Raw genomic sequence first — 144,179 nt, 5'->3', positions numbered from 1 at the left:
TGATATGCTTGGGGCAAAAATTCCCTACAAAAGTCCAATCATTTTTGCCATTTCAAGTTGGCATGATAACAGGCTTTCTTAATTAAATATAATATAGAATTAACCCCACATAATTGGAAAAATCTTACCTTGGTAATTGTATTTTTAGTGCCGTAAAGGGCCATTGTTCTTCAAATCAGTTTTCTTTGTTTAAAGTTGGAATAAATGTGTATTAAATACAATAAAAGTCTGAACATGTACTGATATGTAGACCTATTTTTTCTTATCTCTCCTATAAAATAAAGTGCTGTAGAATAAGGTTTCTTGGAGTGGTTTTGGTCAAAATGACGTAACAGTGAGGTAAAAAAGTGTCCTGTCTGGCTCACCTTGTTAAGAAGTTTTCACAGAAAAAGTATTTGCTGCAGTCTTTATAGAAGGTAAGTATTATTTTTTGGATGTTGAGGACTTAGACTTAAGAAGCTGAAAGCAGACTTAAGCACCAGTCAGCCCACCCCTTCATGGTACAGATGGAGACACAGAGACGGAGGGAATTAAAACGCTTCCCGAAGTTCATGGCAGTCTCAGCCACAGCAAATCTTTATCATGGAGGGAACAGAAGTCCTTTTGTTGTTTTTTTCCTAAGGCACAGCAAATTTCCAAGAGAGACCCAGCAGAGCTGGATGGATCTGAACCCACTCCACTGGGGATCACTTGTTGAGCATTTACTAAATAAAAAGGGTTAGTGGGGATTGACCGCAGGGCTCTGCACTGGGTAGGCATACACTCCGATTCTGAGCCACAATTACAGCCCTAGGATGTTGAATTAGACACCATGCTTGTCCTTCAGGAGCTGTCATTTAGAATGTTATAGAACTCATAGAAAAAAGTAGAGCTTGTGTTGGACCACAACTTATCCATATACTTGCTTTTTTGTGCATGTTTGTGATCAATCCATTTCTCTCATTCTGTGGAAGGATCGGGCCTAATGCTCTAAACCTAATTGTCTATAGAGTGCATAGTTTGGTGTGTGTTCAGTAAGGAGAAGGTTTCTACTTGAGTCTCCCCTTATTTCAAGCTTCCTTCATAAGGAACAATAACGGTTCCACTATTCTAAAAGGGAAAGGAGCTCTAATGAGAAATTGCAAGCAAATAGTGATTTAGGATGCCTAAGCTCTCCCAAGAATAAATAAATAATCCCATCATTTTACAGCTGTAGTTTTATGATAGCTGTCCTGACTCTCAGTGGTTACCTGTGGTAACTGCACTAAGAGGTAGATGTTGGAACTGAGGGAGTGGATCTATGGAAAGTCAGTTGTTTTCTTGTCTGGCCTTTGATTCTCTAATAGCCTGTGGGCAGAGGTCCAGGCAGGGCAAATAAGTAACAACAAATGTACCATGAATCATTCCAGAAAAGGCTGCTGATTGTTTTTTTATAGCATTTACACTATCCTATGATGAAAGACAGAGGCATGGAGCCAGACAGTAATAAGGGTGCTCGAACAATGTAATAGTTCATTGAGTGGATTTTATTTCCAAGTGAGATATACGTTCATGATTCCCACACAACCACTGTGTTGTAATCTTATGTTGTTTGCATTAAGTCTCATTTCTTCCCATCAACCTTGGCTTGGGATTTGGATGATTAAATAAGTGGTTGGGGAAAGTTAAAGAATCCACCAGGGTCCTTTTGTCCTGAGCTTGTTGAGTTCTGGGTTTGGTTTTGCTGAGCAGTCACTGTCTGTGTAACCAGGAGTTCTCAGTCAGAGCTAGCTCCAGAGATTCAGAGGTGTGAAGTTGGATACTTTCCAAATGGAGAGCTAGGTAGTGGTGAGGGGCAGAGAAAGGTGTGTTATGTGGCATGGGCACACTGCAGGGAAAGGCAGAGGAAGCATACAACCCTATCTTTGGGGATTCTGACATGAACTTCAGGTTTCAATAGAGAAACAACTGGGACAGTGAGGTGAGAGTTCTGGTCTCAGAACTGGTTCATCAGTTTGGGATAGCGAGGTATCCTCTAGTCATGATAAGAAAGGACTTGCTTCACTCTCTTCAGAAGATGGTGTTGATTAGTCTGTCCTACCTTTCTTGGATCCAAAGTGATATTGCAGGGGAGGGAGAGCTAGTGAAGAGAGGGAGTGGAGGGAGGCAGAGAGACTTAGAGGAAAGAAGACAGGCTGGCAGGGATGCCAAGATGCTAGCCTGCTTTTAGTTAACTTATGAGCCCAAGTAAGGAGTGAGTACTTTTAAGCAAAAGCAGTTTGTAAGTACCTATTATATTTTGAGGGAATATGCCCTACCCCTTGCCACATTGCAAGCTGACAAGGTGAAGGCAAATGGGAGATTCTGTGGAGGACTTTCAGTGAAGTGAAACCAGGGGCCTTGAGCAAGCTTCTCCCCTTTTGCTTTATCCAGATTGCACATGCCCAGTCCCTTCTTTAGTCTCCAAGGGAAAGAAGTGCCAGAGAGAGGAGGGGGGGATAAGTTCTTCTTCGAACCCCTTTTAAAGAAGAGGCTGGATTTCTTTAAACACAAGCCATATGGCTGTGCCTCATAATGAATAGTTTGTGTTTCTGTCAGTGTACCTCATAAAGATGGTTTTGGGGCTGTGTTGTACGGGCCCCTGGAGAAAGGGGTGAAGTAATGGTTCTAAGAAGTATATGATAACATTCAACCTCCATGAGGCCTACGGGGTGGGGGAATCTATTCTATTCATGGATTTTGCTTCCCTTCACTCTACAGGTCCCAGACCAAAGGACTTTATAGGAAGTTATGTTGTTTTCAGCATTGATGAGAAAGCCAACATTAATTAAATTTCATTAATTCATGAATGGACACTTTATTTTGTTGCATGTTCTTTCAGACACTCTTAAGTAAAAAAAATATCCCTGAGGTGGTTTATAAGAGGGTATATTATCAACAGATAAGAAGTAGAGATAAGCACAAATAAGAATAATAAATAGAAACACTGAAATTATGCCCTGCATTCCCTCAGACCACAAGGGAATAAAATTAGAAATCAACACCAAAAGCCACCAAAGAAAGTCCTGTAACACATGGAGGCTGAACAACACACTGTTGAACCACCAGTGGGTCATGGAAGAGATTAGCAAGGAAATTCAAATGTTCATGATATTTAACAAAAATCAACACAAATTATCAGCTCCTGTGGGACACAGTAAAGGCAGTACTCAGAGGCAAGTTTATAGCTCTGAGTTCCTACATCAACAAATTGGAGAGATCTGAAACTAACAATTTAATGAGGCACCTGAAGCTCCTTGAAAAGAGCAACAAGCTAAATCCCAATCCAGCAGATGGAAACAGATAATTAAAATTAAATCAGAATTAAATGAAGTAGAGTCCAAAAAAAACCATAGAGAGAATCAACAAAATAAAGAGTTGGTTCTTCAAAAAAATTACCAAAATTGAGAGACCCTGAGCAAATCTTATCAGACAAAGAAGAAAGCACACCCAAATAAACAAACTCAGAAATGAGAATGGAAACATCACCACAGAAACAACCAAGATTCAGAACATTATAAGGGAATACTTCTCAAACCTTTATGCTAATAAGTTTGGAAGAAATGGGCAAATTTCTAGTAAATATTGACATGCCCAAACTAAATCAAGATGATTTAAACCAACTTAACAGACTCATATCAAGCATCAAAATTGAAACAGCAGAGACCTCCCACACAAGAAAATCCCAAGACCTGATTTCTACAAGGCCTTCAAAGCAGAACTCACACCAATACTCCTCCAACTCTTCAATGAAATTTAAAGTGAAAGTTCACTACCAAACTCTTTCTAGGAAGCCATCATAACCCTCATCCCAAAACCAGGCAGGGACTCATCAAAGAAAGAGAACTATAGACCCATTTCTTTGATGAACATTGATGTAAAACTTCTCAACAAAATTTTGGCTAATTGACTTCAATAACTCATCAAAAAAAATCATACATCTGCTTTCTCAGCTCTTTCCTTCTCTTCTCTTTCACATCTCTTCTCTTTCCCAGCTTTCTCTTCTCTTTCCCAGCTCTCTCTTTTCCAGCTCTCTTTCCCACCTCTCTTTCCCAGCTCTCTCTTTCCCAGCTCTCTCTTTCCCACCTCTCTTTCCCAGCTCTTTCCCAGCTCTTTCCCAGGCCTTTCCCAACCACGTGGAGGGCCAAGATGGCCTGGTGCCAGCCAGAATGATGAATAAACCTACCCCTTACCTGAATACCACGTGCGTGGTGTGGTTCTTACTCGGCTACCTCTTTTTAAAAACCTAACATAAATGGTGCCATGACTCGGATAAAGGGCTTAAAGTCAGGATAGGTGGTATTCCTCTCTCCATTTTTTCCCTCTTTTTTCTTTTTTTGTTTGTTTTTCCCTTTTTGCTCTGAAGAATACCTACAGTTCTGACGCCTTTTGCAAACCGGACTGTCTGCTGCGGACACAGTGCATTGATACCATTGCTGGCCTTCACATCCACATCCACACCACTTCTCTACTCTGGTGAGTGAAACTACTCTCTACGGTTCTCTGTTGCTCAGTCTCTGTCCAGATGTGGTGCCACGCCAGAGAGCTCCTAGGGCCTTTAGCTGAAAGGCCAGTTACTTCTGAAGCTGAGGACGCTTGGTTTTGGGGGCTTGGCCATTTCTCTCTAGAGGGCTCTGGGGGAAGTCGGGACGCCACTTCTGCCTGGTCATCTCTCCTTCACTCACCAGACTGACTCTCCTACACATTTAATGGGGTGCTGCGAATCATGCCCAAGCAGTGAAACCCCTTTTCTAGTGCCTCCTGTGCTCCCTGGAAAGCCAGAGTGCCTAATTTTATGCCATTCTCAGAGGTACACAGTTTTTGCTACTGCAATGGTAAATGGTCAGAAGTTTATTTACTTCCAGGCTCTCTCTGCTCTCTCTTCCATTCATGTCCAACTTTCCCTCTCTCCCTTTTTCTTTTCTACAACATTTTGGCTTGTGCCCTGAAGAGTGCAACGCAGGCTGGGTCCCGGGGACCCCCCCTCTAGGTTCCCTCTCAAAGTCTGGCCAATGTAGGCTTGATCTATTTGTTCAGGATTTCTTTGCATTCTTTCAGAAATTCGCCATCTTGAGTTTGCCATCTTGGCCACATGGTGGGTTAAGGATTGGCCCCATCTGACCCTTAACCTTCCACCAAGCTTACCACTTCATCCATCTATTCTAAGGTGCCTTGCTAACAAGTTGCTCTTTTCACAGGCCCTGGTAAGTGAGGCCCAACCATCTGATGTGCTTTGTTAGCAAAGATGTCTACACATTGTTATCAAAAATTTTAGGTTTTGAGTTTTGCCTTTTTTGTTTTGTGTTGTGTATTCTACTACTGACTACATGGTTCTAAAATAATGGGCTTATCTGTGCTAAAATTCTCATCACATCTAATAAGTTTTGTCATTGCAGAATAGTTGTTGGTCAAATCTTGATAAGGACCAGGGAAGCTCTATTCTATTTGATCTCCTTGTTGCTTTAATTGGAAATAATAAAGGGCTTTTGTGGCAAAGATTGCAGTTCAAAGCCAGCCCAGGCTGAAAAATCCCTAAGACTCCATCTCCCAACAAACCTGCAAAGAGCCAGGCTGGAAGCATGGCTCAAGACTCTTATCTCGGGCTGGGAAGGTGGCTCAGTGGTAGAGCACTTGCCTTGCATGCCTGAGGCCCTGGGATCGATTCCCCAGCACCACATAAGCAAAAAGAAAAAAAAGCCAGAAGTGGCGCTGTGTCTCAAGTAGAGAGCTAGCCTTGAGCTGAAGAGCTGAGAGACAGCGCCCAGGCCCAGAGTTCAGGCCCCATGACCGGACCCCCCCCCCCAAAAAAGACTCTAATCTCTAACCAGCAAACACTGCAAGTGGTACTATAACTCAAAGTGGTAGATGCTAGGCTTGAGCAGAAGTGCTCAGGGATAGTGCCCAGGCCTTGAGTTCAATCCTCCTTGAATACCATCTGGGACAAGCCATCCCAGCAACGAGTACCTAGACTTAGCCAGTCTGGGGGACAAGGGACTATGGAGAGGAGTAAGAGGAGATGATGCCACATCAGCAACTTTGTGCCTGCCCTTTCAAAATTAACCAGAGCCGGGAGGTCAGTAGAAGTAAGAAGCCTGCCCATCCAATGTCTATACCTGTCTACCTATTAACTGGACAGGAATTTATATTCTTGCCTTTGTTACCTGACTTCTCCTCTACCTAGTCACCAGATGTCAGAAGTAGCTAGGGACATTTCTACCAACATTTTTCAGCCCCAAGTCCTTCCTCTTGCCATTTATTTGTGCTCTAGTATTTTTCAGCCCCTCATTGCATCATGAGACTTCTCCAGACTTCATCTAAGGACTCATGCCACCAAGAGACAGCTGTTGATTGCTGCCTTCTCTGGAAGGGGACCAAATTCCAGCCTTTTGCCCCTAATGTCGACACCCCTTGTCAGCAGGAAGTAGTCAGAGAGAATCTGCGCCCTATTTCATGGTTATTAAAAGGCTGGAATGTAAGGTCCGCTCCTGGATGGTGAGAGGACTCCACCTTCCACACACCAAAGTCTCCACCCAGTACTTGCATTACCTAGGCAACTGGCACACCTGGAAGAGGTCACATCTGCATCCACTGAGGTCACATCTGAATTGATGTGGCCACACCTTTTTCCACCCATACCCTAGATAAGGCCTGGCCCAGGCCCAGTTGCTCTTTCTCAGCTCTTTCTCAGCTGTTTCTTTCTCTTCTCTTTCCCGGCTCTCTCTTCTCTTTCCCAGCTCTCTCTCTTTCCTAGCTAGCTCTTTCCTAGCTCTCTCTTTCCCAGCTCTCTCTTTCCCACCTCTCTTTCCCAGGTCTTTCCCAGGCCTTTCCCAACCTCCTGGAGGGCCAAGATGGCCTGGTGCCAGCCAGAATGATGAATAAACCTACCCCTTACCTGAAAAAATAATCATACACCTGATCAAACAGGATGCATTTCAGGGATGCAAAGCTGGTTCAATATATACAAATCAATTAATATAATTCATCACATCAACAAGGGCAAGGATAAGAACCACATGATTATTGCAATAGATGCACAAAAAGCATTTGACAAGATCCAACACCCCTTTATGATGAAAGCTCTGAAAAAACCAGGAATCCATGGAACATTGCTCAATATAATAAAGGCTGTGTATGACAAACGTACAGCCAGCATTATACTTAATGGCGAAAAGCTAAAGCCATTTCCTCTAAATTCAGAAACAAGGCAAGGCTGTCCAGTCTCTCCACCTCTCTTCAATTTAGTATTAAAATGCCTAGCTACAGCAATAAGACAAGATGCAAACATAAAGGGGATCTAAATAGGGAAAGATGAAGTAAAACTCTCCCTCTTTGCAGATGACATGATCTTGTATTTAAAGTTACTCGAGTTGATCTGAAACTTTGGCAAAATAGCAGGATGTAAAATTAATCCTCAAAAATCAATGACTTCTGTATGCCATTAACAAAAAGATTGTGGCTGAAATCAGGAAAGCAACTCTTTTTGTAATAGTCCCACAAAAAAAAAAACCCTAGGAGTTAAATAAGAAGTGAAAAAACTCTATGATGAAAAGTTTTAAAACCTGAAAAAGGAAATTAAAGCAAAACTTAGGAAGTGGAAAGACCTCCCATGCTCCTGGATTGGGAGGATCAACATCGTGAAAATGGCAATACTGCCTAAGGCTATCAATGCGATACCCATCAATATCCCAACCTCATTCTTCAATGAAATAGAAGAAGCAACCCAAAAATTCATATGGAACAATAACAGACCCCGAATAGCAAAAACAATCCTTAGCAGAAAGAACATTGCTAGAGGAATATCAATACCAAATTTCAAACTCTACTACAAAGCCATAATAATCAAAACAGGTTGATATTGGCAAAAGAACAGACCAGAGGACCAATGGAATAGAACTGAAGACCCAGAAATGAACTCACAGATCTATAGCCCCCTAATCTTCGACAAGGGAGCTAAAATATAGAATGGAAGAAAGACAGCCTCTTCAGTAAATGGTGCTGGCAAAATTTGTTAAACACTAAAGAAAACTAAAAGCTAGATCCTTATATATCACTCTGCACCAGAATCAACTCCAAATGGATCAAAGACCTCAGAGTCAAAGCAGACACTCTGAAAACATTACAAGAAGGAATGGGAGAAACTCTAGGGCTCCTTGGCACAGGGCAAAATTTTCTTAATAAAGACCCAGAAACACAACAAATCAAAGAAAGGTTGGACAAATGGGATTGCATGAAACTGTAGAGCTTCTGCATGGCAAAGGACATAGCTAGCAAGATCAATAGAAAGCCCAGGGATTGGGAGAGCATCTTCACTAGCCATAGAACGGACAAGGGTCTCAAATTTAAAATATACTTAGAACTCAAAAAATTAAATCCCCCAACAACAAAAAATCCTGAAAGAAACAACTGCCTGATTAATAAGTGGGCTAAAGACTTAAAGAGAAAATTCTCTGAAGAGGAAATAAGAATGGCCAATAAACACGAAAAAATGCTCGACTGCTGTAGCCATAAAAGAAATGCAAATAAAAACAACATTGAGACTCCACTCCACCCCAGTGAGAATGGCTATAATCAAGAAATCTAATAACAACAGATGCTGGAGGGGATGTGGCCAAAAGGGAACCCTACTGCATTGTTGGTGGTAGTGTTCAACCACTTTGGAAAGCAATATGGAGGTTCCTCAAAAGACTCCACATAGAGCTCCCCTATGACCCAGCAATCCCACTTTTGGGCATTTACCCAAACAATCACAAACAAGGCTATCCTAAAGCTACCAGTACAACTATGTTTATCGCAGCATTATTTACTATAGCTAAGATATGGAACCAACCCAGATGCCCCTTAGTAGATGAATGCATCAAGAAAATGTGAGACACACACACACACACACACACACACACACACACACACTGGAATTCTCTGCCTCCATCAGAAAGAATGACATCGCCCCATTTGTTAGGAAATGGAAAGACTTCGAAAAAATTACACTAAGTGAAGTAAGCCAGGCCCAAAGAAATATAGGTCTCACGGTTTCCCTTATCTGCAATAACTAGTATATGTCTAGGACAAGCAGAAAAGGCCAAAAGTTATGTACATATGATCATATAAGATGATGTTAAGCGAAATGAACCCTAAGATAGGGACACAAGAGGTTTTTGTCTTTCTTGCTGTTGTTTTTAATGTACTTATAATGTACTATGTGATCTTTTTGTTTCTTTTGTATGTTCTTCCCCCATGATATAACCCCTGTTTTCACTGTATTTGATTCTGGTGTACTGCATCTTGTATATACATTTTTCTAATTTGGGGAGGGGAAAAGAAATAACAAAATGCTGAAATAAAGATACAGGTTGAGATGTACAAGACACTATGTTGAAAACGAACTTCACAACTTGGGGGGGGGAGAAGGAGGAGTTGGGGAGGTTGGGAGGGAAGGGATGGTAGGGAAAAACAAAGGAGAGGGTAACAATGCTCAATAGGAAATGTAATCATTATCTTACTCATGTAACTATAACCCCTCTGTACAGCATCTTTACAATAATATATATATTAAAAAACAAAAATGAAGTCAGGGATGAAACTAGGATGCAAAATGTCATGCAGGAAGATCACAGGCAAGTGACTAAAACCCAGGCTTGAGTCCTGAGTCATCAAAGTAAGAAAAAGACTCAGTTGTCATATTCACAGATTTCCTAAGAACATATTAATCCATTAATGAAGTTAGCTATTCACAACTCAGTCATAAGCCGTGAGCCCCCAAACAGCTCATCTCTTGCATATTATTAGCATGTAGCTTTATAGATTCAGTTTCCATAGAGATTGTTTCTAATCTATGAATTATGAGGTATACATTCAAACTGTTTTTCTGTTGTGGCAAGTATTTAAAATTTTTAGAGTAAAATGATCTGAATTCCAGTCTTAATAGGGCTGCTTTTTAGTTATGCAAGTTTGTGCAAGTAACTCACTTTCATTTTCTCATCTGTGATAGAAGGATCGCAATATTTTCCTTATAGTGTTACAAAGGTCAAAGTGCTATTGTGCATGTCAACTGTTTGGCATAACTGTAAAATTATTATTGGTATAAATTTTCATTCCTTTCCTTTCCATCTAGGCCTTCAATGTACCTCTTGCATTTCCCCCTCTTCAAAGTGTGAGAAAGGTTGTCTTTTCTATCAAAGGGCTCACTTCCTTTCTATCTTGTGAGAATTGTTTTTGTGAAAAGTTCCTTCTTTGGCCAGGTGACTTGGCTCTTGTTAATTACATCATATTCCTGCTAGGCTTTAATTAAGAACTCCTGTTACAAGCTCACTGAATCCTGTTCCTGTTCATTAAGCCACATCTGCTTGAGCTCAGCCAATCAGAGCACAGGGGCAGGCTCTGCTGCACTAGGGAAAAAACTGCCTGCTCTGTGTGCTTGCTTGCCAGATTTTGGTTGATGGTGCCCCATTCTGCCCAAGTAAGCTTTGCCAAGTTCCCTTTGAATTGGTGTCCTTATTCCTAAGTGACACCCAACATCCGGAGACATAGCTAACAAAAGAGGCCTTCTGCCCAAATAAAGAATAAAACTGTGGACCCAGTAACTACAGCCATGAGAAGTGTGAAAAAGTACTAACAGTGTGTTTTGGCTGAATGGCATTTAACCAATGCTCTGTTGTATCAATTGACACCTGCCTGCTTGGTTTTACAGAAGAACTATAAAAACTAATTTTGTGATAAGTATGTGAACTGTTCTATTCTAAACTCTAACAAGACTCAACTCTAAGTAACGGAGTCTTAGTTTATTTTGATGTGTTTGAGAAGAAAAGATTCAGCCACAGGAGGCTCTAAAACAAAGAAGTCCCACTGTGTATTGACTCTGGATATTCCTTATCGGCCACCGTCATGCATACAGCTTGCCATCAGATTTGACAGTATCTTCAGTGAAATTACTTCAAGTACTTCCCACAGATATGCCAAAATGAATGACATAACATAGTCTTTTTGAGATTAACCCCACCATCTTGTGCTAGGCTGCCCTCAGAGTAACCCCAAGGGAGAGAGAGAGAGAGAAAAAAGTTCTCGGTTGCCACCAACCCTGCCCACCCTTAAGAAGCAGAACAATTGCCCAAGGGTTCCAGGAACACAACATAATGGTTTTGCAACCATTGAACCGTCAAACATGAACCAACAGTTCAAAAAATGGGCAGTGTGGTTAGGGTGGACTCAAACCTGGGTACATGGATCAAGAAAAAATGACTATGCAATGTTTATAAATGTTGACCAATCATGTAACTGCTTGAGTGGAAATCCCCTAAACATGTTTGTTAAATACTATAAAAGCTGTGCTGATTTTGTGCTCGGGGCCTTTTAGCATCACCGGTTACCGAATACGAGGAGGACCAAGCTCCAGCTTGCAAATAAATGACTCTTTTGCTGTTTGCATTGGTCGTGGTCTCTGGTGATCTTTTGGAGGTCCTAAGTCCGTACAACATTTCTGGGGGTTCATCTAGGATCCCCCTCATAAGACCCTCCAGATGCCCCACCACAGAGTTGCAAAAACCTACTGGTAAGTAGGTATCTGTATCTGTATCTGTAATCTCGTTGCCTGCAAATTCTGTATTCTGGTTGGCAAAGAGTCTTGGAGGATTCACTAAAAGACTGCCAATGGGGTCTGTGAGGAGACGTCCCCAGACCCCTCAGGGTAAATTGCTGTTTAGTGCGGACATTTTTTTGGGGAAATTTTCCACCTGTTGTCTGGCACTTTTGTGCAGACATTTTTTGGGAAATTTTCCATCTGTATTGGGAAGTTTTCTGTCTGTAGTCTGGCATTGGACATTTTTTTGGGAAGAACTCTTTGTCTGTAGTCTGTTCACTGAGAACATTTTTTGGGGGAAAATCTCTGTCTGTAGTCTGGCACTTTCTGGTTGGCAATTTACAACCACATTTTGTCTTAAGTGGAGTCATTGTGTTAAGTTGAGTCATTTGGGGTTTATCTTAGTCTTAGTCCTTGGCCCAGGAGGTCTGAGTATGGGGGAGAATCTGCCAGTATGAGGGGATGGCCACTAGGGACTTATTTCCCTTGCCCCAAGATGACTGGGACTTCCCTTCCACCTTGGAAGGCTCCTGGGTCAACATTTGCAGGAATCTAAAAGTAAAATCCTCTGGAGGTGAGTAGAAGGGGTTGATGGGATTTGAGTCCTACTTGTAAATGTTGGTGAGTTGTTACCCCATTCACTGAGACCTGATTTTATCTTTGTGGCCACTAGACAAGTGTTTACTTTGGTGTGTTCTCTGTTTTCTTTTCTTTTTTTTTTTTAATTTTTTTTATTTTTTATTGTGAAAATACTGTACAGAGGGATTACAATTACATGGGCAAGATAGTGAGTACATTTCTTATCAAGCATTGTAGCCTCCTCCTTTGTTTACCCTTCCCATCTCTTCCCAGCCTCCCCCTGGGCCCCTCCCCCCTTCTATGTTTTCTGAGGTAGGAAAGTTCTGGGTGAGAGTGGCAGGCTCACTCAGCGGACTCTGGATTCAGCTTGCTGAGTGAGAATGGCACAGAGTTCTGGTAGGGATAAACTGGGGGCCCATTATTCCCCAACTCAGCCTTTGGTTGTTGTCTTAGTTTTGTTTTAGAATTGGTACCAGTTTAAATGTGGATCCTTGGTTTTTGTGTTTATTTGTGTTATTTATTTGAATATCTCTGGGGGAATTTTAGGTAACCCCCTCCCCTCCAGCCTTCCTCCAACAGAAGGGATTCAAAAGACCAATTGGTGAAATGCCTTGCTAAACAAGAAAGCCCTGGGAAAATGAAGCTCAACAAAGGTACTTAGTTTGAAAGAAATATTGTCTTAAATTTTTGTTTAAAAACTTTAGAAAATGTATGTACAACTGATTTTGATATTTGCATGCTTTAAGATCTGTGTGAGTGTGTTTTGTATGTGTTTGTGAGCATGTTCAAGATAAAAATTGTCTGCATGCTGTAACAATTGGGTGAGTTTAAGTTTAAATTAAGTTTAAACAATGGGGTGAATTTAAGTTTAAAATTCAAAAGGTTATGAAGTTTGGGCATTACCAAAATTTTTTAAAGTATTTTCACATTGTTTTAAATGTCTTTTTAAGGATTCTTGAAAATTAGAAAATCTGGTATTTTAGAATGCATAAGGTTGTTTACACTATAATCAAGATACCTGGCTTAACAAAAAGGAGAAACTTAGAAGCCAACAGAAGACCTATCTTTAGAAGTGAAGGGTGAACAGGCAGAAGAGCAGTTCAGCTGGTCATGCATGATGGAACAGGCCCTGGGAGGAGTCCACGCATGGTGAAAGAGGTCAAGCTGGCACAAACACAGTTCATCTAACCCTAAGGAGTTGGATTGGGTGCGTGCCCATTCCACAGGAGGGGCCAAGTGGCCCATCTTTATTCTGTCCCTTTTCCCTGCAGATAGACACTGGAAACATGATGGTAAAAATGAGTGATGTGATTATCTGATTAGCACTGCTAAAACTGCCCCTTGGATGTGTTAAAATTGAAATTAAGAAGGCCTTAAAAAGAGGGTTAAAAAGTTTATCTGTATAATATGATTTGCTCTCAATGATATTTTTCAATTGGATTTTTTTTGTTGGGTCCAGTCGTGGGGCCTGAACTCTGGGCCTGGGTGCTGTCCCTCAGCATTTCAGCTCAAGGCTAGTGCTCTACCACTTGAGCCACAGCACCACTTCTGGCTTTTTTCTTTTTTTCTTATGCGGTTCTGAGGAATTGAACCCAGGGCCTCATTCATGCAAGGCAAGTGCTCTACCACTGAGCCACCTTCCCAGCCCCAGTTTTTTTTTTTTTAAGGCATAATGGTGTTAATGGCGGAGGAGAAGCTGGGGGCTAAATAAGCTCTCACATAGAAAGCAGTTTTAGTGTTCCAGTGAACAGTCCTAGGACAGAGAATAACACCAAGTGTGCCAGCACAGTACAGAGAGTTTGGCCAGAGAGAGAAAATCCAGGCAAGTAGACAGATCGATGCACTTGCTGGTAGCCTGTGGTGGTTGCAGCAGTGGCCGTAGCTGCCATACCTACAACACAGAGAGTCCCTGACAAAGGTGCCAGATGCAGCGGGCAAGAGGATTCTACTCAACACCAGCAAGAACTGACAAGGAGCAGACATCTTCATCCTGCTGATCGCAGACCAGAGATGACCCAGGAACCAACACTCCAGTGTGAGTAGAAGTCTGACATCCTCACTCCTTCTCAGGGAGCAGAGGAGGGAAGGCCACCCCCCCCCCCCACTAACCGAGATCTCCATCTTTGATACTGACAAAGGCCCAGCTGAGCAGCTAGCTCCAACTTAGGCCTTGGAAGAAAATAAAAGAGTCATTTAGCAGGTCACAGGAACCTAACCTGACCTGCCAGGCTCAACTCCACCCAGGGGAAAGTCACTCAGCCCAGGCAGAGGAAAATATGCCCCCAGAAGAGTGGCTTACTTCACTGGGTAAACAGAGCCAGAGGTTGCCCCTCCCTTCAGCAGCCTAGACAATCAATTGAAATTCAGTAAGCATAAACCCTGAGAAAGGCTCCAGGCTGGGCTCTGTGAGTGTGTCAGAAGCTAGCCCCTAAGGGAAAAGCTACTGTTTGCTGAAAGCCTCAACTCTACCCAGAACCTAGCCTCACCACAACATCTCCAAACTAGAGGAAACAGCCATCTCCCTCTTTTGTGATACTCAAAGCAGATCTCTCTCCCACTGAACTAGCCTGGGAGGAGGATCACAAAATCCTGGGTAAAGCAGAGCATTTTTATGCCTGTCCAAACAAACTGACTTAAGAAACTAATCAAGCCACAGGAAAACCAAACACCACAAGCAGATCAGGGACTCCACCAAGAGAATGGTTAAGACATAAGGGAGATACAGGATCTTCCCATCCACACTCCCTCCCACCACATAAAAATCAAAGAACTCTATTTTGTATCCTTTTTAATTTTTAATTAAAAAACTGTTTTCTACTAATCTTTTTTTTCCTTCCACTTATAACTTTTATTTTAGGTGTATATGTGTGTGTGTGCTTTAAAAAAAAAAAACTCTACTGACTTTTGGTTGTTTTTTTTTTTCTTTCTTTCTCATTCTTTTTACTTTTTCTTCTCTTTCATTCTTTTTTACGTGACTTAATTGCTGTTCTGCTCATCCTCAGATATCCCCGTCGTCAATTATTGGACCTTATCCCCCATTGTGTACACACTTAATCCAGAAATTTATTGCTCAATTCAAAACCTCTTAGGCTTAAATTCCTTAATAGCAGTATTATCTCTTTATACCTATACAATATTTTAAGTATTTTTATATTTTAGTTTTTCATGTCTCCTTTCTATCCTTCCCTTCCTCTCATCCTATCCCCATTCTTCTCTCAATATTACTTCTTTAAACTTGTATAATTTTTAAGTGTTTCATTTTTTAAATTTAAAATTTTGTTTCTCCATTTTTTCTTATCTCTTTTTTCTTTTTTTTCTTTTCTCTCTCCTATCATTCTGTCCAATCCATTTCCCTCTTTGAGATTAGGACTTGGTTAATTTCACTCTCCTTTTACCTTCCACATCCCTCTAACCCTATTTTCCCCCACATTTCTCCCTGAACCTAATAATTTCTGGTTTGCCAAGTTCTTCTTTGCTGTTCTTAGCCCATTAATACATAGTTGTTTGATGTTGAATAAACTGTATCTGTTGAACTAGATTGTATCTACAGGCTTTGGCTGTGCAATTACAGGGCTTTGGTTGATGCTTGCCTTAAAATAGTGTTCTAGCACAAAACTGGTGTTACTTTCATCCCAAATGGGCAGAACAAGCCAGAAAAACACAAGAAAAATGGCAAGTCCGGGTATCTCAACTCCCACTCATGATAATCAGGTGACAGAACAGATAATGAATAATCTAGGGGAGAGTTCCCAAAAAGCTCTACAAACACTACTGATAAACATGGTGAATGAAAAGATTGAAAACCTGCAAAGGACTCAGTGTGAGCGTGATAGGGAAAGAGAGGAGGCAAACCAAAAATCAACACAGGAAGCTCATGAGCATGAGGAAGCTACTCAAAGATTGCTACAGGAATTGTATGAACAGGTTGAGAACACTCAAAGAGAAATAAAGGAATTGCATGAGCAGGCTGAGAACAGTTGAAGAGATAGACAGGAATTGCATGAGCAGGCTGAGAACAGTCAAAGAGATAGACAGGAATTGCATGAGCAGGCTGAGAACAGACAAAGAGAAAGTCAGGAATGGTGTGAGCAGGCTGAGAACAGTCAAAGAGAACTACAGGAGTTGCATGAACGTGAGGAAACTAATCAAAGAGTAATACAGGAATTGCGAGAGTGGGATGAGAATAGACAAAGATCAATGGAGCCATTCATGGAATCCATAAACAGACAGCTGAAAGAATTCAGGGCCACCACAAAGGGAATGCTGAATAAGGAAACCATAATCAATCCACAAAGTGATTTGAGAATAAACACTGAACACCAAATTAAGGAAGTAAAGAAGTTCATACAAGATCTAAAACAAAGCTCCAACAAAGAATTTGAAGCCATCAAAGCCGACCAATTAGAAGGAAAAGAAATAAAAAACAAAGTAGAAAGTCTTGACAGTAGGTTAGACCATGCAGAAGATCGAATCTCAGGGATTGAAGACAGCCTAGATATTACAGAGAAAGAACATACAACTATCCAAGACAAATCCAAGAAATATGATAGATCTATTCAACATTTAGAAGACACCATCAGAAGGCCTAATTTGAGGATAATGGGTGTAGAGGAGCACCTAGGGACAGAAGTTAATGGTCTAGGAAATTTGTTTAACAGGATCCTAGCAGAGAACTTCCCAAACATGCAAAAAGATAGGCCTATTCAGATACAAGAAGTATTTTGGAACTCCAAATAGACCAGACCACAACAGGACATCCCACCGTCACATTATAATCCACACAGGATCAATTCAGACCAAGGAAAAGATCCTTAAAGCTGTCAAGGAGAAAAGATCAATCACCTATAAAGGAAAACCAATTAGAATCACCTCAGATTTCTCAGCAGGGACAATTAAAGCAAGAAGAGCCCTAAAGACAAGCAACTATCAACCAAGAATATTGTATCCAGCTAAACTCTCCTTCATAACTGAAGGTCAAATAAAAACCTTCCATAGCAAAGAAAAACTGAAACAATATATCTCCACCAAACCAGCCCTACAAAAGATTCTTAAAAATGGTCTACACATAGAAAACCAAGAAGACCACAATAAAGGCCAAGAAACCACACCCAAACTGAGAATCCAAGACCATAGGAAGAACCCAGTTGCCACAGCCCCCAAGAAGGTGATAAAATGGCAGGAACTCCCAAATACCTTTCAGTCCTATCTCTTAACATTACCGGGTCTAACTCTCCAATTAAGCGACATAGACTGTCAAGTTGGATTAAAAAGCAAGATCCTTCTATCTGTTGCCTTCAGGAGTCACACCTTGCCTATAAAAACAAACACATTTTGAAAGTGAAAGGCTGGAACAAAATCTACCAAGCAAACAGCCCCCTTAAACAGGCAGGAGTTGCAATCCTAATATCAGATAAAATAGACTTCAAATTAAAATTTGTGAGAAGAGATAAAGAAGGTCACTACATACTAATTAAGGGATCTCTCCTTCAGGAGGATATTACAATTCTAAATCTCTATTCGCCAAACAAAGGAGCACCCAAATTTATCCAAGAAACACTGCTTTCTCTCAAATCTCACATTGATCCAAAGACATTAATTGTTGGGGATTTTAACAAACCACTATCCCCACTAGATAGATCAACCTGGCAAAAACTCAACAGAGAAACTGCAGATCTAAACAACTGCATAGATCAACTAGATTTAACAGACATCTACCGAATATTTCACCCAGCAGCATCAGAATACATGTTTTTCTCAGCAGCACATGGAACATTTTCCAAAATAGGCCACATTTTAGGTCACAAAGCAAACTTGTCCAAATTCAGAAACATTGAAGTTATATCTTGCATTCTCTCAAACCACAGGGGAATAAAATTAGAACTCAACACCAAAAGCCACCAAAGAAAGTCTTGTAACACATGGAGGCTGAACAACTCACTGTTGAATCACCAATGGGTCATGGAAGAGATTAGAAATGAAATTCAAATGTTCATGATATTCAAAAAAATGAACACACAAATTACCAGCTCCTCTGGGACATAGCAAGGGCAGTACTCAGAGTTTATAGTTTATAGTTTATAGCTCTGAGTTCCTACATCAACAAATTGAAGAGATCTGAAACCAACAATTTAATGAGGCACCTGAAGCTCTTTGAAAAAGAGCAGCAAGATAAACCCCAATCCAGTAGATGGAAAGAAATAATTAAAATTAAATCAGAATTAAATGAATTAGAATCCAAAAAACCATAGAAAGAATTAACAAAACAAAGAGTTGATTCTTCGAAAAAATTAACAAAATTGACAGACCCTTAGCAAATCTTATCAGAAAAAGAAGAGAACACACCCAAATAAATAAACTCAGAGTGAGAATGGAAACATCACCACAGAAACAACCAAGATTCAGAACATTATAAGGGAATACTTCTCAAACCTTTATGCTAATAAGTTTGAGAACTTGGCAGAAATGGACCTTTTCCTAGCAAATATCGACATGACAAAACTAAACCAAGATGAGTTAAACCATCTTAACAGGCCCATATCAAGCATTGAAATAGAAACAGCAATAAGAGACCTCCCATCTAAGAAAAGCCCAGGACCAGATGGTTTTACAGCGGAATTCTACAAGGCGCGGAATTCTGCAAGGCCTTCAAAACAGAGCTCACACCAATACTCCCCCAACTCTTCAATGAAATTGAAAGAGAAAGTTCACAACTGAACTCTTTCTATGAAGCCATTGTAACCCTCATCCCAAAACCAGGCAGAGACTCATCAAAGAAAGAGAACTATAGAACCATTTCTTTGATGAACATTGATGCAAAACTCCTCAACAAAATTTTGGCCAATCGACTTCAACAATTCATCCAAAAAATCATACACCACGATCAAACAGGATTCATTTCAGGGATGCAAAGCTGGTTCAATATACACAAATCAATTAATATAATTCATCACATCAACAAGAGCAAGGATAAGAACCACATGGTTATCTTAATAGATGCAGAAAAAGCATTTGACAAGATCCAACACCCCTTTATGATGAAGGTTCTGGAAAAATTAGGAATCCATGGAACATTTCTCAATACAATAAAGCAATAAAGGCTGTATATGACAAACCTATAGCCAGCATTATACTTTTTTATTTTTAGATTTTCCATTTTTTATTGTGAAAATACCATACAGAGGGTTTACAAATACATGGGCAAGATAATGAGTACATTTCTTACCACACATTGAGCATTATGCTTAATGGTAAAAAACTAAAGGCATTTCCTCTTAACTCAGGAACGAGACAAGGATGTCTACTCTCTCCACTTCTCTTCAATCTAGGATTAGAATGCCTAGCTACAGCAATAAGACAAGATGCAAACATAAAGGGGATCCAAATAGGGAAAGATGAGGTAAAACTCTCCCTCTTTGCAGATGACATGATTTTGTATTTAAAGAATCCCATGATCTCCACTCCCAAATTACTCAAGCTGATTCAAAACTTTGGCAAAGTAGCAGGGTATAAAATTAACCCTCAAAAATCAATGGCTTTTCTGTATGCCAACAATGAGGAAAGTGTGGCTGAAATCAGGAAAGCAACTCCATTCATAATAGCCTCACAAAAAATAAAATACCTAGGAATTAACCGAAGAAATGAAGGACCTCTATGATGAAAACTTTAAAAACCTGAAAAAAGAAATCAAAACAGAACTTAGAAAATGGCAAAACCTCCCATGCTCCTGGATATGAAGGATTAACATCGTGAAAATGGCAATACTTCCCAAGGCTATCTACAAATTCAATGCAATACCTATCAATATTCCAACCTCATTCTTCAAGGAAATAGAAGATGCAATCCAAAAATTCATATGGGACAATAAAAGACCCCAAATAGCAAAAATGATCCTTAACAGAAAGAATAGTGCTGGAGGAATATCAATACCAAATTTCAAACTCTACTACAAAGCCATGGTAATCAAAACAGCTTGGTACTGGCACAAGAACAGACTCAGGACCAATGGAATAGAATTGGAAACCCAGAAATTAACCTACAGATATATAGCCATCTAATCTTCAATAAGGGAGCTAAAAAAAATAGAATGGAAGAAAGACAGCCTCTTCAGTAAATGGTGCTGGCAAAATCGGTTAATCACTTGTAGAAAACTAAAGCTAGATCCTTATATATCAGCCTGCACCAGAATCAACTCCAAATGGATCCAAGACCTCAGAGTCAAAGCAGACACTCTGAAAACATTACAGGATGGAATAGGAGAAACCCTAGGTCTCCTTGGCACAGGGCAAAATTTTCTTAATAGAGACCTAGAAACACACAAATCAAAGAAAGCTTGGAAAAATGGGATTGCACGAAATTGCAGAGCTTCTGCATGGCAAAGGACATAGCTAGCAAGATCAATAGAAAGCCCACGGATTGGGAGAAGATCTTCACTAGCCATACAACGGCCAAGGGTCTCATATCTAAAATATACCTGGAACTCAAAAAATTAAATCCCCCAACAACAAATCCTCAAAGAAACAACTGCCCAATAGATAAGTGGGCTAAAGACTTAAAGAGAAAATTCTCTGAAGAGGAAAGAAGGATGGCCAATAGACACCTGAAGAAATGCTCAACTGCTCTAGCCATAAAATAAATGCAAATCAAAACAACATTGAGATACCACCTCACCCCAGTTAGAATGGTTATAATCAAGAACTCTAATGACAACAGATGCTGGAGGGGATGTGGACAGAAGGGAACCCTACTGCATTGTTTGTGGGAGAGTTAACTTGTTCATCCACTTTGGAAACTAGTATGGAGGTTCCTCAAAAGACTCCTCATAGAGCTCCCCTTAACCCAGCAATCCCACTTTGGGGTACGAATCTTCACCCATCATCCCATTTTAAGATCAAGGGACTAGAGTCACTTTGAAAAAATGTGGCAAAATAGACAAAAGGAAAAGGCATGGGAAATATAGTACAGGCCTAAGCCCTCTGTATCTGCCTAGAAAATCCTAGCCTTATTAAAAGAACTATCTAGCTTTAAAAGTTCTCATCGGTAAATTGTCCTGGGCTATTGTCTAAATGGTCTTAAAAACTAGTGGGGTCACAGCCTGCCAGGCCTATGTACTGTATCCTTAACCAGTCTGTGTAGGAATTTGCAGCCCAGCACGAGGTGTGACAGTCCCTTGGAGCCACTGAGAGACCCTGCTGCTGCTGCTGCTGCTGCTGCACAGCCTAATGGGTAAAGTTCAACACAGCCTGACAGTCACCTGGAGGAAATCTACATTATCACCCAGACCACCTTCACTGTAGTAAAAATAGACTGAACTGCCTGATTCAATCAACTGGGACTGCTTCCTGTTGGAAACTGCTTTGAGTCTGCTAAACTCTAGCCACAAAGAAGCTGAAGGAATTGTAAAGAAGAGGAGGGTCGAAAGAAAGCCTTGGGAAAGGAATAGGGGAACACAATTGGTCCTCGCATGATTAACAGGCTAGTAACCTTTGCGAAAGAGTGGGTTAATGCAGTCTGGGCACCGGTTCTCAGATGTCAGTATTGGCTCATATATGAAGTTAACATAGAACTAGATATCAGGGGACCATGATTGGCCCCCGGTGCTCTAGAAGAGGAAGGAATGAACAGCCAAAGTCTTGTGCTAGGCCCTCAGAGTAACTGAGAGAGAGAGAGAGAGAGAGAGAGAGAGAGAGAGAGAGAGAGAGAGAGAGAGAGAGAGAGAGAGAGAGAGAGAGAGAGAGAGAGAGAGAGAGAGAGAGAGAGAGAGAGAGAAAACAAAAGTTCTCAGAAAAACCGCAGGTTGCCACCAACCCTGCCCACTCTTAAGAAACAGAACAATTGCCCAAGTGTTTCAGGAAAACAATATAACAGTTTTGCAACCATTGAACCGTCAAACATGGACCAATAGTTCAGAAAAAGGGCAGTGCAGTTAGGGTGGACTCAAACCTTGGTACATGGACCAATAAAAAATGACTATGTAATCTTTATAAATATTAACCAATCATGTAACTGCTTGAGTGGAAATCCCCTAAACTTGTTTGTTAAATGCTATATATAAAAGCTGTGCTGATTTTGTGCTCGGGGCCTCTTAGCATCATTGGTTACCGAATGTGAGGAGGACCAAGCTCCAGCTTGCAAATAAATGACTCTTTTGCTGTTTGCATTGGTCGTGGTCTCTGGTGGTCTTTCTGGGGTCCCAAGTCCATACAACAGTCTTAGAGTTTACACTATTGTGCTTACTTGATGCTCCTGGACTTCCTCTGATGTCCACATGTCTGGTTGTATGCATAGCAACCCATTCTTTCAACCAGTCAGAAGGGAAGGCAAAGAATACAGGAGAGCTCACTATGTGTTGGGTACTATGGCACGTGTATAGTATGTCATATAACTATATGATGATCAGGTGCTGGTGCTATGAAGTTAGTGAGACACATCCTCTAAGTAACTGGCACAATATTATTCTAAGATATAAATAATAAACACAGCAAGGTAGACAAAGTACCTTGTTCTAGGAAGAAAAGTATAGTGCTAGGAAAAAAAGATGGTCATATGTTCTTCATGTAGAGCCTGGGCACAGACTGGGAGTGAATTATTACAAAATCTGAATGGATGGGTTTGGAATTGTGGTATGGCTTTTACTGAAGGGCTTAAATGTAGTACTTTTTTTGGGGGGGGGAGTTCGGTCATGGGGCCTGAACTCTGGGCCTGGGCACCGTCCCTCTTCAGCTCAAGGCTAGTGCTCTACCACTTAAGCCACAGCACCACTTCTGGCTTTTTTCTTTTTGCTTATGTGGTGCTGAGGAATCAAACCCAGGGCCTCAGGCATGCAAGGCAAGCGCTCTACCACTGAGCCACCTTCCCAGCCCTAAATGTAGTATTTAAGTGGCCAACTATCCCAGAATAGAGCTGATATCTCAGCTCTGATCACAAAGTATCTACAACAGAGCTTAAACTGTCCATATTGTGAATTTGTTGTCTTATAGTTTGATATTCTGACAGGGGTGGGGTGGGGGAGGGAAGGGGGAAAGTTGGGAACTCAGGAGCTTGCTCAGAAATTCCTTGTTCAGGTGGTGCTCTATCACTTGAGCCATACTTCCAGCCTTGCTTTGGGCTGGTTATTTTGGAGACAGGGTCTCCTAGGCTCCTCTGCTTGGCTACCTTCAAACCTTGATCCTCTAGATCTCAGCCTTCTGAGTATCTAGGATTATAAGCATGAGTCACTGGTGCCCAGCCAGAACATGGAAATGGCAAAATACAAAACTACATTTCTGAAAGCTTCAAACAAAAAAAATATTCTTTTTTATACTTTTTTATTGTAAAAATACTGTACAGAGGGGTTACAGTTACATGAGTAAGGTAATGAGTACATTTTTTTATCGAGCATTGTTGCCTCCTCCTTTGTTTTTCCCTTATCATCCCTTCCTTCCCCACTTTCCCAACTACTCCCCCCACCTCCCACTGAAGTTGTAAACTTCGTTTTCAACATAGTGTCTTGTATATCTCATTGTTAGAATGGGCCAACCTGTATCCTTATTTAAGCATTTTGTTTAAAAAAATAATATATTCTTAAACCAGGAATAAATACCATATAGGAAAAGAATAAAACTGCCCTAGAATGGTAGATGGGTTGGTTTTATGTTTCGTTTCCCAGGTAACAGGTGAAATCAGGATACTACTTTGATCAAACTAGGCTGAAAATAAAAAGCAACTTTGCCTACAATTTGCTGGTTTTATTTATAGCCATATTTTTTTCTATCTATTAAAATTTCCAGGAATTTGTTTTTTCTTTTTTTAAATTTTTATTTATTTTTTTATTGTAAAAATACTGTACAGAGGGGTTACAATTACATGGGCAAGATAATGAGTACATTTCTTATCAAGCATTGTAGCCTCCTCCAGGAATTTGTTTTTTCAAGGCTCTTCATTTACTTAGAAATGTTTATCTACCGCTCCCCTGTTTCCTCTCATAAGATGGGGGGCATATATTAAGAGTAGATTTCTTTTCAGAAGGTCTGCATATGTGTTTGTTTCCTTTCCACTACACTTAGCTATATTACATAAATAGAGATATGGCATAAGCCAAACACACTCTGATTTCAATCAACTAGCATCTCTATAGACACTGAGATATAAATATCCAATCAAATGAAATCAGCTCCACACTGAATTTCCACCTTGGGGGAACTATATTTCAAAGATCTCATTACTTTTGGCAGAAGAAGAAATTGGCTGCTTCTACATTAGTAAAGGTTGGACAGGTAGGGGAATAGAAACCAGGTCTTCTCAACTTAACTGAGACCGAAGAATCAAGTTCTCAAATGGCACCATGTACTGCGTTAACTTGAGAATTTAAGTTCACATTGTTTAGAGTTTGAGAAGGTCTTATCCACTTGGTCAGCTACTTCAGTTTCCATTTCCTTTTGCCAGATACTCCTTTGGCTGAGTATACAACAAGGTTGACTCTTGATTCAAGAAGAAAGGGAACTAAAAGAAAAAAAGGAGAGTAAATAGATACTAGTAGGAAGTAGGAGAAAAGGATGAAAATAAACATTTATTGAGAAGTCATTACAACCTGGCATTTTGTGTATTTTATCACATTTGTTGTCATAAAATCTTGGTAAACAGGTACTATGCCCATATTGTTGTTTTTTTAATTTTATTTTTATTGTGAAAATACCGTATAGAGGGGTTACAATTACATGGGGAAGATAATGAGTACATTTCTTATCAGGCATTGTTGCCTCCTCCTTTGTTTCCCCTTCCTATCCCTTCCCATCTCCCTCCACCCACAGCCAAAGTTGTAAAGTTCATTTTTCGACATAACGACTTGTACATCTCATTGTTGCAATGGGCCACCTGTATCCCTATTTAAATGGTTTGTTTTTTAATTATACCAACTTCAAATACAGTGAAAGCAGGGGTTATACTGTGTGGGAGGGACATACAAAACAACAAAGAAATTATCTTATAAATATGTTAGAAACAATTGCATGAAAGAAAAAACATTTGAATACTTATCTTGGGGTTCATTTCACCTAACATCAACTTATCTGACCTTTTCTGCTTGTCTCAGACATATACTAGTTATTGCAAATAAGGGAAACCATGAGGCCTATGTTTCTTTGGGCCTGGCTTACTTCACTTAATATAATTTTTTCCAAGTCTTTCCATTTCCTAACAAATGAGGCAACGTCATTCTTTCTGATGGAGGCATAGAATTCCATTGTGTATATATACCACATTGGGCATTTACCCAAATGATCACAAACAAGATCATACCAAAGCTACCAGCACAACTATGTTTATTCAGCATTATTTACCATAGCTAAGATATGGAACCAACCCAGATGCCCCTCAGTAGATGAATGGATCAAGAAAATGAGATATATGACTTTGAAAAACTTTATGACTGATTTTGGTTCTATCCCAAGTCTGTCTGACTCAATAGTCTTTCCAACATCCCATACTAACGGAAACATAGGGAAAGAAAGAAGAAACAAGTTTGAGAGGTCATGACACATTCACCTAGGGATCTATTGAGAAATTGGTTAAAGAAAGTGTGGGTTTTGAGGGATGAGGGTGAGGATAACAGATTAAGAAGTGCCTGTTTAAGAAGCTGTTTAAGAATGAAATACAAGGGTCAAGGAGATCAGCCAACCTTCCTGAAAGGCTAAACTGAAATTTTGGTAGTTTCAAAGAGCTTGGAATGAATTGTTATGGGAGAATATCAGAAGAGAAAAATCTTTTGGAAAAAGAGAAAGGAATCAAGGTTAGTTTGGTGCACAATAGCTTTATTCTGTCGGCTGTTTATTCAGGCGAACATTTTGGGAAGGCTATTTTGGGAATACAAGTCTGCAGATAATATACATGAATTGGATATCAGGGCAAGAGACATGACAGCAAGGTTTGGCATTTTAATCCATGGTTCTTGGCTAGGAGTATGGCTGAGTGTAGAATTCTTGCCTAAAATGCATGAGACCCTGGGTCTGATTCCTCAGTGCCACATGAATGAAAAAAAAATCTGTGGTTCTGAGTAAGGTCAACAGGGGAAAGAAGAGCCCAGAGAACTAAGACAATTCTGGGTTTTGTGTTAAGAATTACAACCGAGGGATAGGAGGTAGAGCGCTAACCAATGAGTACCACACATCGAGTGAATATCAATAACCCATTTCAATCACTTTTTGCTTCTCTCTGAGTCCAGTCACTATGATTAGTTAGTAACTTTTAACTACTTCCACTCTTGGTCTTTATTTTCCATTCTTAACACAAAAACCAAAATGGTCTTTCAAAAGTGTTAAGAGAGATCATGTCAATCTTGTTAAATTCTTTTTTAAAAAATACGTTTTTTATCATAAAAATACTGTACAGGGGGTTACAGTTACATGAGTAAGGTAATGAGTACATTTCCTATTGAACATTGTTGCCTCCTCCTTTGTTTTTCCCCTACCATCCCTTCCTTCCCACCTCCCTACCTCCCCACCCCCACCAAAGTTGTAAAGTTTGCTTTCAACATAGTATCTTGTACATCTCATTGTTACAATGGGTCAAACCTGTATCCCTAGTTAAGCATTTTGTTTTTTCCCTTCCCCTCCCCAAATTAGACAAGTGTATATACAAGATGCAGGGTACCAGAATCAAATACAGTGAAAAGAGGGGTTATACAGTTGAGGAGGAACATATCAAAGAAACAAAAAAAATTACATAGTGCATTATAAGTGCTTCTTACACATACGTACATCTTATTTGGTCATATGTACGTAGCTTTTGACCTTTTCAGTTTGTCTTAAACTTATACTAGTTATTGCAAATAAGAGAAACCATGGGACCTATGTTTCTTTGGGCCTGGCTTCCTTCACTTAATATAATTTTTTCCAAGTCTTTCCATTTCCTTACAAATGGGGCAATGACATTCTTTCTGATGGAGGCAGAGAATTCCAGTGTGTGTGTGCATCTATCTATCTATCTATCTATCTATCTATCTATCTATCTATCTATCTATCTATCTATCTATATCACATTTTCTTGATCCATTTATCTACTGAGGGGCATCTGGGTTGGTTCCATATCTTAGCCATGGTAAATAATGCTGTGATTACCATAGTTGTGCTGTTTGGTCTTGTTTGTGATCATTTGGGTAAACACCTAAAAGTGGGATTGCTGGGTCACAGGAGAGCTCTATGTGGAGTCTTTTGAGGAAACTCCATAGGAATACTTCATTTTAAGCCTATTGTTCTTGTATAATGATTACTAATTTCATCTCTGGCTCTCAAAATGTTCTTGTTTAGTCAAGTATTGGTGGCTCACACCTGTAATCCTATTTACTCCAGATACTGAGATCTAAGGATGTTGGTTCAAAGCCAGCCCAGCAGAAAGTCTGTGAGACTCTTATCTCCAATTAACCTCAGAAAGCTAGAACTAGAGATGTGGCCTAACAGGTAGAGCACTAAATTTGAGAACAAAGCTCAGGGAAAGCACCCAGGCCCTGAGTTCAAGCCCCAGGATTGCACAAAATTCTCATTTGTATGATATGATTAAATTTTCTTCCACATGACAAGATCTTCTATGATGAGGTTCCCTAACTACATCTTTCATCTTGGTCTGCTATCCTTTGACTTTTCCATTTCAGGTCTACTGGCCTTCCAGTTCCTGGAAAGAAAGAATCACACATGATCACAGCTTAGAGATCTGCAGCTGCTAGTCTAATCAGGGATCTGGGGCTATGGTCTAGGCCAGGCTCTTTTTGGAATGTTCTTGATTTATGTAGGTGCATAGCCTGCCCCTCTGTTCCTTCATACCTGCTCAAATGTTATTAGAAAAGCTTCTGTGCCTTCTACGTCTTCTCCTGTGTTGCAAAAGCTGGAAGTTAGGGTTTCATTGCCAGTAGAAAGGCATCAGCATCTTCCAGGGGAGGTACTCTCACAAAACCACCAGAAAGAGAGAAACTTCTGTTTTTGGTAGTGTCTGCAGCAGAACTCTCTTGCGGCCACAGAGGATGTTCTAGCACGCCTCATGCTGTGGTGTCAGGGACAGTTGGCTGCTGAGTGCCTTGGCAGAGTGTCAGAAGTCATAGGCAGGGGCACAGCAGTACAGGCATAGAGCCTTTGAGTGGCAGTATAGGCCTTCATGAAATGTCACCCAGACTGCCCCAGATCTCTGTCGGAGTGCTGGGTTGTAAAGCAGACACGGGTGGGCTCCATTGTTCTGTCAAAATTCATATGTTGAAGTCCTAACCCTTGGTATCTCAAAATGTGACTTGTTTGGAGATAGTCTTTAGAGAAGCAATTAAGTTAAATGTGGTCATTAGCTTGTGCCCTAACTCACTATAGCTGAAATCTTTCAAAGAAGAAAGAACATGGACATAAATGTGTATAGAGGGAAGACCAGATAATGTCTATCCAGCTATCTGGGTACCATTAATGACTTAGTCAAATTGATATGTAAAATTAACTATCAGACACTACAGAGCCAAGAAAATGAGTATTTGTGAGGACACTTCTGGGTGAGATTCACATTTAAAGCAACATATGGAAGGAAATAGATTTCCTTCCCCAAAGGTAGGTAGGCCTCAGCCAATAGCGTACATCTCTATTTCTCCCCACTGCAGTCTTTTTAACACTTGTTAGATAATACTTATTGCATTAAGTCCCTAAGTATCTAAAGTGTTTTCTTCTTTTCTGACTAAGCTCTGGCTGGCCCAGTGTTGGCTACCCAGGAACATGAGCCCAGTTGCTAGAGATTTTTGATCCATCTGTTACTATGAGCAGCTGGAATGGTTGTTTGTTTAGTAGACTAAAACCTAGACTTACCAGTGGCTTACTTTAATGAAGTTAAAGTGTTACCACTTCTTTGGGTAATGGAAAAGCAGGAATACAAAAACCTTAGAGAGCAAGTAGGGATATATGCTTCAGGTGGGACCCTTCTTTGTGTCCCTACAAAGACCCAGAGCATTAACAAACATGCCAGTGAGGGAAAGAAAACCATTTCCAAAAGCTTTGGTGTCTGTCTCCTGCAGGCTGCAGAAGAAAGTGACAGATTCCACCAGTGTATATAAATGCACTCCCTCAATGGCTGAGCCACGTGGCAGCATCTAAATTCCTGGGATACAGGGGGCCCAGTAATGAAATGGTCAACAAGGATGGAGCAGGAATCACTATGCTGTGCCTCAGTGTGAATGTTGATCCGTATTTTTAATTTTTATTTGTTCAATTAATTAGTTTTTGGGTGGTACAGGAGGTTTGAACTGAGGGTCTCATATTTGTGAGTTGGGCACTATAGTTCAAAAATAACATTTCCAGTACTGTTTTTTTTTTTTTGACCGGTTAGTTTTAGGATAGGCTCTTGCTTCTTGCCTGGGCATACACCTTAGTCATGTTCCCTCTATTTTAGGCTTTCTGAAACTGCTATTTTTTTTTTATCGGTTTGTGCCATTGCATATGGTTTCTCTTTGTTGAAATGAAATTGTGATCTTCTCAGCTGCCCAAGTAGCAAGGGTTATAGGCATGAGCTACTGGCACCAGGCTATTTTAATTTTGAGACCAAGTCTTGTTCAGGCTGGCTTTGAACTTGACATCTTTCTGCCTCAGTCTTCTGGATGCCAGGATCACCACATCTTCCTATGTGCTTCCACCATACCTTTCTTTCTTTTTTTTTTTTAGCACTAATTAATGTCAGTATTTATTTATTTTTATTGTGAAAATACTGTACAGAGGGGTTATAATTACATGGGCAAGATAATGAGTACATTTCTTATCAAGCATTGTAGCCTCCTCCTTTGTTTCTCCTCCCCATCCCTTCCCATCTTCCTCCTGATCCCCCACCCATTCCCCCTCCCCCCCACCAAAGTTGTAAAGTTTGTTTTCAACATAACGACTTGTACATCTCATTGTTGCAATGGGTCCACCTATATCCCTATTTAAACTATTTGTTTTTTCCCTTCCCCTCCCCAAATTATAACAACATCAAATACAGTGAAAGCAGGGGTTATACTGTGGGGGAGGGACATATAAAGCAACAAAGTAATAATCTTATAAATGTGTTAGAAACAATCATATGAAAGTAAAAAAAATTTGAATACATCTATTAGGGTTCATTTCCCTAACATCAACTTATCTGACCTTTTCTGCTTGATTCAGACATATACTAATTATTGCAAATAAGGGAAACCATGGGACCTATGTTTCTTTGGGCCTGGCTTACTTCACTTAATATAATTTTTTCCAAGCCTTTCCATTTCCTAACAAATGGGGCAATGTCATTCTTTCTGATGGAGGCATCTTGATTAGTGTCTTTAGAATTGGTAGATGGGCAGCCAAGTGAACTTGAAATATAACCAGAAAAAATTTCAATCTGAGCCACAGGCAGTAATATTGTTAACCTGGGATCATGGTAGAGAGTTGTGTCCTTTCTCTCTAATCCCTGATATGAGCTGCTTCAGAGACCTGGTGCTTTTGAGTGAGAGAGAGTCTGAGCCTTCCATGAAAGGTTCTTGTGACATTATCCCAGTTGTATAATGGAAGTATTCCTCCAATATAAGCACCTTCACCCACAAGTCCTCATGACATTAAATTAAGAAAGGAGAACTAGTCTTTTTTGGAGTTATAGCCAGGAAAGTTGAAGTAATCCAGAATTCACTCATGATTCACTCTGGTCATGATGGATCAGAGAGTGGGGGTTTATGGAGTTGGGTGGTCAATGTAGTTTTGGTCTAATTCCATTTTAAAATGGTCATAGAAGCATTTGGATTTGCCTTAATGTTTTCAAAGAATGTGTGGATGTATGATTGAAATACCCTTATTGATAACTGGCAAATAAGGGAAACTATGGGACCTATGTTTCTTTCTGCCTGTCTTACTTTACTTAATATATATTTTTTCCAAATCTTTCTATTTCCTAGCAAATGGGGCAATGTCATTCTTTCTGATGGAGGCAGAGAATTCCATTGTGTATATATATCACATTTTCCTGATCCATTCATCTACTGAGGGGCATCTGGGTTGGTTCCATATCTTAGCTATGGTACATAATGCTGCAATAAACATAGTTGTGCTGGTAGCTTTAGTATGGTCTTGTTTGTGATCATTTGGGTAAATGCCCAAAAGTGGGATTGCTAGGTCATAGGGGGGCTCTAAGTGGAGTCTTTTGAGGAACCTCCATACTGCTTTCCAAAGTAGCTGAACAAGTTTACATTCCCACCAACAATGCAGTAGGGTTCCCTTCTGTCCACATCCCCTCCAGCATCTGTTGTTATTAGAGTTCTTGAATTTAGCCATTCTAACTGGAGTGAGGTGGACTCTCAATGTTGTTTTGATTTGAATTTCTTTTATGGCTAGGGAGGTTGAGCATTTCTTCATGTGTCTGATAGGTGGCAGAAATTCCATGTTGGTTTCCTGATTAATGAGCTGTGGGCTATTAAAGTAAGAAGGTTTAAGCAGAAGCCTTTGGACAGTCCTCTTCCTACCAATAGTAAAATGAAATCTGGTGCCACACATCTAGATAAACTGCAAAAATTAGTATCATGTCACCATTAGAGACTGGAAAGATACTCAGCTTGCCTGTTGTCCTGGCCAGAAGGCAGCTGAATTGTGGAGAACAACTACATATCTTAAAAAAAAATAATCAGGCATGATTCAACCTGGGCCACCTGTTCATCCAACTGACTTAGGTTCAGGACTATATCTGCTTCATTATGTCATGGTGCAGAGTATGGTGAGTGCTGCAAGCAATTTCAGATCTCCCCAGCTCCTAATGCATAGCTGTGATCAAATGCTGTTTTGGATCTATGGTCAGGCATTCGGTGTCAACCTGGGCTCAGTAGTAAGCCAAATGCTTACTACTGAGTATATTTGTTTTTTGTTTTGTTTTTTTGTTTTGGGTCCAGTCGTGGGGCCTGAACTCTGGGCCTAGTTGCTGTCCCTCAGCTCTTTAGCTCAAGGCTAGCGCTCTACCACTGGAGCCACAGCGCCACTTCTGGCTTTTTTCTTTTTGCTTATGTGGTGCTGAGGAATCGAACCCAGGGCCTCAGGCATGCAAGGCAAGCGCTCTACCACTGAGCCACCTTCCCAGCCCCAAGAGTAGATATTTGGAAAAGAGAACATGGCTTTACTCTTGAGGTTCTGTGTTGTTATTGCTGGCCAGAGATGGCTGGTCTTTATCTGCCACAGGCACTATAAGGGGCACTGGCTTTTCTAAATTATGGCAGCAGGGGGTGGGGTGGGGTTGGGGGCGGATCTAAGTGGCTGACCAGCTTTCACTAATTGGACTAACTGAAGAGTATTCTTAGGCTCTCAGGCCAGTTTACATCTGCTATGTTGGTAGGTTTCTTGACAAATGAGTCAGAGTAACACACTTAAGGGGCGGAAGAGTTGAGCATGACCTTATATCCCAATTTGCTCAGGCCAGTCCTAGATTCTGAAAGATAAAATCTTAACCAACAAAGACTTCACTCATGTTTTATTCTTCCTGGACAGACCCTTTTATTCCTATATAAGTTTTCATGATTTGACTTTCCTGGGGAAAAAGCCCATGACTTTCTTTGTTTTAGAGCTCGAATATACTGCTCTCATAGATCTTTTATTTCCTGGGGAATATGTGTCCTCTTTTGAATGTATGATATCAGCTCCTATTTCAAATAGCCTGTTTCTTTTCTTTGCTTTTTTCTGGTCCTGGGGCCGGGATGCTGTCTGTGAACCTCTCTATGTTTAAGGTTAGCGCTCTACCACTTGAGCCATAGCGCCACTTCTGGCTTTTTCTGCTTATGTGGTACTAAGGAATCGAACCCAGGGCTTCACGCACGCTAGGCAAGCACTCTACCACTAAACCACATTCCCAGCCCTCTTTTCTTTTGGAGACAGGATCCAGATGGTAGTCTAGGCTGTCCTTGAGCTAGTCCTCTTGGCTCGGTCTATCAGTGTTGGGGTGACATGCATGCACCATCACATCTGGCTCTTAGGTAGTCTATTTGGAACGTACCTAAGTTTTCATGGCAAAATCCAAGCCCATCATCCTGTTCAGGTCTCACTTCACTGTCTGGGGCCTTCTCCTTGGGTGCCTTAAAGGTGATTCTGGGAGGATTCCTGGTTTCTGTTTATATAAGAAAGAAATGCTGATATACTAAGAGTGTGGTGGCCAATGTCTGAAGCAGAGGCTCACACGTCCCCTTTTCCTTCCTGAAAAGCAATTTCCACAAAGAGCCCTAAGTTTAGGTTCCACATCTGGGGTTTTATGTTTCCATAACAATCCTGACCCCACCATTTCCACTAGAGGCTTTTTGAAGTCTAAGGCATGGGATGTCTTGGGAAGAGATTTAATGACCCAATTTGTTGGTATTCTTGTTATAGTCACAGTGGAAACATATATTGCTAGTTTCCAGAACAAAGGACATAGTAGTAGTGGAGGCTAGAGATGGGGAGACTGAAAGAAGAGAAGGAAGTAGAAACTGACTCAGTAGGAGTCTGAGAAACTCCTTGAATACAATTTCATGCCATAATAGCATTTTACCAGTGATCAGATTAATGATGACGATGATAATAATCACCATCATCATCATCAACGTCATCATCATCCTTATCCACCAGGTATATTGCAAACAGTGAAATGACTAGGGTTTAGCCCCATCAACAGTCATTTGAAAGTCCTTAGTAGCATCCTCTCTTTTCTCTTTCCACAAATCTCCATCTTTTTCTACACTTAAAATCACTTACATGTTGGCAGGTAAGAGAAATGATGGAAGCACATGGTTTCACTTCCCTTCATGTTGGCAGGTAAGTGAAGTGATCGAGGCACCTTGCTTGACTTCCCTTCCGAAGGGTGACAAGGGGCTGGTGCCACCACAAAGGGAAGAGCTGGCCTAGACATTGAAACAGATGCCTCAGTGGGCTTGGTCAAAGGTTTGTTAAGTGTACAGCAAACTGAATTAAAGGGGGAGTTTTGAAACCACCCTTCATGAGATGACCCCAACCTGTCTGTCAAAGTGATGAGGGAGCATCCCACCTGGAGGCAGGGTTAAGGTGTCCTCAGCCCTCTCGCAAGAGTTAGGCTGGCTTTGACTCTTGGATATATTTTATCCTCTGGGTCCTGGACACATTGTGATTCTATTTCTGTGTGAAGTGCTAATAAGAAGAGTGAAGAGAATCAAAGAATATATACTGTGTGTGTGTATGTGTGTATTTGTGTAATGACACTCACTAAATGGTGGACAAGAACGAAATGAATGGAAGTGTGACGGAGGGGGTAAGTTTGTTTAGAGTACACTGCATATGAATGGAAATAGCACAGTGGAATATGTTTATCTTGTAAATACATGTTAACTTGAAAAGAATCAAGAAGACCATCAGTGCTAGGAGCAGATCTATCTTCACTGTGAGATGCTGAGTATCTTGAGGAGAAAGTAAACTTCGTTTATCCCCTTAAACTATCCTATGCCAAATGGCAAAAGAAGTCATTAATATTCACTTGAATTATCTCAGATCAAAAGTCCATATTCCTCCCTAAATGCATTTTTCCCCATTGGCTGCTTTCTTCACTGATTGATAGCCATACAGGTCTTTTCCCATTCATCAACAAACATCGCTGAGTCTTCCTGCATGCTGTTCCCTGTTCTGGCATTCTTTCCCTTTTCCTCTTTGCTTAGTCTGAGCTTAAATGTTGCTTGCTTTCACCAGGACCTACCTTCCATCATTTCAATCTGAGTTTATTTGTGAGATTAGTTATTTAATTCATGTATTTTATATTACTGGATCAAAGACTTCAGAATACCTGCTTTTGTCTGCTTTTGTCACATGGTTACATCATTGCACATGGTGTTTGTAAAAAGCCAAGTACTAATCTGTTGGGAGAACAAATGTAGTAATTTTGAATCCTGGTAGCTCAGCAGCAAGCATAGTGTCTTGAAGAAGAGCAACAGAGGTCAACCAGTGGTTGTATGGAATTCTTGGTCATCTGTATCTCTGAGCATGACAATGTCCCTTCCCACCATCTGACTTTATTTTCATGGCTGTACAAGAATCCTGAAGACTCAGCTTAGTTGTCTGAGGGAGGAGTCCCTTGGCAAAGGTCCTGAACAGGAGTCAGGGTCCTAGGCTATAGTTCCACTGTAGTTCTCATTAGACTATGAATAGGAGTAAGGCATGAAACTGGAGTCAGAGGTCCACCTTGGGGGCCAAATGTCTTGGTTGGACAGCCCCATCTATCAACAGAGCATGATTCAGTCCAGTCATATACCAAGGTTCCAGAAGTACTGGGAACAATGCCCTCCTGTTCCCAGACCCTTGTATTTGTGAACTGGCTGCTTCTGCTGGCATTCTTTGCTCTCCTTGCCCACTTGCAAACACACACCCACCTTTTCACACCTGATCTAACCACTTTTGCGGACCTTTCCAGAAGTTATTATCTTTTCTAACTTTCCCAAGACTGGCAAATCAGCTACTGAACCTGCTCCTCTCTGTGTCCAGAAAGGAATTCAGTTATCATTCTTAGAAGCACTACTGAGGGGATTTTCCTACATACACATGGCTTAGTTCTTTTTTTTAATGCTCTTGTGTGAAGGAGTAAGTGGGAAAAATCAGTGTTTCTCTTTTGGAATGTTGAATAAGAGGGATAGTTAGGCTTGCTCATTATTTCTGCCATGTAGGGCTTGGTACTTCCCAGGTGCTTAATTAGTGCATGACTATACCTTGTAAATAAAGTGAATGATACATTATAGCCATGCCATCTGGCATGGGAGCTTACAGGTAGAGCCTTCCTGGATTAGAATCTGGTTTCCTTTACTACTAGCTTCAGGACTTAAGGAATGTTACTGCTGTGGTTTGGGAGTGGTTTGAAGTGTCCTCCAAGGACCTATGGTGATTAAAAGCTTGGTCATTGGGCAGTATGGTAAAACCTTTAAGAGGTAGTGTTGAGTAGGAGGTCCTTAACTGAACTGGATGCTTGCCTTGCAAAGGAATTTGGGAGTTTCAGTCCTTCTCTGCTTCCTCTTGCAGAAGGATGGTTAAACAGGCCTTTGATGTGTTTCTCTCTCTCTTTTCTATCTTTCCTTTCTTTCTTTCTCTCTTTTTCTTCTCTTGTATATCCCTCTTACCTTGTTGCTCTTATTTTTTTCTGCCCATTTGCAAGTTCTGACATCACGATTCCTTTCTGGAACTGAACTATATACTGACGGAAATTTCTGATCTTGAAGACAAAATATTTGGACAGAAAAAGAGGGAAAAATAGAGAAAAAATGATCAAGGAAATGTAAAAAAAAACTGTAATAAATTCAGGATTTTTAATTGAAAGACCAAATTTATGTCTGATAGGCATGAAGGAAGGAGAAGAGGTTAGCTAAAGCCATGGCAAGTATATTCAACAGAGTAACAATGGAAAACTTACCAAATTCTGAAAGAGAAGTTCATCCAGATACAGTATGCTTTTAGAACACCCAACAAACCAGACCAGAAAATAATCTCTACATTGACAACTATAAAAAAAACTAAAGAAATTGAGCAGGAAACCATAAAGTGGAAAGACCTCTTCCCATGTCCATGAATTGGCAGAATTAATACCGTGAGAAATCATTTTGCCAAAAGGTGATCTACAAATTCAATGCAATACCCATTAGGATCCTAATGTTATTCTTCACAGAGGTAGAGAAATCTAATCCTAATTTCTTTTAAAAATTTATTTTATTTTATTTTATTGTGAAAATACTGTACAGAGGGGTTACAATTACATGGGCAAGATAATGACTACATTTCTTATCAAGCATTGTAGCCTCCTCCTTTGTTTCCCCTTCCCATCCCTTCCCATTCTCCCGGAGTCCCCCAACCCAATCCTCCCTGCCCTCCCCCCGCCCCAGGCTGCTCTTAAACTAGTGATCCTCCTGCTTCAGTCCCCTGGACTCTAGGATTAAGATTGTCTTTTAACAGATAACTATATATATATTTCTAGTTTTCTGCACACATGCGTGCATACACGCACAAACACACACACATCCATGGTTTATTCCATGCAGAATCCATAATATCTCAACATAATAAGAAATCGTATTACCAAAGTCTCCTTTAATGATTTCAAATTTAGAATAAAAATCAAACTCCTTACTATGGCTTCTAAGGTAGGTAGATTTGACCTCTGTCTACCTCTGACCTCAACTTTCAGATACTATTGTTTCTCTTTTCTTTTCTTTTTCCTTCCTTCCTTCCTTCCTTCCTTCCTTCCTTCCTTCCTTCCTTCCTTCCTTCCTCCCTCCCTCCCTCCCTTCCTTCCTTCTTCCTCTCTCCCTTTCTTTCCTTTCTCCCTTTCTTTCCTTTCTCTCTTTCTTTCTTTCTTTCTTTCTTTCTTTCTTTCTTTCTTTCTTTCTTTCTTTCTTTCTTTCTTTCTTTTTCTTTCTTTCTTTCTTTCCTTCCTTCCTCCTTCCTTCCTTCCTCCTTCCTTCCTTCCTTCCTTCCTTCCTTTCTTCCTTCCTTCCTTCCTTTCTTTCTTTCTTTCTTTCTTTCTTTCTTTCTTTCTTTCTTTCTTTCTTTCTTTCTTTCTTTCTTTCTTTCGTTCTTTCTTTCGTTCTTTCTTTCTTAATCCAGGATGATTGGTGGTCCTCAGGCAGGTAGAACAGAAGCCAAGTAGGCTATCATGTAGATGAGAGTCTAGTCATTCAAAGGAGAAATTGTTGGGTAAAGGACTAGGCAGAAAGTATGATAGCTGGAGATTTTCAGGGAATGAGACTCAGAAAGAAGGGATAGAGTAGAATCAGAGGGAGAAGTTGGGTGAATCCATGGAAGAAGCCCAACGTTGTTAAAGATACAGATATTAATGTATTCATTTCTCGTTCCTTCTCTGCATTCCCAGATCCTGCTTAGTGTATTGGTTCAAGAGGAAGTAAGCTTCCATAGAAGATTGCAGTTGAAGTCGCAATTACGTCAGGTCTTGGAAATAAGGTCCTTTAAAAAATATTTTTATTTTTTGCCATTCCAGGGGCTTGAAATCCTGGCCTGGTTGCTGTCCCTGAGCTTCTTTGTGCTCAAGAATTATACTGTACCACCTGAGCCACAACACCACTTCTGGCTTTTTCTGAGTAGTTTATTGGAGATAAGAGTCTCATGGACTTTCCTGCCTGGGCTGGTTTACAGCCAGGATTAGGATTACAGGTCTGAACTATTGGTGGCAACAATAAGGTCATTTTGAAAACAAATTGCCCTTGTATGTGAGCCTAAGAGTGGTAGAGTACAAAGAATATGAGTGTTTTCAAATTCCAGTTTTTTCTGCTTTTTAGGTATGGACTTGCCTGTTCCCTTTTAACTCTGGGAAAGAGCATCTGTAAAAACAAGAGTGCTTTCATCTCTCCTGGATGCTGTGAATTGGGTCACAATGATTTCATCTCAGTGTTCTTATTGTTGAAAAAGCTAGAAGACTAAAAAGTACCTTTCTTTGACTTTTTAGAGTTCAAGATGTAAAACTGGCTTTTCTAATTGTAAAATTTGCCACTTGTATAAAATCTAAAGAAAAGTTAAAGGTAAAATAGAGGTTCTTTTCCTATGAAGGAAGTTGTAGAACATGTGGTATTTTTACCCATGATTTTAGAGTTCACCCTCTAGTATTCTGAGGGGCAGACAAGGAGTGATGCTGTCCACAGCTGCTTGATATGACTTCTAATTAATTACAGATTGGAGTGTCTAGTCTCCAGGTTCCCGAGTGAGAGAATCAGTTGGCAGGGCAGTGGTTTTTGCTTCTATAATGACAGTGACAGTTTTAGATTGAGTCACTCCCATGGTCAACTAGTTGTTTTTCTCTGGGGATTTGATGATTCCAGGAGGGCCTGTCTGGAATCTGATCCTTAAGCCCTTTTGGTGAACTTGAAAAGGCCAGAGTCTTGGAATTTAATCCCTTCCTGAATGAAATCCTCAAAGTAGTTCCTATTTCATGCACTGAAGAAGGGACCCACAGAAAGGTAAGAGGAGTGTTGCCTGAACAAGGCCGGGTTTCTCACTGTGAAGAAGCTTCACAGTGCCATGTGGAATTTAACCTGGTAAATGCACAGAGGACCTAGGTTCAGACCTTGATTTTTCCATTTTGGTACCAAATATCCTAGGACTAAGTGGGCTGGGATACTGATCATGCTAACTGTTCTGAAGAGAAGGATTTATGAAACCAAATGTTGGTTTAACATTTTACAATCACTAATAAGTACTGCTCAGAAGACCAAATGCATCTTACATGTGATGGAGCTGGGATACGGACTCATGCTGACGGGGTTCTGAAGAGAAGGATTCATGAAATGAACACGTTGGTTTAATATTTTACAATACTTTATTCATACTGCCAAGAAGGTCAAATGCAGGTAAATATCCTACGTGTGGCAGAGCTGGCATACTGACGCATGCTGACTGAGTTCTGAAGAGGAAGATTTATGAAATCAAAATATTGGTTTAATATTTAACAACAATTTATATGTACAGCCAAGTAGACCACATCCAAGTATTAACCTGACTAACACTTCTCTTGATTATGTTCTACTCACTTTTCCTAAGGCCGTTCAGTGAGTGGGCAGTGAAAGTAAAGGAAGGGCCACAATACAGGAGAATGTGTTCCTGGAGCAGACAAATCAAGGCTCTTACCTCCTTCCTTCACGGACAGTGCTGGAATGGACTCACCAAAGTAGAGTCTATCCACTCCTCCTTGTCCTGCTTCTAAGGAGAACACTTCCCTTCTGGCTCTAAACATGGAAGGGCGGATAGATGGGGGTGGGACTGCAATGGAACCATAGATTATACCTCCTTAGCTAATCTGCCAACAAGAGAACTAATCAGGAGAGTTTGCTCCTCAAACAGGACTTTGTTCTCATTTCTGTCTAACTCTCACTATCTTTAAAAAAGTGCAATTGCAGAGCAAAGGTCAGCCTTTATATTGAACCAAAGGGGAAACTGTTAGATGAGGGATTGTATTTTACACGACATCTTGTGCTTTTTTTTTTTTTTTTTGGCATTCAGGAGTAACCTTGGGGAATTTGGTTGGTATCAAAGATTAAAAACTATTCTGCACAAATGATGAAAGCAAGGGCAATTTAAAGTGAAGACACTGCTCTGTCCTTTCTACCTCACGCCATCAACTAAAGCCAGAAAAATGATCTAGGGATTAGGGAGAAGGTGTGCTAGGAATGAGGAACCTAACAAGATGCATGAAACACAGAAAGGGATGGTGGTGAGAACTTCCAAACCTGCAGGATTTGTCAGGGCTGTGACCTCCTCACTAGTGTTCCAAGATTCTCCATAAAACCTACACATCACATCTACTACCTAACTGATGCTTTGGAAGTACAAGGAAAAGTATACTGAACTTCAGGTGTGGATTTATGTGAGGTAGCAGATATAATAAGATGCAGAAGGGAAGATACAGAGGAGTACAAGAATTCTTTTTTTTTTTTTTAGTATAGGAATTCTATGAAAGTAGAGATTTCGATCAAGCAATGTCCAGGAATACCATGTTTCTAGGAATTTTCAGCAATCTTAGATCCACGTGGATCTAGCTAGTTGGATCCACTTTGATTGAAATCTGAAAGGTCAGATTTATCCAGATTTATTTAAATCTGAAAGCTGAAGAGTTTTAGGTAGTCACTATCCATCAATAAAGAACGCTAAGTTCTGACTTCATGGAGCAGATGTCAATACATGAGAATATAATTCACAACATTGCCTTATGCACAGGGAGCAGATATTTCTGTCTCATTATATTCCTCTTGTCCTCTTGAAAGGTGATCCTAAATTAGCTTTCCAGAATTGAAGGTGATAGTTTTTCCTGTACTGTTTCTTAGACTCTCTCACCCCACAAAGTCTGACCGGGTAATGGGGTCTTGTAACTACTCTATTCCCTGTGATCCCTCTCAATGTACATATCTTGAGGTTAATTCACATTTCTTCATCTTTAAAAGAAATCAGAAATACCTCAACTCTGTTGTTCTGAAGTCTTAAAAGAATTTTGATGGAGAAAAACAAAACTCCATCCTAATGTTGATTGTAGACTTTGATGAAAGGCCTTTCTTTTGTAAAGGAGAAAATTTTCTTCCAATTGAAAAAAAATCAGACCCATAAGCTCCAGTTACCCAGCTTCCTGTCTGATGCCTACTTGAAGCTTCTGTGGCAGCTCACTCAGGTTATAAACAATTCCTAGTTATAAAAGAGAGCAACGCTGAGTGGGGGGAATATGAATAGTTGAAGAAATATGTGTGTTCTCTGGAAGTTTTGTGGCTTCCAGATGCTTCCCCTGAAAGGGTGGACTGGTGTATTTGACACTAGAAATTTTTTTTTTTTGCCAGTCCTGGGGCTTAAACTCTGGGCCTGCACACTATCCCTGAACTTTTGTGTTCAAGGCTGGCCACTACCATTTGAAACACAACTTTACTTACGGCTTTTTGTGATTAGGGGTGAGTCTCACAGATTTTTCTGCCTGGGCTGGCTTTGAATTTCACTGCTCAGATCTTAGCTTTTTGAGTAGCTAAGATTATAAGTGTAAACCACTGGCACCTAGCTTAGAATTCTAAAGCTTTTAAGTGCCCCAGAGCCACAAATTCTTTTTTCTTTCAGTAGTGGGGTTTGAACTCTGGTATCCAACCTACTAGGATAGCTCTTTGCCCTTTGAGCCACAGCTCCAGCTTTGCTTTTTGCTGGTTATTTTAGAGAAGAAATCTAGTAAATATTTCTGCCCTCAGCTGGCTTTGAACCATAGTCCTCCATACTCCAGCCTCCTGAGGAGCAAGTATTAGAGATGTGAGTCATGGTCACTTTGCTACAGCCAAATATTATTATTTATTAGAAAGGACTTTGTAGACAAAAGGGAAGCTTTCAAGTGCGTTTTAACTTCAGAAATAGAAGTGGCATGATTTTTTAAAATAGGAAATAAAACTTAGTGAATCATAGCAGCATTTTCCCCAATAGGTAAAAGCAACTCAAATTTCCATCAACCAAAATATGATATATTAGAGTGAAAGATTCACCAGAGAAAGGAAGCAAATGCTGATACCTGCTACAAGCCTGGACCTTGAAGGGGTATGATTCCTCTTAGATAAGATGAGCAGAGTAGGCAAATTCATAGAGGCAGAAAGTAGAAAGAAGGCTGAGGGCCTGGGAGGAGGAGGAGGAAGGAACAGAGAGTGATTATTGAATGGGTAGAGCATGTCCATTTTGCGAGAGATAAAGTTCTGGAGAAGGACGATCACAATGATTTCCTGACAGTGTGCATGAGCCTGAGGCCACTGACTAATGTGTTTAAAAAATAGTTAAAATGCTAAATTTTAGGTCATGTATATTTTACCAGAATAAAAAAGCTTATATTGTGTTATTTGCAAAAAATGTATTTAAGTTATATTTTCAAGAGCATACTCATGAAAATAGGATTCTGTGGTTTGGATTAACTAAGGATAAATCACCTTAACCATAGAAAGTCTCTGGGAAGGCCTACGTTGGAAATTATCTAATTTAGTTTAATCCAGCCCTTTTAAAAAAAAAAGATAAACAGAATAAGTTTATTTGAAAGAAAGTAAAATCAGAAGACTTCCCAAGTGGAGAGAAGATTTCCCTGTCACTGTTAGATTATTTGGACTTTGCCAGAAAACCACGCAGACATCCAGGTACAAAGAATAAAGAAGGGTTTATTGCCGGCAAGACCCCTTCTCACAAGGGAGAAGTGAGAAGAAGCACCGGCTATTGTCTGGGGTGACTTATATAACCTAGAGGGGTTAGGAGGGGCTAGAAGGGGCTAGGAGGCAGAGACCCTGGTGTGGACGTGAGGGCCAGGGGCTTCATCATGGCGGACTAGGATTTATGGCTGCTGTCCAAATAGTAGATAAGGGGCCCTGCAGCTGCCCAGACCTGAAGGTCACTCCAAGGGGCTCTTGTTGCCTTATATGGTGGTAGCTGCCCCAGAGAAGTGCCATCCCAAGGTAAATGGGGTTGGAGGCTGATTATTTACTGCCTTTACTACGTGGGCCTGGTGTTGCCTGGGAAGGGAGCATGCTAAACTGTGGAGAGGGGAAGGAGTGTACTAAGCTATGGGAAGGGAGCTCATTTTGCTAAATAGTCACCCTTGAGGGAAACTAGAAGCTGGATTCCTTATCTGTTCCCAACCAGATATTTGGCCCTTAGTCCCCTCCTTCTTGGGGATGTATCTTTGGTTTGATTTGTTAAGCATCATCACTCACTGCCGAATTGGATGTAAGTTTCTGTCAGGCTGGACCCCTCCTATCCTAGGTGGATGTGAGAGGTCTTACCTTCTGCTTTTGTGTCTGATCTAAGCACATGTGCCCAATGTGGAACCTGAAGCTCCAGGCAGGAACAAAAGGGTGCTTTATGTTTTCTCTGTGTCTCCTGCCATGTGGGCCTGTGTCCCAGTTGCCTTCTATCCCTCACTGCCTAACTGGGTTCAAATAACTGGGTTAACCCTCTCAGATATCACTCTAACTGCTTTTAGGGGATGAAGGTTGATGACTGCTGAAAGGAGCAAGTGGGCAAGGCAGTTCGGGGCTCCCTGACTGTTTGGGGCTCAGTCTACTGTAACCCAGCCTTTCACACATGTGTTTGGATTTAGGGATCTTCTTTTCTTAGTGATCCCTTAATTGTTCTGAAAGCAATGGGTGGTTTTCTTCATGAACTTTAGAAACTCACTTTTCTGTAGGTGTTCTGAATGGACTTTGTGATTAGCCATTATAATAGACAATTGTTTTGTGCTTTGTAATTCTAATACAGAGACCCTAAGTAAAAAGCTGACTACTTGAAAAGAAGTTGTTTGGATTTGTTGATCATGAAGGGAGTATTTTCATCCCTGGATGTACTCCCACGTAGCTGGGATGATGTGTGTGTCAGATCACACCTGGCTTACTAATTGAGATGGGGAGCTGGGAGTCTCATTAATTATTTGCTGGAGCTGGCCTCAAACCATGATCTCCCATCTGCCTTTCAAGTAGCTGGGATTACAGATGTGAATCATTGCACAGAACCCTATGTCTAGTAGCTATTATTCATGCTTAGATGTCCCTTGTAAATATCTCATAATGTGTCTGATACCCACAGATCAATATTTTGGACAGATTATTTCCACTTTCTGGAAATACAGAGCTTTGGCTAGCATACAAGTTTCTACCAATCTAAAAACTCATTTTTTTTCCTGGAACAAATAATTTTTCTTTTTTTTCTTGGCAAGCTAACAATTTTGATCTCATAAAAATGTTGAAATCAGTCAGGCACTGGTGGCTCATCCCTGTAATCCTAGCTACTCAAGAGGCTGAGATCTGAAGATCGCAGTTCAGAGCCAGCTCTGGCAGGAAAGTCTGTGAGACTCTTAACTCCAATAAACTATTTAGAAAATACCAGAAGTGGCTCTGTGGCTCACTCAAGTCGTGGAGCACTAGCCTTGAGCATAAAGAAGCTCAGGGACAGTGCCCAGGCCCTGACTTCAAGCCCCAGGACTGGTCAAAAAAAGTTAAAGTCTAGATATTTGAAATTTGCACACACTTACATCTATAAAAACATTGCTTGATAGTTATCCTCTTCTTTTGCCTCTTGTATACCAGCTTTTTGACAGGTTGCTCTTAGGAAAGTTGGATGTTTAGCATTTCCAGGATAGAATAACATCTTTAAATTAAAACAAAGCATAATTTCAATCTCTACCCATCTGTGATTGGTAACATTCAAAGACAATCATAGGAAGAAATGCAATTTGTGCAAAACTTCCAAACCAGAAAATAAAAAACAGGAAATGAGAAAGCAAATATGCCACAAACTGAATAGTTTTAAAAATGAAGAATGAAAGAAGCATAAGAAAACAACACAAAGTTAAATTGTGGGAGTAAGCCCAAATATTTTAACAATAAATGTAAATGAGTTAAATATGATACTTAAGAGAGAACAGATTTAACCATAGTAATGGAAATTTTTGCCATGTGATCTTCCCAAAAATATTCCTAAAAGAAGTTTAAGCAGGGCTGGGAAGGTGGCTCAGTGGTAGAGCACTTGCCTTGCATGCCTGAGGCCCTGGGTTCGATTCCTCAGCACCACATAAGCAAAAAGAAAAAAGCTGGAAGTGGCACTGTGGCTCAAGTGGTAGAGTGCTAGCCTTGAGCTGAAGAGCTGAGGGACAGCGCCCAGGCCCAGAGTTCAGGCCCCACGACTAGACCTAAAAAAAAAAAAAAAAAGTTTAAGCAACAATAAGAAGAGTAGGAAAAGATAAAACACAAAAACCCTAAACAAAATAACACTAGTGACAAGATATTAATTTCAATTAAAATAGTCTTTTTAAAATAAAAAGCATTTTTAGGAGCAAAGACATCCCTGTGTAACATTAAAAAAACTGAAATCATTTGGAAGAAACCTCAACATAGTTCAAAAAGCAAAATGAGCATTGGTAAGATATCTAGAATTACCAGGAGAAATGACAAATTCATCAAGAGTAGATGGTAAAGTTTTTATTTCACATGTATGCCACTACCAGGGCTTGAACTTAGTGCTTCATAATTTTGCTCAGCTTCTTTTACTTATAGCATTCTACTATAAGATGGTATAACTTAGTTATTTGCTATTTGGACTCTGTGTGTGTGTGTGTGTGTGTGTGTGTGTGTGTGTGTGTGTGTGTGTATGTGTGTGTGTGTGTGTATGTGTGTGTGTGTGTGTGTGTGTGTATGTGAGGTAGAGAATAGAGTGTTGTCTCTTGAACAGTAATAGTAATTTAATTTCTATTGACTCATCTATAAAGCAGGATGCATACTGTTGATAATATGACATATATACATGAAGCTTCTAATATAATACTTGGTATAAGTACTCAACCATTGATAGCACTTACTATTACCTGTTATTTTGTAAAAAGTTTTGAATTAATAATTGCTGCTAAACTTGCCATCAAGTTTCAGTAACATTCATTGATAAGCACAGAACTTTGTGGATGTGTAGAGAACAAAGATTTTCCCACAAAGCCTAGCTTTTGGGTTGTTTGCATTTTTTAAACCAACTTTATACTTTCCCATAATTGGGACTCATGTTGGTAAACTTGAGAAGTGATTGAAAAGAGGCATTGGAGAAGGTTGGTGCTGGTGGCTCACACCTGGAATCCTAGCTACTCAGGAGGCTGAGATCTGAGAATCACAGTTCAAAGCCAGCCTGGGCAGGAAAGTCCATGAGACTCCAATTAACCACTAGGAAATTGGAAGTGTCACTGTAGCTCAAAGTGGCAGAACACTATACTTGAGCAAAAAAGCTCAGGGGCAGTGCTCAGTCCCTGAGTTCAAGCCCCATGACTGATCTAAAAAAAGGCATTGGAGAGCTTTCTGGAATGATAGAAATGATGGTGGTTAGATAGGTGTGTACTTTCATTAAAAATCTTTTACTGTACACTTAGGATGTGCATCAGTGGTGTGTGAATTAAGTACTAACAACTTGGAGGAAAGCAAGGGAAGGGTGACATTGTCCAAAAAGAATTTTACTCATTACCTGATTTATGAGATGTGACCCCTCTTTACAACACCTTAATAATAACAGTATAATTATATTAAAAAATTAACTCTGTTACTTGTCATTGTACCAGCTCCTAAGTCATCCTGCTCTTGAAATACATCTCCTTGGCCTCAAGAAGCTCTCCTCTCTAATGACTCTTCCATCACGTTTACCTATTACAACCCAACTCCACATATACCTTGATGCTGCCTGCCTTGTATGTGTGTGTGTGTGGGGGTAGTGATGTCTGTCTGTCTTATCTGCCAGTATGCAGCTAAGGGTTTGGGAATCAACAGCTCTACACCTGGGTAGATTGGCAGGACTTTTCTCTTTTATGATAACCAGTCTTTTTTTTTTTTTTGATGGCTGTCCTGGTGCTTGAAATTCAGGGCCTGGGTACTGTCTCTGAGGTTTTTAACTCAAAACTAGCACTCTACCACTGGGGCCACAACTCCATTTTCAGCTTATTGGTGGTTAATTGGAAATAAGAGTCTCAAGGACTTTCCTGCCAGGGCTGGCTTTGACCTTTGATCCTCAAATCTCAGCCTTTTGAGTAGCTAGGATTACAGGTGTAAGTCACTATTGCCTGTGACAACCAGTCTTACTCTAGCTCAGGAGCTCCAAATCTAAACAGAAAGTCTACTTTGCCCTTGCCACACTGCTGAGACAGCTCTTTTACTCCCTTCAAGCAAGATCTGTATATTTGCTACTTTGATACCTGTGCTTATCCCATTCTGGAATTCTCACAGCTGGAGACTTTTCCTGATTTTAATTAAAAGCAAAAAGCACCTCTCACCTCCCCTTTCCAGCTCTAGGATAGCAACTCTGTTTCTTTCCATTAGCAAATCCAAACACCTGGTGGCATCACCACCCAAGTTTTGACCTCATCTCCTGTACCTCAGAAGAAATGTTTCTTCTCCCTCTCCACAAAGCCAGGTGCTCACTTCTACTCTAGATCCCTTTTTGCTGGGAGGCTTGGTCTATTCTTAGCATTTCTGCCTTTACTCTCCAATGGAGCCATCCAATAATTATTCAGAATTCTATGCTTCCTTCCCCACACTGCCCTTTCATACTGAGTGCTAGTAAATGAGAACACACAGGCCACTGTCTATCTCTCAGAGTTCTCTCTCTAATTCTTACCCCTAGGATCTTTTTCCTTGAAAACCCTTTGCTGGCTTGATACTAAGACATTTTTTTTTCCCTTGCCAATCTTCTGGGGGGAGATTGTGACACAAATTATTTCTTACAAATGTGATGGGGCAAGAATTGAGAATCAGGGCTGGGAAGGTGGCTCAGTGGTAGAGCTTGCCTTGCATGCATGAGGCCCTGGGTTCGATTCCTCAGCACCACATAAGCAAAAAGAAAAAAAGCCAGAAGTGGCACTGTGGCTCAAGCGGTAGAGCACTAGCCTTGAGCTGAAGAGCTGAGGAACAATGCCCAGGCCCAGAGTTCAGGCCCCACGACTGGACCCCCCCCCAAAAAAAAAAGAAAAAAAGAAAAGAATTGAGAATCAAAATTGCAATCTTGGTTTTCTGATGGCTGTAGTTTCTCTGATTCCAGCTGTCTCAGCGAATCCAAGCCTTGGGCTGATGTAGGAAGTTGGGGATGCACAAGGCTCCAGAGCTCCCCGACTGGTCACCATCTTTACAGGCAGACTCCTCAGATACCCATGGCATTGTCCAGGGTCCGAGCACCAAGGTGCTTGAAGGGGAAGAAAAGCAGGCTGCAATGCTCCTCTCTCCCACGACACTTCCCAAGAGGAATTGTGGCCTTCCTAAACCAGCAAAGACACCGTAATTAGGGGACCTGCTGGAGCAATGACCCTACCTCCTGATCCCACTGCCAGATCGGTTCCAAAGCTGGTCTAGAAGCTCCTGTGGGTGATGAATCCTTGGCTGGTGGCTCTGCCGGGCATGTCAGGCCTGTGGTAGCTTGAGAAAGCTCCTGGAGGGAATCTGAAGGACATAACTGCATTCTGTTAGGCTTTGTTCAGAAGAGTCTTCTCATTGCATTCCCAGCGTTTCCTTTCCTTTCAGTGGACGCTGGCAGGATGAAGCTGGAGCTCCAGGCTCCCTCCAGGAAGGGAGAAGGCAGGTGCCATGCATGGGAAAATGGGTCTGTAATTGAGGTTAGGACAATCACGGCTTCTTGATGTTGGTATCTGATCCTTATGTACTATTCTTAGTCCCTGGGAAATGGAACATATCTTCACGAGTTGACTACGAGTAGATATTTTTAGCTACTTATACAAATACCCAGTAGAGAGTCATGCCTCCCATACAATGTACCAGTGAGTACAGCTAAGTAAATGGGACTTGGTGTGGGACAAAGGGAAACAGAGAGCTTTGGGAGGAGGAAGGGCTGCTCTACTCCAGCAGGAAGTGGGAAGAGATTGTCTGATTTCAGAGTTTTCCTGAAGAGGAACAGACTAAGCAGGCTCCCATTCTTAATGCCCTCTTTCTGCCAGAGCCAACCCACCTGACTTGGAGTGGAGGTAAGCCAACATCACACCACTTGGAGACTAGAAGGCCACAGAGGTGGACAGGAAAGCCAGCTACCCTTCCTTTTTCCTGGCCTTAGCTGTTTTAAATCACTTGACTTCCTTTATACCTCTGCCCAGACAAATCTCCCTGGCAGGAAAGCTCTTTTCTTGCCTCTTTCTAATTTCCATTCACCCATTTCCATCACTCTCATCCCTTCAGCAAGCTTTTTGTCCAAACCCATTCAGAATTGCTACTCATAAGCAAGTTTTCAGAAACCTTTCCTGTGACAGAGGTCTAAACCGTGAATAACTGGCATACCATTTGCCATTTTCTGGGAAGTCTTGTTTACCACAAACTAGCAGTTCTGATGACCCTTCCTTCCTTCTTCCCTTCTTTCCTTCAGCCTCCCTCTCCCCGCCCCCCCCTCTCTGGAATGTACTTCCTTGTCCCTGGACTTTTGCTATGGGTTGTTTGCTGGTTTTTGAACACTGTGGGTTTCCTTCTACCCTAATGCATTTCCAGTTCTTTTCTTTCTTTTCTTTTTTCTTTTGTTGGTTGTGGGGCTTGAACTCTGGGCACTGTCCCTCAGCTCTTAGCTCAAGGCAAGGCTCTGCCACTTGAGCCACAGCACTTGCTTCAAATTTACTGTGGGTTGGATCTCTACGCTGCTTGGCTACACGCTGTGTGAATGGGCCACTCAGGAGGGCAGTGTGGGCACTGGGCATGATCTTGAGGATCCAATGAAGTAAAAAGGATGTCCTTGCAGTTTTATAGGTAAGAGCAGAGCTTGCCAAAGCTAGTATACAGAGAGACGCAGATTCTTGGATGTCATCTGAGTTCCTCCTCTTCTACCTTACATCAGTTTCCATGGCTTTTTCTCAATGCAATATTTGGTTCCAAAATTCTCTAGACCAGTTAAATGAGGCCCTCTGTTCATAGCAAAGGAATGGGGAGTATGCCAAGATTTTGGTTATAAACAGATACCCAAATACCTATCTTTGGAACAAGTTCACAATATGCTTAGAGATCCATGACTGAAGTGTTTCCATTTAGCCTGCAGGCAAGGTGCTTTGAGTATTTCCTTGGAGCTGTCACTTCTCTGGCATCCCACACATGGCCACTGGGGTTGTGATTCAACCCCGCACCCAGATTCTTGTCATTCCAGTTCCTACTTCTATAGGAGAGTCTTAGAAGAATGACAATATAAAGATAGAGCTAAAGAGTGGGTGAAGTTTAATAAAGTGAAAATACTGATAGAAATCAAAACTACAAAACTATACCTGCCAAATTCAGTAAGGTCTATTAATTATTATGGTCTGGCTACCCAAGCAAGACAGAAGAGGGCGGAGCGTCACAGGGCTAGAAGCCTGATTGAGCTGTGGGGCAGTCCTGGAGGTGCCCATGGCTGCCATTCTGTGTGCACCACCCTTTGGATTACCCCTCTCCATTTACTCCTTCAGCCTCTGCCTTCCTTCTTCTCGGATTAGTTTTATCTATTCATCCCTTTGTCAGGCTCACAGATGCCACATAGGGAGAGTTAGCACCTTCCTCACACAGGTTCATGTTCCCTCCATGGTCTAGGAAACCTCTAAGCCACCAGGCAAAACTGCTTCTCAGAAGTCTCTGATTACTGTTCTCTGGCTAGCTATGTGCTTATAAACAGTGCACCTGTTTTTTCAGGAAAGAAGGTTCTTCTTCTTCTTCCTCCTCCTCCCCTTGCTCCTCCCCCTCTTCCTCCTTGTCCTCCTCCTTCTTTTTCTCCTCCTCCTCTTCTTCTCCTCCTCCTCCTCCTCTTCTTCTTCTTCTTCTTCTTCTTCTTCTTCTTCTTCTTCTTCTTCTTCTTCTTCTTCTTCTTCTTCTTCTTCTTCCTCCTCCTCCTCCTCCTCCTCCTCCTCCTCCTCCTCCTCCTCCTCCTCCTCCTCCTCCTCCTCCTCCTCCTCCTCCTCCTTCTCCTCCTCCTCCTCCTCCTCTTTCTCCACCTTCTTTTGTGTTGGTCCTGGGGCTTGAACTCAGGGCCTGTGGACTGTCCCTGAGCACTCTATCACTTGAGCTAAAGCTCCACTTCCAGCTCCTTGCTGCTGGTTAATTGGAGATAAAAGTTCTCAGATCTCAGCCTCCTGATTAGCTTCTTCCTTTTAAAAAAGAAAAAAACAAATCAAATAGCAAGAACAATGCTATGTTCCTGTAGAGAGTAGAAGAACTGATATAGAATAGGAACAGCAAGTGATCTTCTGAGCCCTAAACCCCTAAACTGACTGCCCAAAGACTATGGTCTCTAAGAATTAAAAAAAACCTACAACCTTCCTAATAAACTTGGAAGTAAGCCCAAAGACATTTGAAGGAAGCTCTCGAGTGTTTGTGTGAAAGCTATTTAAAATATATCAATCAAATTTGTACTCTTGTATGCTTGCTGTGGGGAGTGGTGATAGTAGTTCAGAGCTTTGGATTCTGTTTTTGCAATGGTGGCCTAGGGAATCATGCATTAGATAATGCATGACATAATAATCATATTCCTTAAAACCATCTTGGTCTTCTTTAATCCTTCAATCTTTAATCAGTGCTCTAATGCCTGATGCATGACACAGTCTCATTAAAGCTGACCATTAAATAGATGTTGAGAATACTGCCTTGTGTAGAAGTTAAATGGATCCCACCCACCCTTAAAACAACCTGTGGGGAACACAAAAGGCCTAATTTCTAAGAATAAGACAAATGTTTTATTCAGGAGCTTTTAGGCAGTTTTGCATATGAGCAAGCCGGATGTCCAAGCTATATTTTCTTGCTTTTACCTAAACCTGATTCTATTGTTACTGTCATTCATTCATTCATTCATTCATTTATTCATTCATTCATATTTTCTAAATAAATACAATAGGATCACAATAATCCTATGACAGGAATGGGATGTGTTTCAAGAACTCTGATGGATGCATGAAGCCATGAGAAATACTAAATCTGATATGCCATGTTTTTTATTTTTCCTTCTATGTGTATGTACCTTTTCACTTCACCTGCTAGCCTCTCTTTGGCATAACTCAGCTCAACTTCCAGAACCAACTGTCTTGTACTTTGTGACCATCGTTAAGTAAAGTGAGGGGTACTTGGACTCCAGCAAGGTGAAGCTGTGGACCCACAGTGTGGATGCGCTGGACAAATAGCCATCTCACGCTGGGACGGGTGGAACACAGTCCAGATTGCATCACATCAGTTAAAATGGCTGGCAATTCAAACTTATAAATTGTTTGCTTCTGGAATTTTCCATTTACTGTCTTCAGAGTATGATTGGCTGTGACTAATGGAAACTATGGAAAGTGAAACTGGGGATAAGTATGGGGGAGGGACTACTGCAGTGTGTCTCCCAAATCCAGGCAGGGTTTTGTGCTGAGCAAAACAGGAACCCATCTCTGTCCTTGTGGAAGTTATTGCATTAGGGAATGTGATCCTAGATGCTGTAACAGAGGAAGCTAGGTACCTCAGCAGTTAAATATAAGTTATGAATTAATTAATTAGCTAATTATCTTTTGTTGATACCGAGGTTTGAACTTGAGGCCTGGGGACCATTCCTTAGCACTTTCTCTCAAGGCTAGCACTCTACCACTTAAGCCATAGCTCCATTTCTGGCTTATTTTTGTGGTTAATTGGAGAGAAGAGTCTCAAAGACTTTGTTGCCTGGGCTGGCTTTGAACTTCAAACCTCAGATTTCAGCCTCTTGAATAGCTAGTTTATTTCTTGATTCTATAAAGTCAGATGAACAATATGGGAGGGGGAGGGATGTGATAAGCTATTGTACACCTTTAGCACTGAGAAGAGTAGAAGCTTTCCTGTCTTCTATGTGTGGGTTCCAAGGTCACCCTGGGCATTGACCTTAATGTCAGACAACGGAAGAGAGAGAATGGGAGTCAGAGCATTGTGCACATCACTCTGATTAAACTCCTCAGAACTCCACTGTATGGCTTCATCCAGATATAAGGGATAAGGGGAATGCAGCTCTTTGCTGTGGGGTGGTTTCTTAGCAGAGCTTGTCATTAGAGAAAAAGGTCATGGCTATTTGGTAGACAGCTAGACAACTGTTTCACACTTTTATTGGGTGCTGGAAGCTGTCTTACACACACAAAAGGTATATAAGTATGTTCGTTATATAACGTTTCAGACAATACTAAAGGGAGTGGAAGGGGGAGTGGTGTAACAGTTGTGCAAATGTTTTTTCCACTGTTTGCTCATTGCCCAGTTTTGTCTACAAGGTACATGTGAATTGATTGTTTGAGTATGAGCAAAGATGTAAGAACTCTTCTTTCTTAATTATGTGAGAGCAGTTCAGATGTGTGTGTGTGAGGGGACGGGGAGAAATTATTATCTATCCAACTGTCACCAAGCCTACATTGTCATCACATGTTCCTGGAATTATACAATTTGTTGAGATTATAAACACAGCTTATTTATAAAAAGATATTATCAAGCCAGGTACTGGTACCTCATGCCTGTAATCCTAGCTACTCAGGAGGCTGAGATCTGAGGATCACGATTCAAAGCCAGACTGGGCAGAAAAGTCCGTGAGGCTCTTATCTCCAATTAACCACCAGAAAACTGGAGCGGTGCTGTGGCTCAAGTGGTAGAATGCTTGCCTTGAGCTAAAGAGCTGAGGGACAGCACCCAGACCCAGAGTTCAAACGCCATGACCGACAAAAAAAAAAAGATATTATCAAAACACAGAAGGATTGTGCAGATATAAGAAAGTGGGATTAAATTTGCTTCTGAGATTTTTACTGTCTATAGTATAGGATCAAGCTTTATGTTTTGAATCTCTCCCTTTTTAGATCATCTATGTAGGAAAATAAGAGTTGAGTTCTTTAAGCTTGCAGTTTACAGAAAGCAAAATTTAAAGGCTCTGGTAAGGGAAAGTTAATGGTAAGGAGATATTCTGTTTAGAAAATATGGAAGGATTTATTGATACTTCTTATAGCCCCTGCTCTGTGCTAGGCACCAGGGTACTTGACCAATTAGTACACTGGATTTCAAGGAGACTGAGACAGATCACGAGGTCTATCCTAAAAAAATCTTGGTTTTATTGGTGAAGAGATCATTTCTTTATTGGAAAGATAGAGGCTGAGGTCAAAGCTGGCAGTCATCACTAAATCCACCTCTCCGCTCCTCATTTTCTTTGTCTAGAAAGGGAAAAAGATAATAACAACTTCCCTGTTTATCTCACAAGGCTATTAGGTTCAAGGTTCAAGGTTCAAATCAAATCAAAGACTGTGAAATACTATTCAGGTGTTAGGAGCTACTATTAAGACTAGTTATAATATGGACATATGGTACAATGTGGACTTCGGTGTTGGGCAATGATGCTCTGAAGGAACAATAAAACCTTTCATCCGTATATGTAATGAGTTCTTCATAGTTGGATTATGAACAGACATTAACAGGAAGTCTTCACAAAAGAAGAAAGCAATAGTAAGTAAAAACCAAAAGAGATCTTTCATCTACAATGGAATGAATACAGGAGTGAAATCAGTCTTAGTTAAAAAACATTATAAGCGAAAGTTATTCTTTCCATTTCAAATAAAATTGAAAGTGAGGAAAATGAAGAGAGGATTCCTTTGGTCACAGAGAAGGATGCACATTTAGATACAGAAGATGAGCAGTGGCGGCTGTAGAGGCAGGATGAAGGGCAGCATGGGATTCCTTTAATGGGAACTAGAGACACAGTGAAGGGGAGAGAAGATGAGGCAGGGTACTAGCTCAGAAAATGAGAAAGGCTCCATAGCTGTTGGCTAGTATTAGACTTCAGGGAATGATCTCAAGTCTTTTCTGAATTAACTTCCTCCAGGGAGCACTTGGCCCCGAGGGAGCTTACCTTTCCAGAAATAAAGACATTATAGCTCTTGGCACAGCCAAGTAATTACTCTTCTAATAACTTGTGATTTCTTGAAAGTGTGGTTCCAGAAAGGAAAAGGCTGATTTGAGTAGTCCTTGGGGCTTATCTGACTTTTCTGTGGACTTTGAAACTCACACGTCAATGTAGTTCACACCACGAGCCAATATGTCCCTTAGAAAAGTGGGGGTAAGTTGATATAATGTAATATAAGTAACAGTTGGCTTGTCCCCAGATCACAGAGTTCCATCAATACAGCTCGGATCTCAGGATATATTACATCATTAAAAGCATGTAAAGGCTGTCCAGTTTAAGAAATGTTCTTTTAATTTATTTGCCTCTCTGTATGTTTTGGAAAGTCACAGAGAGAAACTGATATCAGAGAGATGATAGGATGGGACTTTCCTCATGTTTGTCCTCCTGAAGAAAACATCCATTTGAATGCAAGTCTTTCTGAATCGCCATCACCATTGAAAACCATTGGAGAGATATTAACAGCTGGGCATAGCATAGAGCTAAGTAAGTATACACTGGAGAGGGTAGGTAGGAATGACGGCCTTCTATGATTTATGTCACCACTCTCCCAGCCTCAAGCAGCACACTATGGAGAGAGACTGTTGATTCATGGGTCAAGGAGGGAAGTAAGCATTAGACTTTGTATTAAACCTCAACATTAAGACTACTCCAATAAACCTAGTATGAAGAGGAACCCTATAGTTTCTGACTGTAGGCTGGTCTGGCATAGCTTGATGGGATCCAGACCACCAGATCTCATTCCCAGTGCTGGCCAGACCTGCAGTCAGGAAAAAAGCCACACCCTCTAGCCTGCTCAGCCTCTGTGGACTGAGGCTGCAGACAGCACTCCCAGAAACAGGCTCAGAAGTTGCAGAAAAAAGTAGGACTGACTATGTGGCTCAGGGGGTAAAATGGCTGCATGACGCACAAGGTCCCAAGTTCAAATTGCATTACAGCCCCCTGAAAGCAAATTAAAATGGGTTAGATTCCTCCAGGTAAGACAAGGGATAGAAGACTGCCTGAGCAGAAAGAAAGCAAACCAACCAATGTATTGCCTTTGGCATCTACTGCATTTAACACATGTATTGTTTAAAGTTCAGTTTTGTTTGTTTACAAGCACTTTTAATAGTATCATTTTATTTTTGTATTAGCATGCATTTGTAATGAAGGGATCTTATGATAATATTTCTGTGTACTCTGAATAAATTCACTGGTTTACCACCATATTCCCATTCCTCCCCACTTTTCTTATGTGTGTGCACATATGTAAGTATATATTATATACTTATACAGTATATGTATGCATCTATTATATACTTATATACTGTATAAATATACTGTATAAACTGATCACACACACAGTTGATTGGCATCTTGGCTAATTTCTTGAAGTTTGATTGTTGCAAATAGAGCTGCAGGTAAGTTTCTTGTATATAGATTTACTGTCTTTTGATATATGCCCAAGAATGGTATAGAGGATGTAACAAAGTGGGTTTACTTTTAGATTTTTAAGGAATCTTCTTACTGATTTCCATAGTGGTTGCACTAGATTACATTCCCGCCAGCAGTGCCTAAGCATTCCTATTCTGCCACATCTTCATCAGTATTTTTTTTATTTACATGTTTTATTTGGAAATGTTTATACCAGAACAGTGAATTTAAACTTTAGAGACAGTGGATATCATTAGTTTAGTTACCATCAGTTTATTATAAGAGGGAGATATGGAAATTATTTATATGATGAAAGATCTCAGAACTTCCATGGAACGGGTAGCTTCACACGAAGCCATTTTAGTGATGTATTCACTCTACATACTTCCCAAGAATGTCACCATCCCTAAATAAGAAATAATCCTTGTCATCTAGAACTACTTTGGTGCCTCCATATTCTGGGAGAAGAACTTTATCACCTACTTTCACTAATTGGCTGAATCTCTCCACCCTTTCCGTTAGAGCCCGATCCCACGGCCACTACTGTGGCTTGCAATACTTTTCCTTGAGACTTTTCTGGAAGCATAATGCCTCCTTTGGTTTACAATTTCAGCTGCACTCCTTTCGACCAACAATCGGTCAGACAGAGGAAGGAACTTCCTAAATGCTTGTCCAGCCATGACTTTTCTTTGTGGTCACTATTCAGACTCTGCTCTCACGCCGACTCTGCAAGGAGAGTCTTCATGAGTATTTGTTTGATTGTTGACGGCAGCCATTCTGACTGGGGTGAGAGGGAATCTTAGTGTGGTTTTGATTTGTATTTCCTTTATGGATAAAGAGCCATAAAGACTTCATTTCTTGAGCATTTCTTCATATATTTATTATCCATTTGCATTTCTTCTTCTGAGAGCTGTTTTATTCAATTAGTTTGCCCATTTATTAATTGGGTAACTTGTTTTTTGTTGTTTATTTATTTATTTATTTTTGGTCAGTCATGGAGCCTGAACACTGGGCCTGGGTGCTGTCCTCAGCTCTTCAGCTCAAGGCTAGTGCTCTACCACTTGAGCCACAGTGCCACCTCCGGTTTTTCTGCTTATGTGGTGCAGAGGAATCAAACCCAGGGTCTCATGCATGCAAGGCAAGCACTCTACCACTGAGCCACCTTCCCAGCCCTGCTGTTTATTCTTTAAAGTTCTTTGTATATCAGTCCTTTATCTATTGAATAGAAGAATTGATTCTTACAAAGTAGTTAGTATAACACTGACACACTGGAGGAAATTGAGACCAAGAGAATGTCTTTTGTGAAGGTCCTTCAAAAGTAGTAGAGATAGAGCTGGGGGTGTAACTTGGAGAATGCCTCTCTAGCAAGTGTGAGGCCCTGAATTCAATCCTCCATACAGCAAAACAGAACAAAACCAAACCCCAAGCCTAGAAAGGATGGAGCATATCCTCAAGCCAGTCTACTTGACTCCTCCCCTTGATCTATTCCCATAGCCCTTCCCCTTAACCTCACTCAGGGTTTTCCTTGAAACTATGGTTAGGGGCTGCCTGGCTGGCAGGGGAATTCTGGCTAATAAAGCCTTGGAGAACAGCGAATAGAAGCAAAGCCTGTCAGTTGTAGTGGTGGGAAGGTCTAGGAGAGTTGACTCATTGCAAAACAAGTCCAGGCTCAACAATAATCCCTTTCCCATCCTCCTTTGCAGAATTTCTTAACTTCAGCCTGACTAATGTTCTGAAGTGAACAATTTCTTGTTGGGAGAGGTTGTTTTGGTACTCTGAAGGATGTTTAGTCTCATTCCTCTGTTCAACATCATGTCTGATGATTGCAACATTAACAACCCCCAGATATAGCCAAATGGGTCCTTTGATGGCAAATCTGCCCTGGCTGACACTGCTTTATAGTGACCAGCAACCATGTTTTCCCCCTAGACTGAGGAACTTGCCAGGAATTTAGTACTAAACTTAGGACAGACAGGGAAAACTGGGATGCTGATCACCCTGCAAGTGAAGGTTCATCTAATGTTTACATTGAGGCTATATATTTATATATCAACACATATCAGTATATCTCTAGCTATCTATTTTTCTTTCTATCATCTTTCTATCTATCTATCTATCTATCTATCTATCTATCTATCTATCTATCTATCTATCTATCTATCTATCTATCTATCTATCTATCTATCTATCTATCTATCTATCCATCTATCTATCTATCTATCTATCTATCTATCTATCTATCTATCTATCTATCTATCTATCTATCTATCTATCTATCTGCATTGGCTGCATGGCCATCCAGGCAGTCTTTAATTTCTCCAAATTTTTGCACTTCTAAGCTTAACACATCTGCATAATGCTTCCTTCCTTCCTGAATATGGCCTGCCAGAGGTGCAGTGGAAGTGTCCTGCTGCAGAAAGGTTGGCTGAATGACTATGAGCTGCTACTGGGCTTTGAAAGAAGACCCAAGTGAATGCTGGTGGGAAGAGCTGGAAGCGTGCAGGACTAGAGAGAGACCATTGGTGCTGCTTGAGTGGACAGTGCTTTTGCCTGTGTTTATACCAGTTAATAGATACTGGATTGGGGAAGGTTTTTTAACTTTGTGGTAATATGACAGAAGCCTTGGTGTGAGGTGTGTATTTTTTAGAAAGGAATTCGGTATTTGAAACATTCTTATGAATTACTTTCCAGGGGCATTTTGCTGAGGGAAATGAAACAATCTCAAAAGTGGTTTGCTACCACGTTTATGTTTGTTGTGTGGTTGAGAATACTTGCAATATTTGTAAGTAGTTTGGTTCTTTGCAAATTTGAAAGGCACTTTCAGGAGAGCATTGGTTCTTCAGGTTTTGGAGCTCAGTGTCATTCTTCTGCCCCTCTGCAGTAATGAAAACGGAATTCTGGGGGCAGTGGGTAATGTGCTGAAGTCAAATACTGAGATTTGAACCAGACCTGTGACTCAGCTCATGCATGACTCCATCAGGTTGTGAGACAATAAATCTTGCATGCTGGTACTGAGGCACAATGGCCGTTGTATATGGGGAGGAAGTGAATCAGCCCCATCAGTGGGGACTGGCAATGTTCTTCTTCCTCTTTGACTGGCAGCAAATGGGAGAGTGAAGCAAGTTCCATGATGGCAGTGCCCAAGATATATTGTCACCTGGCACCAAAGCATTGGCCTTAGTAATATCTGTGTGCACTTTGATTCATTGTATAGAGAGTGTGAGTTGTTGTGTGCGATTTGCATTTTCCTGGATTATGTAAACCACTGGCTTTTGCCAAGAACTGTCTGTGCCCCAAAGCTCTGAGCTGGTTCTCTCCTATTGGCCAACCACATTGCATTTTATTGGGAGGCGTTTCTTTCAAGTTGCAAAGCAGTGATAACAACCAGTGTCTCTTAGGAGTGAGGAGCCTGAGGTTCAGGGACTCCATTAGTGACAATGACAGCAGATGAGTTAATTTTCTTTGTGAATGGCAAAAAGGTAAGTGGATACAAGATCTTGGAGTTCCCCACTCCTTGGGAGGGGCTGTGTGTCCTCTGGAAAAGGTATGTTTTAGTGTTCTCTCTGCTTCTTCCCTCTTACTGTTCTCATCTCTCCCTGCACTCCAGAGGTATTGCTTCATTTTGGTAAACACTGGGGTGAGACCTTCTCAGGGATATAGTACAAGCAAGTAAAAGGGGGTGGGAGACAAGGAGAGAGGCACCAGTGAGCTGATTACCACCTCTGAAGTAGTGAACGTGTGGATGTTACCATTACTGTCAATGAGCTCTAAGGTTACACAGCAGTGTATTATGTGTACAAGGGCAACAGCTAGTCCTGCTTTGCTGTGTAGGAACACATACTGACATCTTGTGGCAAGCCACTGTGTTTTCCACAAAGGACCCTCCTCTCTAGTCCTACATATATGCATTTCAGATATTTTACCCACTTAGGCGAATGTCATTGGTGCTCAGGGATGTAGGCAAAGTGGTATAGGTATCACAAATCCCTGGACATTGCAAGGGTGAACATTTTTGTAACTTTAAGGCAAGAAGCAGAGAGAGAGAGAGAGAGAGAGAGAGAGAGAGAGAGAGAGAGAGAGAGAGAGAGAGAGAGAGAGAGAGAGAGAGAGAGAGAGAGAGAGAGAGAGAGAGAGAGGTGAGAGAGAGAGAGAGAGAGAGAGAGAGAGACCATTACATTTTCTTCAGCTCTGCTTGTTTTTCCTGCACTCAGCATTCACTGGTAAATCGGCTCTCTATTTAAGAATGGAAAGGGTCATCAAGGAGTAACAACAGCTTCTTGTTAACTGTCCACATGGACATGGGTTATAAAATGGAGTGGTTTTTGAAGAAAATTTCAAGAAGTAGTAATGTGCTTGTTAGAATCCCTAAGACCTGAGCTGTTGGGATGTGTTTGGGTGACTGGCAAGAGAATGTTAGGAGCCTTTCAGCATCAGAGCTGCAGAGGTTGTTGGTTCAGTATGAGTATTGCCATTGGGGGACCCTGGAGTTCAGTGCTATCTTTCTGAGATGCTTCTTTTCAGGCTGGCATCATGAGATAGGGCAAAACTTCTAAATTGGGGTCAGCAAGATTTTTACCCCTAACTTTTGCATTCAGCAAAAGTCTTAATAATGAACAAAAGCAGAGGAGCAAAAGACTTCAGCAGTTACATCATAGAGAATGTAAAAAATACCTGTGAAATTAGTACATATATATATATACATATATATATGTATATATATATACAAAAACAACTTCCCTGGAATTTTTTAAAAGTGGTTTTAGCAGTGAGCTAACCGTGACTTCCAAAGCTGTGTCTTTAAATTTTTATTATGGATACAAGCTATCAATTCATGTGTGAAAGTAAAATCTCATGTTCTTCTTTTGGTCTAGGCTTGGTATTATTTTTTGGACCTAGTAAGGAACATTTGATGGTAAACTGACCTGGTAAAAATTCTTTATCCTTGGATTTTATTTGCACTTAGGAAAAGGTGATTTTAAATTCTTAGATGATATCATGACATAAAGCTTTATTATTATTATTATTATTATTATTATTATTATTATTATTATTGTTATTTTACTGGTCCTGGGGTTTGAATGCAGGGCCTAGGCTCTATCTCTGACCCTGTCTATTCAAGGCTAATGCTCTACCACTTGAGCCACAGCACCACTTCTGGCTTTTTCTGAGTAGCTTATTGAAGATAAGAGTCTCATGGACTTTCCTGTCTGAGCTGGCTCTGAACTGTGATTTTCAGACCTCAGCTTCCTGAGTAGTAGGATTATAAGCATGAGCTACCAGTGCCCAGCCTCAAAACTCTATTATCTCTGGGAGTGTCTACTGCCAGATCGTGGTGGTGAATAGCTGTATTTGTTATTTACAAAGATGTGGGCTCTTGAGAAAATGCTGGAAAGAGGAACTGCTGGGAGAGGCCATGCTGAGTAATGACATGAAACCAGTGCTAAAAAACAGGACCCAGTGAGGGATTTCTGGACAAATAAAGACAAAGAAGTTTTGTCTTAGAGATTGTGCAAAGAAGTTCCTAAAGAGGCTGTGGAAACATGTTGACTTGCTCCTAACCAGAATCTTTTGCTCCTCTGCTTCTGTTGAGACTTTTCTTTTTGGGTCCGGTTGTGGTGCCTGAACTCTGGGCCTGGGCGCTGTCCCTCAGCTCTTCAGCTCAAGGCTAGTGCTCTACCACTTGAGCCACAGCGCCACTTCTGGCTTTTTTTCTTTTTGCTTATGTGGTGCTGGGGCCTCATGCATGCAAGGCAAGCACTCTACCACTGAGCCACCTTCCCAGCCACTGTTGAGACTTTTGTCTGTCTCCTCTAGAGTGGGCTAGACACAAATTGCTGACCCCGTATGGGGCCGCGTGGGTGGTTGGGCCTTGCTGACTTCTGCTTTCGGTTAGTGTTGAAGGAACTGCTGTCTAAGATTTTATTATCTTGTAATGATAATGAGGAATCTAGCTTTTTTTTTTTTTTAAGCTGTCAGCTTATGTAGTGGAGATTGTGATTCATGGAGGATTCTGGCAAGAATGAAGAATGAAGGGCATCAGGAGTGACCCCACAAGAAGAAAATGTAGCTAGACAGAGCTCACAGTGATTTTTCACTTAGCTTTCTTTCATGGTCAACATCTGTCAGGCTCCTTAGAGACTCAAGGCAGGAGGAATGCCATCTCTGAGGCCAGGCTTTGGGAGCCATTTGCCATTGGGAGCCTATGGGCCAGATAGACAGGTGAATTATGATTAGGTAAAGTATTAGATATGCTAGGAGAGACTCTTCTCAGTGAAATACTTTGTAGCACAGCATCTGGTACATAGTAAGAGCCTATTAATGTGAACACTGAGAAGGCATGATTACTTAAAGGGAAAAGGTCTTATTGCTTTGGTCAGCCTGAATGGTAGGTATAACACCTATGTTTCTTGCTACACCAAGGCAGAACTTTGGGATTTAAGGGTGTAATACGAGCATGTACCTAATTCAGCTTTGGTGGTTCATATGTTCATTCTTATGGGACTAAGAAGAAAAAGACCCATTTTTCTCAATCTACTTAGTGTACTCCCATGCACTACCAATTCTTGGGTGAGACCTTGTAGGGTGAAACCAATTGCAGAAGGATGGTTAAACATGCCTTTGATGTCTTTCTTCCTTCCTTCCTTCCTTCCTTCCTTCCTTCCTTCCTTCCTTCCTTCCTTCCTTTCCTTCCTTCTTTCTTTCTTTCTTTCTTTCTTTCTTTCTTTCTTTCTTTCTTTCTTTCTTTCTTTCTTTCTTTCTTTCTTTCTTTCTTTCTTTCTTTCTTTCTTTCTTTCTTTCTTTCTTTCTTTCTTATAGGTGGTGGAGAAAGATGCAGATCCAGAAACAACTCTTCTGGTCTACCTGAGGAGAAAGTGTATCCTGATTTTGGAGTGAGAGCAAGGGATGAGAATGGGGGATTCATCTTCCTGGCCGTAGTCATTTCTTAGTGGCCAGCACTGGATCACGAGTCTGGACATTTGTATGTTAGCTGCAGCTGTGACATTCAGAAGTGGTGTGACCTTGTGTAACCTTGGACAGTCCTTGAGCTCCACTGCTCATGGTAGTCTTTGAGATCTTCTCTAGCAAAGAGCCCCAGCAATTCCAAGATATGACCAGCACTTGACAAAACCCTTCATTACCTTTAGTGGCTTCATGGTCACCACCCACCCCCATCCCTAGGAGGTGTGGGCTCTTCCTTAGCTATCATTTACAGGATATGTAAGGGGTCATATCTAGGGAACACCCCCAGCTCCTACTAGGAGTGGAAAAGCAAGGGAAGGAGTGTCCATTGGGAAAGGATGCCTTCCATGGGAATTGTTTAGAGGCCCTGTTCATCGTAGCAAAGACAGTCCTGGGAGTCATCAAAAGCAGGGGAGTCTGAGTGTGTTGGGGTGCCGTTCCTCTTGGTACAGTGAAGGCTTCTGTAAAATCCCCAGAATCCTCTCAGAGTAGTCTGAGACTCTGGATCAAAATCAATGAAATAATACCAGGAGCTGATACTTAATAAGCCCTTTCTATGCCCAGGCAGAGTTCACAGGGGTTTGCTTAGCTGGTTGCACTTCATCCCCATGGCAGTCCCACGGGAGAGAACACATCCATCCCATCAGCAGAAAGCAGGGAAAGTGAGGTCTGCATGTGTAAAGCGACTGGCCTGCCACCATGTATTCTGGGCCTAGACTGAAGCCTAGAGCCATGACTTGACTTCTCATCCTGCCTAAACTCCCAGAGGTCTGTTGTCAAGACTAAGCTTATTCTGATGTCTCTCATAAGAAATGGATCCCTTTCCCTGAGGGATAGCTGTGACTTTCTCCAATGATCTACTTGAAGAATGTTTGATGCAGAAGTGAGCCCAAATGCTAGGTCTTAACCCTGGCCTCTTACCTCCAACCAGTCGGCCTGGACAACTGGAGGCTCAGAGCCAATGACCCCGCATCTCTCTTGCAACAGAAGACTCTTAGGTAAAATGGGGGACCGAAAGAGTCTTCATTTCTACCTCATCTACCTGAATGTTGGGAAGAACAATTCTCAGAGGCTGTTGAAACCGGCTTGAGTTTTCTAATAGTTTCAGTTCTGTGCTTTTTCTGTTTGAGATTCTCTGTAGCCTAAGCCAGTCTGGAACTCATTATTTTGCCCAGACTGTCATAGAAAACCAATCCTTCTGCTGCAACCTCCTGAGTTCCGGGATTAGAGGTGTATATCACTATCCCTGGCACTCAGCTTTAGTTTTTAAGGCCCAGAAACCAAAGAAATCCCTTGTGTCAAAGGCCAAAGCTCAAGTGAAATCTGAAACTGAAAGTTGGTATTAAAGTCTTCACTCTTTATTGTAGTCTGTGCTAAGGGTTTATTTGGAGGAGTTAGAGATAAGATCCGAATCTTGACTCCACCTTGCCTTCTAGAAAGATGCTCAGGTTGGAAGAATAGATTGTTCTGCTGCCATCTGTCTGTCTGCAGGCACCTTCTAGGTGTTCAAACTGCAAAGAACTGCATGTGTCCTGACCAGTGGAGAAGATGGCCTAGAACATAGTAAGCCTTCCTTGATGATGAACTTAGAATAAGAGGCAGCACAGGAGTGGGGCACATGCTAAATCTAGACAGGTGACTGTTGGTGCTCTGACACACAGGTTAGTATTTGTTACATGTTACATGTAACACATGTTACATCTTGGGTCTTGATTTTTGTTTTTGATTTTTGTGTGTGCCAATAGTAGAGCATGAAGTTAGGGCCTGGGTAGTGTCTTGTAGCTTTTTTGCTCACAACTGGTGTTCTACCACTTGAACCATAGCTCCACTTCAGGCTTTTTGGTGATTAACTGGAGACAAGAGTCCCATTGACTTTTCTCTCCAGGTTGGCTTTAAACCACGATCCTCAGATCTCAGCCTCCCAAGTATCTAGGATTGCAGGCACGAGCCTGTGGCTTGCAGCTTTTGTTTTCCTTTTTAATCCGTGGGAGAAATAGTATCTGCTGTGTTACGTACTAATCAAATGCTATGAAGAACAAAGGCATACGTGGATATAACTGCTTCTCAACTATAAGATAGTGTATTATTGTTAATAATGGTTGATTTTGTCTTGAAAAGTGAAGGCTGTGGCCAGATGAGAATAACCTTGGTCCCCTGCATCTCCAGGAAAGGCCTGGGGGAAGTAGAGGCTTGCAGGCCTGCAAAAAATCAGCAACAAAACCTGTGTGTCTCAGGGAAGGGGGCCTTGTAATTGCTGTTACCTGGAATTACCTACTAGTTAGCAGAGTAACGGATTATCTTTCCCCAATTTATCTAAGAGTTGGGCCCCAAATGGCTTCCTGACCTCAAAAAATGTTTTAATTTCCACTTGTACATATTGTGGGTTAGATGTTCCAAGGCCCTTAATTCAGCTCCAATTTTGGTGGGGCTTTATCAGCTTGCTAGGTTCAGGGTGAAAAATTGGGACTAAGTGAGCCCCAGAACAGATTATCACCTTGCCTATGTGACTTCAATGTGTATCTAATCACTCAACCATGTGGACTTGGAGATGTGTGGTTTACCTGCCAGGAAAACCACACCTAGTGGACTACAACCCCAAGAGAAATCTTCATAGGATGGTACCCCATTCCCTTGCTCTTTGGTGTAGAGAGAAGGAGAGAAAGAAAGGGAGAAAGAGAGAGAGGAAGAGAGATAGGGAGAGAGACAGAGACAGAGATAGAGACAGAGAAAGCTCTGTTCCTGTCCTCCTGGGGTATGAGCCTGAGCCATGAGCCAAATGGGAGAATTGACCCACAGGGCTATGCCCAAGCATTCCCAGAACCCCACAGCCTCTTTTTCCTTGTTCCTGTTCCTTAACTTGTGGCCATCCAGTGGGGCTGAGTGGAACGAAGCTTGGCTGTGGAGAAGGGGGCTGCGGGGCGTGCACGGTGATGCTCTCCAAGTATGATCATTTCCAAAAGAAGATTGTGTATCCTTTACGCACTCGCTTCCTGGTGGCCCAGGCAAGGGCCTTGGATGTAGGGTCAGCTGTAGGATGTAGGACAGAGGGTGTTAGTGTACATGTGTATGCATGTCAGCCCTTGTGTTTCTGAGCTGGCTCAGACCATGAACAAAACCTTGTAGAATGACCTCTTGGCTGGTATGGTATGGCTTCTGAACTGATATTCTCTAAAACTCTAGGATAACAACAACAACATACCCTATAAAACCCTTCACTAGCTCTTCATGACTCCCAGGGTAGAGCCTGGTATGTTCCTACTTTCCTCTCCAGTCTTCTCTCTTCTCCCTTATGTGTGCAATTCTCCGTTCAAGCTGAGACAATGTCCCAGGCACTCATTCCTGATTGCTGTATTGGTTTCCAAGTCTTGAGTGTCCTCTCCTCCAGAACTTTTCCACCTCACAAACTTTTACCAATTACACTACAAGGAAGTCCTCCTCCATCTCCCAAGCCCCTTGTTTATGTGGGCTTCATAGTGCTCCCCCGGCACAGTCTTATTGAAGTACTTGACATCAGACTTGTACATTGCATCTTGACACTTGCTTCTCGTTTCCTGCATTGATATTTTCCTTCTATTTCCTAGCTTTTTAAAGGTCAGAGATTTCATTCTATTCACTTCTACTTCCTCAGCACTCAGCCAAGAACAGTCACGTGGGTGACAGTCAGTGATGTCGGTTGCATCTGTGAATGAGTGGGTCACTGAAGTCACAGGCCGCAGGGTGAGGAAGCTCTAGCTCTTGGGCTTGGGGGTCTCATGTTTCCTTCCTCTCTCCACAAGGAGATGGGAGAATAGAGCGTGGTAAATGCAGGGAGACAAAGGTGATCAGAGGATCTGACCCTGGGGACACTAAGGAAAGACCCTGCAGAGCAAGGGACATGTTTCAAGGATATAACCTTCTAGAATTTTCTTCTCTATAGCCTCTAGGACTGGGCTGAGTAAAAAAAATGGCTAAAAGTGACCCCAGCTTCTCGCTCCAGCTTTGGGATTGAGTGCACTTCGAGGGTGCATTGAACCCAATAAGACTGTAAAGGAACTCATCCTCGTTTGGGGAGAGCTTCTCTTGTCTCTTGTTCAGAGTCTTCAAAGGAAAGGCAAGGACACTAGAAGAATCAATGGCATAACATAGAGTAAAGAGATAGACTAAAGCCTCTCTGAGCCCCCCAGGTCCTAAACTACTTTGATATCTCAAGTGGACAATGCGATGACCTTAATCTGGGGTTTTAGCCACTTTTCTGCCAATGCCTGCCTGACCCCCATCTGTTCCTTGCATCATGTTGCTGTGACGACTGTGGAAGGCATCGGAAGCACCAAGACGAGGCTGCATCCTGTACAGGTGAGCAGAGAAGGCGCTGTGCTCCTGAGGTCAGGGCATTTTTGCAGGGAGATTCATGCCAAGGCTAGAGACTTGCTTGGGTTGTTGGACAAGGTTTCACTGCCTGAGCAAAGGAGATGTGTCAGGGCTTTCTCCCCATCTTCTCTGGGTATTGTGAGATAGGGTTCAAAATTCCAAGCCCAGAGCTCCCTCCTCTCTCTACCCTGTGGCTAGGGTGATGTTACATTGTGTGAATCTGGTGGTCAAGGGAGTCCAGATGCTCTAGAACTGGGAAGAGGGGAACACACACCTTGTTTCTGAATCTGCTAAGCCTTCCCACATTCTGGATTCCAAGTTCTCCATGCCCTATGGTAAAAACTCATCTAATTTTGCTTCCTCCAATGGTGTTTTCAGTTGCATCCCTTACCTCTCGCCCACAGACAGTACAATGGTGGATTTCTAGGCTTCTGCCCTCCTTGGAATGGCAAGTGGTAAACAAAAGAATGCAGGCCTATGAGTGCCTGATCAAGCTTGTCTCCCTGATGGAAACAGACCACCTGAATGAACATGGATCAGAATCAGGAGCACTTGGAGGAGAGTAGGCAATAGTCTGAGAGGTTTCGTGGAAACAATCTGGATGATCTTAGGCCAGGTAGAAACTGTGGGAAAGGAAGGCTGTTGTTTTGTTTGGGGAAAACTATGATAAGGACCCTTTGGGAGATCATATGCTCAGGAAGTTTTAGAGTTAAGCCCATCTGAAAAGACATGTCCTTCCTTCCTTGGGCACCTGTCATGACATTATGGAGGTGGGGCCTCCAGTTGAACAAGTTAGTTCTATTCCTTGGACTAGTCTATGAGATCAGAAAAGGGTGGAGGTGACATTTTGCTATTGTTTTGCTTCTTAGGCAGGAAAAGGGGATAGTACTAAATTTATCTGACCTGCAGGAAGCATGAGAAAGTTAGTTAGGTGCCTATCATTTTCTTTGAAATGACTAGGGGAAAGAAAGAATGAATAAACAGAGAATGTGTCAGTATAATTGGTCTAAAACCCATCCTTCCCAGTAGAAGAGGCTTTTGCTCTTTTTATCAAGACATCATCCAGATTTGTAATTTTATCCAAAAGTTTATAGTTTTCCATGTCTTAATTTTGCACTGCCTTTGTCAAATTTATTTCCAAGAATTTTATTCTTTTTGATGCTATTATAAATGGAATTTTAAATTTTTATTGGCATAAATTAATTTCACAATGGGATTTCATATTGTGATACTTAATTACACGTATATATTATTTTGATCAAATTAATCCCATTCATATTGCTTTTAATCCCTTCTCCCCCTTAAATGGTTTCTAGTGTGTCTCATTATACTAGTTTCATATGTATGTTTATACAACCTATTTTGATCATATTCTACCCCTCAATTATGTCTTTCTTTTCTTTCTCCCTTTCATTGTTCCCCTCAAGAAAATCTGTCTCCCCTTTACAGTAATCAGACCTTAAATCTTTTTATATATTTAATTTTTTTATGTTTTTATTTTTTAGACCTTAAATAAGCTGCAGAGCTAGATTCCACTGTTTGTCAATTATTTGTTTTCTTTGGCTTCTGAGATCCTGCCCTTTCTTACAAGTCAATATCATGTGCTGATTCCACCTCAACCCCTAAGTGCTACAGAGCCGGTCTCTGGCCTCGGAATCTTTCCTCTCCACCCTCACATTCTGCCTAGGTGAATTTAGCACCACCTATCACACACCCATATAGGTGTCTTCAGCTTTGACTTCTCAGAAGTTAGGCATCTCCAGTGCCTACCTGGCTTCACTACAGAAAGGTCTCATCTTACCAAAACCTCAGTTGTTTTCTAACTTCTTCCTTCCTTAGTTTTGTTCCACTCAAGTCTATGACAAAACTACCTATTGCTCAAGCTAAAAATAGTGTAGTCATTTCTGAGTCTTTCTAATACCACACCTGATCTACCCAGAAAATAAGGTCTACTGCATCACCCAAGCCTACATCACCTTCACTCTCTGTTTACATTATTCCCATGTGGTCCAGGGCATCACTCTGTTTTACTCAGTCTATTACAGTATACTGATGTCCTATTCTCACTTTTGCTTCTTGAAATCCCCACCTAGCAGCCAGAGAGACTCTTTAAAAAAACCACAAATTAGATCATATCACTTCCTGTTGAAATCTGTCACATGTAGAAAGTTCTAGATCCTTGCCCTGACTTGTAAAGAGTTGCTTCATAGCCAAGTTCTCTAGTTCCAGCAGTTCCACTTACTCTAGCCTCTCAGCAACTCTAGCAAGCAAGCCTGTTCTGTGCTCAGAGCCTTTCTGGTTACTCTTCTTACCCTCTTAAATAAGCTCTTTATTGATCTAAACCATGTCATAAAATCCAGCTTCAAGGACCCCTTTCAGAATGGCCTTTTCTGACCTCTCTGATTTCGCTGACATTCACTGTAACTCAACCTGAACAAACTCTACATTGAGCCTGCAATTGTCTTATTTGTTCTTGCTATTATTTTCCCTACTAGAGCCTCTCTTCCTACCTTCTTTTTGCTATTGTACTCCCACTACCTTTTCATGTCTGGGTTATCATAGATTCTCAGTCTGTAGATCTTTATGTTCATAAACATCGATGCATATGCATAAATGTATGTGTATACAATTCTGGAAATTTTACTTGGCTAAAGTACCAAGATAAACTTTCAAGAGATCAGGAGAAGAAAAAGAAAAGAGAACAAAGGTCATGTGGATGAGAAGAGCTCCTTATCCATTTATGAATGGAGATTCTGTGACATGGATGCAGTGAATCAATTCAACTTTATACATTTCCTAACTCTCATGCCCCTCACTGGGCATTGGGGTTATTTTCACTTAAGAGCACAAGCGCCTCCGTTTGTTAACAGAATGCTCTGGGAATCCTTTAGGAAGGCAGGGTACTGCCAAGGAATGTGATTGATCTTCCAGTTGCAACTGTGATCTTTGCTAAAATTCCTAAATCCCCTGGGTCAGAATAATCAGGATTCCTGGCCTGCTGACACAGACTGCCTGCCTACCATCCACTAGGTGCAACATCAAGACTTTTACATGGGTTATCTCATTAAGTCTTTAGAAGTAGTAGGATGATCCCCAACGTGCAGACAAGGAACCTATGGCTCAGAGGGAGTTGGAGACCTGTGTTACTACCCACGGTGTTCCCCTCCACTGCCTCTCAACATGGGCTGCCTCTCATCCCTGGCAAGTCCCCCAGGATACCAGAGAGGTTTTTGCCAACACAGTCATCTGTCCCTTCTAGGAGAGAATTGCCAAAAGCCATGGCTCCCAATGTGGGTTTTGCACCCCTGGCATCGTCATGAGCATGTACACACTGCTCCGGAACCAGCCTGAACCCACCATGGAGGAGATCGAGAATGCCTTCCAAGGTACAGGCTGCAGGCACAGCCAAGGAGGTGGACTGGGCCCTGGACAGGGCACGGTGGAGTGATAGGCAGGAACTGGCTAGGAGTGAAGGCACCGCCCGCCAGAGGAGAGCTGACTGACCCAGAGTCCTGTGCTTTCTGGGGAGTCTTCCTGCCTTTCCCCTGTATCTGGGACGTCTTGGACATGGGCAGTTTCAATGGGACCTCATTTGAGAAACAACCCATGGGAAAGTCATATGGCTGCCTGTCCTCAGCTTCCACCAGAACAGGATCCCCCAGCGCACTGACCCTTGGGAGGGAGAGAGTCAGAACACAGAACCACGACAGTGAGTGGCTTCCTCTTTGGCCTCTTGTGAGTGGGCTGAGGAGCCTGGACCATGTGACTGCTCCTTGGCATCAAATCCAGAAGATTCCCCATCTATCCAGCATTTCAGGCAACCATTTATTCAACCAGTCGTTCTGAGTCCTGTCCTGGATCAGTCACTGTACAAGGGACAGAATGAAAGACACAATTCCTCCCTTCCCAGGGGTACGTGGGTTTATCATGTAGTTTGTAAGCTCACTCATGAGGCTCTGACCAGGCTTGGGGTACCAGGAGGGTCTCTCAGTCTGGGCATTCTAGGGAGACTTCCTGCAGGAAGCTATAAAGGGTATTTTTGAGATCAGAACTAAGAAGAACAAGAGGGTCTTTTAGGGGAGGAAACAGAATGTCAAACCAGAGTAGTAATCACTGAGCTAAGCTGGTGCATACAAGTCTCTCTGTCCCTGAGGGCTGGCAGTGATACAGTGGCCTTTTCCTTGCTCCACAGGAAACCTGTGCCGCTGCACGGGCTACAGACCCATCCTCCAGGGCTTCCGCACCTTCGCTCAGGTAAGTGGGGCCTGGGGAGCTCAGTAGTCTGATTCCTAAAGCAGTGGCCCTCAGAGTGCATAGTTAAGGAGGGTGCCAAGGGGACTCTGCTATACAAAGAAGAAAGATGACCCAACACGTTTAGTAGAGTCTCCCCCTGGGCAGAAGACTGTGTTGTTCTAATTCAGAGCACGGCTTTCCCTGTTAGTGAAGGCCTGGAGTCTTTCTTCCTGGAAGAGGCACACTATCTGGGTTCAGAGTCATCTAGTGACTTCTGGCTTGGCTGCTTTCCCTGGAGGACTGGCAGGCTCAGTATGGCACAGGTACAGCATTTAATAACAGCCTGGCTTGCTTCAGACTTGTGCCCCTCCTTCTTCCCCCTCCTGGCTGCTTTCCATGGTTGGCACTCTGCTGGGTTTATGAAGCTGATAATTAGACCTCAAGACATTTTGTGACCCTCTGCAGTGTTCATGTAACTCCAAGTGAGAAACCACAGCCAGGCGTGTGGGCATTGATTCTCCAATCACAATGCACACCTGCCATCAGCCAGGCAGGGCAGAGGGCTGGCATGTCTTTTCTTGGTTTCCTTGCCTCAGCTTTTACCTGAGATTCCAGTCAAACCTTTGCATTCTGGTTTGGTGCTGGGCCCAGTGGTGAGTTGCAGACACCACTTCTTCTCACTTAACCTTTGGGGTTAACACAACATGGAAAGGAATGTTGTGCTCACATAATCCAAGAAGGAGTGGCTAGAGGTGGAGATGGGGCTTTGTAAGGATACAGAACATGACATCCTGCAGAATGTTGTGATGATGAATTTGGAGGTGCACAGTTAAATAGAAATAATGGAAAACATAGATTCAGGGTCTTATGACCTCGGTTTAAATCCTTTTCTATTACTTAATTGATGCAATTTCCTTGTTTTTAAAAGGGATTATAATAATACCTGCTTTACAGTGTTAAGCACTTCTTGCAAAGCTCTTTGTACAATGCTTGGCCTATTACAACATTGACATAGTTCTTCTCTAATGAATCATATGATGTTTATGAATTGCTCAGATTTCCCTGAGAATCAGGGGTTGTGGATCTTGTCTGTATCATAGGAGCCTACTCAGAGACATTCCATCCAACCAGGCCTCAGATTGCTTCACAAGACAAGGGCATTTGAGTGTAATAGATAATGGTACTCCTTTCTGAGGTCTGAGTTAGATCACATTGAAATGGTGGTTCCTGATTCTATAGTTCAGCAGACAGAACTTGCCTCAATTCACTTTTGGCTACGAGTTGTGTGTGCAGGACACAGAATGGGGGGATGGGAGCAGTGTTTTCATATTCCTCACCGAAGCCTATGACATCTTTATGCAGAGCCTATTGACTCTGGCTTTCCCCATGGTTTCAACATACTTGGAGTTTTTAGTTTTCCTGTATACAGCACACACTGGAAAGAACCATACAAATAGGCACAAAGAAAATTCTCTGGTGTATAAGAAATTTAGAAGTTTTCATTCCATCCTAACAAGTAAAAAGCTAACCAAACTGAAAACTAGCAACTCTTCGAATCATCAGAGAAGTAAAGAGATAGGATTGACTTCTGCTCCTCAAACAAGAGACAGACAAGAATAGAGTCATAACTGACTTCAGCAGAAACATGAGCAGAAATGTCTGTATGAACTAGTACTAGAACAAGAACCCTTGAACAGTAATTGATAAACTACCGGATACTCAATATGGATAAGACTGGGAGGTATAAGCTATTGCTGTCTGAGTCCCTGAGTTCAATCCCCAACTCTGGAGTAAAAATTAAAGGTAGATATTACCAGAGTGGATCAAAACATAAGACTCAGTGATGATGTCTAAATGAAACTGACTTTGAATATAAAGTTACATATAAATTGAAAGTTAGTGACAGTACACTTGTCATCCAACAGTATGGGAGGCAGAGGTGGTGAATTATGAGTTGAAGGCCAATCTGAACTACCTAAATAAATAAACCCACACATGACTTTTGCTTCATACAATTCTAATAAAAAATCCCAGGACATTATTTTGTAGATATTGACAACTTGATTATAAAGTTGATATGGAGAGAGAAAAAAAAAACCCAGAATAACCAACACAATACTGAAGGACCACAAACTTGGAGAACTGACACTATCCAGACTCAAAGGCTTATTGCAAAACTACCATTATCAAGACATCATGGCATTGGTGAAAGAAAAAAAATAGACCAATGAAACAGAATAGAGCATCATCATAAATAGGCTCTCATTAATATAGTTCCCTTACCTGTGACAAAGGAGCAAAGACAGTGCATTGGGGCAAAGATAACCTTTTTATAAAATGGTGCTGGAACATCCAGGCATTCACATGCAAAATGATGAATCTAGACATGGGCTGGAAATTCTCTCAGGCTATAAACGTAAATGAAAAACACCAAATCATTAAACTACTTATAGATGGCATAGAGCAAATCTAGATGACTTTGGGTGTGGCAAAGAATGTTTAGATATAGCACCATAGGCATGATCCACGAAAGAAAAGTTTTGATAAGCTGGGCTTCATTATAAATGAAATCTTCTTTGCAAAAGCAAGTATCAACAGAATGAAAAGACAAGTTGTAGACTGGGGGAAAGCATTTGCAAAGGACATATCTCCACATAAGGACGTTCTCAACATATACAAAGAAATTGTAAAACTCAACAACAAGAAGATGAATGACCCAATTACAAATGGGAAAAAGACATGAATGGACCCTTCGGCCATAAAGACAAATGGATGAAGAGTTAGCATTGAGAGTTGAACCTCATATGCCACCAGGGAGTTGCAAGTAACTAAATACCACCACATGCCTATTAGAATTGCCAGTTCCAAAACACTAACCCCACCAGTGTTGGGGAGGGTATGGAGAAACAGGAACTCTCATTTCTGGTAGCAAAGAAGAATGTATAGGCACTTGGGAAAATAACTGGGCAGTTTTTTACAAAATGAAACACACTCTTACTATATGATTTATTAGTTTTCCTCTGTGATGTTTACCAAAGCTGCTGAAAACTGACATCTCCATAAAAACCTGAACAGAAATGTTTGTGGCAGTTTTATTGTCAAAACTTAGAAGCAATTGAGATGTCCTTTAAATTATGTAGGTGAGCTGAATGGACAAAGAAGCGGTGGAAATTAAGAAAACAGAATATTATTCTGCTCTGAAAAGTAATAAATGATCAAGAATATAGATGTAGTGGTGTGTGTCTGTTACCCAGCTACACAGGAAGAGTTAGGAATAAACAGAGGCTATCTCTGACAAAAGTTAGTGAGATCCTATCTCAAAACTAAGTAGGACTGTCTAACTAAGTAATGCCTTTAATCTAGCTACTCAGGAGACAAAGTTAGGAAGGACTTGGTCCAAGGGTAGATCCAGGCAAAAGTATATAAATTGCTTGGAAAACAAAACCAACTAAATAAAAATGGGCTGGAGGTGTGGCTTAAGTGAAGAGTATGATATTGGTATAAGCTTGAGACTCTGAGTTTAAGCCCTTGTATAGCCAAAAAGGAAGGGAGAGAAAAGGGAAAGAGGGAGAGAAGGAGAAGAAGAAAAGGGAGGAGGAAAGGAAGAGGAGAGAAAGGAGGAGGAAGAGAAAGAGGAGTAGCAGAAGGAGGAGAGAAGGAATAAAGGAAGGAAGAAGCTATCAAGCCATGACATGGAAGAAAAGTTAAATGTATTTTGCTAAGTGGATGGAACCAATCGTAAATGTGGACATATTGTATGATAAGATGCATGTACATTTGTCAAACCTCACAGTGCATAGAGCTCTGATGTAAACTCTGACTTTAAGGGCTAATGATGTATTAATGATGATATAGGTTCATCTATCATAACAAATAGACCATTCTCCTGCAGATGTTGATATTGAGAGAGCTTATTGGTATGTGTGTATAGGTGTGGGGGGGGGGGAGGGGTTTACAGCACCATTCTTTGTACCTTACAATTTGGCTTTGAACCTAAAATCACTCTGAAGAAAACCTTGGTTTATTAAAAAAAATAAATAGGTACAAGTCTAGAAATCTTCACTGACTTCATAAAGTGGGAATACCAGGAGGATTGGGACAGGAAATATCATCGTTACCCAGTCTAGCAGAACTTGGGGGTGGTGTCATGTTATTGTATATCACAATAATTTAGATCATAAACACACTGACAAGGCAATAAGGACAGGATCTGGGTGGTAGTGTGCCGACATATCAGCAAAATGTACCTGTATAAAATATGTCCTTGACTTGTTATGCAAGCCCCTCTTTCTATAGGCTTGAGAAAATTGTCCTGCATCACTCTCCCGAGAAGGATGAAAAGAGATATTAAGGGACTGTTCTCCCATTCTGAATTTGGAGGGGAGGGGGATTATTCAGTGAAAGAGCAAGGAGCAGGAGAGGAGTTCTGGAACAGACAGAATAGGTCTGACATCCAGTGGCCAGCCTGGAGGGCTCAGCACACAGAGCCAAAGGGAAGGAGGGTGAGATCAGGGAAAATGTTTCTTTTATGCTTGGCCATGCTTATAAGTTCTCAAAGGCCGTATCTTTTAGCCTTCAAAAACTCTGAGAACTATCTTGAGAAAAGCTAGAGGAAGCTGGGCACTGGTGGCTCACGCCTGCAATCCTAGCTACTCAGGAGGCTGAGATCTGAGGATCATGGTTTGAAGCCAGCCCAGGTAGGAAAGGCTGTAAGACTCTTATTTCCAATTAATCTCAGAAAAAGCTGGAAGTGGTGCTGTGGATCAAGTGGTAGAGTGCTAGCCTTGAGCAAAAGGGGACTTAGGGACAGCACCCAGGCCCAGAGTTCAAGGCCCAGGACTGAGGAGGTGTCAGGGTTGGGGGTGGGGAGAGGATGGGGACAGGGATGGGAATATAGGGGATTGTGTGATGCATCCTTGGAGATTGCCAGGCTGGAAATTGTCTCCTGGGGGGACAGACAGCTCACAGACTGTTCCTTCAGGAATTGGCTACCCCAGAAAAGTCCCTGCGAAGTTCCACCACTCCCGTGTCTCACATTTTAGAATGTCTGCTTCAACCCTGCCTTTCTGGGGCCTATGTGCCAGGTGCCTTCCTCACGCACAAGGCCTCAATAGTGGGAGGCAGTCACTTTGTGCTCTAATTGAGCTTGGGCAATGGCATCCCAAAGCGGTCCCTTAGCCAGGGCCTTTCCCATAGGTGATGGGGGAATCTAACTTTCCTCCAGAACAAGCTCACAGTAAGGAGTGGAGATGGTTTCGCTTTCTGGAAAGAAGGCTGCACTAAGTAGTTTGAGACTATTGGCCAAAATGTCTGGGCATATCCCTGGGACCAGCACTGGCCTTGGATATCCTTCGCAGCACCCCACAGACACATCAGGCTGGAAGTCGAATCCCACAGAGCCTGGCTGAGTTAGCACTAGCACATCTGTATCATGAGGGAACCAAGGAGAATGTCTCTTCTAGGGGCTGCCTAAGGAAGTAGCACCAGAGAAGGAAAATGAGCACAAAAATAGAATTTAATAAAGCTGGAGCTAACTTTCATGGAGAGTTTCTTGAAAATAAATTTCCCACTTGTCCCTATGTGTTTATCACCGAGCTCTTTAATCTGCCTTAGCTGAGCAATAGAAAACACAGCGGAGGCCTCCATGCTGCATAGAGGCATGCGGGTTGGGGCAGAGGTGGCATTTCCACCTGTGGATGCTGGGGTAGGTGTCAGAGCTGGGGTTCCCTAGTTATTCATAATCAGGACTTCTTAGAATCTGTGAAGACTATAAAGTATCCTCTTGCGAATCTGTTCTTCCTATTTCTAGGATGGTGGCTGCTGTGGAGGAAGTGGAAACAATCCAAATTGCTGCATGAACCAGAAGAAAGACCACATGGTAAGAGAGTCTTGCTTCCCTGGGAGGCTTGGGGGATCTCAGATGCCGAGGAGTCACTACACTCTCCCCATGTCCCTGGCAAGGGGGGCAAGAAGATAGAATCATGGTGAGAGGTGGTGCTGGTCAGATGATAAGGATGCTAAAGGTATTCATTGGCCATGAATCCCTTGGTAGGACCTTCCTCTTCCTGCCTCCCAGGAGCTGCCTGCCCTCCACCAGCCTTCCAGAGTTTACCTAGTAAAGGGCTGGATCAGTCCACCTGAGAAGAGGTGAGACTGCACAACTTCCCTATTCTCTTTCCCTACAGGATATGCTCACACCATCGTTGTTCAAGCCGGAGGACTTCACACCCCTGGATCCCACCCAGGAACCCATCTTCCCCCCAGAGCTGCTGGTAGGTGATGCTTGGAGAAGTCTAACCATGTCATTGTGCCATGGGCCTGTAAGACCTGCTTGATTTTTCATACCCACAGCAAACTTTGAACCTTCTTATCTTTTAGGATTTAGCCTAATTACGTCTTCCTTTTAGTTGGTGCCTGGGTACCTTTTAGTTTATGCCTCTGTAGCATCCCACACCTCTTCCTACTGTCTCACACTACAGTTTCTAATTTGATGTCTGTATTCCTATATTCCTAGACTCTAAGCCCTACAAGGAAAGGGACTAAGTCTTCCTAGAGCACTACATATCAATAGCACATGCTCTCTAACCTTATGTTGACCTCTTGGCTTTATCTAATGTGTGTCCACCAAGTCACCTATTTTCTTCCCTATATGCAGCCTATTTATTTAAAACAAACAAACAAACAAGTAAGCAAACAAAGCTATAGTTAGAGGTCCCTGGCTTGCAATTCTGCCTTAAGAACTTCTTGTCACAACAGCTTTCTTACCTTCATTCCAATATTTATGACAAGGGAAAGAAGCAAGCCACTCCCAGAGTTTATCAGCTGCACATTTCATAAGGATGTAGACCCATGAAGATTGCCTTAGATGTTCAATAGGCCAGAGAGAACAGATTGCAGCTGGCCCCAAGCAAATCTTTCTCTGGATGGGAAAACCTTGAAAACACTATTAGTTTCATTTGAGGGATTTCTTTCTCCAGCCAGTATCACCTCAGGTACACCAGAGTCAGCTCTCCTTTGCCATTGTACCTATCCCCTAGACCTCTGGCCCTTCCTGCACCTGTCCGGTATAGCCCCTACAGGGCCCTGCAAGGAATCTGGGCTTTCAGCCAGGTCAGTTTGGGTCTTCTCAAGGTGCATGACCTTCAGCGGTTTCCATAATCTCCTTCATCTTCAAGTTGCTTTTTCACCTGTAAAATTGAGGCTCTGAATGCCTCCTCCCCTAAGGCATTCTCAAGACGAAGTAGGATGAGATACTCAACTGAATTCCTTAATACATGCAGTCCTCACTCCGCTCCAGCGTGTAAGGATCTTCTTCTGACTCAGTACTCAATGAGTCAGTAGAGGCGCCTAGCCCATTGCAGACCTCAAGGGAATTAATGGTGGTAGCAAGAAGGAGACGGTACCATAAGTAAACTATGTTTCCCAGAGGCTAAAAGACACTCCTCGGAAGCAGCTGCGTTTTGAGGGGGAGCGTGTCACCTGGATCCAAGCTTCAACCCTGCAAGAGCTTCTGGACCTCAAAGCTCAGCATCCTGATGCCAAACTGGTGGTGGGGAACACAGAGATCGGTAAGGCCTGCCTGTGATAGTGAGGACGTCACGGATCCTGCATGAATTGTGGGGAACACTCAGATCTATAACTCCAGGCTTCTCGTTTCTCTAAGGCATTGAGATGAAGTTTAAGAATGCACTGTTTCCTCTGATTGTCTGCCCAGCCTGGATCCCTGAGCTGAACTCAGTAGAGCATGGCCCAGAGGGTAAGGGGTTTTCCTGAGGCCACAGTGGGCCATGATGCTGGGCCAGGTGTGTGTGTGTGTGTGTGTGTGTGTGTGTGTGTGTGTGTAGGAGTGCCAGGTAGCTTTGTCTATGGCTCTGACTGCCTCCTACTTCCCCTAGAGCCAGCCTGACATGGGGAGAAGGGGAGCAAAGTAAGGATGGTCCGCATTATCTTCCCTCTATTAGGCTGGCATGGTTGGGTGCTAGCAGGGGAAAGGCTGTACTCAATAGTTGTTCTCCTGCTTGACAATGTATTAGAATTGCTCACTGGGGCTGAGCTGAGAGATGCAGGGGAAAGGGTGTATAGTGTGCTTGGGTGTTTTTTTATTTTTTAACAAATATGAAGACTTTGCCATCAGAGATCCAGACTTCTGAGTGGAAAATCACTAGTTTAAAAGCTCACATGTTGATTCTAGAGTCCAGAGATGGAGGCTTCAGGCCTTGTTGATCAACTTTGGGGCATTAGTTTGGGTCCTAATTTCCTGTAAGTCTGTAATACAGCCCCGCCTTGGTCGGGTCTCACAAGGGCTGGGGAAGAGGGGTGGCTATTACTCCAAGGATGTGTTTCCAGGTATTACCTTTGGAGCCGCTTGCTCTCTGAGCTCTATGGAAAAGGTCCTGGTTGATGTAGTTGCTCAGCTTCCGGTCTATAAAACCGAGGTGTTCAGAGGAGTCCTGGAGCAGCTGCGCTGGTTTGCTGGCAAGCAGGTCAAGTCCGTGGCGGTGAGTTCCTGGTCAGCGGCAGGCGAGGCCGGCAGGCCAGGCATGGGCTTTCCTTGAGCGGGCAGGGGTTTTGAGCTAGAGACTCCCACTTGCTTTTGTCCAGTAGGCCCCACATTTTAGTGCTTAGACTTTTCCGAGGTGCTTGTTAAAATGCAGCGCCTGAGCCCCACCCACAGGGAATCTGACTTGGTGGGTTCTGGAGTGGTACACCCCAGAGATCAAGTTTTTAAGAAGAAGGTTTGGGCACTTCTGATGAAGTGTGTGTGTGGGGGGGTCTACAGGACACCCTAAGAAGCACAGTCTGTACCTTTGACTGAGGCCATAGGCATCATAGAGAAGCCACAACTGAATTGGGCAGGATCCTTTCAGACTTTGCTGGGTGGGGTGGGGGAGGAGAACCCAGGAGCAGAGTCTCCCCACCCCCCTTCCCTGGAGAGGAGGGAGGAGTTTCACCTGTTAGCTGTTCCGAGGGCCTTCAAGTAGCCCTAAAATTCCTAGTTTGCAAATAATTGTGTTCACATACACTAGTCCATTCGGGGTCCACAACATTTATGATTTGGGGAGGTGAACTACCCCTTCTGTTCTATTTTTTAAACTGTTTCAAAAATTGAAACAGAGCAGGGCAATAACAAAGCGGCTGCCCTTGCTCTCCTCCCGCTCCCACGCGCCTGCTGTGCCTGGTTATAGACAAGGAAACACAAGCTAAGTACTCTCGACTCCTTCGCCCAGATCTGCTCAATCCACTTCCAGGAAGGATTGTGTTGGCCTTACACATCGCTTTTCTTCCTCATTTCCGGTAAAGAGAACTCTCTATCTGATTCTTCTTCTAGTTTTTGTGTTTTTTTTTTTTCCAAGTTGCCAGGAAGTTCAGATCCAAACTGAACAAATGATTCATCCTTCAGTCTTCCTGCTCTTTTTCCTTGATCTTTATCTTCCATTTCATTTTACTGCACACGGTAAAAATGTGATAAATCACCTCAGTCCTTTCAGAAAAGGTTGGGTGAGGTCACTTTTAGAGAGAATGCCTCAGTTTACTGACCTGTACGTTTCAGTAAACGTACTGACTTGTACATTTCAGAGCTGGGACTCCAGCCTGAGGGTCCTGATTTCAACTTTGCACATTTCCCCAGAGGCCCACATGCTCACCGTGTTGCTCTTGTGATTCTCTGGCAGTGGATGCAGGTCCTCAGGCACCCCCTGTAGCAGCGGGCGCCCCCTGTCTGCGTGCAGGAGCAGCTGCCTGAGTCCTGGGCAAGGCTCTAACTCCTTCTGCTTGTTCTAGTCCATGGGAGGGAATATCATTACCGCCAGCCCCATCTCTGATCTCAACCCTGTGTTCATGGCCAGTGGAGCCAAGCTGACCCTTATGTCCAGAGGTGAGCTGCCTGAAGAAGATGGGAAAGATGGCTGGAAAGATGGGTTGGGGGAGGAAAGTCTCACAGGTCATTTTTCCAGAGAAAGAGTGGCGAATTCAGTGACTCAGGTGTCCCAAGGCTTGGATTAATGGAAGCTGCTAGGTTGGAGGTGTGGGACAGTTGAGCTCCCTCCCCCTCACCCCTCCCCTGTCCCCGTCTCCCTTTTCCCCTCCCCTCAAATATTTCCCAAGTGCATTAGTCTGTAATGTCTTGTCTTTGATTCCAAACCAGCACCCAGCTGATTTACTGTTTCTTTCCTCTCCCCTCCCCCTCCCCTCTCTTCTCCTTAGTGGTATCAGAGTTCAAACTCATGACAAGCTAGTGCTCTACCACTTAAGCCATACTCTTAGTTTCTCCTTCTGATGCGGCCCCTCCCTCATGTAGCCTTCTTTATCCTGTCTACCTACAGGCACAAAGAGAACTGTTCGAATGGACCACACTTTCTTCCCTGGCTACAGAAGGACCCTGCTCAGTCCAGAAGAGATACTGCTGTCCATAGAGATCCCCTATAGCAGGGAGGTGAGGCAGCAAAGCTGGTCCAGGCTTTGCCTGAATTCTTTTCCCATGGCTGGGCTCCAGACAGATCAAGAGCTAAGAGTCTATCTTATGACCAACTTGTGCAACTCCCAACTTTAACATTGGTTCTTTCTCTCTGGACTTGGATGAACTAACTTTATCTAGCCAGTCAGCCAGACATAGATGCCTCAGAAAATCACTTAGCACTTTGCACCCCAGTGTACTCCTCTGCAAAGTGGGTACCTTACGCCTTCTGAAAAGATTATTCTGAGAACTGGAGGTCTAGAGCTTCACCAGGTTACTGGCCCATGTCTGGTAGCCAAGGGAGAACACCTGCTACTAGGTAATAGGGCACATTCCCAAGAACACATCCAGCTGTTTTAGGGTCAAGAATACTGTTATCTCCTCATTGAAGAGTGTAGGCCCTGCCTCACTGCCTTTGAGTTGGACTCATATGCTGGCTCTGACTCTGCTGGGACGTTGGTTCACTCACCTTGCTCTGGGCTGGCACTGTGAGATTGCTGCTTCATGAGCAGCTGGTCTGGTCTGTTTGGGGAAATCTGGGCACCTCTGGCCATCTTGCGTTTATTCCTCAGGGCCTGGACTAGCTTAACCTGATGTGGTTTTCTCTGTCCTCAGCAGCCACCAACTCGGGACAAGTCCACAATGAGCCTTTTAGAAAAGTGCTGTGGGAGGGCTGGCAGCAGCTGCTTCCTCCGAGAAGGTGACGGGCTGACTCCACTCACGCTTTGCTTTTGTGAGCGTGAGGTGCATATGCCCTTGGTGATTCTGACCTTCCTCCATGGGATGTTAATTCAATCACAGCAATTAAGTCCCTGAGGTGGCTTCTTAATGGTTTTGGGACTTAACTTTGCAGATTGTTTTGAGCAGTGATTCCCAGGGTTTTGAATTTCACAGATCACTGATTTTTTAAAATTACAAATAGGGAAAGGTGGGAGGAAACAAGTTTAGTACACTCAGTTTTAATTTTTCCAGGGACGGACATTAACAAAGTCATAATGTCATAAAAGAAATGAGATTTTAGAACCCCAAATTACAAAGCTTTCTCAAGAAAGGATGTTATCACCCGGATAACACCAGTGAAAATGTCATGATGAATGGTTTGGTCCTAGGAAAGAGCCAAATTCAAGTTCAGTGTCCCAGAGTTATGATCTCACCAGGTTTCTTAGCTACCTTAGCCTGCAGGAGGGGACTCCATGTCTCTCTGTGTCAGAGCGAGAGACTGTGGTAATAATCACAATGTCCAGGACGAGGGTGAGTACAAAACTCAGGAACAACTTGACACAGAAGGGCCAGTCAGTGGTTGACCCCAACATGTGACTCCTGCTGTCCTCTCCCCAGAGACTCAGGCTCAGGCCCAGGCCCAGGAGAAGCATAGACCCAAAGTGCAAGCACAGCCACAGTGATCTCACAGTAGGACTGATGCTCAGGAGGCAGGATTTCTCAAAGGCACCACAAGTCTAGGGGGAGGGAAAGTTCAGGCCACCTGGGGAGGCTCAATGGAGGAGGCTTCAGGTGTGCACCCTCTCCCTGTCACTGCTGGACAGGCCGCTGGTCCAAGTGAGTTTCACTGTGAGCGCTGGAAAGGCTGAGCTGGCTCTGATACTGGGGGCCAGGGAAGGTCTGTGGGAGTCTTCCTGGGGGTATCATTCCTTCTTCCAGCTGCTTGCTCTGTGGGGACCCGTTGTCCCCCATTCTGCTTCCCTAGGAATGAAATCCTGACCCTTTCCCTTCTAATGATGCAACCTGGGACTTCACAAATGCGTAATCAGTTATGTCTTGTCATCGATTCCAAACCAGCACCTAGCTGATTCACTATGTTTGTATCACCTTCCTCTCCTCCTCTTTCCTTTCCTTATCTCCTTTCCCCTCCAATCCCTGCTGGCTTTTCCTCTCCTCCCTCTCCCCTCCCTGTTCCTCCCTTCCCCTTCCCTCCCCTTTCTTCCCCTCCTCATATCTCTTTACCCAATCTCATCTTCATTTTCACTCATCTCACTCTACCTTTCCTCCCCTATCTTCCTTCCCTTCCTCTTCCCTTCCCTCTCTTCCCCTCTTCATATCTCTTTACCCAATCTCATCTTCATTTCGCTCATCTCACTTCAACTTGCTTCCTTCTCTTCCTTCCCTCCTCTCCCCTTCCTTCCAATTTCCTCCCCTCCTCTCGCCTCTCCTCCACTGTCCTCCTCATATTCCTTCACCTCATCTTCACTGTTACTCATCTCACTTTCCCTTTCCTTCTCTTTCCCTTCCCTCCTTTCCCTTTCCTCCCCTTCCCTCTCATCCCCTCACAGTCCCGTTATTTCAGGCACTTGCGAGACAAGGTGAGGAGCAGCATCTCCCTGTTCTTTTTCAGGGTGAGTTTTTCTCCGCCTTCAAGCAGGCCTCCCGGAGGGAGGATGACATTGCCAAGGTGACCAGCGGCATGCGAGTCCTGTTCAAGCCAGGGACCACAGAGGTGCAGGAGCTGTCCCTCTGCTATGGCGGAATGTCCAACAGAACCATCTCAGCCCTCAAGACCACGCCAAAGCAGGTGTCCAAGTAAGAGGTGACACCAAATGAAACCGCCATGATCACCACCACAGTGGCTACTCGAATGTGACTAGAATATTACTGTGCTGTTAGTACTCCTGTTGCTGCTGCTGCTGCTGCTGCTGCGCTTAGCCTGCCCACTGCTGCTTCACTGTTGTGAAAGGTGTTAGTAGGAGGGGAGGGACGTGAGGTGAGGCCATTACTGCTGGTGCAGTGACCACAGCCAGATGACCTCATGGAAGGCGATGGCGTCCCACAGATTACAAGAGCTGAACAACTCCAACCTCCTGGTGTTTCTGTTGTGTCCTCTACAACTTACATATGTTTAGACACACAGATATTTATCACTGGTATTCAATCCAGTGACTTGCTGCCCAGGTTTGTAGCCTAGGAGCAGTAAGCCACATACACCACTCACCACATGACCCAGGGAGTAGCTGTGGCATCTGGCTAGGTCATCCAATGACACGCCTCTCAGAGTGAGTCCCTGTTGTCAAGTGTCACATGCTGTGATGTTGCTGCTACAGTGCAAGTGTCATCATTGCTAATGCTGCTGCTGGTTCAATGCTATTGTTAGTACCACTGTTGCTTTTCTCCTGCTGCTGCTTCTGGTATTTGTTTTTTTGCTACTATTACTTCCATGCTATCCTGCTTACTACTGGTGTACTTCTAGTATTGCTACCATTACGACTATGGTGACCATGCTGTTTCTATTACCCCAACAACCTTCTGCCACAACCATTACTATTATTGATTCTAGAGTTAATAACCTCCTTCTGATATCCATGCTACTAGCACTATTATTCTTCTAGTATTATTACTTGTTTTAATACTATCACTGCTGTTATTCCTCCTAACACCACTAACATGACTGCTATTATTGCAGTTTGATATCATATTACTGCTATTACTATGGCTACTTCTCTCTCATTTATGATAACTACTACTATTGTTGATGCTTCTATTACTTCTTCTAGGTTTATATTAATAGCATTATTGTTGCTACTACGCTCACTTCCATTGTTGCTACCACCATATGCATTGCTATGAATGCAGCTGTTGCTATGACTACTGGTAGCAGTTGCTATGACTACTGGTAGTATTATCCCATGTTATTACTGTCACTACTTTCTGGCATTACTGTGGTTACTGCTACTATTCTGTAGCCACTTTTGCTGCTACTAATACAACTTCTAATATTTTTGCAGTTCTACTGATTCCACTATTATTATTAGTGTTATTACCCTTGGTTCCACTAATACTATTGCTTCTTGTGTTATTACTATCATTTCTGCTTCTTCTGCCATCAGGCCTATTGCTACCCCTATTCTTAATAGTAGTATTGGCTAGTACCATGGCTACTCCTACTCCTACTACCAGTATTATACTGGCACTATTATTACTACTTGCTACTACTATTACCATAGCGATCATATGATGGTGGTTGTGCCAAGTGTGTCACAGGCATTATTCTGTGAAACCCTACAAAACCCACATAAGATGGATAAAGCTTATTTGAAATTTGGCTCCCTGGCTTTAGTACTACGAGGTACTTAATCTCCCAGTGCCTCAGTTTTCTCAGTGACAGAATGGGTATGTTTTCAATTAATGAGAAGTCACGAGTCACATAGAGCACTGAGAACGTTGCCTCACACATGATAAGGACTCCATGGGTTTAACTGTGACTCTTTTTGTGATTAAAAAAAATTGCTTGTGCTTGTAAAGATAAGGAAACTGAGGCTCAAGGAAGTTAAGCAACTTGCATGAAGTAATCTGGCTCTGAGATGCCATTTTGGAAAGGATGTTTGCTTGAGCCAGAGGCCTTGAGGCTTTGCCTTGCGCGTGCTGGCTGGCTGGGAGCCAGCGTGCGCACAGCTGGCCTTTCCTCCTCTGGCAGGTTCTGGAACGAGGAGCTGCTGCAGGATGTGTGCGCAGGCCTGGCAGAGGAGCTGCACTTGGCTCCTGACGCACCTGGTGGCATGGTGGAGTTCCGGCGCACCCTCACCCTCAGCTTCTTCTTCAAGTTCTACCTGACAGTGCTTCAGAAGCTGGGCAAGGAGCATCCCGCAGATGTGAGTGTAGGCTGGTGAGGTGCACTTGCATTGTGGAAAATGTACAAGATGCAGAACTGTATCCCCAAAGAAAAAAAGTCTGAAGTTATCCCTACTCTTAGATCCCATTGCTAATGTTTCCATTTATCCCTCTGCTTTTTCCCTACAGTTTTCTGTCCAGTGTTCCCTCATGGGGATTGTCTGCCCTGTCTCTCTGAGTCTGTCTGTCCTTCCATCCATTGATCATCCATCCATTGATATGTCTGTCATTTTTCTAGCTTTTGGTCTGGATCTGTCATTTTCCTAAACAGATTTGGGATGGTGCTACCTAGAAATTTATGTTCCTCTTACTTTGGCTGATATTTTTCTTGCGGACATCTTTCATATAAAATAATACTTCTTAGAGAACTGAGAAGGGCAAGAAAAACTTTTTCAGGAAAGCTAGTAGAAGGAAATGTCCATGGGGGGGGGAGTAGGGGAGAGGGAAAGAGAGCAAGAGAGCGAGCAGCGTGCATACATGCAGAGAAGAGGGGGCATTTCACTTGGGGGAGGAAGTGCAACTCATTCAGGATCTGGAGATGGAGCTGAGATGTGCAGTGATTACATACAAAGTTCTCAGAGCCCATGTTGAGATATTGAGAGATTCAGCCAATGTTCGAAAGGCAATAAAGTGAGGGGACAAGGGGAACATGTAACGTGTCACTTTTCTGATTTGGGAATTCCGCAGGAGAGGTCCATGGTGCAGAATGCTCATCACTGTCTCTGTTGTCTCCCCTCCACAGAAGTGTGGCACACTGGACCCCACCTTTGCCAGTGCCACGCTGCTCTTTCAGAAAGACCCTCCAGCCAACACCCAGCTCTTCCAAGTGAGTACACACAGTGTGGGCTGCTACTCAATTCAAGCCTTTATAGATACAAGAGATCATTAGTGGCTGATTGCTGGTGGGTAACTAACTTGTATATAGATGCATGAAGCTCCTTATTCTGTGCATAAGTATCTAGTGATGGATATGAGGATTGTGTTGATGTCAGTGCAGCTGTTTCTCCTAAATATCTAATATCTTAGCCTAAATATCTGTTAGAATTATATTCTTATCTGTATAAAGAAAAAAAATGAAAGAAAAATTATTTCCATTTAATCTTTCCTTGTCCCTCTGTGGGACTAATGTACAAATGCACAGACACACAAACACATGCACATATGCACACATGTGTGCACACACACATCCTTCTCTCAGCCGCAGCTTCTGGAGAAGAACTAGGTAAACGGTTAGCAACCTTTTTCTGTCATCATTCTAGGTTTTGTGTGCCAGTCTCCATTACAACCTTTCAATTCTGTCATTGTAGCTAAAAACAAGTGAAGGCAATATATGAATATATGAACTGAGTGGCTAAGCAGTGGTCAGTCCCAATGGCTTATACCTGTAATCCTACTACTCAGGAGACTGAGATATGAGAATCAAGGGTTGAAGCCAGCCTGGATAGGAAACTTCATGAGATACTTATCTCCAAATAAGCATCCCCCCTAAGTCCCCAAAAATGGATCTGTGACTCAAGTGGAAGAGCACTAACCTTCAACAAAAAGCTCAGAGACAGTGCTCAGGCCCTGAGTTCAAGCCCCAGGACCAGTACCCAAACAACAAAAATAATAAACAAAAAACCAAGCAACAGTCCAGATTTAGCCCCAAAGCTACAATTGGTTGGCTCTGTGTTGGAATTTAATGGTGTAGGGCATGAACTCTGGGACATGACATCCTGAATTTGAATCCAAATCTGGTCATTTTTGTAGCTGTGTGACCTTGGACAAATTTCATACCTGAGGATGGGGCTTAAGTGGTTGGGTGCTTGTCTGAAGCTCTGAGTGCAATCTCTACTACCACCCACAGGCAGAAATAAAGTGGTTCTATAGTTCCTAGAACATAGTAAATGCTCAATAGGGAGGGAGGAGGGATGTGTAGTTGTGGAGGTGGGAGGGAAAGGGGGGGTAGGGGAAAAACACAGGAGGAGGTAACAATACTTGATAGGAAATGTACTCATTACCTTGCTCATGTAACTGTAACCCCTCTGTACAGTATTTTTACAATAAAATGTATTTAAAAATACTAGACATCCTACTACTTTGAAAAACAAATGAAAAGTAACTTCATTATAAAATTAATATATCGTAAAACATTTTGGAAACCACAGAAAAGCTTAAAGAATAAAATTAAAATCAGCTCAAATCTCAGATCTACGCGAAAATCATTCTGTTTTTATTTCTACTTTTCCTATGCGTAGATTGTCTATTGGATACTTAGGGCATACTTTTTATGCAGAAGTAGAATCATTAAACACACAAAGGCAGAATGTTTTATATGCTCATTTTTTTTAAAGGTCGCGTATGAACATTCTTGCCTTTTTATTAAAATTCTTCAAACGTCTGCCTTAATGGTTGTAGCCTAACTGGTAAGGTACCGTGTTGTTCCAGGAGGTGCCCAAGGATCAGCCCGTGGAGGACATGGTGGGCCGGCCCCTGCCCCACCTGGCTGCCAACATGCAGGCCACTGGGGAGGCCATATATTGTGATGACATTCCTCGCTATGGCAATGAGCTGTTTGTCCGGCTGGTCACCAGTACCCGGGCCCATGCTAAGATTACGTGAGTGCCGCCCTTGCGGGGGCCGATGGTGGTCCGGCAGGATCTCACACCCTGCCAGGTGCTAGAGATACAAGGGTAATCCAGGACTTCCTACCAGCCTAGAGAGCAAGACAGGAAACCATCCCAAGCCACCATGGGAGAGAAGCAGGAAGTTAAGACTCCATGACACCCTCAGCTGGTCTACCCGGGTGCCCAGGGAGGTGTGGTGTTTAGTATTTCTCAGGACCTAGTTTCAAGTATTTTACACATAGTATCGAATTCAAGTTTGGGGCAGAAAGTTTCAGCTGGTCTAAATCTCAATCAGAAACTTAGGACTAGGCTCAGCCACCTGTCCCTACATATCAATGAAAGAGACAAAGCACTGGTTAACAGCTAAGGGAGGATTTTAAATTGAACATAGCCACATCAGTAATACAAAAGGGTTTGGCGATCCCGAGATGGCCTTTGGGTACTGACATAAATTTTAGGCTGAAGTATGGGAAGGGAAGGAGAGCCACACAGAGTTAAACAGTTCCAGTCACAGAAGTCATGTGGTCATAGGTGGCAGACTGCACTGGGGGTGGTCAGCAGCTCATTGTCTGAGGATGGGCCAGGTGGGGTTATTGACAGATAGTGGTCAGCTTTTTGGATTCCAAGATGGCTGCAAAGTGACTGTTGTTACATTAGGAAGTTCTGGTCAAAGATCCCAGGGTGCTTGGATGTCATTAGACTGGAATATCTGGTAGCAGGTGGCATCTGGTCACAGGAAAAAGAAGGCATTGTCTGTCAGAGGAGCAGTTTCACCTTTTGTCACAAGACGCTTATCTGTGAATCCAGTTCTTCCTGGAGTCCCACAGTGACTATGGTAATGGAGAGACTTAGGGAAATATAAAGGTTAAAGAGGCAGAGAGGAACAACATGGAGGTCTAGGCCGATGTCCAGGGCCCTCTTCTAGTAGCTCATTTATTCCTTACAGCAATCCCAGAGGCAGCTCCTATTATTATTATGTCCCTGTTCCAGCTGAGGAAACTACGTCACTTGCCCCAGGCTGAGAAGTTTGAAGCCAAGTCACACTGGCTTCTGGATGTTCAAGCTAGAGACTGTGAGCCTCAAAGCTGGTGGGCATTAGACACAGAGCCGCAGTGCAGTGGAGCGATCAGGAAAAACCCTCCCTTTGGCCCCAATACTTCTTACTGATTTTTCTGTCTTCACTTACGCTTAAGATCTGACTTCAGACTCTGGGAATGGCAAGAAAGACATAGATAAAATCAATCAGCTATTTAACATTTTTCTAGGATCGTGAAAAAAGGTGTTTCTGTTGAATTGTTTGCCGGCTGTAAGGCATAGCCTTTCCTTTTGTCCTTGCTTTGAGTCCATGTTGACAGTACTATAGCTACATACCAGTGACCTCCCCTCAAGCCACATGTGGGTGGGTGTAGAAGGGCACGGTGGACACTTGTGGTTTCCACAGTCTGCTCAAACATGTAAAGGTGTGTGGTTGGGCAGAAGCTGATCTGTCTCTGACATCTTCACAACTTAATCTTAGCTCTAATTCCAGCTGTGTTGCTTTCTGGCTGAGTGTCTTTGGACAAGCTACCTTCCTTTGAGCTAGAGTTCCCCACATGTAAAATGGAGACAACTGGAGTTACTTTCAGGATTTCTTGTGAGGATTAAATAAATGATGGTTTCTTGGGGGGGCAATTTCTGGATCTTTCCCTGAGTTCTGGGGCCCCCATAGGGACTCAGTTCACAATTTAGGCTGTTATGATTGATAACCTCTCCAAGCATTCACCTTTTGAAGCCTGTATTGCCCAATTTTGTGTAGGATGCCCAGCCACACTGGGATAACACTGTTAATGTAGGGAGAGAAAACCAGGTGTGTGCCAATGTTCAGCGTCATTGGATCAGCAACATAGCAAAGGCCTAATGTGCTGATTCTGTATGAGAAATCATCTATGAGGTGGAGCTTAGCCAGAGCTCTCCAGAGAAAAAGGTACTCACTAGAATGAGGCTTGTTTGTATGTGTATAAAGTCTATGCATAAAGTCTATGGAGGCTGTGCTAGTTTATTCATTTTCATAGCCCTATAATGTGATGCAATGGCTGATACCTGGTAGGCATTTAGTCGACATAGGCAGAATAGAAGAGAATTGAATTAAAACTTAATAGGAAAAGAAGATAGAAAAGGATAAGGTGGAGGAAAGCTCAGTTTAAAAGCTCAGTTTAATGAGTACATTTCTTATCAAGCATTGTAGCCTCCTCCTTTGTTTCCCCTTCCCATCCCATCCTCCCCCACCCCCCCAAACCCTCCCCCCCCACCAAAGTTGTAAAGTTCGTTTTCGACATAACAACTTGTACGTCTCATAGTTGCAATGGGTCCACCTGTGTAACCCCTCTGTACAGTATTTTCACAATAAAAAAACAACTAAAACTACAAAGAAAAGCTCAGTTTAAAAAAGATACTGCTTTCACATTTGATGTCAGTATAACTTGTGGAGGAGATGGGGAAAAACCAGTTGTTTAAGGATACAGGTGTACCTGTTGCAACAATGAGAAGTACAAGTTGTCATGTCCAAAACGAGCTTTACAATGTCGGTGCAGGGGGGGGAGGGGGGGTAGGAGAAGGATTGGGATTGGGGGGGAGGGGGGAGGCTGGGAAGGGATGTGAAGGGTAAACAAAGGAGGAGGCTGCAATGCTTGGTAAGAAATGTATGCATTATCCTGCCCATGTAATTGTAACTCCTCTGTACAGTATGTTCACAAATAAAATAAAATTAAATTAAAAAAAAAAGATACCTGGTAGGCATTTAGTCAACATAGGCAGAATAGAACAGAATTGAATTAAGACCTAATAGGAAAAGAAGATAGAGAAGGTAAGGGTGGAGGAAAGCTCAGTTTAAAAAGAACAGCTCATCCAAAACATCAGGTCCACCTGATCCATCTGGATCTTCTGCTTCAGATTTGCCTACCTGCCCTCTCACAAGGCTCATTCTTGCAGGTCCATAGACACTTCAGAAGCTAAGAAGGTACCTGGGTTTGTGTGCTTCCTCTCAGCTGCTGATATTCCTGGAAGCAATGTAACTGGGATTTGTAATGATGAGACTATCTTTGCAGAAGATAAGGTAAATGGATTTGTTATACAAAGTAAATGGAATAAATACTGAAGTTCTTAATTAGTGCTCATTGTTCCAAATCCCTAATCTTGAAAGATTATACATTTGCAAATGCTGTGGACTTCATCCAATTGGCCAATATGCAGGATGATCCATAAAGGGACAAAATGTTACTTGTTTATTTAATTGACAGTTGCTGTTAGTGCAAAGTAGGACAATTCAATGCAAAAATGACAGGAAAACAAGGCTAGTGATTGTATTTGAGTTAACAATTGAATATCCAGAGTATCACATTAAGCTCCTTTATTGAAAGAAAATAAGAATGTATTAAACAAACTAGAAAAGAGATCAAATACTGCTATGAATGTGTACCCATAACCTACTTGTATGAAAGTTCATCTATTGATTTCAATTACATGAAATTCTCCTGCTTCCAGCCTTTAAGACAGTTGCTATAAAATCCTTATATTTTGCTGGTAAGATAGTTCCCAAAGGGAATTGTACAATTCTTATATTGATCAATAGTTGCAAATTAGATGTGAGTGGGTGCTGCTATGGGGTAAGTACATCTTATCATTGTAAAGATGAGGGAAATCTACAAATAAGAAACACAATGACTGTATAAAGAATGCATCTGCTAGAGAATCAACTAGTTTTTGAACTTCAAGAGTCCCCAGGAGTGTTGCTAGCATTTTGGTTAGTGAGAGGCAGCTAGACTCAAGCAAGTCAATACTGAATTAGCCAATTTAAGTTAATAATTTACTTGTGTCTTAAGAGATATTTATCAGACTTACATGCTAAGCATTGGTTGATATCATTTGAAACCTTGTGTACCAAATTGATTATTTTTGCTTACATGTTGGGGATATAGGATTAAAATAATTAATGGAGGGTATCCATTAGGTTTTTATATAACTGAATTATGAAAAGAAATAATGATCACTATATATGTATATACATATATATGTATACACATGAATATGTACATATACATATAGATAGAGATCATTGTGATCATATATATAAGTATATATATATATATATATATATATGGCAATCATAAATGAAAGTATGAGACATGATTGTGGCCTTCAAGGAACTTCAGGTATAACTCTGGGAAAGAGCACATGAAAGAGAGTGGTGTGGTAGAAAGATGCTAAAACTGAGTCAAGGTCTAAAGGATCTGTAATCAGGCCATTAGAGCCTTGTCTTCCCAGTCTCCAGCTCTTCATACAAAGACAAGTGGTGTTAGAATAGAACAGAGTTGACAAACACACTTTCTGGTCCCACATCTCCTGTTTTGCTTATGGTAGATATGTGTAACCCATTTCATCTTAACTACCCTAATTAAAATGTCAGACCTGATCATTTGAGATGAAATCACTGAGACAAACTATCTTACCACCCCCTATGTTTTTATAAGTATTTATTAAGAGCCCTATAAGCTCAGTCAGTAGGTTAAAGACAGGTAAAGGTCCCAGGGGATTCCTAAAATGTACTCTGATTGATTGTAGGGGCAAGCACTTTCTTTGCTCTTGTGAACCATCCATAAGTAGTTGCTTCATGAAGAGCTTTGCTGCAGTCTTTAACAGCCTGTCTCTGATCCTAGGTTACTTGTGTTGGACATGTCATTGGTGCTGTGGTCACTGACACCCCAGAACACGCACAGAGAGCTGCTCAAGGGGTGAAAATCACCTATGAAGACCTGCCAGCCATTATCACCATTGAGGTAGGTAGGAGCAGGCTCTGGCATAAAGGAGTGAGTTGTGAAGACACGTTTATTAGCATCCTCCACAGAGATGTGAGCGGCAAGTGGGATTTGACTACAGATGGCCCCCAATTTACTCTGGTTCTACTTAAATTGTTTTTTCAAGTTTTCAATGGTGCAAAAGCCTACCCAATAACTATTTTGTTTTTGTTGTTCACTTTCAGTTTGTTGTTCAGTAAGTTACACAAGGCTTTCCACACTTTAAAGGAGAATTTGTATTTGATGATTTTGCCTAACTGTGGATTTACAGAAAAGTTCTGTGTATGTTTGCAATAGATTAGGCCAAGCTATTATGTTCAGTAGGTTGGGTACATTTTAACTTACGGTATTTGCAACATATGACAGATTTATCCGGATGTAATCTCAGCACAAATAAGGAGCATCTGTAAGTAGATTTTAGAATTTCCTCCAGCCTTGTGAGTTAGGTTCATAAACAGCTAAACTGAGCTTTCCCCTCCTAAATTTTGGCTTCAGTTGGTTCTTTCTGGGATCCTTTTTTGTTGTGTTTTTCTAAGCATTTCCCAGTGGTTCATCCAACGATGAAGAAATGGGACGTATGATTTTTCTGGATTATAACAGAGAGCTTGCTTCAAGTCATGAGAAGCAAGTGAGCAACTGAACCGCCAATCACTTTTCCATCACTGTCTTCCTGCCTCTGAAAACCACATCACTGGTTTCCTTTTGATCCTCAGGATGCTATAAAGAACAACTCCTTTTATAAACCTGAGCTGAAGATTGAGAAAGGAGACCTCAAGAAAGGATTTTCGGAAGCAGATAATGTTGTTTCAGGTAGCTCTTGTGCCACGTGGCGGGTGGGATGGGGGCGATCCCTGTTGGTCAATTACATTCAAAAGATACCGGTGGAGCCTTGGGGGCAGAGGAGTAAGTGCCGAACACTTGCCAGTGGAGTGATCTTCTGACATTTGTACCCAAACAGTAGACAGCTGGCTGGGTTGGAGCCACTGGCACTTTAACTTCCACTCTTCTGTCCTTGGGCTGAATGTACCTACACAATCCTAGAAAGATTATGTGTGGTGTTTCTGATTTGGGAAAGAAGGGAAGAAAATGGCTAAATTGTGGTCTATTGGGGGTTTTCCAGGCCTTTAACCACAGAGACTCCTTGTCTCTCCCCGCTGGCTGGAGTTGCTTCTTGACCATCCTCTACTGGCTTTCTTTCCTGTCTGTCCTCCCTGTTCCCCTCCGTTCTGTCACTGACTGAGAAAATAGGTCCACTGCTCTCAGTCCAGGACAAGGCTGCTGATTAGCTCCTTTTTGACACTGTTTCTTTGGCATCGTTAAAGTCACTAGCGAGCCAACTAACTCCACTGAGTCTGAGATCTTTAGTTTGGGATGAAGATCTTATTTTCAGCTGTCAAATCCCATTGGTTGATTTCTTCCTTTCCTTTTCTAAAATTCTAGAAAGCCATAATTTCCATTGGCTGCAGTGAGAAGACTTGGGTTTTGATGTTTCAGTCCCATGCCATGTCTTTGTTGAGGGAAAGACTGGAGATGATATATGACTTCCAAGTCCACCTGTGAGCAGCTAGCACACTGGCTCACAGTAGGGCTCCCATTTATTCTCCAGGAGAGCTGTACATTGGTGGCCAAGAGCACTTCTATATGGAGACGCACTGTACCATCGCTGTCCCCAAAGGCGAGGCAGGGGAGATGGAGCTTTTTGTGAGCACACAGAACACCATGAAGACCCAGGTAGGTGACTTTGGGTTCACTCATAGTACTGGGGCTATGACTAGAGGGTCCCTAGCAGACCAGGAGAGCAGAAAGTAAATGAGAAGATGGAACACTGGGTTGGTCATGGAAGGGACTTAAGTATAGTAGACTTGGTGCCAGACTGCCACCAGGGAGATGAAATCATTGAACTTGTTATATAATCTTTTACTGCCCCAGTTTCCTCACCTGTTAAATGGAGTCTGGAAGGCTTTTATATCAATGAGTTTTGATATTATAAGCTTATATAGTATGACATATTAGCCTTGGTCAAGGAATAGCCTCCCTTAGTGGGGGAGCTAAGCCTGAATATTCTTTTTTTGGGGGGGGGGTCCGGTCGTGGGGCCTGAACTCTGGGCCTGGGCGCTGTCCCTCAGCTCTTCAGTTCAAGGCTAGCGCTCTACCACTTGAGCCACAGCACCACTTCCGGCTTTTTTTCTTTTGCTTATGTGGTGCTGAGAATCGAACCCAGGGTCTCAGGCATGCAAGGCAAGCGCTCTACCACTGAGCCACCTTCCCAGCCCTAAGCCTGAATATTCTTGACTGCCTGTTATGTGACAGTGGTTGCCAGGATTTGAGGCAGCCAGTCCTACCCTCCAATCCTAGCCTCCCAACAGATTGAGCTTGGCTCTGCAAGTGTGTGGTGATCTTGCCTCTCTGGTTACAAACTAATGTTAGAGAGCATGAGTTCAGCCTGTAGTGAAGAACAGGTGCTGGACTCCAGGACCTCTCAGTCCTGGAAGGGGAGGACATTTCCACCCCAGGAATTCTAAAATTCACAGCAGTAATGAGGCCCCTGCATGCTGGGCAGGCAAGGGTCAGCCCTGGGAAAAGGCCAGAAGATACATCAATGCCTTTTTTTTTGTCTTCTCATAGAGCTTTGTTGCAAAAATGTTGGGGGTTCCAGAAAACCGGATTGTAGTCCGAGTGAAGAGAATGGGAGGAGGCTTTGGAGGAAAGGAGACCCGGAGTACTGTGGTATCCACAGTTTCCGCCTTGGCCGCATACAAGTGAGTTCCAAGACTTCTTTTAGCAGGCTCTGGGATGAGGAAGATCAGCCTTTGCCAGAATTTCTCCTCTTGGAAATATATTTTTTTTCACTGCTTGGAATTCTCACAGATTTCCATTTTTAGAACCCTTGGAAATAAGGGTGAGGGCCAGGTGTACCTATTCCTTTGTATTCTGACCTATGGGCCTGCATCATGGCTCCCCTACCGGGCCATGAGGACCCCCAAGGGCAAGGACAGCCCTGCCTGTCTGATGCTCTTTGTTTTGTCCCACGGTGTCTGCACAGTCAAGCAACTCAGCATCAATCTACCTGGTGTGCCAGGTGGAGCATGAAGGCTCCAGTGCCATTCACAGCACTGAGCCTCACAGAGCTTAAGTTTATTGAGGGTTGACAGGTTTCTGACCTTCTTGATTCTTCTCTTAGGACGGGCCACCCTGTGCGCTGCGTGCTGGACCGTGACGAGGACATGCTAATAACTGGAGGCAGACATCCCTTCCTGGCCAGATACAAGGTTGTAGATGGGAAGTGTGTCAGGGTGGGCAATGTCCTCTTGTAAGGACCCTAGGGACAAGGGTCCAGGGCACCTTGATGTCACTTACTGCATAACTTTCTGTAAAAGGTCACGAAGAAATAGCACGGTGAGAAACTCAAATAGGCCCTGGGTGACATAGAAAGGTGTATTGGAGATGGCTAGCAGGCCAGCTTCCAGAGCTGTCACAAGGTGGCGCTCATTCTGTGGCTCTGCTATAGGCTGATCTGGTCTGTGACCAGTCAGGGTGAGAGAAGTTTGTCAGCAGTGGCAATCCCATCATCCAGGGCACCTGATATCAGCATGTTCACGGTAGTCACAATGACCCCTTAGCAGCTTAAGTGAGAAACATTTCCCAAGGTGCTATGTAGGCACTGGTTGTTAGGTTGAGCATGCAGTCCGTCAAAGAATGGTCAGGAGCTATCCAAACTTCTCTCTGGATTTCTGTGGATGACCATTTCCTGTTCTGGCCAGCATATGCTTTCTCTCTATGAATTAATAGAGGGCTCAGCCTGATTCTATATACCTGGGAGTCATCTCTCCTCACCCACTGGCCTTGACAATTCCCCTTCCACCTATTCTGACTTAGTGTCATGACTGCACTTTCAGAAGGGATTTTCATTTTGCTGATTCCTAAAGTCTTGTAAGTCTGAGGAGAGTAGTTTGATCTTTTAGGTCGTCTGTATCTACACTAAATAAACTAGTCTCTAAAGGGTTTTTTTTTTTTCACTTAAATAAGGTCAAGGATGGATGGGCATATACAGTCTGTTTCAGAGTAGAACTTTCATACTTTTATTATCTGTGGTCCAATGCTTTGAGGGGCCTGTCCCCTGTTACAACCTGGTGATCTCTCAAGGTCACCTTTGTTTCATGGTGTGATATCCTGACCTTTCTGTTTCCTGCAGGCAGCGTAAGTGGGAAGGAAGGATCTCAGAAAGAGTGAGGGCATTGTTGAGCAATCTCTCTCTCTCTCTCTCTCTCTCTCTCTCTCTCTCTCTCTCTCTCTCTCTCTTTCTCTCTCTTTCTCTCTCTCTCTCTCTCTCTCTCTCTCATATCAGGTTGGCTTTATGAAGAATGGGAAGATTGTGGCATTGGAAGTGGATCACTTTAGCAATGCAGGGAACACCCAGGATCTTTCTCAGGCTGTAAGTAGGACCCATCCCTGCAACGATGTGTCTGTGTGTATGTGTATGTGGAGGTAGAAGAGCCTCCTGACTGGACTTTACCTCGAGGGTCTCACTCTGGGCTAATCTCTAATCACAGGGATGATTATATTCTCTGATTACAAAAGTCATCTTTCTTGTTTAAGATATTTTACCTAGCAAAATTTAAGTAGCATACACTAGCTAAAAAATTCTGTGTATGTGTGTGTAAGGATGCATGTAGTATTAATGTATATATATGTATATATATATATATGTTTAGAATAAAAACTTTAGACCAATTCAGTTTAGTAGAACAAACGAATCAGGCAGCCCTCAGAATCAGCGAGGCTTAGGGAGTTCAGCTTCACTATGTGGGTGGGTGGCATTTGTGGGCAGAAGACAGAAGTGAGGTGTAGAAATAGTTTGACTGGTTAAAGCTTGGCACTTGCCTCATTTCAAGATGGCACTGTCCGCTGGCCATCTGTGCGTGACTGAAACTTGGCTACTGTGATTGGCTGAGACTCAACTATTTGTTCCCAAACCTCTATGAGACTGACTTCCAGTAAGTTAGATGCAACTTGCTACCTAAAGACCCAACTATAGAGGAATCTTCTGGCTAAGTATAGTCAATTTAACAATTCATGAACTAAAACAGGTAGCAGATTTTTAGAATCAGGGAAAAGTTTAAGTGGGCCTAGTAATAAGTGCATAAAAGTGGTACAAATGAAAGGCTAATGTTTACCTATAAGGTGAATATGTGAGTCAAGAGAGAGAGGGGGAACTAGAGAAAGGGACTGTGGGCATAGCTTAAGTGGTAAAGCAATTGCCTAGCAAGCATGAGGACATGACTTCAACCCTACTACCTAAACAGCAGAAGGTGGGAGGACTAATTCAAATGGGAAAATGCAAGTGTTGGCTTGGATATTAAGCTGACTATTGATTAGATGCAAATACAATGATCAGGAGCAGGTAGCTGGTATGTATGTACGAAAGGGGGAGAGGCAAGAATTGAATTCCCCTTTCCCATAGAGGGAAGACAATATGAAATCTTAAAACTGAAAAAGTCAAGATACAGCAATATCAAAAATTTTAATGAGCCAGGAGCCAATGGTCATACCTGTAATCCTAGCAACTCAGGAGGCTGAGATCTGAGGATCCTGGTTTAAAGCCAGTCCGGGCAGGAAAGTCTGTGAAACTCTTATTTCCAATTAACCACCAGAAAACTGGAAGTGGTGCTGTAGTTCAAGTGGTAGAGAGCTAGTCTTGAGCTGAAGAGCTCAGGTACAGCGCCCAGGCCCAGAGTTCAAGTCCCATGACAGACAAAAAAAACAAAAAACAAAAAACAAACAAACCATGATGTAGCTGATAAAGGAGAGTGATGAGAATGAGGGCTGTTTGTTTTCCTAACATGACCTACAGAGGTATTTGACTCTAAACTATTGAGTACAGCATGGATGGAAATAAAAATGAATCGACAATGGAATAATATAAACTGACTTTTTCTGAAGAGTCAAGGGCCAGTTTTAACTAGCCATTTGGGAAGCGCTCCACCCAGAGGAGCTAGATGAACATCTTCAGAGGCACATGAGGGACGGCAGAGAGGCTGTTAGCGTGCTTCGGGGCAGGTCTGGTTTGGGCCCAATGAAGAGCAGTTAGCAGTGGGGTTGGGTGTTCAGCTCTTGGAGCTTCTAGTTTAAGAAGCCAATGACATGGATGCACTGCTCTCTCCATTCCGGTTTCTTCTGCTTCAGATAATGGAACGAGCTCTATTCCACATGGACAACAGCTACCACATCCCCAACATCCGCGGCACGGGACGGATGTGCAAGACCAACCTGCCCTCGAACACGGCTTTCAGGGGCTTTGGGGGCCCTCAAGGGATGCTCATTGCTGAACACTGGATGAGCGAAGTCGCGGTGACCTGTGGGCTGCCCGCAGAGGAAGTAAGCTGGGGAATTAGTTGGCATAAGTCAGCGTACGTTAGCCTATGTGTGTGTGAGGGGGGAGAATGAATGTGTACCTTGGGCATCCTCCATGGTTGCAGAGGATGAGCAGCCTTGAGGCTGCTGCAGACTTGTCTTGGGTGAGCCTTCCTTACTCCCTCCCACCCGCTCCCCCATCCACCACACACACGTCACCATCCCTTGCCACTAACATGGCCCGAATGCCTCTCTCCTTGGGAAGGTGCGGAGAAAAAATATGTACAAAGAAGGGGACCTGACGCACTACAACCAGAAGCTTGAGGGATTTACCTTGCCCAGGTGCTGGGATGAATGCCTAACGAGCTCTCAGTACCACGCTCGGAGAAGTGAGGTGGACAAGTTCAACAAGTAAGCGACAGGCTTGAAGGAGCTCACGTTCTGGTGCTCTCGTGTGTTTTCTATTCTAACAGAGTGTCTGTAGGACCCCAGCTATGCAGCTTACAATGGGATGGGTAACTTAGGCGGCTGTTAACTTGGATAGCTCATTGAGAGTTCCCTTTCTTTAGCTCTTATAAGGAGGCAGGGGCTCAAGCCTGCACTCAGCACCAGTGGGCGTCACTTGTGGTTTAGTTTTACACATTTGTGTGCCTTTAGAGGACATTGCATTATTGAGGGCATTAGTCCAGGACTAAGGACACTGGAGTAACGTGCCTGCCTCTGACACTCATCTGTGAATTTGATGTTGGCAGTCATTCCATCTCTCTGGAGTACACTTCAGTTTCATCATCTGAAAAATAGGGGTAATTATCCCAACTCTGTGTTCTTCATGGAATTATGCAGATAAGCAAGTGGCAAGCAAAGAGAAGGCACAATTACCTCCCTGTCTACATCAAGGTCAGGCCAAGATCACTGGGGCACACTGACCCCATGTTAATTCTGCTCAGGGAGGAAGAGTGATGGTTTTTTGAAGACAAGGTTCCCAGGTGATGTCTACACCACCTGCACTGCAAATCCCAGAATCCAAATTCCTACCTCAGTACTGAATACCGCTCGGTTATGGCAATTAGCTATACGGGGATGGCTCATGTTCTCACACTGAGATGTTGACTGAAAACATATCCAATCAGACAAAAACACATAGGGAAAACATTACAAGAACATTTCTTTTTCCTACAGGGAGAACTCCTGGAAAAAGAGAGGACTCTGTATAATCCCCACCAAGTTTGGAATCAGCTTCACTCTTCCTTTTCTGAATCAGGTAATTGCTTTATAGAAATTTGTCTAGATCTACCGGTCTGGGGGTTCCATCTCTTCTCTTCCTGCTCCCCATGTTTAGTATTACAAGGGAAATCCCTCATCACTGGTTACAGAGCTGACCAGGATCTCTTTACTGTTGAGATGAAATGGTAAACTTGTATATTGTTCTTAATCCAAGATTCATCAGACAGTGACACTCAAGAGACCTGAGCTTACATTCTGGGTTTTACCCTTTCTGATTGTAGGAGTATATATAGCTACTCTGCTTTCGTATCTTGTTTCTTCACGGATAGTACAAGGACCACCTCAGAACTCTCTCTGAGGTTGACCTTGAGAGAGAAAGATACAAAAGAAAACACTTTGCAAACTGTTGCAAAGCTATGAAATGAGATTTATATGATACCATTTTTATTTGGGATGTGCATCTAAAATGTTACTGATGGTTTTCTTTTTTTCCCTTAGGCTCTATACTTTTGGTCCCAAGCTGTAAGCTAAGTTAGGATTTACCAATTTTTTTTCCAGTCCTGGGGGTTGAATTCGGGGCCTGGGAACTGTCCCGGAGCTTAAGGCTAGCACCCTACCATTTGAGCCACAGCTCCATTTCTGGCTTTTTCTATATATGTGGTACTGAGGAATTGAACCCAGGGCTTCATGCATGCTAGGCAAGCACTCTACCACTAAGCCACATTCCCAGCCCCAGATTTACCTTTGTTTTTGATCTTTTTCTCTTTTCTTAGGGAGGAGCCCTGATTCATGTGTACACAGATGGCTCTGTGCTACTGACCCATGGGGGCACTGAAATGGGCCAAGGCCTTCACACCAAGATGGTCCAGGTGAGCTGCCTACAGACTGGGGATGGCTCTCCAGCACAGTGGTGTCTATTGGGAGGAAAGATGCTGTGAGAAATGGAGCAGGGGTAGGTGTCAGAAGAGAAGCAGCAAGCCCGTGACTTCCTTTATACGTGGAGTGGGACAGCTCTTCACCCCTCTCAGCCTCAGTTTCCTCTTCTGTGCAAGGAGATTGGTCAGCAAGATCTCTGAGTCGCTTACCAGTATTTTCAAGCCCTAGGATTCTGGGTATAAGGTGGATGCATGGTAAGGCAGCCGTTTTTCCCACACTGTGAAACTCCTGACGAGGGAGCTAGGATAAAGGGGCTGGATTTGAGTCAGTACTTCTGCTTGGCTCCTGAGAAGTGACCAGATTGGACTCTACCACAATCCAGCAATTGCTTCTTAAAAAGGCACTTGCAGTCACCATGGGCTGACGAATGTTTTATCTAACCAAACCAAGTGATAAAATGTTTCTTCAAATGTAGCCAGATGTGAGAGTATCCCAGAACCGATAGGCTTAGAGCTTACAAAATGATTTTCTTGCCTTTAACAGGGAACCTAAACCTTACCTTGGGAAGAAGGCAGCCACGCTCCATTATAACCTCTTCCCTAGTCTTTGATGCTGTCCCTTTTCACAGGTGGCCAGCCGAGCTCTGAAAATCCCCATCTCCAAGATTTACATCAGCGAGACGAGCACTAATACCGTGCCCAACACCTCCCCCACTGCTGCCTCAGCCAGTGCTGACATCAATGGTCAGGCTGTTTATGTAAGGAGCCTGTTGGAGCTGGCGCAGCTCAGGACCAGAGCAGGACATGGGAGCCTTCAAAACCCCCTTATGCAGGGCTTTGTCTCTGTTCTCCAGGAGGATTCTGTTCCTTCAAACACCAGACTAAAAGAGAATGCTAACTGTAATCACCATCAAAGACTGAAAGGCAGGGGCCAGGATGGAGGGTGTGGGGAGTTGAGGGAAATTAGCTTCTGGGAAGTGTACTTCCTGGTACTGGAAGTGGTTACATGATAATGGTCTGAAACTGCAGAGTGATTCTGAGGTCAGCCAGTCAGAGCTCCTTATTGTCTCTCAAGCAAAGAGCTTGATGAAAGAAGGCCCGAGAGTCTCTCACAAGTCTCTCTGACATCTTAGGAACTGGGTAAGGAAGGCTCTCCAGAGGACCAGGGGTAGGCCCCTGGGAGGGTCCCTAGGCTTCCCTCTGGACCTCTGTCATTCCTGAGTGGCACCCTGGGCACAGTGTTGGCTAGCTGTGGCCTTGATCAGGCTCTCGGGGATTTCTACATGGCCTGGGTATCACCTGGGCTGTGGAAGCGGAGGACTGACATGTCTGGTGTGTGGTGGTGGGGTTCTTTAGGCAGCTTGTCAGACGATCTTGGAAAGGCTGGAACCCTTCAAGAAAAAGAATCCCAATGGCTCCTGGGAAGAATGGGTAAGTCTGGCGGGGGAGGGAAGGAATAGTGGGAGAACACTAAGGGAAGGGGTTACAATGCTGGACAAGAAATGTACTCATTGCCTTACTCATGTAACTGTAACCCCTCTCTACAGCATCTTTACAATAAAATAAAATTTAAAGAAAAGAAAATGAGAGAGACATTAACAATAGCCGGGCCTTTGTTCCCACCCACACAACTATAGGGGATGATGACCTAGTCACACAAGCCAAAAGAAGCTGAGGTGGTCTGTGTGATTTCATACACACGCAACCTCAACTCTTCATCATGTTAACTCTGCGGGGCCCCCTTCTCTGTGGTTTTCAGAGTTAAGGGGAGTCACTTCAGGGAAGTTTTTGATCTGTAAATCTCGATAGTATTGTGGGAGTTGTTTTTTGGCCTTCCTGAAGCAAAGGCACCCTTGTCATATCAACTCACCTGGACCAGGTCCTACACTAGATGTGTCTAGCAGCCTCCATGAGCAGTGTCTGTTTCAGACCTTTGTCTTCCTGATGGCCGTCTCTGGCAGATTCTCCTCTCACCCAGCTCTTGAGTCCGGGGCCATTAAGATGCCATCCATGAGAGAGTCAGGAGAAAAACGTCCCTCAGGAGCTTTTGATCACTCCTGTGATTTTAGGAATGACAGAACAAAACTCCTAATTAAAAAGGAGCCCAGCTTTCTCAGTGCTAGACCAGATGCCTGCACATTTGAAACCCTCAGAAGGAAGCTGCAAGGAGGCCTATCTTCAGTGGGAGCCTCCAACTCCACCAACATGCAGAAATCTCAATGGTGGCTCTGTTGTAGCGCCCTCTGTTGTTGGAATGGAAGAACTGCATATAACAGTGACAGGTCTAATATGAACCAGCTGATAGTACAAATCCCCCTCCACAGATTCAAAGAAAGTAAGCTACTCTATTACAGCTATTAATCTTTCCATGTGTCACTTGACCTCAGCTTCCCTTCCCACCTTCCTAGGGAGCACTGATAGGGATATAGCTTGATTCTGGTAGGTTGCTTTTTAGCATAGATTTGTCTGACAATTTTGCTGTTTTCACACAGCCTTGACAAGTTTCTTTCTCTGACTTGGTGATTTGAACTTTGTCCTCACTATGCCACATAGTTTAGTGTCACTTGTGAGCAGTTAACCCCAATATATAAGCCATAATCACCAACACACACACATACACACACACACACACACACACACACACACACACTCATACACTATTACATGTAGCCTAGTACAGATCCTAGGCCAAATCTTTTTCTCTGAGCCTTAGTTTTCTCCAGCTGAAGAACGAAGATAAGAGTAATTTAAATCATACAGGGTTCTGGTGAATATTAAGATACACAGGGCTGGAAATGTGGCTAGGTGATAAAGTGCTTGACTAGCATGCATGAAACCCTGGGTTCGATTCCTCAGTACCACATAAACAGAAAAAGCCGCAAGTGGCACTGTAGCTCAAGTGGTAGAGTGCTAGCCTTGAGCAAAAGAAGCTCAGGGACAGTACTCAGGCCCTGAGTTCAAGCCCCAAGACTGGCAAAAAAAAGATAATATGTGAAATGCTAATTGTCATCTGGTACTTGGTAAAGAGCTTGATAATAAACATTATATAAAACACAACTTAAATGTTAGTGTTGTACTAGTGCTGGGAATACTGAAGAATTATATAAGTAAAGAAAGTATAGATAGCTTTATTAATAGGAAACTCCACATATAAGGTTAATATATTAAAGCAAATGATCCCTTACAGAGACTTGCTTCTATAATGTCCTAAGTAGGGTAAAATCACCAAAGAGAGGTGATAAAAAGTGGCAGATCTGTGTTAATTGTTGAAGGGGGAAATAGCAGAGGAACCATATAACTGGGGGCACTGAAGGGTTAGGAGAGAGATCATAGTTGAGTGTGGATGGGTTGTCAAAAGACCAGAGAGCAGCCGGGTGCTGGTAGCTCACGCCTGTAATCCTAGTTACTCAGGATGCTAAGATCTGAGGATCGCGGTTCCAAAGCCAGCCCGAAGAGGAAAGTCTGTGAGACTCTTATCTCCAATTACCACCAGGAAACCGGAGGTGGTGCTGTGGCTCAAGCACTAGCCTTGAGCTGAAGAGCTGAGGGACAGCGCCTAGGCCCAGAATTCAAACCCCATGACCATCAAAAAAAAAAAAAAAAAAAAAAAAGGCCAGAGAGAAAACCATGTCCCTAAACATCAGACCTTTGCTCCACAGGCAACAGGGAGTCATCTAAAGGCTCTAGGCTAGTGTGGTGTGGTGTGGTGTGGTATGATGACAGTTCTGATGGGCTGGGAGATGGCTGGAGGCAGCAGGCCAGTTAGCGGCTACTGCTGTAGCCCAGGCTCTGGATCATGCAGACTTGGTGCTGGTCACAGCAGTGAGGATACAAGGTAAGAGTTACGGAGATGAGGTCTCTAGGAAGATGAGCTGATTGGCTTCTAGGTGCAGAGCTCAGGAAAGCTTAGGAGTGGGCCAGACTTTCTAGAAACCATCCTTGCCCCCTCTAATGGTTATTTCCTCTCCTCAGATCTCAGCTGCCTACATGGACAGAGTGAGCCTGTCTGCTACTGGGTTTTATAAGTAAGTCTGCCGACATCCATGCATTGTCACCCTGAGCTCCACTGTCACCTTCAGTTCCACATGCTGTTAGCCTGTGGGCAAGACAAAAAGAAAAGCAAAAATCAAAAACCCCCAGCTCTACCCAAATGCTGTTTCATCTGTGGAGGATATTCCAGTCTAAAGACGCTGTGTCGTGTGAGCGTGCCAAACCACGTGCCAAGGAAGCAAAAGCGGGAGCTGCTGTAACCCAAGATCCAAGTTCTAGTTCTGCCTGTATAGTAGACCACTTCACTAAGGGAAGGCAATCGGGGAAATCCCACCTCCCCATTTCTTTCAAGATCCAGGGTTCTGTTGCTCTGAGTTGGGCATCGTTGTAACCCATGGGCTCCTTTGTACTAGACATCAGGTTTCCTTCCTTCCTTCCCTCTCTCTCCTTCCCTCCTTCCCTTCTTTCCTCTCTTCTTCCCTCATTTTGTCTCTCCCTTCGCCTTCTCTACCCCTCTTTTTATTTTGTCAGTTGTGGGGCTTGAACTCAGGGCCTGTGTACTAACCCTGAGCTTTTGTGCTCAAGGTTGCTGCTCTACCACTTTGAGCCACAGCTCCACTTCTGGTTTCCTGGTGGTTAATTAGAGATAAGACTCTGGCAGACTTTCTTGTTCTGGCTGGTTTCAAACTGACATCCTCAGATGTCAGCCTCCTGAGTAGCTAGGATTACAGCTGAACCACCAGTGCCCGGTTTCCCCCCACCCTCTCTCTCTGTTGGTTGTGGGGCTTCAACTCTGGACCTGGGCCCTGTTCCTCAGCTCTTCAACTCAAGGCGAGCACTCTACCATTTGAGCCACAGCGCCACTTTTGGTTTTCTGGTGGTTTATTGGAGATAAGAGTCTCAGGGACATTCCTGCCAAGGCTGGCTTTCAACTGTGATCCTCAGGTCTCAGCCTCCTTAGTAGCTAGGATTACAGGCGTGAGCCACCAGTGTGCACAGCTTTTCTTCTATATCCTTTTATTTTCTTCTTTTCTTTAGAGAACAAGAAGCAGATAGAGTTATAGTCTCATTCCAACATACAGAGTACAGTGGAACTTTATTAATACAGTGAGATGTACAGGGAACACATAGCTTCTACAGCTTTGAAATTGAGTATCATTTTAATAGATAGAGACCCTGACTATCTGACTTTGGAGCTGTAAAAGCTACATTCACTCTGGGTCTATTGAGAAATTTAATGAGGATTTTTTTTTTCTCACCGATCAGTGGATATGAAATTAGTTCAACATTTGTTTAAAAATAGCTTGTATGAGGCTGGGAAGGTGGCTCAGTGGTAGAGTGCTTGCCTCGCATGCATGAGGCCCTGGGTTCGATTCCTCAGCACCACATGAACAGAAAAAGCTGGAAGTGGCGCTGTGGCTCAGGTAGTAGAGCGCTAGCCTTGAGCTGGACAGCGCCCAGGCCCAGAGTTCAGGTCCCATGACCACCAAAAAAAAAAAAAAAAAGCTTGTATGAATGTGTGAACATCTGAATATATAATTATTACATAAATATATATGTGAAATATTTTCCCATGTTCTCTAGGTTATATCACATTTAACTTGTACAAATATAAACTTATATAGATTTCCCCTCAAGTTTCCCTTATAGTTTAGAGTTCAGCTAAGATGTTATCAAGTTGTAATAGACAAACAGTGAAGTGGGAGGTGGAGGAGAGTCTTGGGAGAGGCCCTGTCCCTCAGCTTCATGTTGGTTTTATTTTGGTGTGGATTCTGGGCCTGTCAGTTCATATTATTTCTGTATAGTATAGGAAACAGAGGTACAGTGTGCCATAAGCTCCGAGTAGCTGAAAACATAAAAGCCATACAGTCCCACACATACATGATTCATGCAAACTGGGAACTGGGTACAGCTCTGAAAATGGAAAAATAAAACCCAAATACATAAAGGAACTTCTGCTTCTGTTTATAACATATCATGTCACTTGTGGAAGTTTTAACAGAGTCAGAAGTTGGGGAGTGGCTGCTTAGATGTACCAGGCTGGTGCAGGATCCTGCCCTGATCCCTTTCACCTGGAGAAAAGCAAGCAGGTGAACTTGTGTGAACAGCCCAGGCAGGGCTGTAGTGATAACAACTTGCATTCTAGTTCAGTTGATTACTTTTTCGAGATTGCTGTGTTTTATTGTGGGCCAGATATATCCCTCATCTTTGTTTCTAACCTTACAGGGGTTGGCACACTGATAGGAAATGCCACTAGACTGTTCTTAATGATCACAACACAAGCCTTGAAACATAGGTACACATACAAAATAAATGCTTAGGAATACCTGAGTCTCATTTGAGATTCAACAAGGGCTGTGACTCAAGTGGAGGAGTGAACAGCTAATATCAAACTCCAGTAGCCCCCAAGGACTTAGCTGAATTAAAAAAAATTAAACCATTAAGGTTTAAGGATTTTGGAGTACCAGCTGTGTGTGTGTGTGTGTGTGTGTGTGTGTGTGTGTGTGTGTGTGTGTGTGTGTGTGTGTGTGTGTGTGTGTGTGTGTGTGTGTGTGTGTGTTTGGGAAGGGTGTGGGCTTATCTTAACAAACACCAGCATCTTCTTTTTTCTCCCAGGACACCCGATGTTGGCTACAATTTTGAGACACACACTGGGAAGCCCTTCCACTACTTCTCATATGGAGTGGCTTGCTCTGAAGTAGAAATTGACTGCTTAACGGGGGATCATAAGGTAAGTAGTTTGTAGCTGGGTGCCGGTGGCTCACGCCTGTTATCCTAGCTACTCAGGAGGCTGAGATCTGAGGATCGAAGTTCAAAGCCAGCCCAGACAGGGAAGTCTGTGAGACTCTTATCTCTAATAAACCACTCAGAAAACTGGACATGGCACTGTGGTAGAGTGCTAGCCTTGAGCTGAAGAACTGAGGGAGTGCTCAGGCCCAGAGTTCAATCCTCATGACTGACCCCCCCCCCCTTGCAAAAAAAGTGTAAAATTTTAGTCCTAATGGGGAAAGAAGAGAAACAATGGAACAGTAATTCTGAGAACTGACAGAGACCAGCTTTCTGGCTGGGAACACATGCCTCATGTTAGGGTTAGGTAAACCCTCCATAAAGGCCACAGAGTACATGTTTCAGACTCTGTGGATTTCACGGGTCAGCCTCAACCATTCAGCACTGGCACTGTAGTGTGAACGTAGCTGCAGGTGGGAATATAGTGAACATGACTATGTTCTCATAAAAACATTATTTGTGGACACTGAGGTTTGAATTTGAGAAAAACTTTCCTTGTCACAAAATAGTCTCCTTTTAATTTTTTATCATGTGATTGTTAGCCTATAAACCCTACATTAACAGGATACACTGGACTCAGCCCATGGAATGTTATTTCATGACTCCTTCGTATATTATCACTCCAGATCCAGGTTCAGAGCCCTTGGTCCCCAGAACCAGTTCCCACTGTCCACACATGTGCATAGATGTTGCTGTTTGCCAAGAGGTCATTGCTGTTCAATTCTCTGACCTCAAATTTCAACAAAGACAATGGCAGTTAGGATGTAGTGGGGCCTTACGTTTCTGCGGACGTGCTGGTTGGATTAGGTCTTTAGTCTATGTGAAACCAAGATGCATCTAGATTGCCATGAATGTTCCTTTGTTCTCAAACTCCTATGTTACCACCCTCCAGAACCTCCGGACAGATATCGTCATGGATGTTGGCTCCAGTTTGAACCCTGCCATCGATATTGGACAGGTGAGACTCCTGGGGGGCCACAATAGTAAGAGTCTAGTCTACCAGTGTAACCCTCCTCCCTAGGTCTAATGGTATTTTTTATGGAGGCCAGAACATGATACTTAGGAATTCTTTCTCCCAGAGTGAGATTTAGACTGATGACAGACAGCCCACCAATTCTTGAGGCAGAAATCAAATAACCATGGATTAACTTGACAAGGGTGTTCACCCTCCTCCCCCCCAAAAAAAAACAGGTTGGTGAATGAGGGACCATTGAAAATGTGTGTGCACACCCTAAGTTTATGAACGAACACATTAGGAAAGGGAGATTGAGTTTGGGATCAGCACTCAGGTAATGAGATCCGAGATCAGAATGATTCCTGTTCATTGCTTTTCCATCCAAGATGCTTTTCAGCTTCTGGGATAGTGGAGGGCCCCAAGGGCAAAAGTCCAGGCTCAATGAAGAAGGGTAAATGGATTACCCAGAGAAAACCACTATTAGAAATTATGAGACTATTGGGCAGAATCGATGAATCAGGAGAAGAGAGGGAAGAATCAAGACTTGAAGTTATGAACATCTGGTAGAAAATATACATTGCATTTCTCCAAATTGGACAATTAGTGAGAATGTGGAATCTAGCCATTAGTCAGTCATTTCACTAATTTACTGAAACACCATTTGGAGAGCCTTCACTGGGGGCGGGCACTGCGGATGCAGCGGTGATTGACAGCAGCCTCTCCCAGAGTGCTTGTTCAGCTATGGTGGTACCACATGTCACTCTCTGTGCAGAGAAATGGGAGAACAGGGTCCAGCATAAAGTGACTGGTGTCCTAGAAGAGATCTGGAAGCCACGGAGAGCAGGGACCCTTCTCCCAGAGGACAGGCAGGGGAGAGGAGGAGTCCGGCAGGCTGCAAGTAATTCTCAACGAATCTATCATCTAAGCAACTCTGCCTGTGAGCGTGCTTCTCAGCCTTGGGTTACCTTATTTCCCCAGTGGCCACATGGAAGGAGAGTCTCCCATCTGCATGGTGGCAGGTTCTGGATAACCTTAAAATTATTGCCAAGTTTTCAACTGACCCTCTGGAATGAAAGCCTTTGTTCTGCCTGGTGAAAGCTCAGCTCGGTTATCCTGGGGGGCCGGGGCGGGCAGCAGGCTAGCAGCTGAGATCTGCATTAGTTCCCTTCCAGACGGTACCACAGGTGTGGCTTTATGTCCGTCCATCGTGACTAGCGGCACAATGTGCCTAGGGAAGGGACAGACGGTAACCACAGTCTCGGTTCTGCAGGTGGAAGGGGGATTTGTCCAAGGCCTGGGCCTCTTCACCCTGGAAGAGCTGCACTACTCCCCCGAGGGCAGCCTGCACACGCGAGGCCCCAGCACCTACAAGATCCCCGCGTTTGGCAGCATCCCCATTGAGTTCAGGGTGTCTCTGCTTCGAGACTGCCCCAACAAAAAGGCCATCTATGCCTCCAAGGTACGGACATTGGGGTCAGCGTGACCTTCTGACCTGCACTGTGGATGGTAACGATGGCCTTTGGCCAGCCACTTGGTGGGTCTGCAAAGGAGCCTTCCAGTTGATACTCACTGAGGGCAGCGGAGGACCGGGCAGTATTGCCCGAGGACTGACTGAATTGGACTGAGGACCCTGCCTTTAGTATGGCCAGAGGCTTCTTTGGGTAGACTCAAAGGGATTCCTTAATGAAATCCTGCAAGGTCAAACCTTGCAGACCTGTGTCCCTGGTGCTTGATTCATGATTTTACAGAATAGCATCCCCATGGTCCTGTGAGAATCAGCACATTTACTACATTTGCGCTGTCCATCCTTGACCAGCATGGCTGGAGGACTGTGGACAGCGATCTGCCTTGTCTCCAGTAAGTGTAACGCAATGGTGGAAAATCATTTTATTGGCTGATGGCTATAGTCCTAGATCTCACTTTTTCATGTAATTTTATTGATTCTAGTGTGGCATTGGGGATTGAACTCAGAACCTTGGCATGCTAGCTAACCACGCTACCAATGAGCCACATCCTCAGCAGCTCAGTCCTGGATGGGTGAAGGAAGCTAGATAATCTCTTGTAACCAATGCAACGTTCATTTGCTCATCTTGTGGCTTCCTGTGGCTGTGTACATGGCTCTCATGCTTCATCCTGTCTGAGGAATCCCCAGAGCTCATGATACAAATGGGCCTCTGTGGATCACCCAGTTGAAATTTTTGATTCAGTAATTCTGGAGGTCCTTGAAACATTCGTTTTAATAAGCATCCTTAATGATTCTGACACAGATGGCCTCTTCTTTATGTTTTTGGTGGAGAAAAGCCAAGCTCTGCAAGGAAGTATTTTAATTATTGTTTGCCACTATTCCTATAATTCCAGTAGCCACTGAGTGTAATTAGGGGGTCTAGCAGTGTTGGTGTCCGAGTTACAGGTCATTTATACCCTCCAGGCTAGTAACTTTGAGGTAGACACTCATGCCAAGTTTTGCTGATCTATAAAACATAATTATTAAGCATTCATAAACTTTCAATGGAATATTGTATTTACATGGTTCCATCAGAGAAAATGGCATAGCAAAAGCAACAAGATGTTTCCCCAGAGGTCCAGTCATTCAGGAGATGAATACATCAGCACTTGATTAGTTTTTACTGCCCTTTCCTCCTGTCATTGGGTGTGGACCCCTTAATGCTGGGCATGGCCCTGTAAGCACCACCAGCCTTCCTGTGCCGGGCTCACCAGCTGGCCTCCTGGATCTGTGCACAGACACGGAGCTGGGCTGCTCTGACGGATGGCCTGCCTCGTTCTCTGTCTGTACAGGCTATAGGGGAGCCGCCCCTCTTCCTGGCCTCCTCCATCTTCTTTGCTATCAAGGACGCCATCCGAGCAGCTCGGGCCCAGCGCACAGATTACAATGTGAAGCAACTTTTCCAGCTCGACAGCCCTGCCACCCCTGAGAAGATTCGCAATGCCTGCGTGGACCAGTTCACCACTCTGGTAGGATGCCTTTCAAACGCCCAGACGACCCGGGCTAGGCTGGCGAGGTGCAGGGAAGCCTCTGCAGAGAGGAGAGCTGTCAGGCTCTGCCTCACCTGGGCAGCTCTGCGTTCCCCAAGTAGTGCGGAACACCCACTTGAACTTGGAATAACAGGAAAGCCCTTTATAGTGGATATTCTTGCAGCTAGGCCTGCCTAGTGATCAGAGGCCCGGGGGCATTCTCTGCTTGCTATTAGGCTGTGTGGGATTGGTAAACCTCCAGAAGAGTCGAGTGTTCGGTGTCAGTCACCACCATTTTGGGGACTTTTCTTTGTGAGATGGCTGGAGGAGGAGGCTGAGACGATCAACTCCAATTGTGTCATGATCACCATGTGCCACGTCGATTCTAGAGACACTGCAGTGACCTTGAGGATGGTGCAACCCCTTGGGAACCCAGGGTATCTGGTTTAGATGGAGGAGTTTTGATAGAGAGATTCCATGGTCATTAGGATCCCTTTGAAAATTCCACACATGAAACGTTTAGGGGCCAATGTCTAGCACAGAGACATGGCAGGACGGCTGCACTCAGCACCTCTGTTGGGTTGGCAGGACTGGACTCTGCTTGATACTAGAGATGAGGTTCCTCTTTTTGAAATTTGATGGGTCTTTGTGACACAAAGGGTTTTCTGTTGGGAGGAGGTGGGAGAGCCCCCAGGGCAGCAAATCTGTCATCCTACACGAGAGCACCGAGGGTGCCCCGTCAGCCTGTCCTAAAGCCTGCCAAGAGCTTTCACTCGGAGGTGGCAAGATTGCAGAATCCTTTAGGATCTCCTAGGCTGTGTCGTTCCCACAGCAGTACAGCCATGTTCCTCTGGCCTAGAACCCACCCTGGCTCCTAGCTATTCAAACCCCTCTCTTCCACAGTAGTGGTGTTGTGTATCTCCCAGTAGCTTACACAGAATGTAAGGTGAGCTCGTGGTACAGGGTTCAGTCATTGAAAGAACCCCTCAGAGACCTCCATCCTCAAACGTATAGCTACATACCCATGACCTAAAATCCCGCAGAGCCTGTGGATTTGCCTGAACAGATAGGAGGACTGAGTCAGCTGTTTTGCAAGGACTGTGAGTGCCAGGTGACAAGGGACCACTTCTAAATGGTTTGTCACCAGAGCTGACTAGAACGGCTGCTACCTGGAAAGTGTTCAGTGAAAATAAATGAATGACTGGGCAGTGAAGGAGTCCTGCCCTGGAGCATCCCCTGTGGCTGAGACCATGTAATGGTGCTCTTGGAATGGTGGCTGGCAGTAAGGAAGGGTGGGTGTGTCAGGCAGGGCAGGAGGGACTCCATTAGAGGACCCTGACCTGAGAATTCTATTGTTCCTTTCCAGTGTGTCACTGGAACACCAGAAAAGTTCAAACCCTGGTCTCTGCGGGTCTGAAGAGAAAGCCCCTGTGTATTTGTGGGTCACCACGGCACATCTAGAATCCAGAAGCACGTATCGCCAAACCCAGATCCACACACCCAAGACTGCAAAGCTGTGTTTCTGCAGGATGACAGTTAGAAGACAATGAATACACTGCAAGATTTTGATCAACAAATACACTTTTCAAACATAATGATATGCAAATTCATACCCGTTTGGTCTAAATGGCAAAGAAGCAATCAGAGTTGTTTCAAGTCTCTTTTAATCATGTCTTTGAAGTAGGTTTGTGCACCCAGTGCAAAGCCTGCATAACCCCAAGTGCTATCCTTCAAAGAGGATCCCACAAACTGCAAAAACTTTAAAGCAAAGTCACTCCAAATCTTCGCATCTTCCCCAGCAAACCTTTCCTTCAAAACAATGAACTGAATTGACTATATTCTAAACACAGATCTACACTCACCTTTCCCAATGAGGCAGATTCAAACCTCTAACCACCCCTGGATCATTGAAGAGAATAAAGAATGAAACAAATTCAAGGTTAATTGGATCTAGTTTTCTGAAGCTACTTAAAGTAAAATCACCCTCTCCTGCAAAAATCCCACCAACTCAGTTGCTGAGAACTTTCAATGTGTTAGATTTCTTTCCCTTTCAGCATCATCTTCTTCTATTTTAAAATTGAACTATCTTCTTTATTTTAAAGCCAGTATAATTTTCCTCCAGGAATGATGCTGTTGAAATCAATATCATCCAGATGGGAAAGAGTCAAGAAGAGCTTGGTTCTGATCCCATTTCTGTCTCTTTGAGTGACCTTCAACTGCCATTTCCCTCATCTGTTTCATTTCACTGCAAAATAAACGTGTTAGAATAATCTCCAAGATCTTCTCCTGAGTCTATAAATATATGACCCCAAAACTTCAGTTATGTAAGGGAGCTGCAGCTTTCAAACACTTGGCTCCCTCCACTATTATGCAATGTCTAGACCTAATACCTGCTCAGGTTCCCCTGGCTTTTTGTGGTTGGTAAAGAGAAGACAGGTTCATTGTTCCAAGAGCTGATTCTATCACAGCATAGTACTGAGTAGATAGTGTGACATTGTCATGTACTTTCATAGTCTACAATACCCACCCTACCACAGTCCACAGTGCTGGCCCTAGAGACAGGGGAAAGGAAGTGGTTTAGTTGGTTCATGAAGTCAAAAGAAATGCAACTACTGTCAGTTGGTTTGCATGTGAGAAATGCTTATTAATCATTAAATCATTTGATGTGTCAAATGCTAGCATCTTCCATAATGTAGCCAGCCTTCATTTCTTAAAGGCATACCTCAAATACACACAAATGTGCACATCTGTGCATGCACATACATACAAAATTCCTTTCTTTGGTATAGTGTGTGTATGTGTGTGTGTGTGTGTGTGTGTGTGTGTGTGTGTGTGTGTGTGTGTGTGTGTGTGTGTGTGTGTGTGCACCAGTGGTGGGACTTGAACTTAGGGCCTGGGTACTGTATCTTAACTTTTTGGCTCAAAGCTGGTATGCTCCACTTCTGGCTTTTTAGTGGTTAATTGGAGATAAAAAAAATCTCACAGACATTCTTGCCTGGGCCAGCTTTGAACTGTGAACTTCAGATCTCAGCCTGAGACATCCTCCTCAGACACCTTTCCTTGCTTTATTGTTTTTCTGTGTAGTGACTCAAGTCTAAAGGGTAAGGTGTTTTTGGAATTACACAAGGCAGACCATTAGCCTGCAGTGTGACACTCTGTCCTGCAGAGGGCAGTAGAGGATCATGAACGAGACCATCCTCCCACTGGCAAGGTATCTGGTTATTACTAGGGTTCTGACTGAGCCTCTCAGAGTAGATCAAATGTCCTCAAGGGCTTCTCCAAGAGCTGGATTTGGACCTCATAGGCTGAAAAAAATCTCAAAGGAGCTTGTTAAAGATGTGGGTAGGACTGAGAGCCTGAGCTCCAGATGGGAGGCTAGCAGGGGGGAGGGAAAGGAGATTACTTCTCTGAGCATCTGTGATATGCCAGGTGCCAAATTGAATGCTTTACCTCCAAGGTCTCATTTAATCTTCTCAGTGGTCAGTGATTGGAATACCTAATTAGAGTAACCTCATGAAGGGAAGCCCAGCCTCTCACCATGCTTAGGGGCTTACTTCAGGTTGTTTATTCCTAGAAATCCACCATTACACATAGACAGTCTTTGACCTGGCAGGCCAGGAGATCTGGCATATATTGGGAAATGATCTGCCTATCCAAGCAGACCTCTGCCCTGCAGGGTTTTGGAGGCAGGTGGAGGCAACAGATGTCTGCCTTTTGCTTGTAGGCAGTGTGGGGATTCCCACAGTGACATAGCCACCTGCTGGCCTGTTGTCAGGACAGTGGACGAGCCTCATCCCACTCCTCGGCTAAGGTGGCGGGGAGGCCAGGATGGGGAGGACGGGGTGGAGGCTGCAGGAGGAGCCTGGGGCAAAGGATAAGAACAGAAATAGTTGTGGCTGATTGATTTATGACTGGGAACGTCCCCTCAGCCCATGGTATTTTTATCTTTAGCTGAGCAGGAGCTTAGAAACCAGTCAATGCACTCTCTATTTTGGATCCTGAAACAAGGCTATTCATGACACGCAGCTTCCTTCTGCTGATGAGGTCGGACATTGCCCTGGTACTCTCCCCTCCTACCCCTACCCCTGCCCCCCCCCCCAGGCCTGGCAGCTTGCCCATTTGTTTCTATCCTGAAGTTGGAGAGGACATGCCCCTGAGGTAGGAGACTCTTCCGGTGACAATCTTGCCACCTGAAAGAAAGCCACCCATTGATGGAAGTAGAAACACCAAGGCTCTGCTCTAAGGGATGCTGGCATTCTCTCTGCCCTTGAACTGCCCTGATCTGGGCCCCCTGTAATCCCTCAGACCATAGAGGGACCTTGGGACCATCCAGCTCAATCCTTTTGTTTTAGAAATGAAACCTCCAAGCCCATGGATAGCTGTTTGTCTAGCGTTCCACAGCCCTTTAGTGGCACAGCCAGGCTTTCAAGAAGACCTTTGACCTCGTGGTTCAGGCTTTTGAAATGGAACCATGCATCTCCTAGTCAGGTGAGCCTTTAGGTCTGAGAACTGGTTGTGGACTGGCCCGTGTCTGTGCAGTTTCTCCCTTCACTGGGTGGTGAATTTCTAGGAGGCCTCTTGGCTACGGATGTCGGTGGGCACTGCCTTCATTTCCTTGCTACATAGCTAGACTGAGCACTTGGTCTCGAGGTGGTGACTCAACATGGCACAAGCCAAGCTTGGCTGTGAGGAATGGAGCGTAACTGGTGTAAATGGTCCAGGTCTTTCTGCTTCTCCTCTTCTTCCCTCTTCTCTTTTATGGGTTATTACGAAGACTAAGAGAGAGAGAGAGGGGAGTAAAATAACAGAGTTGTTGTTTTCAGACCTTAGGATGCTGACTTAAAAGGGAAGATGATCAGGAAATCAGAAGGAGGCTTTTGGAAACTCAGGTGGGAGGGAAGACGCAGGGTTGAGTCAAACTTTGGACCATAATGAGATGTGGGGTGGTGGGAAACAGGCTGCATCTGGGGAACTGTGGTCTTAATCAGGCAATGCCACAGGAATGCCACAAGACACTTCTGATCAGCAGTTCATGGCAATTTGATATTCCCAGCACACTGGCGGGGTAGAAGGGTTGCGCTGAACGCCCCCAGCTGAGAGGCACAGAGGAGATGGGGGTGGGGGAGGGGACAGGAGTCTCCCAGCTGCTCTCCCAGCTCACTTCACACGTCTTATCCCACATTGTAGAGCCGGCTGCCTGAGTACTGTCAAATCCTAAGCACCCAAAATATTCAAATATTCTCCTTCTGCACATACTGAATTTTTTAAAGTGCTGTCATTATTCATCATCAACCAGCGATTCCTCCCTACATTTGAAAATATCCCTAGATTCCATATTTCAATTCCTAGCGATCAGAGCAATTCATTGTCTTAAACAAGAGCCCTCCATCCAGACGGTGAGTCATTCTTCCAACACAAATTGAGCACCGACTATGCACGAGATGTAATGTGATACTGTGAAAGGAGAATGAAGATGAACCGGCCTTATCAATTGCTCAGAATGGCACGCCATCTGACAGAGGAGACGTGACATCACTGAAAGAATCCCAAGATCTGAAGGACCCTGGAATTGGCTGCAAAGGGCTCAGGGAGAAAGTCATTGGAGGGCCCAAGGGGAGGAGCACTCACCTAAACAGAGGCAGAAATCAGAGGAGGAGCCACGGAGGCGGCATTGTTCTGCCTCTGAAGTACAGTACACACATCAGTCAGTTTCATGCTACTACAGTGAGATAGCGGAGGCAGTTAGCTTCATAAAGAGCGTTGGCTTACTTGGCTCAGGGTTTGGGAATTCAAGTTCAAGACTGGGCAGTTCCATTGGGTTATGCCTCTGGAGAGGACAGCCCATGACAGTGTGGGAGCAAATAATCACATTTGGAACTGGAAGGTTGGGGAGGGAGAGAAAGGGGAAGGAGGAGGTGGAGGAAGAGAAGAAAGAGAGGGAGATGGCTTAGATACATCCCATAATTTCCTTTCAAGAACACATCCCCAGTGGCGGACGCCAGGACCCACTTGCCACACATTTTGGGGACCACGCTTTTACATGTGGACCTTTGAGGGATGCACATCTAATCCGTACTGTGTGTTAGTTTTCTGTTGCTGCCATAAAAAGTTACCACAAATGGAACAGACACACATCACCCCTGTGTATTATCCCACAGTGCTGCGGGTCAGAGGCGTGGGTTTGGTGTGGCACTACTGGGTCCTCGGCTTAGAGTTGCACGGGGTTGGAGCCAACGTGCATTCCTTCCCCATGGCTCTGGGGTTGAAGGTGCTCCCATTCTTCATTGGCTAGATTCAGTTCCTAGTAATTGTAAGAAATGAGAGGCAAGTGAAAGCAACGAATACGAACTCAAGGCTTTACTGGAGGGCAGAATCTTCTGGGCTGCTCCAAGGGGGAATGGAGGCAGCAGCCATGGCCAGGTGTGGGATGAGTTTAAAGAAAACTTTAGGGGGCAGTCACATGGGTCATATTACGTGCCGCACGGGAATTGCGGGTAGCGTCAGTTCTGAGAAGTGTTATGAAGGTGTTACGTGGACTACGGGAATCGAGGGAGAGCCACATTCTGAGAAAGAGTGTAAGGAGACTGCTGCAACTGAGGTGGGAATTTGTACGTCATACCCGGAAAACAATACAGTCTTGGGGAAATAGAAACTCAACAGATTTTGGCAAACAGGTAGGGACACAGGGCAGGGCCTTGATCAGCAAGCTGACTCTGAGAGCTTAGAGCAATTGCAGGAATTAGCAAGGTCCCCTCCTTTCTGGTCAGCTGGGATGCCCACATTCCTTATGCCCCTCCAGTATTGGTGGACAGGTCCCTGCCATGCTTCTAATCTCTCTGGCCACTGCAGCCTTGTCTTTTTGCAGAAGGTTCTGTGCTTTTGGTGGCTCTCGGGAGTAGACAGGTGTCCCTGCACAATCCAGAGTCCTCTTCCTCCTTCAGGGTCTTTCCTGGGAATCACCTCTACCAAGTCTCCTTTGTTTTGCTAAGCAATGCAACCCAGCACGTGCACCTGATTGAGCAGAGGAGGGTGTGCATTTCTCTGAGGAGCCATTATCTGGCCTAGAATTTGGTAGAATGTGCTAAGCCAGGCCCCAGGGTTCTTCAGGTGGAGGGAGTGGAGAGAATGAAACTATGGAGGCAAGAACTATCAGCCAAATGAGTGGCTCCTCTAACCCATGGAAGGCGTGTGCAAGTTGTTGGATGCGTAAGACCTTCTGAGGGACACAGAGACCATCCATTGCCTATGTGTGCTCGGGTCTTCAAGGTGTAACAATGGAAAGCCGGGCACCTTTAAGAAGGAACTCTTAGTAGTACACACTTGTAGCACAAAGCCCTGGCGTATCAGAAGAATGTAATAATGACTCATAATCCTGGCCCTGAGAGAGAACCTGTTAACACTTGGGTGCTTTGTGAAATTCCTTTAAAACCTGTCAGCATATCCACCCAGCTCTCGGTGTCTATTAATATTCTTCCTCAATGTTGTTTTTAATGGATTCGAGATTTTTTCCATTGTATGGATGGATGGTGGGTGCCACCGTTTATTTAATGAATTCTCCCAGTGTTGACATTTGGCTGGTTTCCAAGTTGTTCTACTCTCATCAACAAGGCTGAGATGAACATAACAGGATTGTTTTTTAGGGCTATGTTAAACAGGATGTCATCAGACCCTCGGCAGGAATGTGGATATGGGCTTGGGGGGTGGTGGTGGTGAACAGCCCCTGGCCTAGTTTCTTCATGGGGGGGGGGCTCTTGGAAGAACCACTGTGTATTAGTATTTGTCATTAACTTGATCCAGCTGCTCCTGAGGACTCCAGGTGGGACCCTTGGCCTATGAAGAATAGGTGTGGGTGGTGATGTTGTAGCATTAGAGGAAGGCTCCTGGGAGGAGGAAGTGTCAGAGCACTGGTCATGGAGTACAGTGGAGCTCAGGTAAGGAGATCCCCAGATGGCAGACTCTTGAGCCTGGCCAAGAGGAGCCATTGAAGAGAGGTGCTGACATTTTGTAGGATCCTGTGTGGGAAACTGTTTCTATTGGAAGGGAAGAAAGCAGAAAAGGGCTAGCAGCGTCAACAGGATGTAAAGAGAAAAAAGAAAAAGAAACATGGCTCCGAATTCCAACAGAGCCAGGAGCAAGCTCTGTCCCGTCTCCTCCGGATCCAGCTCTTTCTTGCTTCTGGGTCCTCCTGTCTCCAGGCTCCTGGGATAACAGGAATACAGGACTGTGCCTCTTCCTCTACAGTGTCCTCTGGAAGGTGGGGATTGACTGGGAAGGACACAGGGTCTTTCTGGGGGGGTGATAGAATCATTGCTTATGTTGAGGGGGTGAGGTTATGCATCTACCAAAACAGATTTCATGGTGCGCTTAAGAGCTAAGCATTCCACAACATGGAAATGATCGTTGACTTTAAAAAAGTCTAGATTTGCAAACCAATGACATCTTCTTCCATGGGAGCCCTATCCCTTACCCTCTCATTTGCACAAAGCCTTGTCTCATTTAAGATCCTGTGTGTAACAGCCCAACATGGCACCTAGCAGGAGACGGGAAGTCCATGTGAGAGCCATTCCAGGGCCCACAGGATTTTTCAAGGCAGACCTGCAGCCAGTGCCAGGCTGCTTCTGTGCTGTGCTTTCTCCTGTGTGTGGTGGGGACAGGTGTACGTATGTAGCTGGATACTACTATCTGAGGGCTAGGGAAACCTAACCTAGTATGTGGGGCTATATCTAACTCTGTGAGGAGCAAGGGGAGTGGGTGGCTGAGGACTTGGTATATATGAATGAAGGAGATGAGCTTACGGTACAATGGAAGCTGCTTTTCATCCAAAGCATGAAACTGTGGAAGAACGATAGCTTACACTCACAAGCTGATTCAGAGCTTCTTCACTGTCTCTGCCAGCCCTTCCCTGCCCATCACTTTCCTTTTTACCTTACCCGATTGCTCCAATGTACTGTCAATCTAAAGCAGATGTCTATCTGCTCTCATGTTGAGGTCGTATGTATTAGGACGGCAAGCTGCTGGTCTTAAAGTCTAGTTATTGGGAACATGGAGGCCGCGATTTGTGTTGATGTAAATCTTCATCTTTTTTGACATACTACATCTACCTCTTGCCATCCCACGTAACTCCATCGTCAAACCATGAGCAGCAGAGAAGCCCTTCTAAGTGTGAGTGGGCACTTGTAATGGTCTTGTGGAGGTCTGAAGAATGTTCTAGTACTACATAGCTGCCTCCTTTTCTAGTAGTTTATTGGGATCTTCTGTAAACATGGCTAAATTTCTCCTGTGAGGTCTCAGCTTTCAGTGTCAGGGATAAAATACCTCAGTTAATTAACTTAAAAGACAAAAAAAAAGAGGTTTGCTTGTTCATAGTTTCAGTCTGTGGTGGTTTGGCTCTTCCTTGGCCTGTGTCTGCCAATGAATCATGAGAGTGAGTGTTGGAGGAGGTTTTCTTTCTTCATGGAGGCCATGAAAGGAAAGAGAAAGAGCAAGTTTCTGAGGTTGAAGTGGTCCCTTCAAGGTAAGGTGCTAAGGATTTAACTTCTCCTAGACATGCCCCTCCTCTTAAAATTCTACTACCTGTCTTGAATACCACAGGTGGAGGATCAAGTCTTCAGTGTAGAAGCCTTTGGGGGATGAAGATCCAAACTATGGCACGTCAGATAATGAATTTCAAATAATAATCATCATCACTTGATACCTCAGTAGATAGATACTTAGTAAATGGTCTTTTTATTTAAACATTAAGAGAGGATCCGTGACTTAGCAGCCTGGCCCAAAGAAGCAGAGGAAAGGGGTAGAGGTAGACCACGGAGAAGGGTAAAAAGATGTAGGAGAGGTGATATTAAGGGAAAGAAACGCATGGGCCTGTGTCATTGATGCCAAGGGCTGCAGGTACCTCATCCTCCTCATTGTTCTCAAGGGCATGATGGGAGTGGGAAGAGCATCCCCTCTCCTCAGCAGGAGGTGAGGGCTCCCACAAGTTATCAAAGGCTAGAAATCACTCTGGGAATATGGTTTCAGGCCAAGACCATGTGGCTCCTAAGCACTTCCCTTTTGTTTTTTAACTGGAAGGCAATAAAGTGTTGTGCAGCTGCTCACCCATCAGTACCATTCTGGATAAGCTCCCACTAAGTGCCCCATGCTGATATAGGAGCATAGGGGTTGATGGGTAAAGAAAACACACTGGGAAGTGGCACTGTAGCTCAAGTGGTAGAGCGCTCGCCTTGAGCTGAAGAGCTGAGGGACAGCGCCCAGGCCCAGAGTTCAAGCCCCATGACCGACCAAAAAAAAAAAAAAAAAAAAAAAAAGAAAACACACTGTCTGCTAGACCTTAGTGGATACCACGTGCACACAGAGCTATCACCTTTATAAGAACTAAGAAGGTTTTATGAGAAAGTAAGCGAGGAATCTTCAATTTAGACCGGAGGGGCAGGAAAGGCCCTTGTAATGTGAAACTTAAGCTGAGACTGGAAGGGGTAGGAGTTAAGGGGGAAATTTTCCATAATTATCTGTTATGGAAAACAAAAAACTTTGTGCTATCTATTGGGATGGTGATTGAGCCTTGGTTTCGAGGAGCTGAATTTCAAATTTTATTTAATTTTAACTAATTTAAATATACATCTTAAAAGCACATGTGCTTATCAGCTCACTGTGCTAGATGGCATGGCTGTAGAACAAATGTAAAGCTTAAGCAAAAGGTATGAGCTGCAAAAGGTTTGGTAGCTTCCAGAAAGCTAAAGTATAGTGGGCGTAGGGGAGGGAGAAAGAGAAAGAGCAAGAGCTCAGGGGGCCAGGCTTAAAGTACAGATGCTCAAGGGAGCAGGGCTGAGCATGGAGACACTCAGATGAACAGGACTGAGTGTCTAAGCATTCAAGGGAATAGGGTTCAGACTGAGCAGACAACCCAAGGGAGCTAGGCTGGGGATGCAGGCATCCATAGGCTTGAGAGCTTTTCGATTTTGCAGCACTAGGCAAGTTCCTAAAGGGCTTTAAGAAGAGTTTAAGAAGATGGGTTTTATTGTCTTATATTCATACCCAACATATTCATATATATGATGTAATCTCTGTGTATATATACATATGTATATATATGTATATATAGTCTCTAGATCTTCTTCATCTCTGAAATCCTTCCCTCCTCACTAATCTAGACAGCCCCTCTTTTACATTTATGGGGGAGGAAGGAGAGGAACGATGATTGATGGGAATATGGTAGAGGGGGCGAATTTGTTCAAAGTGCACTATGTGTATGTACAGAAATAGCAATAGTGAAACTCCCTCATATTGTAAATGTATGATAATTCAAAAATTAAAAAGGGAGGATAAGAAGAGGATTAACTTAGCCAATTTTTTTAAAAGATCACTCTTTACTGCAGTAAAATAATACTAATGGGTTATAATTGAAGGAGAGTAAGTTATGTCATTTCCTAGGCAAGAGATGTGTGCAGTTCAGCCCAGGATGGAAATTGGAGACATTAAAGACACATATGTGGATATGTATTAATACAAGTTTCAGATCGAATCAACAGAATGTACATTTTTTATTGTTATAATAGAACTGATGTACAGAGAGGTTACAGTTTAATAAGTCAGGTAATGGTTACATTTTTTAATGAGTACATTTCTTTTCGGTCCATGCCACGCTTTCCTTTGCTCTCTCATAGTTTTCCCCTCCTCCAGTCCCCCAACACAAGTTGTATAGTTCTTTTCAACATAGCTTCTACTGAGAAGGATTGCTATGTTTCTTCATCCTATCTCCTTCCATTTCTGTGCCCAGCAAAAGGCAGATAAATGAACAACAACAACAACAAAGAAAATATAAAACTTCTTGTTTCCGTTTCCTGGAGTTCATTTGATACATATTATTTTATATGATCAGAGGCACAGAGGCATTGTGCCTTGCTCTGCCCCTCAGACTCCCCTCCTTTGGTCTCACTGTGTGTGAATGCCTAGAGTCCTGTATGATTTATCATGTATTTTAGATCTAGCTTCCATATATGAGAAAAAAACATGCACCATTTGTCTCTCTGAGCTTGGCTTATCTCAGCATGATTTGTTCTAGATCCATCCATTTCCCTGCAAATGATATAATATTTCTTTCTAATGACTGTATAAAATTCCATTGTGTGTAGGTACCATATTTTTTTATCCACTCATCTATTGTAGGGCATCTGGGCTGTTTCTATAACTTGACTATTGTGAATAGTGTAGCAATGAACATGCAAGATATGCAAATGTCTTTATGGTATCCTGCCTTTTGATGTTCTGTGTGGGTGCCCAGGAGTGCTATGGCTAGGTTGGAGGGAAGATCTGTGTTTAATGTTTTGAGGAACCTCCAGGCTGTTGTCTAGAATGGTTGTACTAATTTACATTTCCACCAACAGTGTAATAGGGTTCTTTTTTCCACACATCCCTACCAGTATTCATTGTTGTTCGAATTCATGATGTTGGTCAGTCTAACTGGAGTGAGACTGAATTTGTGTTGTTTTCATTTGTACTTCCTTTATGACCAGGGATGATGAGCATTTCTTCATGTTTTGTTTGTTGGTTTGCTATTCTTACCTCCTCTTCTGAGAAGTCTCTCCTTAGCTCCTTTGCCCATTTAGTGATTAGTTTATTGGCTTTGAGAGGAGTTAATTTCTTGAACTTTTTGTATATTTTTATATATTTTTGATTTTAGGCCTTTGTTTGATGTATTGCTGGTAAAGATATTCTCCTAGTCTATTGGCAGCCTTTCTAGTTTAGTAACTATGTGCTTTGCTGTGTAGAAACTTTAGTCTGATGCAATCCCATTTGTCAAGTCTCTCTCCTAGCTGCTGTGTGTGGGACTCTTTTCAAAAAGATTCTGCCTGTGCCCATACAGTCGAGTGTTTCTTTACTTCCTCTTGCAGTATTTTCAATGTTTCGGCTTTGATGTTGAGGTCTTTGATCCACTTTGTGTTGATATTTGTGCATGTTGACAAATAGGGATCTATTTTTAGTTTTCTGCATATGGATGCACAGTTTTCCCAACACCAATTATTGAAGTCTACCTTTTTTCCATTGTATATCTTTGGCTCCCTTTTCAAATGTCAAATAGCTCTAAGTATATGATTTTATTTCTGGGTCTAGTCTGTCCCATTGATCTTTGGGTCTATTTTTTGTGCCAATTTCCAAGCTAGTTTTGCTATTATAGCTTTGTAGTCCAGCTAGAGGTTTGTGATTGTGATAACTCTAGCACTGTTTTTATTTTTATTTTTTTGTCATTGTTTTGCCTAAAATTTCTTTGGCTATTGAAGGTCTTTTGTTGTTCCATATGATTATCTGGATCATTTTCTCTATTTTGGTAAAGAATATCATTGGGATTTTGATGGGGACTGTATTTAAATTTGTAGATCATTTTGGCATTTTGGCCAAATGGTATTAATATTATAACATTAATATCACAGTTAATGGAAGGTCTTTCCATTTCCTGATAACATCTTAGCTTGCAATGACCTTCCTTGTCTCTTCATATGATTTTAATGAGAAGTCTATTTTATCAGATAACAGTATGGCTACTCCTGCCTTTTTGCAGGATGCATTTACTTGACAAATCTTTTTCTATTCCTTCACTTGGAATTTCTGTTTCTTTGACTATGAGATGAGTTTCTTGGAGACAACAAATGGTTGGATCTTGGTTTTTGATCCAATCTTCTGCTCTGTCTTTTGGTTGGGGAGTTGAGCCTGTTGATGCTTAACATTATCATGGAGAAATATGTCATGTCTTCTGCTATTTTATTGTTTTCCTGTATTTTGCTTTTTCCTCTTACATGTACTAAACTAGTCTTCCAGTGATTTTTTTATGTTGTGTTTTCCTTTGTTTTCTTCAGATAATATACTACTCTTTAGTATCCTTTGAAGGGCTGGCTTAGTGTTCATGAATTCTTTTACTTTTTGTTTGTCATGATAGGTTTTAGTTTCTCCATCAATTGTGAGTATTAGCTTTGCTAGGTACACCAGTTTAGGTTGGCTATTATTGTCATTCAAGTTTGAATTATACTACTCCAGGCTCTCCTGGCATTCAGAATTTGTGGGGAGAAATCTCCAGTAATTCTAATCTTCCTTCTATTGTAATAAAGTTCCCTCTTCGATTTTACTGCATTTAAAATTAATTTTTGTTTTTTTTTAGTCTAAAGTTTTCACAACGATGTATCATGAAATATTTCTTCTTAGATCCTGTCTGCTAGGAGTTCTGTATGCCTCTGTCAGCTGGGTGAGATTCTCTCTTTTGAGATTGGGGAAGTTTTCTGCTATTATTTTGTTAAATAGTTTTTCAGTGCCTTTAGTTCTGAATTCTCCCTCATCTATCCCGACTATGCATAGATTTAATCTTTTGGCTGTATCTACCAATTCTAGAATGTCCCTTTGGTATGTTCTGAATGTTTTTTCCATGCCTATGATTTTTGGTTCTAATTCCTCTGCTTTATCCCCAACTCCTGATGCCCTATTTTTTACTTCACTTATTCTATTGTCCATGCTTTCAATTGTGCTTTGCAATAGGGAGATGGAGTCTTTCATGTTTTCAAGTTCTTTGTTGATGTCAGTTCTCACAGTGTTAATTTTGTCTTTCATTTCCTTCATTGAGGTATGTAATGTTTCTATCTTATTATCTACATTTTCTTGGATGTCTGCATTTTCCTCATCATTTTCTCCCTATTCCTCTAGTTGGTCATGGATCTGCCCTTTCATTTTAATGGCCAATTCCTTCATCATTGCTTTAATTTTATTGTTCTTCTCTTGGACTTCACTCTCACTAATTTCCTCCCCTGTGTTGTTGATTTTTGAGGGTGGCATATTGTCTTGATCATGAATTTTGTGATCTTTTGCTCTGATTTATGCGTTTGGGTTCAAGACTGTTGGGGCTGTCCAGTTTATGTACTCAGTTCAGTTGTGATGGGATGCGGTTCCCTGGATCTCTGATCTACTTTGCGCCTGGAAGTGTTCAAAACAGAGTGGGGCTGGCAGTGTAATGGGCCCTAGCCTGCTGTTAGGCCCGGCTAACATGTGAAGGGCTGTGGGAAGTCTAAGAGGTCTTTGCCCTGGTCTGGCTGTGGTATCCTGCATGGAGGGGTGCTGGCAGTTTACTGAGTCCTAGCCAGAGGACTGACTCAGCCATGGGGACTTGAGTGGAGGGATAGGGGCAGTTTAATGGTTTCTCTCTGAACTGAACAGAGAATTGGTATGGGCCAAGGGCTCTGAGTCACCACCAGTGACTGGTCTCCCAGGAGACCAGTCTCTGGTTGGGTACTCATTGTTCCCAGCATTAGTTCTAAGCCAACCAGAAGCACTGTGGTGAAACCTCTCTGTGTCTGGATGTGGTGATCTCTTGTTCCTCTTCCTGCTTTTTTGCAATTCTGGACCTTCAGGTATGTTGCTGTCTGTGCTGGTCAAATCGCAAGATCATAGCTTAGCCATGCTGTGGGTGGGGTAAAGGGGTATGTGTAGACACTGCAGATTTTCTGACCTTGTGTTCATGTGGTATAAATTCTCCTTTGTTAGTGTGTTTCTCTGTCTGTTTAGTTTCCTTATTGTCATTCTCTTGAAGTGAAGTTCATGCTAGGGCCCTAAATCTTTGTTTGGTCAGAGAGAGCTAAGATCATTCCCTCTCACTACTTCTCCATCTTCTCCCTTTCTCCCAATGTACATATTAAGAGGAGGAATCCAATAGCCTAGACCTGTGTTGTCTAATATGGTAGCCACTGGCCCCTGTGACATACTTAGATTTACATTGATTAAAGTGAAATGGAATTTTATAGTGTTGCTCAGCTGCCCTGGTCACATTTCACATGGTCAAAGGCCATATGAAACCAGCTAGACATTGTTGTTATTAGGCATAATCCCATCATTGCAGAAACTTCTGCTAGATAGTGCTGGAGTCACTGGCAAAGTATCTAAAATGGAGTTAGAAGAGATCAAGAGGTCGTGGAGGTCACAAGGGATCATGAGCATACACTGATGGCCCATCATTGGTGCTGTTCAGATCTACTTCTTACAGGTTCTAGAAGCATCCCCTTTACATGACTTGCTTCATTTTCCAATTACTGTCAAAATGAGGCAAGAATACTAAGAGTTACCCAACAGAATTACCAGGTGTCAAAGATCATCCCTCTTAGCCTCCACACCTGCTACCTGCTCCTGTTGATCAGAGCCTACCCCTCTCTCTGCTAGCTACTTGTTTTCCTGCTCTTGGTTACAAGAATCCCAAGTGCCCAGCTGCCAGCTGAGCTCAGTTCAATGAAACTCTTTCTATGATTCCCAATAGAAGTTTCCCTTTTAGAAGCCAGTGCTTCTGACCCACAGACTCCAGAGCTTTAGGGATGATGAGTAAGAGCTTTCCAAGACACAAGAATGACTGTAAGTGGAGCTATTCTTGCTTTCTAAGCCTGTGTATTGGGGGTTCTGTTTCTCTAAAGGGGATCTGGGATGAACAGATATGACACTGTGAGCATCATTCATGTTGATAGCGTCGGCCAGTGTCATGTCATGTTTCCCTCAGTATTTTGGGAAAGCCTCCTCTGGAGGTACAAATGGCTGTCCTAAGTAGAATTCAGAAGTCAGCTACATTTAGTTGTAAATTTCTCCATGGCCTATACCTTTTCTGGCCCCCTGCCTTTTCTGAGTTCCCCTCACTATATCAGCAGTGGGTAGAACTTAGATCATAGTCAAAACTTCCCTTTATTCCCTAGCCTCTCTTGGGAATTCTCTGCCTAAGCAAGTACAGGCCACCTTGGGGTGTTGAAGGCAGGGAGGCCTGGCAGAGTTAGAGGGGAGACACTGGGGAAGGAAATACTAAGGTTTTTACCACTTAGTGATAATGGCAGGCCTTCCCCTACTTTTCATGTTGTTTGAGGTCTCAGCTACAAGGAAAAATATAATCACCCCAGGTTGGGTTTCATTCTGAGTAAGAAACATCAGGTTTCTTACACAGTTTTCTTTCAAGTCCTTCCAAGTTCGAAGGTGACCTCTGCTTCCAGATTTCTTGCCAAAACTCTTTCAGGCCTCTACTGGGGATGACCACTGTCTCAGTTTTCTCTGGGAAGGGAAGGTGCTCCAGAGAGTGAGAAGCACTTGCAATAGCTCTAAGTGTTTTCAAGTGGTTTTATTCATCCGTGTTTGTAGGACCTGAAATAGAACTGGGTGACAGAAGCTTTGTGGCTATTTTTCTCCTTTCCTGGACAATCAGTAGGGCAGGAATTTCAGACTATGTCTGTTTACGGAAGGCTGCAGGAGGTCTACAGAGAGGAAAGTGACATGCTGACCTCCATTCTGATGAGCCCAGTGCATACAGGGAGAGAGACTTCTCTTTTCTGTGTCTCCCAGTGTGGGGCTTCAAGCCCAGGACACGGTCCAGGATACATCACTGAGCTGGGTAAGGAAGAGCGGAACTCTGCAGCAGTCTGTCACAAGTGTTGCCTCTGATCTATGTCTCCAGAATCTGTGTGCTTTACTCTGCCTCGAGAAACTGCTAGATTCTGGCCCCCTGGGAGGACTAAAAAGTAAGGACAATGGTATGGTTCCTGCTACACAGAAGCCTCTGACAGGAACTAAGTAGATGGTTTTCCAGGTCTGACATCTACCTGTAACCTTTTGCCCACCATGCATTTGCTTCTTTTTACTCCAGCCTACCTTTAGCTCAGTATCTCCCCATCTTTAGCCCTCCTAGACCACCTGGCAGCCCCAAATCATGTCACTGAGCTGCTGTAGAGTCCTGGATGTGGGTCATATGATTCATCATCAATTCCCTTCTAGCCAGCCTCAGGCTTCTAGGTGTTTTTGTTTTGTGCTTGCCAGTCTAGGCACAAAATCTTTTCTTACCCAGCGATCCTGCTGTTGGCAGACAGGTGTGAACAGAGCTGACAGCACACACCATGGCTAGCTAACTTAATTACTGCTCTTCAGAGCAGCTGGGATGGGTCTGCAGTGTTCCTAATGGTAGACCTGCCTGTGAAACAAGAAGAGACATTGTGGGCTTTAAATAGCCGGTTGACAGGCCAAGGCCAACAGTAGCCAGACAGTCAGGGTTGGAATGCTTGGGCTCAGGCTCTCTTCTCTCTCCTGCTTCCAGGGTGGCGTGTGGTTCTCAGGGGAGACCTTCATCTGGCCAGGAGAAACTTGAAAGCCAGGATGGGGATAGGACAAAGCAGGATACCTCTCAGAGGAAGTGGAGGTGTTCCTAGAACTATCCTAAAGGTAGGTGCTTTTTCACTCAACAGACATTTGCAAAGGATGGCCAAACACTGTTCTCTCTGAAGACACAATGGCAAATCAGTCAAATGCCCTGTCTCCATGGCCCTTAATGAAGGCTTTTTAGCCACAGTGATTCCTTGAGCAAGTAAACTTTAGACTGGACCAGGGGTGGCCCCAGTGGTGCTTCTGTAAGTCCCAGTGAAGACAGATGATCCTGCCAGTGTTTTCTTGGCACATCTTGGTTGCCCTAGATGGGGCAGGGGGGGGGGGGAGGGAAAGGAACAGAATGGAAGGGAAGTGGAAAGAAGGGAAGGGAAAAGAAAGGAAACTGGAAGGAAGGGAAGACTGTTTATCAGATAGTTACTTCAGATAGTCTTAGCAGTATGAGAGGAAAACATCACAGGTAACCAAAGCTATTTCCCAGGGAGTTTGGGTGAGAACAAACCCAACAAGAGTAGTGACCTCTCCATCTGCCTGAAGCCTGAGGATCAAGTCTAATATCTGACCTAGATCACCATTCTTCAGCCTGTGTGGATCTTCCAGTTTGGTTGGTCCCCTCCAAAAGTGTTGTTGATATTTGATTGGCCTGTGGCAGTATTGGGAAGTGGGGCCTTTATGAGATGATTAGGTCATCGGTGATTTTCTCTTGGGAGTTCTTAGCCTCTCAGGAGTGGATTAGTTGTTAGAGAGCATGTTATCATAAAATGAGGCAGCCTCTTGTGTTTTATCTCCTTGGCCCACACTTATTTACCCTTCTGCTTTCTATCAGGAATTGGAATAGCATTAAGCTCTCACCAGAAAATAAGCAGGTGTCATGTGCTTGTTAAAACAATAAGCTGAAATGAACCTCTTTTCTTTACAAATCTTCTAGCCTCAGACACTCTGTTATAGCAATGGAAACTAGATTAGGACACATTCTTCCTACTACATGGAGCCAGCATAAAGCAGTCATGCCTTTATCATGGCCTGATCTGGGCATACCAGAATGCCTGGCAGTGGCCCCTCAGAGTACATCTTCTAAAACCACCAATCTAGTAGCAAGAAGAACTGTAAACCCAAGGTGCATGTGGCAACAAATGCATTCAGACAAGGCATATGAACCCTGAAGGTTTGGATGACCACTTCTGTTCTTCTTTGATCTGCTATTTACTATCTTGCTTTCTTTCATAATATCATTGGAAGTTAACACAGAGGGGTCACTCTGTGTCTGACATTGCATAAATTGCTACCTTTAGTCTTTAAAATTATCTGACAAAGAAGCAACTTGAAATTTTAGTTTGGGATTGGAGCTTGGCAAGGAAGTTTGTTTGTCCAGTGTTCTCTCACTGGTTACAGGATTTGGTACCCATTTTCTGACCTCTGCTCTTAACAGATGTACCATGCTGACACTCTTGAGACAAGGCGGGTGCTTGTGGCACTCATGTCAGTCACAGGATACATGTAGGTTGAGTCTTGGGCCAGTCATTCAATTAACTCAGGATGGTGGTTGGTTTTTCTTCTTGTCTCTTGCTTTAAAGAACCAGAGCTCAGCTTGTCCATGGCTGAGGGTAAAATCTACTCAGTCTCATAGCCAGAGTTCTCACTGGGGTCATCCCCCTTGCTCATCATTCCTGTGTCCTCAGAGAAGTGCACAGACAGTGGAGGGCAAAACCTATGCAAGCCAAGGAGTCCTGCTATAGTGCTTCCAGTCAAGTTACCAGATTCCATAAACCTCTGTTTCCTCATCTGTGAAATGGAAGTAAAATGAAAACATATCTCAGAGTGCTACTGGTGTATTATTTGTGGTAACTCACAGGATGTATTTAGCAGAGTATCTGACATATAATAAGCACTCAACAATTATTGCCTATTATAGGCCCACAGTACATTATCCACAATTCTGAAGTTAAAAAAAGCCCCTGAAAATTATGCATTTGCTATTAAAAAACTCACTTAGAAGCAAAAACTGGTCCTGAAATGGTATATGATTATTTTTAGATTTTATTTATTATGGTTGATATTAATGGGCATTTTGCTATAGGAAGTTTTGGGCCCCAGGTCTAAGCTCCTGGGTTTCAGGGGTCCTGTCTGTCTGGCCAGTTACCTGACATGCTAAATAAAGAGGTGATGAAGGGCAGCAAGAGGAAGCTTACAACAAGACATAGGCCGGCCATGGGAAGAGGAAAGGTATGCCCCTCAGCATACCTTCCTCACACAGACATTTGCTGGGCCAGGATGTATGAGATTCCACCAAGGAATCAATGTTTTCCTTGCAGGTTCAAGATATGTACCCTTGAAACAAGGGCAGATTAGCGAAGCTTAGACTACATTCGAAGTTTATGAAATATAACGTTCAAATGTGTAACAGATCTCATAGTGTTACCAGAGGGGTTGGCACAGCTTTCTCAATTATTACATCTGGCAAGAGAATGTTTCAGGTAATACATGCAGCAGAGTGATCAAAAATGTAGTTTATTAGAGTAGAAAGGCACTTTCAGGAAGAGAAGTTGAGAACAATCATTGTGAATACTCAGTATGGATTTTTATTGACGTTTAGGGGTCTGGGGCATCAAGTCCACTCCAAGACCAACCTAAGAGGAGTGATTGACATAGCAATTGAGAGAAAACTTGGACAGGTCTCTATGCATGCAATTTCCCATGGCCACCTAAGCAAAACCCATGGGGGCTGGTGATTGAAAAGTACAATAAGATCACGATGACAAGGTCATGGGCAAAAGGCAAATCTTGGTCACAGTAGCCCACTTTACCCTGATTGGATTACTTGGAGGCAAGTGGGGAAAACCAAGGGTATAAATGATGTATTCATTCCAGAGAAAAACTGATATTGAAACTGATCTCGCCACATTGGGGCTGCTTTTACAAGTTTGTCCCTGGTTTCCTCCCTATCAGTCATATGTGGGGGAGCTATCTTACGTTTACAGGTGAAGGATGTGGATTCAGAAACCTATGTCTAGAAAAGTTAGCTTGCAGCACGTAAACAGGCCATGAGAGAGACAGAGAGAGGGAGGAAGGGAGAGAGAGAAAGTGAGAGAGAGAGAGAGGAGAGAGAGAATGTGGCTCTTGGTTCCATCTTAGAATATTTTTGTATCTCCATCATTTATATCAAGCTGCTACCTATCAGTAATACCCAAGGAATGGAGAAAAGGACTTCAAGTTTTAAGGCCAGTAATTATAAGAAGAGATCCTAGGAATGAATGGGGAAGGAGAGAAAGTGGGCGCTAAGGATGGAGTCAAAGAAGTAGAAACTTTGGAATTCAATTCAAATTCCAAATTCCAACTTCAGTCCAAGTTGCTATGAAGTTCAGAGGTTATAACTAACTTTTTTGAACTTCTACTATTTTCTTGTCTATATCAGAAAGATAGTTATATCCCTCTCCCTCTCCACATGTGATTATTACAAATACCGAATAAATAGGATGTATAAAATGTTTATTAGAACATTCTTTCTCTAGTTTGGTAGCCATAGTTCCAATCATTTGGTTCTCTGGATCTTATCTCTTGCTGACTTTATAATACCTCTTAGCCACGGCTGGGCAACTTACAGAATAGTTCCAAGCTATACATGAACTTACCAGCATATAAATCAGGAAGAGAACAAACAACCATTTAATCAGCTAAAACCTCAAACAATCCTTTCACACATGCCAACAGTTCTTTCCCATTCAGCTTCTCCAGAAAGCCAAGTTCTCCATCTAATACTGGAGGGGGGAGCCAGTGTGGGACCTTTTGTCCTCAAGTCAGAGATGTTTGTTCTGAGGAGGTCTCATTTTATCTTTTCCTCAGGACATCTTGGCTTTTATAACATATAGTACCACGCCTGGGTGAGTTCCTGTGGACAGTGATTGTCTTGGTATCTTGGATCTGATGGCATTGTCCAACCTCAGCAGGTCACACAGATGCCAAACCCACGTAAATCCTATACATGTACTAAGGGAGAGGTGAAGGGAAATATGAAACAAAAGAGAGCAGAGATTATCTAGACACACAGGGCGAGTGAAAGGAATGCCAGATCTAATGCAGAAGGAAAAGTGGAGGAAGTAGTCGCCAAGGCAGAGTTAACACTAGAGTTTCCCCACAAGCAGCGAGCTCAGGAAAACTATCTCTGTTCTCGTGGGAAACATTCCCACCCCAATATAAGACACTTGGACCTGTGAGGTTTTGGAAGCTATTATTATTATTATGAGCAGCAGCATCCCTCCTCCTCCTCCTCCTCCCCCTCCTCCTCCCCCTCCTCCTCCTCCTCCTCCTCCTCAGCAGCATCTTCATCATTCACCTCTAAAGAGGATATTGCCTCATGTGGATGCAAAAGCTGGGTTCAGGAAGAGTGCCTCTACTCCAGCCACAGAGAGCAGCCTGGCCCAAGAAGAGACTCTGCTTGGCAGTCCACATGTGGAAATCAGAAGATGTGAATACTAGATGAAGCCCAAATCTGCAGTTCTTAGGTGTTACTGGGTATTTTTTTTTGTTTGTGTTTTTCTTTTTTGGTACTGGGGATTGCACCCAACCTGTTGTACTTGTTAAGGCAAGGATGTTGGCACTGAGCGATGTCCTAGCCCTTACTAGGTGTTTTTGAGAGAATAAAACATCCTGCTGGCAAATGATGGGAAGGGAGCTCTGGGTGATAGTTGATTGTGAGCACTTACTTAAGTGAGGAAGGGAATGGAGTCAGGGAGACTCATAGGAATAAAACTGAAGAGGTCGATTTCGATGGCATCTTTGTGTTGCTTTGACCTAGTTTTTATTTATCAACCTATAACATTATGAACTTACAACTTGAAGTGAAACTTGCACGGCAGATTCCACTGCTCATTTTCAAAGGCTCAATACAATAGGACTTAATGTGTTCACAGTATTGAACAACCTCCACCTCTATTTAGTTTTGCCATACAACTAAACTTCCACCCATTAAGCATTTTCTCCCCAGTTATACCTCCTTTCATCTTCGGGTAACCGGTGATTTATCTTCTATCTTTGTGGTTTTATTTTGGATAGTGCTTGTAAGTAGAGTCACATCTGACATTTTTTGTCTGGAGTCTTATGCATCACTTGATAGTGTTAAGGCTCATCCACAGTGTAATACACATCGATACTTCACTCATTTTCATGTCTGAATACTACTCTATCATGTGGATATACTGCATTTTGTTCATCTATCCATGATGCCTATGAAACTTCTGCTTTTACTGCTAATTCAGCCATCTAGACATGTGGACTATTTCCACCTTTTGGCTATTGCAAATAGTATGAATATAGGTATGTAGTATTGGTAATCTGTCTTTTTTCTTTTTCAAAAGATTAAGCATCTGTGTTTCTTTGTTCAAATTTGTGCTTGAAGCTGGGTGCCAGTGGCTCATGCTTGTAATCCTAGCTACTCAGGAGGCTGATAACTGAGGATCATGGTTCAAAGCCATCCAGGGCAGGAAAGCCTGTGAGATTCTTTTTTTTTGGGTCTGGTTGTGGGGCCTAAACTCTGGGCCTGGGGGCTGTCCCTCAGCTCTTCAGCTCAAGGCTAGCGCTCTACCACTTGAGCCACAGTGACACTTCCGGCTTTTTTCATTTTGCTTATGTGGTGCTAAGGAATCAAACCCAGGGCCTCAGGCATGCAAGGCAAGCGCTCTACCACTGAGCCACCTTCCCAGCCCGAAATTCTTATCTCTAATAAACTACTCAGAAAAAGCCAGAAGTAGTGCTGTGGCTCAAGTGGTAAAGTGCTAGCCTTGAATAAAAGAAACCCAAGGACAGATCCTAGGCCCAGAGTTCAAGCCCCAGGATTAATTAATTAATTAAGAAAGAAAGAAACAAAGAAAATTATGCTTGGTTAAGATGTAATATTGGTAACATTTTAAAGATGAATATAAATGTTTTCATGTGTTCTCTTAGATACCGTGGCACGCTAGATTTTCTAAAACATATTGAAGAAGACCCCAACTTTAGTTAGTGGTGAGCCATGAGCCTCCATAGGCAGTGGAGCCTAAAGACTGGTTGACCCTCCCCCTTCTCAGCCCTGGGAAATAGACCTGACTCAGCACCAGTGGTGTGAATGGCAGTGTGGTGTGATGGTAGGCCAACCTAGGTGGGAGTCAGAAGACAGAACTGAGTTGAAGTGATGGCTCTGTTGTCCTCAGGCTACAGAGCAGATATCTGAATCTCATTCCTCTAAAGGGGTCATGCTGGCTGCTTGCCTTCCTCATGGAGCTATAAAAAGTCCAAGGCACTGGAAACAGATCACACATTGTGCAATGACTATTATTTCAGTTACATACACACACACACACACACACACACACACACACACACACACACACACACACACAAGGTAACACTTCTGACTCACTGTTGAGAGCATTTTGTGTTAGCTGCAATTACTTGCAAGTGTTAGAAAACAGAGAATGACCAGAAAGGCTCCTGGGGAATGAGAGGGAAATGAATAGTTGGGCTCCAAGGGGCAGGAGCCAGACAAGGTCTGGGGCCAGGGGCCCGGAGATGATGACCAGGGTGAGTCAACAATGGTGTTTTTCCTGATGTTATGGCATTCCACTCAAAGTTCAAAATCCCATGAGAGGGGCTTACTGATGTGTTGGCTTTGATCAAGGGATGGTGAGAATTCTTCACTGACCATTCTGCTCGGTTGCATACTGGGGAAGAGATGACTCTCCAAGTTGAAATCAGGGAGCTGTTGGCAGAAGCAAGGGGGATATTAGGAGGCCTCCTCAAGCCTCAGCTGCCCAGTGGAAACGGGCCTTTGGACCTCTTCTGTATCTTGGGACTATTCTTGGAGCAGAGTACCAGATGGGGTAGCTAGGGAGATGGGTGAAGTCTAAGAGCTGGCACTGTGTGTCTGTCTGTGCCATTCATTTTATGTCCAATAACCCAGGCCTCAGAAGCCTGCACCAAATTGCATTCAGCACCTAAAAATACCCAGACCTCAGGGAGAGAGAGCATTTCTAAAGCCAGTCAAGGTCTTCAATGTATGTAGGAAATTATTCATCACACCCTGTGGATGAGCTGTCTTTACACTTTAAAAATAAGCAAATGTGAGCCAAGGCCCACACAGCCCCTCCTTTCCTTGATTCTTTGTCTCGGAAATAGTTGGTAACCCCCCACCGTCCATGCCCCTCACTTAGAGATTGCCCCACTCCCTGGAAAAAAACAGGAATTTCTTATCAGATCAACAGGAAATTCTATTTTTACATGATGTTCAAATTAAAAATATCACACACAGAGAAAAGCCTCTTCCATATCGAAGCCAGGCACTGAATTTCTCCCCCAGCTGAGAAGCTCTGTTCCCCAAATCTTACGCCTGGGATCTCTTAAGACTGGCTTTTGACAGCAGAGGAGACAGAGACACCACAACTTAGTTTCTTCCTAAGCCCATGTGGCAGCCCTGCTGTGAGAAGCATTAGGGGAAATCTAAAAGGGGAAATGCTCCCTGTTGAGCTGTGGGTGGGTTTAGAAAACATGGCCCCTAAACTAGGTGATCAGAAGTAATGTCAAAGTTGATTAAGGCCTGCTGAGTGTCAGGTATTGACTAGACTGGGCCCGACTGGTAGCTTTCTTTTTTAAAAATTAAAAAAACATTAGGGCTGAGAAGGTGGCTCAGTGGTAGAGTGCTTGCCTCGCATGCATGAGGCCCTGGGTTCAATTTCTCAGCTCTAGAAGTGGTGCTGTGGCTCAAGTGGTAGAGCACTAGCCTTGAGCTAAAGAGCTGAGGGACAGAGCCCAGGCCCAGAGTTCAGACCCCATGACAGACAAAAAAATAAAAATTTTAAAAAGTCTTTAAGTGGTTGTACAAAGGAGGTGCCATATCACAAAGCAGTTTATGAACACCATGCATCTCGATCAGTTTCATCCCCTTCAACATCCCTCCTTTGAACCACTCCTTCCCTTAGTTTTTTTTTTTTTTAAATTTTGTGGTATATACAATGAATTCTTTTAAAATTTTATCTTTTTTTTATTATTGTGGAAATAACATACAGAGGGTTACAATTACATGGGCAAGATAGTGAGTACATTTCTTATCAAGCATTGTTGCCTCCTCCTTTGTTTCCCCTTCCCATCCCTTCCCCTCTCCACTCCCCCCCCCCACCCCGCCAAAGTTGTAAAGTTCGTTTTTCGACATAATGTCTTGTACATCTCATTGTTGTAATGGATCCACCTGTATCCCTATCATTTATTTTTATTTATTTGAATATTTTATTTTCCTTAAGTAGCCATACAATAAGTTGCCATTAAGCAGAGCAATTTATGAATAGAGTGCTTCTTGATCAGTGTCACCACTTTTGATTTTCTCACCCACTCCTCCCACCTCACCTCTCCCCTCCCTTTTCTTAAGTTTTAGGTTACGCATGGACTTTATTTTGGCCATTTAACAAAGCAATTTATGTAGCAATACATCTTGATCTGTGTCATCCCTTCAATATCATCACGCCCCACCCCGTGCCCCGACTCACCTCTTCCCTTATTTTCCGCAATTACGTGGAACATACAATGCATTCTTGCCTGTGTTCTACTGCTTTCCCCAGCTTACAATGAATTCTTGAGTGTGCTGCTTTCCCCCACTTCCCTCCTTACATGTACATATTTCCTGGTGTTGATTTTGCTGGGCTTTGGTCCAGTCTTGTACTATTTGAGCTCTCCATAGAGTCTATTATATTTCAGTTAATTCATTTGCAACTGCTTGCCTATCACCCAACCTAACATATTTACTTATAGATTTATAGGAATATTCTATCTACCCACAAATGAAGAAAGCCGTGCAACCTTTGTTTCTCTGAATCTGTCTTACTTCACTTAATATAATTTTTTCCAAGTCTTTCCTTATGAATGCTACAATATCATTCTTTCTAATAGATGAGTAAAATTCCATATATATATATATATAAATATATATATATATATCACATTTTTTAGATCCATTCATCCATTGAGGGAAGCCACCAATGCACAATATCATCATCAACTCTTCAGCATCATCCCTAGTTTAGAAAGAAGAGTGCAGAAGTTGAGAGAATCTGGACACCAGGTCAACTTGATTCTAGAGTTCATGTTCTTTCTCCTAACCACCAGTGTTTTGTTCAGTATCTTGTCTAAGTTGGAAACAAAGCTAATGGTCCCCCAGTGGCTAGTATAGTCACTACCAGTTAGATTATGGGTAGCCTTCTGGGAATCCTCTCCTGAAGAGAGACTGTCTGTATTTATAAGGCCAACTGCTTTTGCTGGACTTTAGCACAAAGGAATACTTTTCTCACAGAGCAGCAAGAGATTCTCAGCTTGTTTGAACTTGCCAGTCACATGATACCTGTTTTAACCTTTTTGGCCTTTGTCTGGGATACCTTATTTTCTGAATGTTTTCTGTTTTCCTTCTATCCCTTTCTGTCCCCTTCCCTCCCTCACTTCTCCTCCCCTCCCTTTTTGTCCCCTTCCTCCTTTCCTTCCCTATTTTCTTCTTTTTCCTCTCCTCCCCTTTTCCTTTTCTTCCCCTTTTCTCTCCTTTCCTTTCCTTCTCCTTCCCTCTCCCCCTTTTCCCTCCCCTCAGCTCCCCTTCCATCCCTTCCCTTCTCCCTTATCTCCTCTCCTCTCCTTTTGAGTGGCAGTAGGGAAAATGGGACAAGTGCAAGAGAGCTCTTGTTTGAAAAGTCTTAGCACCTTAGACAAATGGCTTGTGGTTGGTGACAATTGATGGCATTGCCTGATGAAAGATGAGGGACGATGAAGATAAACAGGAAGCAGTGAGTGCTAATGACAGGAAGAAGTGGGTGCCATCTATTGAAATGGGTGGAGATATGGAGCTGGTTTGGAGAGATGAAGGAGCCTCAGGTCTAGAGATGGGAAGTGAGTCTTTCTACTCCCTTTCCTGGGCTCAGGGTATGGAGGTAAGGAGGATGGGCTGCTGGAGTTTGAGTTAACAAGTCCTTCTGGATGGGAAGTTTCAAGCCAGTATCTGCCCAAACCCTCACAGAAGCTGTGAGTCTGCCCTTGAGCTGTCTAACTGATATTCTCTGAGCCCGAATGGACTTATCCAGTCGTCTTGGTGTTCCAGAGGGGTGGGGTACTTTGTTTTGGATTTGCTTAGAGATACCTTGACAGATGTATAATTCTCTTTCCTTCCTGGGAAGGAAAGAGAGTCGTTTGGTCCCTCTTGTTGTCCAAGGGCAGGGGATGTAGCAGCTCCATTCTGAACCCCACTGAGAGAAGCTGGCTGTCCAACCTGAAGACATAGTCAAAGGCACAGGCAACATCTAGTGCCAAACTAAGGAGATAGTGGAGGACCATAATCCTCTCTCTAAGAAGTATCTGCTCTGCAGCTGAGACTTACTGCTTCTAAGAGACAAGAAGTGGCGATGACAAGCCTAGACATGATGATGAGTTTACCCTGCTAGACTCCTCTATGGGTGGTTGAAGGAACATGTCTCCATTGGGCAAAGATGGAGAGCTTTAGCTTCTAGGTGCCCAGAGCTTGTAGCTTGGCCTGACATTGAAACATTCTTCTGGCTAGTACACAAGTCTCTATTTGTCACTGTGTGCATTCTGGCTATTTCTAAAGCTGCATCTCTCATTCAAAATTAATCTAGAAAAGATGTTGACATGCCCTCTCAGCCCCTGCTGTTTGCAATTCTCCTTCAAGGCTTTGAATATGATTATTTAAAGTAATAATGAAAAGCAAAACAGGAAATTCTTATCCGTTTGGGCAGGAAATTCTTCAGCTGCGTGGCAGGTCCTGCCCCCGGTGCATTGGGGGGGTGGGGTTGTGCCCTGAAGGAACTGTTTGGAAGTGATTTATGGTCCAAGATGGCGCCACTCCTTCCTCAACCAACGGCGTAGAGAAGGGTGGGATATTGGCACTGTGAAGCAGGATCTGCATTATCTAGGAATGTACATTTCTGTGGATAACATATTCATTGTCTCCACTATAAGTTATGGGCCTGGTTTTTTTTTTTTTTTGTCTTGTGTAATGGGAAATACCAAATTAAGGTGAAATTAAGATGTTCCATTTCAGATTTGAATAGTTTTATTCTTTAGTATGTATTATTTGATGTGAATTTGTAGATAATAAGACGTAAGGGAGAGATTTATTCTCATGAAAGATATGTGTCTTCCTTAGATTAGGACTCTATTTGTGTCTCACTTCTGTCATTATGGGTATTATTTCTTCCATGTCACAGATGTGGAAACTGAGGCTCATTGGGCTTATGTAAACTACTCAAGTCACCTGGGTAGTAAAGGGTAAAATCAGAAGAAATATGTTTCCAGAAGACAATGTGATCTGAGGGCCCTTGCTCCAGGGCTTTACTCTCTGCTGTGTTCTCTGGACCTGGTAGACTGCCTGGCTACAATAGCTACTTGAGAAATATATATACACACACACACGTGTGTGTGTGTGTGTGTGTGTGTGTGTGTGTGTGTTTGTGTGTGTGTGTGTATAGTGTGTTAGCCCTAGGACTAGGCACTGTCCCTGAGCTTTTTAGCTCAAGGCTAGCACTCTACTGCCATGTGAGCCACAGATCCACTCTGGATTTTGGTAGTTAATTTGAGATAAGAGTCTTGGATTTTCCTGCATGGTCTGGTTTTGAACTGCAGTCTCCTGAGTAGTAGGATTGCAGATATGAGCTACCAGTACCTGGTGGAGAAATATTTTTTGAATATTTCTCATTATAGGAGTGGGGTGGCCATGTATTCCAGTATCCTGTGATTTGATCCATTAGGACTTCACATTAATTCTAGAATAATCAGAGCCCAAACTGGCATATCTCATGAAAACATCAAGGGATGGTTGGATGGCACCAAGAGCTAGTTCCTGGCAGTCTTTCTCCTTCTGTTTTATTGCCTTCTGGGTGTGATGTCTTTCTGATGGCTCCTTGGCTATAACCTGCGTTCCTTACCTTCAGATTCCTTATCTCAGAATCTGACTTAGGACAAGGTCATTCTTGAGGTGGTCTGGGGCCCCGTGCTGAGCTGAGGATCTGGGTTTGAATCTTCCTTGTTCACATACCTTCCTCTTTCCCATCCCCCTGAGGATGTGCTTCTTAGGAGTTGGAAGATGTAGAATCCAGTAACAGGGCAGCACTAACTGGCAACCTGTTCCCTTCTGAGCCAGTTTCTCCATCTGTATTTTATTTTACTGGTAAAAGAATTTGTTGTTAACTGACTTTTTTTTCTTTTAAAAATATTTTTCCCTTTTCTTTCTTTCTTTTTTTCTTTTTTAAATTATTAATAAGTTTTTTATTGTGAAAATACCTTACAGAGGGGTTACAATTACATGAGCAAGGTAATGAGTACATTTCTTATCAAGCATTGTTGCCTCCTCCTTTGTTTCCTCTTCCCATCCTTGCCCTCCCATCTCCCCCTCCACCAAAATTGTAAAGTTCATTTTTCAACATAGCATCTTGTACATTTCAT

The 144,179-nt window shown here is 43.1% G+C and overlaps 2 protein-coding genes and 1 pseudogene across 2 annotated transcripts in view; 2 read left to right on the top strand and 1 right to left on the bottom strand.

Annotated features, from left to right (window-relative positions):
* Srd5a2 (steroid 5 alpha-reductase 2) overlaps window positions 1–267 on the top strand; it is a 34,340-nt gene extending 34,073 nt beyond the window's left edge. The window contains exon 5 of the mRNA XM_070024999.1: window positions 1–267. This exon is cut by the window's left edge and continues 2,851 nt beyond it. The gene's annotated coding sequence lies outside the window, so the exon portion shown is untranslated.
* Window positions 268–56,739: 56,472 nt separating this feature from the next.
* Window positions 56,740–57,059, bottom strand: LOC138829015 (10 kDa heat shock protein, mitochondrial pseudogene; annotated as a pseudogene).
* Window positions 57,060–59,764: 2,705 nt separating this feature from the next.
* Xdh (xanthine dehydrogenase) lies at window positions 59,765–115,856 on the top strand. Its single transcript, XM_070025317.1, has 36 exons — window positions 59,765–59,858; window positions 63,196–63,253; window positions 66,211–66,307; window positions 67,563–67,671; window positions 70,946–71,072; window positions 71,879–71,940; window positions 77,729–77,797; window positions 78,105–78,191; window positions 79,346–79,487; window positions 79,583–79,675; window positions 80,266–80,417; window positions 81,700–81,793; window positions 82,242–82,351; window positions 84,723–84,907; window positions 86,796–86,970; window positions 87,732–87,815; window positions 89,417–89,586; window positions 92,563–92,686; window positions 94,287–94,406; window positions 95,138–95,234; window positions 96,031–96,155; window positions 97,050–97,183; window positions 97,606–97,693; window positions 98,770–98,856; window positions 100,608–100,799; window positions 101,041–101,186; window positions 101,955–102,036; window positions 102,773–102,868; window positions 103,504–103,632; window positions 104,231–104,305; window positions 106,847–106,899; window positions 109,481–109,595; window positions 110,544–110,609; window positions 111,877–112,065; window positions 113,403–113,579; window positions 114,946–115,856. Exons 1-36 carry the CDS (start codon window positions 59,817–59,819, stop codon window positions 114,994–114,996), a joined length of 4,002 nt encoding a protein of 1,333 aa, XP_069881418.1. The 5' UTR covers window positions 59,765–59,816; the 3' UTR covers window positions 114,997–115,856.
* The last annotated feature ends 28,323 nt before the right edge of the window (window positions 115,857–144,179 follow it).

The sequence above is a fragment of the Dipodomys merriami genome, unplaced genomic scaffold (genome assembly GCF_024711535.1).
Source record: "Dipodomys merriami isolate MVZ:Mamm:240054 unplaced genomic scaffold, mDipMer1.0.p SCAF_17, whole genome shotgun sequence".
NCBI classification, from domain to species: domain Eukaryota; kingdom Metazoa; phylum Chordata; class Mammalia; order Rodentia; family Heteromyidae; genus Dipodomys; species Dipodomys merriami.
This window is presented reverse-complemented; position numbering and strand designations above follow the sequence as displayed.

What these genes read in the sequence shown, in the direction of transcription:
- Xdh (XM_070025317.1), top strand. Translation starts at nt 59,817, where the DNA reads ATGACAGCAGATGAGTTAATTTTCTTTGTGAATGGCAAAAAG. An exon ending in AGTAGAGCATGGCCCAGAGG is followed by an intron (nt 79,676 to 80,265) that starts GTAAGGGGTTTT and finishes ATGTGTTTCCAG; the next exon opens with GTATTACCTTTGGAGCCGCT. An exon ending in CCCAGGATCTTTCTCAGGCT is followed by an intron (nt 98,857 to 100,607) that starts GTAAGTAGGACC and finishes CTTCTGCTTCAG; the next exon opens with ATAATGGAACGAGCTCTATT.